The sequence below is a fragment of the Phyllostomus discolor genome, chromosome 7 (genome assembly GCF_004126475.2).
Source record: "Phyllostomus discolor isolate MPI-MPIP mPhyDis1 chromosome 7, mPhyDis1.pri.v3, whole genome shotgun sequence".
NCBI classification, from domain to species: Eukaryota; Metazoa; Chordata; class Mammalia; order Chiroptera; family Phyllostomidae; genus Phyllostomus; species Phyllostomus discolor.
In genome coordinates, this window is record NC_040909.2 from 19,838,328 (window position 1) to 19,967,055 (window position 128,728).

General features: G+C 39.8%; 2 protein-coding genes and 1 long non-coding RNA gene across 11 annotated transcripts; 1 reads left to right on the top strand and 2 right to left on the bottom strand.

Annotated features, from left to right (window-relative positions):
* Nucleotides 1–45,882: 45,882 nt before the first annotated feature.
* On the bottom strand, nucleotides 45,883–57,300 carry OXSM (3-oxoacyl-ACP synthase, mitochondrial). Of its 2 annotated transcripts, none has more exons than XM_028518793.2 (3): nucleotides 56,866–56,978; nucleotides 54,999–56,110; nucleotides 45,883–53,282 (listed from the first exon to the last, which is right to left on the bottom strand). In XM_028518793.2, exons 2-3 carry the CDS (start codon nucleotides 55,979–55,981, stop codon nucleotides 52,880–52,882), a joined length of 1,386 nt encoding a protein of 461 aa, XP_028374594.1. In that variant the 5' UTR covers nucleotides 55,982–56,110; nucleotides 56,866–56,978; the 3' UTR covers nucleotides 45,883–52,879. The 2 variants fall into 2 exon arrangements, with proteins under 2 accessions (XP_028374594.1, XP_035886483.1); XM_036030590.1 differs by having other exon boundaries at nucleotides 52,433–53,282; nucleotides 54,999–55,644; nucleotides 56,866–57,300.
* Nucleotides 57,301–62,495: 5,195 nt separating this feature from the next.
* LOC118501581 lies at nucleotides 62,496–63,865 on the bottom strand. Its single transcript, XR_004904204.1, has 2 exons — nucleotides 63,615–63,865; nucleotides 62,496–62,819 (listed from the first exon to the last, which is right to left on the bottom strand). It is a non-coding gene; the product is annotated as an uncharacterized LOC118501581 (long non-coding RNA).
* On the top strand, nucleotides 63,400–107,607 carry NGLY1 (N-glycanase 1). 8 transcript variants are annotated; one of them, XM_028518125.2, is made up of 12 exons: nucleotides 63,403–63,635; nucleotides 71,606–71,720; nucleotides 76,501–76,752; nucleotides 83,132–83,297; nucleotides 86,789–87,011; nucleotides 89,305–89,426; nucleotides 90,383–90,528; nucleotides 92,451–92,561; nucleotides 93,801–93,965; nucleotides 98,775–98,960; nucleotides 106,127–106,304; nucleotides 106,681–107,607. In XM_028518125.2, exons 1-12 carry the CDS (start codon nucleotides 63,505–63,507, stop codon nucleotides 106,854–106,856), a joined length of 1,971 nt encoding a protein of 656 aa, XP_028373926.1. In that variant the 5' UTR covers nucleotides 63,403–63,504; the 3' UTR covers nucleotides 106,857–107,607. The 8 variants fall into 8 exon arrangements, with proteins under 8 accessions (XP_035886478.1, XP_035886482.1, XP_035886481.1 ...); XM_028518126.2 differs by lacking the exon at nucleotides 63,403–63,635 and adding an exon at nucleotides 63,791–64,000; XM_036030586.1 differs by lacking the exon at nucleotides 63,403–63,635 and adding an exon at nucleotides 68,766–68,961.
* The last annotated feature ends 21,121 nt before the right edge of the window (nucleotides 107,608–128,728 follow it).

Sequence of the window (128,728 nt, forward strand, 5' to 3'; positions counted from 1 at the left end):
TTTGGTTCCCTATACTTCTGGAAAGGAGGAAGAATATATACCAACCATTGCCTATGGCTGCTACTTATATAAGTCTCATGCCTCAAGAGGCAGGTAAACATTACACCACAATACAACAGGATCATAAGCCAAGGCACCCCCTGACTTGATGACTGATTCTGCAATAGCCTCATCAGTAATTACTGAGGAATAAGAGCTGGAACAACCAATGTGAGACATGGTTCTGGATCAGAGCCCTGGGGCTGGTCAGGAGGGAGGCAGGTGAATGCAGCCTCAAAATTGCTAAGCAGGGAAAAAGGAATATAGAGAAAGCTATCGCCTTCAGTATACAGTGACCCTGCAAACACTTAAGACCAAGATATAGAAGTGAAAATACAGGTAAAAGATTCCATAAATCAGAACTTGATTTATGCCAGACAAATTGGTATGCTCAAAGGAGTAAATAAAAGAATAATGCTCATAAAAATAAGAAAGAAGCCCTAAATCCACAGCAGTTAATAATAAGATAAGAACAAATGATGAGAAATAATGAAACTAAACTTACATGTACTAAAATTAAAACACAAGTAGCAGACAAGATAAATCCCCAGTTGGACCCCAAAAGAAAAAGGAATTAATAAATTGAAAGGCAGTATAAAGAATTTCCTCTGCCCTGGCTAGCTTGGCTAAGAGAATTGTACTGCCAGGTGTGAAGCAAAGGGTCCATGGTTGACTCCCAGTCAGGACACATTCCTAGGTTGCCAGTCAGGTCCCCAGTAGGGGGCATGTGATAGGCAGTTTCTCTCCCTCTCTTTCTCCCTATCTTCCCCTAAAAAAAAAAAAAAAAAAAAAAAAAAACAGAAAAAAAAATAATTTCCTCAGAATGCAGCAAAGAGAGACAACGGTATTTTAAAGATATCTATATCTATACGGATAAGGAGAAAAAGAGAGTGTAACAGAGAGTGAGACTCAAATATCTGACAGTAGTGCCATAAAAATAGAATAAAAAACAGGGTGGGAAGTAACATTCTCAAAGATAACTGTTCAGATTTTCCAGAGTTTGTAATAATATAAACAAGAATGTGCCAATAAATTTTAAAAGTTAGATAAAATGAATAATTTTCTAGAACAGCATACAAATATCAAAATTGGTGCAAAAATGGAGTTCCTGAATAAACAACCATTGAAAAAACTAATTTTTTTTAATCTTTACCAAAAGATGACCCTAATCCTCCACAATTTTACAGACACATTTACCCCAACATCAAGGAACAGATCACTTCCCTTACACACATGTTAAATTATTACAAAGACATTATTATGCTTTGGTAATTAAAATACTATGGTACTCATGCAGGAATAGAAAAAAGTATCAATGAAACTTAGAAAAGAAAGATCAAAAACAGATATGTCTGCATATTGAATCTTGGTATATGACAGAGATATCCCAATAAATCAGTAGAGAGATGGTGGGCTAATTAATAAATGCTCTAAGATAATAAGCATAAAAAAACCTAGTTCTCCATATGTGAAAAACAAATCTCCTGCTTCATGCCACACCCAAAATACATTTCAGGTGCATTAAATATCACCATGGAATGACACCTTTAAGTTTAAAACTTTCAGGATAATATTTTCATGATATGGAATAGAGTACAAATTAGGGATCAAATTTATTTTAAAACCTACCAAGATATGGATATATCCATAGAGTATCCATGTATAGAGTACAAATTAGGGATCAAATTTATTTTAAAATCTACCAAGTTAAAACTTAAAGTGTATCTCAAACAGCATCATTAAAAAAAAAAGTTAAGCCCTGGCTGGTGTAGCTCAGTGGATTGAGTGCGGGCTGGGAACCAAAGTGTCCCAGGTTCGATTCCCAGCCAGGGTATATGCCTGGGTTGCAGGCCATAACCCCCAGCAACCACACATTGATGTTTCTCTCTCTCTATCTCTCTCTCTCTATCTCCCTCCCTTCCCTCTCTAAAAATAAAATAAATAAAATCTTTTAAAAAAAAGAAGTTAAAACACGACATAGAGTGGAAGAAAATAACATGCAGTCAATAAAAGGTCAATACCTAGACTATCAAAGGAAATCCTCTAACCAATAAGAAAGAGAGAAGCCACCCAGTGGCAAAGGATATGAACAATTGGTAGAGAACCACATGTTTGAAAGGAAGCTCAGGCTCACTAATAATAGTGAAGGCCATAAACATTAAAGCATCAACAAGAGGCCACTGCATAACAGAAAGTAACAAATCTGATAACACCAGATATTGGAGAACAAGAGGAAATACACAAATTCTCATACGCACTGCTAGTAGAAGGAAAAATAGTGCAGTGACTGAGAAGAAAACTTGGCGTCGCCTACTAAAGCTGAAGATATGATTACCTCATCAAGCATCCCTAAGCAGATGCATTGAGATTTCTTGTACATGTGCACAAGAAGAGACAGAAACTGTGCAGATATGCACACACACACACACACACACATGTACACATGCTATTCAACCCACTCCAAACGTGGTCCCTAAAGTTCAGGTGTTCTGTATACACAAACATGGACGTTCATTGCAAAATGCCTTATAATAGCAAAAAAAAATTGAAACAGAAACCATCTAGATATTGCATATTGGAAAGGGGACAAATTGTCATTGTTCAATAATAATATAGAATACTATACAGCAAGATCAATTCAAAGAAATGCACAAGAACAAAGCATGTAATATGTAAATCTGGAAAATAAAGGTGAGAGAAAGAAATCTAGCTGCAGAATTACACATATAGTTTCATTTACTATGTTTCAAAGGAGACAAAATGGTAGTATTTTTGCATGGATACATGTATCTGTAATTAAAGTTGCATAAACTCTAATGATCGACTTAAGCATAGTGTACATCTCTGGGGATGGAAGAGAGGGATGGGATTAAGAAAAGGCATAACATGTATTTCTTATAAGAAAAGAACTAAAATAAATGTGGAAGCTATTTATTAGCCCTGAGTTGTTGATACACAATCTCTTTGTGTACCTATAAAGGCATTTTCTAATGAAATATTTTTCAATAATTTTCTAAAGATTTTATTTATTTATTTTTAGAGAGGGAAGGGAGGGAGAAAGAGAAAGAGAGAGAGAAACATCAATGTGTGGTTGCTGGAGGCCATGGCCTGTAACCCAGGCATGTGCCCTGACTGGGAATCGAACCTGTGATGCTTTGGTTCGCAGCCTGCGCTCAGTGAAATATTTTTCAATAATTTTTATCAGAAAACTCCAAAGCCAAGCTAATTGACCAAAAGCCAGTTGGTTAAAAGAGAATAGCACTTTTAGGTTCACAAACAGTAGCAATAAAAATTGTTAGAACTTTTGGGGCAAATGTTATTTTTAAATAAAAATAAATAACACTTTATGATAAATGAATAGAGTCTGTGCTCAGTGAAAAATGACTCTGTGAATCAACTAGAAAATGCTGAGGTGAGGCACAAAGCCACCTACTATTTTCTTAGAAATGTAATTAAATCTGTTCAGCCAGCTATAAAAACCCACACGTCACTATATAATTTCAAGATTTTATTTTATAGTCCTTCAATAAAAATCGTTCTTTGTTTTTTAAAGTGTGTTCCAACATCTGTGGAGCCACAGAAAGAACACCTCACTGGCCCTCACATAGTGAGAGCCTGGCTCTGCCATGCGCCGGACTTTGCCTCACCCAGTCCCATTCAGGTACGGGGGTCCTCAAGCCCTGAGCCCTGAGCCCTGAGTCAGCTCCAACCAAGGTTTCCTGAGGATTAACAGTCCAGGAAACTATTACCCAGTAGGCTCTAAGTTTCATCTTGCTGACCAACCTGGCTTTCCAATCCACTCCACACTTGGTCCTGAACACTTAGCTGTTCCATACACACATTGCAGCCCCGCCTGCCCCATGGGCTGGCATGCTGCATGGTTGGCTATTTTTCTAGCCCTACTCTCCCAACCACAAAGGCTCTGAGCCTTCTGATTTCAAGGTGGTGTTTCTGGGTCTCTACCCCAAGACTGACACTATATTGAGGCCACTCCAGGATGGTGCATTCTCCCTTGAATTTCAGTGTACACGTTTTTGCCTTAGCCTGGTCCTGAGTTTCAAATACTTCCCATTGTCTTATGTAAACTTTCCTTGCTTGTCTCCCACCCTTTGGATACCCCAACTCTAATACTTCCCATGCTATAGCCCCTCAGGAGGTGCCCCTAGCTGTGGGTACAGTTTACACGGTAGTACCTTGGCAGAGAGGAGAATTGAGGACTTCCCTGTTCACCACAAATTAGGCCCATCACCCCAGCCTCAAACTTGTGATTAAGCTTCCATTCTGGCTTCCTCCTTTGCTCCCCAATTTCCCTCTCTGGAGTAGAAGCCCTACTTTGCAAAATTAATAACAATTGCTGCTTAAATCTCTTGAGGTTGAGTCTGGAAAACAGAAGCTATTTCAGGTAGAAATATTTTCACACAGGGATTTAGAGATTTACACACCTGTTGGAAGAGCCAAGGGAGAGAGGGTTGAGAAGAAGAGACAAAAAAGTTTCCTTTTGTTTGGCCTGAAGCACCGATGTGGCTGATTCTTTAGGGCTCATGGGAAAGCTCTGGGGATCTCTGTCCATGTTAACAATTGCAAACTGCCTCCAAAGAACAAGACCTTCTCTGAGTTTCCAAATCTCACCAAGTGTCTCTCTCCAAAACACTGAAACCTGGGTCTAGACAGAAAAGGTGAGGCTGGGAAGTGAGGGCCCAGCTTCTTCTCCAGCATGCAGAGGCCTTGCAACGGAGTCAGACAGGTGCAAATTTGACAGCAGACAAGCCAGAATACTACCCATTTACTGAATGCCTGAAACGTATCAGGCACTGTGCTAAATTATATCCTCATATTAATCCCCATAATAAATCATGACGTGGGCACTCTCTCCATTAAGATGAAGTAAAATGCAGAAAAGTGGAAGAAATACGCAAAAGGTTACACAGCTGAAAAAAATAATGATTCAATTAACATCTGAACCTAAGTCACCAGATGACAAAATCCCATCATTTAACCACCATGCTATAGGTCCATGAACCTTATCCTTTAGTTAAGACCCTTCAAATGAACTCGCCCTTGAGAGAATCCTCCACCCCTTGCTGGAGATGGATCTGTATCTTCAGCTTTTAGTTGGGGTCCCATTTCAAATTAGAGAAACCTTCCCGCACAAGGCGGTGCTTCCCAGTGGACCTGGTTTTTCTGCTGACTGAAGTTTTCTCCAACGAAGCCTTTCCAGGACCAGGAAATGCAAACCAGACACACATCGGCCACCTCTTTTGGCCACTAAACGTCAGGCTCTGGGCTCCTTCTCTCGAGACCAACTGGATTTCCACACTAGTTCACCTAGACCCAGGCTTTCTCCTTTTCCCACTTCCTATCCTGACCCACCAGCCCGAGTTCCCAGCATCCTTCAAGGTCAAACCATACATGTTGTAACACTGCAAGGCTCCAGCGTTCTATTCCTTGTCTCAGTTCTTTGTCTCTAACTAATTGGAATTCCTGAAGCTTTCTACCACAAATGTACTGTGAACACACTTCCTGATTTAAGTTAGACAAAAGGCCTAAAATGGCACAAAAATTTTCAGTAGCCATCACTGCCTACAGAATAATATTGATACTCTCAAGGCATTCAAAGCCATTCCCAGTGACTCAAACCTACCTCACTAGTCTTACAGCCCATTATTTTCCTAAATAGAACTAATCCTGTCAAAATTCATCGAGTTACCATTTATCTAACAGACCTGTGTGGAACTGCCTCTATACCTGTATTCAAGCTGCTCTTTCCACTTAGAAGCCTTTTTTTATTCCCCGTTTATCCTCATAAATTACAGCCTGATTCCCATGAGAAACAAAAATTATACTTCTCAGTAACAGACACCACACCATGCTTGTGTCCTGGCTATTGGGGTGAGCTTGCTATGTCTTCTATCAAACTAAAACTCATTGAGGGCAAGGAGTGTCCTAATGTTATCTTAATGGTCTCACCTACCCACATATTTACAGATAGTTACACTGGCCTAAATTGCAATAGATGATCAACCAAAACATTTCAAATTTAATTTAGGAGTTGAAACAAGATCAATAGAACTGTTACCTAATAAATTTGAATGTTTCCAGCTTTCCCAAATTGGAGAAGACATATTCCATACAAAATATTTTATATTTTATACAGTAATTTCTAGCTATACTGAACAGAGAGTTTAAGTGATGTTAACTGTAAGGAAATTTAATAAGATACCCCCAAAGGGCAAGTTCACAAGGGAAAAACTCCTAGTCTCCAGTTACCAGTGGATTTTAGCTGCCGTCCCATCCCAAGGTTGGAGACCTAAGAGGAGTCAGTACAGGTTACAGATTCTGACCGTTTATCTATTGGCAAGAGTTATTCTCCATCCATTAAAATACTCATTCAAACCTTTGGGGTTTCCCCTACCTCCATTCCTAAAAGTACCTCCTTCAATATGTTAAATGAGTAACAGAAGCTTTTGTTGGATCCTTGTCAAAACACACTAAGTGACCAAGACCACAGCAAATATATCTCCTGGGCCATTGACGTACAGGGAGATCAAACACCTAGAGAGAATAATACCCTAATGATACAGAATGTTTTGAACACTGGAGACACTGGGAAGCCTGAAGGCCCAGGCATTAAAGGCTTATGACAAAGAATCTTTGTTTTCAATGGAAGGAGAAAATTTAGATTGTAGGCATAAATCTATCCCCAGCCTGGTGGAACTAGAGACCAATGGGACCAGGTTAATACAACTAAAGTCTGAAGAGGACTTGGTAGGAGTGGGACTGAGATAGGAAAGCTGAACATTAAGGTTGCCATCACAGAAAATCCAAAGACACATGAAGCGATGCTCAATATCGCTAGCCATCTGAGAGATGCAGATTAAAACCACAATGAGATATCACTTCACACCAGTCAGAATGGCCATCATAAACAAAGCAACAAACAACAAGTGTTGGAGAGGCTGTGGAGAAAGGGGGTCCCTAGTGCACTGTTGGTGGGACTGCAGACTGGTACAACCACTATGGAAAGCAGTTTGGAACTTCCTCAGAAAACTAAAAATGGATCTGCCTTTTGACCCGGCAATTCCACTGCCGGGACTCTATCCTAAGAACACTAAAACACCAATTCAAAAGAACCTATGCATCCCAATGTTCATAGCAGCACAATTTACAATAGCTAGGTGCTGGAAGCAACCTAGATGCCCATCAGTAAATGAATGGATCAAAAAACTATGGTACATTTACACAATGGAATTCTATGCAGCAGAAAGAAAGAAGGAGCTCCTACCCTTTGCAACAGCATGGATGGAGCTGGAAAGCATTATGCTAAGCAAAACAAGCCAGGCAGTGAAAGACAAATACCACATGATCTCACCTTTAACAGGAATCTAAACAACAAAACAAAAAAAACTAGCAAAATATAACCAAAGACACTGAAATAGGGGATAGTCTGACAGTGGCCAGAGGGGAGAGAAGAGGGAATTTCAGGGGGGAATGGGTAGGGTTTACAGGAACAAATTTGGAGGACACATGAACAAAAACTAGAGGTGGGGGGTAATGGGGGGGAAGGGGGGAGGGTTGGGTGGGTGGGCTGGAATGGGAGTAGGGGGGAGAAAACTGTACTTGAACAATGATTAAAATTATAAAAAAAAAAGGTTGCCATCACATTAGAAGCAATTATCTGTACACTGAAAGGTAAAGGCAGAAGCTACAGGACATAGGATCACAGTTGTCAGGCTTAATCCAAAAGTCTGGAAGCCAAACTGAAGATAGAGGTGAGGAGGGTCTTAGGTATCAGCGATCAGGAGCAAGTCAAGCATCTGAAACACCAAAAGGTCAAAGCAGAGGTAAGAAACATAACAGGATTTCAATGGCCAACATAGATATAAACATAAAATACCAAATGGCATATTGGTCGAGATACTGGCACCAAGAATAAGAATGCAAAGTCTGATTTGTGAAATAAACAGGACATATATCTGAAACTGATACTCTCTGACTTCCTCTATGCATTTTACTTATTGTGAAATTCTGAGTTCACAGGTAAATGAAGAAAATTAATTAAACTAGCGGGAGCCCAGGACCATTCCAGACACAGGTGAGTGCTGTCGGCCACAGGAAGAGGAGTAGATGAACTGGGTTTGGCAGATTGTATTTTCCAAAGATGGTCAACACAGTGTCTTCCATCAAATATGCTGTCCTGCAAATGTGACCTTGCCATCTGTCCATCAAGAAGTGAAGCCTCATTATCTTACCTGGACTTGGCCTAAGTGGCTTGCTTGATTTATAGAAGGTGGCAGAGAAGTGACACTCTGGGACATTTGAGACAGGATCTTAAGTCTTACAGCTTCCCCCTCGACCTCTGAGAAGGTCACACCTGGGTTGCTCCCTCTGCAAACTGCTGCTATGCTGAGGACTCTAAGTCACGTGGGAAGGCCAGGAGCAGGTGCGCAGGAGGGCAGCCCGGCAAAGCTCTCAGCGGTCAGCATCCACTGCAGCTGTGTGATGTTCCAACTCAACTGAACCTTCAGATAAATGCAGCTTCAGCCTCTGTTTGACTCCGGTGGCATGAGAGACCTCAAGCTGAGCCCAGTCAACCCACAAAACTATGAAAAATAACAATAAATTGTTGTTTTAAGCCATAGGTTTTAGTGTAGCTTGTAGCTTGTTATGTAGCAATAAATAATCAGTACCTGGGGGTCCAGGGATGATTTTGAAAACTTATTTTTCTCCATAGCTAGTAATGGGGGAGGGCTGTGTCATTTACAATCACCACCTCTGAGCAGACTCAGAAATTCATTCAGGTCCCCACACAGCAGTTTTTTGGATATTCAACAGAAAGTTTGGTGGGGGAAGAACTTCAAACTTAAAATGAGACTTGGGGTTATCTAAGGGGTTGGTTTGCAGTGTCCCCATAATGCCTGTTGCTTAGAACTGAGATTTGGCTAGAACCCGAAAGCATTTAAAACGTGAATCAGTCTACATTCAAAGACCAGGATGGAGAGTGAGCACTGGGGATAATTGAGCAATTACTGAACACCTTAGAGAATCCAAACTCTGGTGATAATTGGCACTTGCGAGGGGAAATTTTCCAGAGAAATAAATCAGACCTTTCTCAAATAATTAATACCAGCGGCCGCGCTGCTTGTTATGCTGTGGCATTTCCTTCTGAAGCATTACAGGTGCCACGCTGTTGCCCTCACTTCCAATCCTTCAATTGTTCAGTTCCTATGAATGAAGGGACATCGTGCAGAACAAAGTGATTCTCGGTTTACAGTCAATTTTCAATTATCCAGGGCTTATGGAATTACAGTTCAATCCAATAGAGTTCTGCTTAAATATTGGCTTCACTGACATTTAGGCAGCTCTGGAAATTCAATCTGTTTAATTATAATTTTGCTAATATCATAACTAAGTTCTTTGAGATCTAAATATTGAATCAGAATCACCGGTCCTGAAAGTTTGGGCTAAGTGATGAGAGGAAGAAAGGAAACATTTATAGATTGTCCTTTGTGTAGACATCGCTTGATACACATTATTAATTTAATCCCTGCAGAAATTCTATGAGCTATTCTTATTTTATTTTACGGAAAAAAAGAATAGAGGCTCAGAGGTCAACTTAAGTTTCCTCCCTTCCCCTGTTTTGCTGCTTAACATTAGAATGAAGAGTATAGTTTCTAGAATCAGATGGTTGGAATTAATCCTCTGTTTTCATCATGATATGTTTCTACTAGAATTGGTTTTCTTACATAGAGTTCATCTCTGTTCTCATATAAAACACTTTCCCTATAATTTAGCTTTCTGAGGAGTTATATTTCTCTTAAATGACCTGTCTTCTACTTTCTTTAATTCACAACTTCACCTATCTGCTAAACACCTAACTTAGAGGTAAAACAGGCAACCATTTAACGCCAACAGTAGCAGCAACATGGGCTAAAACAGAGTGGGAAGTGGGAAGAACACAAATCATTTTAAGAGGTACAGTGACCACGTACCCTAGAATTTTTTAATAATGTTTTCTCCTTGTTCTCGAGACTGCCATTCTACCTGTCAGAATGCCCTGAGTTTTGCCTGGCAAACATGGTCACCCTCTGCATAAAGGAGGAAAGCAGTCCTAGAATAACAGTACTGACTCTTGGGGGCCCTTTGGCAGCACTGATTAAAGCATGCATGCCATAGTACAGCCTTTTGCCCAATATACGCCTTCAATGTGTCGGATACACAGTAATCTGCCAATTTTGCTTCATATTTTGCATGCAACACAGGATGGAGATATAAATTGTCTGCACTGCCGCTTGTAATTCCAACCTATTAAAAATCTTTGTGGTGACGACTTATCCATTAACCAAGGGAACTGAACTCCAGGCAGATGGTTCTAATTCTCTTGCCGTAGTGTGTTGTTGGCCTGGTTGCCGACTGGCAGCTGGAATTAAACAAAGAATTGAGTTTCATTCTACAGTACGAAAATCTTCTGGGAGCACTAAGAGGTAAATAAAAAATTAGTCTACAGTCTCTCGGATAATGAAATCATAAAAGCAGTTGCAGGCATCACGTAAGAGGCAACAACAGAATGCAGAGTGTTGTAAATCAGAGAGCACACAGCCTGCGCTGAAGATTAAGTAATGACATTGCACAAATTAACTTTAGCTGTCATCCTTGAGGAATACATTTCACTGGGGCAATATCAATCTCAGCCCAGGCAAGCAGCAGAGGAAGAAAAAGATAACAGCCACGATCAAAAGAGCATCTCCAGCAAATAGAGTTTCTGAAATGTAAGGTGGAGGAACGTAATAGGAGATCTAACCTCTTTTAATCTAAATGAAACTTAGAATAAGAGAAATTAAATCTCTCTTCAACTGCTAACTAATCGGCTAGAATTGTACAACAACCCACTGGGACAAATAAAAAAAAAAAAGACAGGAAATTATGTCATAAGGCAATAAAATAAATAGGAAAACAGCAAGATGTTTGAAAAATTAGGAAAAGCCATGTAGAAAGCATTCATTGTATTCATTGAAGAAAATTAGGAGCGACATGTCCAGCTAGATACATGGTAGATTGAGCTGGTAGGGGCTCACCTTCCATTACAAACTATAAAAGTCCCAAGTGTGGGTGAAAATAGTGCTGCCTGAAACTCCAGCAGCCTGCAATGATTTGGACCCAAATGGAGGCCTTAGGGCGTGACTAGCCTGAATAGGGTTCAGAATGGGAAGAGTGATATAAAATTAGGACCCCTGCAGAGCACCAGAAACAAGTCCCAGGCATCTAGTCCGTGTGTTAGGAACGAGAAAGACTGTTTCTGTGGAAGGCAAAATGTTAAGGAAACTTATCTTCTGGGTGGGGGGAAAAAGCAAGTCTGGAAGAAATGTAAAAACTCAAGCTTGCCCTACATGCAAGGATAGAGTAAAGAGATAATAATAGGTGAGCCACAATAACAGAATGGTAAGGTTCTGAATAATTAAGTGAAAAAGGCAAGCTATGAGATTGCCTATAGTTATTTATATAATTTTACATACACAAACATAGACTATAGGTAACACATCATATACAACATCTATAAATTATGAACACATAGTTTTTAAAATATTCATCAGATATACATGAAAAATATTAGCAGTGGCTTTTTCTGGGTAGTAGAGTTACGGGAGATGTTTATTTTGTATACACATGTTGTTTTCTATTTTTCAGTTTCCACAATGAATTACGGTGTGTTTTCATCATCAGAAAACAGTTGTTTTAAAATTCAAATGCAGCTTCTTCGGGGAGGGAGGCGTTCTCTCCGTCCATCTTGGCTTTGCGAGTGATGATTCAAACAGGTGTTAACCGCGCCAGAGGAGGTTACCTGGTGGCGGCATCCTGGGTGGCTGTGAGCGAGCTGTCCTCTTTACAAATTTGCAAACACTTTTTCAATATTCCTTCCCAAGGCAAAACACAGCAGCACATTTCTAATAAGAGCAATTTGCTTTTGATGATGAGTTTCTACCAAAATAATTGAGACATTATTCAGCATCTTCAAAAGCAAAAACACACACTATAATAACAGCAGAACACATAAAATAAAAAAGGTAAAATAGAAAATCAAAACATGGTCATCTCATCAAAAGCAAGGGATTGCTGTTGAAATCTTCTAGGCTTTCACTAAAGGTGTTTGTTTATTTTTTAATAATAATTTTGTTTTGGAGAATGCTAATGCCAGAATAACTTTCTTTTCCACTCTTCATGGTACAGGCATGGAGGATGGTGTTTTGGTATCTCCGAGATGCGCATACTGTTGCTAGGAACAGTGTGATTGGTAAGAGAGAAACTGTATCCTTTGCAATAATCAAAAGAAACAAAATAGACTACATGCTTATAATTAGTAAAACTATTTTTCTAATTTCCTATGATCATTTTAAAAGCTGAGTTAGGTTTAAGCAAGTTCTGGCCCTCTCTTGCTGCCTTTCTCTCCTTCCCAAATATTTCTCCCACTGCATGCTAAAGGAGCCAAAATACACCCTGAGCCCTTGAAGGCGTTTACCAGTCGAGAGACTTTTGTTATTTAAAAGCAAACACTCCCTGAGCCAAATTCAGCTCAGTCCTTGATTAGCTGCAGCCCTCTGAGAGTAAGAAATGACCAGCAAGAACATACCAGGTGAGGGGACTGTGTGCCAAAGACATATGGGAAGACATATGGGAAGCAAAAGGAAAATGAAGGGATTAAAAAGGAAGCACTGCCAGGTATCCATATACACATGGTGAATACAATCATCAAATTCCAGGGGGGCAGAGTGGGGGTGGAGTGGTGTACTTTTAAAATCAAGGAAGCCTGCAGCTTCCTCTTTTAACCACAAGGTGGGGCTCTCTTTAGGCCCTCCAGGCTGAGATTCCATACTCGGAGCTGGATCAGTGCGCAGCTTGCATTAGAAACACCATTACTAAGCCGGGCTCCTCCAGTCAATTCAGTTTTAAATAGAACTCACTGCTATGAGCCCCTCTACCCAAGTATAGGGACTTCTGTCCAAGGAGAACACCTCATGACTGAGGTGGCATCTCTATGGGCAAAGTCCCTGGCCGCCTACCCCTTGGCTCAAGTCTGCACACCTTGTTCTTCCTTTTTCAAGAGCGTGTCCACATTACCCTTTTGTGGAATTAGCACATGAAAGGGAACAGCAAATAGTTTCTCTGGTATCTTCTTTCTCCAGTAAGATCATTTTGACACTTTTTTCTTCTATATCTCATACCTGAAGGAAAGAAAAAATTGAGACGTGGAATGTGGGGCTGTATAAATATACAGGATATTATTTAAATGCTTCAGTTTTGGAGAAGCTGAGAAGTAAATGGTATGTCTATAATTATCCCTCCACCATCAATAAGCTTCAAACTACTGTCTGTTCTCAACGGTAGAGAAAAATCAAAAAGTATTTTTTATTAGATTTCAGAAGTTGCATATTCAGTAATTTGCTATATCATGGAGTCCTAGATGCACAAGGTGTCTTGAGATTCAATTCATATGAATGACGTTTTCAGTTAATCTATTTTATTGGGACATAAGAAGACCACCAAGAAAAGCCTGACCACTAAGAAAACCCAGGCTCTTTGAGGGTCACAAAAACTCTCAGCCAAAATTACAGGCCACAGATGTTCTGATACTTGATTCAGCTTCTCTTCCTATCAATTTCTTTCTTTCCAACAACACTGCCTATCAATTTATTGATTTATATATTCACTCAACAGACATTCATTAAACAGAATTACATGCAGGCATAGCAGCAGGCATGAGAAAGAAATATGGCAGAGCCCTGGATCTCCACAAAAGACTTCATAGGCAGATAGACAGAGACACACAATAAAGCATTTCAATAAAATATGTGTTTACTAGAATTGAACAAGGGCTGCTCGGGGAGTCACAGAAAAGGGAAACCCAACTCAGCATGAAAAAAGAGATCAAGAAATATTCCTCAGAGGAAATAGCCTCTGAGTTACCTTAACCAACAAACGGAAGTTACCTCTACCCACTGTCAATATATTCAGATCCAACAGCTCTCAGCACAGCCACCTCTACCAACGTAGTCCATCACCCCTCTACCTGGATTATTGTCAATAGCCTCCAACAGGTATCCCTGCTGCAAACTCTTGCTCCTACAGCAGCCAGAGACAGCCTCATAAAACGTAAATCAGATGCTATTGCCCCTCCAATGATTGCATTTCCTACATTTTTAAACCACGATGTCTATATGCTATGATCTGGCTACCTACTGAAGCTCATTTCTGATTAGGGTTCCCCTGGCCAACTGTTCTCCATCTACACTTACATTCTTGACATTCTTCAAACGCATCAAGAAATATACCTCAGGGCCTTTGCACTTGCTGTTCTTCCTGCCTAGAAATAGTCTAATGGCTTAGTCATTTCATTTGGGTCTCTGGTCAGATGTCACCTCCTCGGAGAGGAAGCCCTCCATGAGCACAACCATACCATCAAAAATTCTACTCTCTACTCTCCTACTCGACTTCATGTTTCTTCTTAGCATTTGTCCCTATCTGACATTTTATGTCTTTATCCATTGTATATCTCCTCTCCAGAGCGCACATCCTATGGCAGCAGCCTTTCACTTAGTTCCCTGCTGCATCCCCAACACCTGCAGCAACTCCTGGATAAATATTGGTTGAATGCACACATCCGTTGCATAGCACCATGACTCAGAAAAAAAAGAACAGTGGATTCAGAGGTTGTTTACATGACAGGCCCAGGCTCTTGAGCGCAATAGTTTGCCCTAACTGAGCTAACTAGTTTGTTCTAGCTAACAACATGAAGCCAGGAAAAAAAAAAAAGACCAGTTTTAAAGTGAGTACCAAAGGGAGAAGGTATTACTTATATGAAAAATGTTGGAAAAAAGTATTGTCAAAAATCAGAGCCATGATATGAAAAGCCTTTTCAATCCTACAAGTTCTAAGTGCTTGCAAGGCCCATGCCCCCTTGGATACACATGTTGAGCCATCCCAGCTTGGTGCCACACTCTGGAGAGGGGGTTTTCTGGTGCACAGGAGTTCCTGCAGAAACTATACTGTCCATCCTCAGTGGGAAGGTGCGAAGAATTTCCTGCACAGAGGCAAGAGTTTTTAAAACAGTAACCAAGATGCCATTCTGTATTCAGGGCTTGTGGGGTGCAGGAGCTGTACTGTATTTGTATTATTTTTAATTTGTTGTCTACATTCAAACATTTAATCTCATATGAAAATCCAGATTTTCTGTTATCTCTGGAAAATATGAAAGACCTAGTAACACAAAGCAGCCGGCTAGAGCCCGTTATAGCGGAGCCCTTCAGATGGGGCAGGCACTCTGCAACTGCCGTCATGCTTAACTCGACTTCTTTATTCCCTCGGGGGGTTCTCTCGTTTATGTGAGCTGTCTGGGCCATGGAGACGTCTACATTTTGATTCCTGGCCTTCAGCTTGAGTGACTACTTGTCCCAGAGTCAGAAAGATCATAAAAGAAGCAGAAATAATGGCCATGACGAACCTCCAACTGTTAAAATGACAGAAGTCATTGTAGAAATGCAGAGTTCATAGAGACTACAGAAATTATTCATCTGGCTTCATCACTACAGATGAGGGACCGGAGGTGCAGGCGAATCGAACACTGAACAGAACAAAGGTTGGATCTTCTGATGCCTCACATGGGTCTTATACCTCCCGTTGAGTGGCTACCGGAGAGGTTATTTACAGGTTAGCAAACATCGCCACGAACCCTGATCGGTCGCGTGGCCACTCAATGGCCCCCACCCCTAATGCTGTGAAAATATTTTTTCAACCTAAGTATTAAGAAAAAGTAGCATATCTAACTATGTAAGGGCAATTAAGACAAATCCATGGAATGAAATTCTCATGAGGGAGGGACAGGATCTGGAGGACTAAAGTTGGCGTAGATCGGGGATGAGAAAATTCTTCTGGGAAAAGGCCAGAGAGTAAATATTCTAAGTTTTGTGGGCCATATGGTCTCTATGGCAATGACTCCACTCTGCCACTGCAGGAGACAAGCAGCCACAGACAACATATAAATAAATAGATGTTACGGTGCTCCAATAAAACTTTATTTGTGGACACCAAAAATTGAATTTCATGTAATTTTTTGTCATGAAATAATGTTCTTCTTGGAATTTTTTCTGAACCACTTAAAAATACAAAAAGCATTCTTAGCTCACAGGCCACAGAAAGACAGGCAGGCAGGTGGGACCTGGCCTGTGGGCAGTCGGCTGCCTCACACTGGGCTAGACCGCCAGGGTGGGTACCCAGAGCAGCCACGCCTGCTTCTCCCCGTGTCCCAGGGTTTCTTTCAGTTCGAATGTAACAGCTCTTCTTCCGGCCAGACTGGCCTGACTTGTTTAATAGCCGAATTTGGGTTGCATTACAGTTTATTAAGCTCCTACCATCTACTTGTATTCTCTTGTGTTTGCATTCACAATGATCCTACAAGGCATTTTTTTATCATCTGTACCAAAAGATGAACAAATTTGAAATGCAATGTGCATATTTGTAGAGATTATAATGACAATAACAGAAGAAAAAATCACCCAAAATGTCCACCACAGGAAAAGAATATTTGACATATGCTTTATATTTCTTTGCTGTTTTTATACGTCTCCAGAGTTTTACTAAATTGATACCATAATGTGAATTAAAAGGTATATTCCAGTTTTTCACATAATGAATCTCTGCATTACACTATTTCACTAAATAGGCCTCCTGATGAATCTTTAAGATTCTGTGTAATACATTATTATTTACTCAATCTTTTCTCATTTGTTGGACTCTTAGGGAGTCTCCAAATACATACCATGATAAATAATGCTGCAATGACTGCCCTGATCCACTTTGCTTTTATAGGAGTATTTCCTTATGAAATTCCCCAAAGAGAATTTACCAAATAAAAGAGTAATAATACTATTTGATCGTTAATATGCTTTACACCAACACCACCAGTAATGAACACATGGATATACCAAAGCAGAGTTGTCATTAGCACAGAGCTGGAAGAACAGGCCACCGAGCAACCCAGCTCTGTCACTGAGTCCTGTGTGGCCTTGGGGAAGTCACCTCTGCTTTGTTTCAACTTCCTTACCTGTCAGAAAAAGAAAATAATCTATGCTTTCTCTGAAGATTAAAAGGGGTAATCTATGTAAAAGTGACCATATTAAGCAATTCCCAACACTAGCGAAGATGCCAGGATAGTAATGATGAAGATGATGAAGAGGATGACAATGATGACGGCGATGATGAAGGTGATGATATGATGAGCTTCAGTTAATTCACAAAGAACAGAGGTTCAGGTTTAAGTGTCTCACCCAATGCCACGTACTTGGGAAATAACGCTCCAGACACTAATTCACGCTTCTTGTTGTTTCTCTTTAAGGGCCCCCAAAGGTCTGCTGGGGCTTTGAACTTGCAAACAGTTTTGATTGGCTGCTCCCTCTCAGGAGTCTGATCATGTGCAAACTGACTTTGACGTCCCAGCTATGTGCCCATCTGTCCCTCCTGGATCTGAGAATGACAGGGGCCCATCTCTAACCTGCTATACAAACCCATAGGGGACACTTGTTTCCTTTACACTTTTTTAAATTCAACAAGTAACAGATGGCCATTAGATGGCATCATAACTGTGTCTTCAAGCCCTCCTAGCAGCCTAGTCGCCCAACTTGCCACAATAGCTCCTTTCCCTTCTGACGGTATTTAGACTGCTATTTAAAGGAGGTATGGACATGAGCTAATTTCTATTCATAATCTTTTATCCACACTCTGATATTTCAAGGTTAATGAAGTCAGTACTCCTGAAACTGAGAATTAATGCCCAAGAAGAATTCATATCTGAAAAAATTTATTACGTCCTCCTCTTTATTTCTGCTTTTACAAAATCAATATCCTTAAATAAGGTCAAAATTATAAAGTCAAGAGCAACCATGGGAATTTTGATGAAATCTGTCATCTTTGTCAATATTGTATCATTTTATTCTGAATATGCTAAAAATTATATCTCTAATATTTACAAAATTTTTACACTCCATGCTTTGTACTCAACAAAACCCAGCTACTTCATTTAGAAAAAATGACAGACTTTGGCCAACAGGTTGTTTGGGTTTTCATTAATTCATACTTGCAGTCTCTGTATTGGAAAATATTAACTAAGAATCTACTATATAGAGAGTACGGAACTTCTTCTAACTAATCATTTCAAATACTGTATCAAGGCACATGGGTTCACTAGCTTTATAAATACCTCTAACAGAAGTTTGGCATAATTTCCAAAATACTGAAGAGATATTCCAGAGGAATGGGAATGCTATTACATACAGACCTTCCAGGTCTCATTCTTAGATAAATAAATATAGGATTGTATTCCTCTTCTGCACCACTCTGAGACTGTGCTACTCTGGATTTAGAAAAGTCTAATTTTACAAGTATAAAATAGAAAGAACTAAGTCGGGTCTACCTGTTGACTTAAAAACATAATTAGAAATAAAACATTGCTTTGAAAACACACAAAAAAATTTCATTTATACTTAATGAATTCGTTTGTCAAAATTAAAATAGCTTAGGCAAGGTGGCAACGTTTCTGTAGGCGAAGGGATTTGCATGCAGTTCTGAAAAGCCGTGGCAACTACCAAGCTTTTGGCGCCATCGTGTGGCCGTCTAGATTCATCCATTAGAGAATGAAGTGAGTTCTGCATAGCTGAAGTATTCCTGCAACTCCACAAAAGTCATAACCAATATCCGAAAATAAAAGGGAAACACTCAAAACAGTGTTTCGATCAAACCTGTTTTCTGTTTGATAAATAACAAAATATTATTATAACCAAATGATTACCTGACTTATAAAGTTGGCCTGCCTACTTGAATCCAGTTATCGTCAAGTCCTATAGAATTTACTGGCTAACGGTCCCTTGTAATTTTCTGTCTTTCTCCACGGCCAACACCCTCGTCCAGCCACTTACGTCTGACTCACAGCTGATCTGTCTCAGAGTGTCCTGAAGCGGTTTCCCTGCATACAGTTTGAATTCCCCCAGTTCATTCTCCACTCTGCTGCCGTGGTAACACGTGCTAATACAAAACTGATGGCGTCATTTCTAAACCCTGTCTAAAACCCTTCAGTAATGTCCCACCTCCCCTTAAAAAATACCCCAGTGCTAACACAGCAAACCACATAGCGCTATCTGCTCCAGGGTCCTCTGGTCACAGGGGATTATTGAGGACTTGGAGTGTGGCTTGTGCAAATGAAATGTGCATCAGTATAAAAAAACACCCTACACTTTGAAGATTTGAAATATATAAAAGAATTTCAATTATCTCATTAATAATTTTATAGTCATTACATGTTGACATGATAATAGTTTGGATATAATGAGTTAAAACAGTATATTATTAAATTTTTTTCACCTGTTTCTTTTTACTTTCATCACGTGAACCTAGAACCTGGAGACATAATGAAGCAAACAGGAAAAGTTCATTTTTCTATGGAGCTTACAGTCTCTTGGGGGAAATGCATGAGGTAAACAACATACATCAAATGTAAGATAGTGACACATTCTAAGGAGAAGGGGGATATGAGACACCAGGGGGCTGCATTTTAGGGACATAATTTTAGACAAGGCATCATTGAGGAGGTGATTTTTGAGTCCTGGAGAGAGTGAGGGAAGACACCCGGAGGAAAACCATTACAGGCAGAGGAAATAGCAAGGGCAAAGGCTGAGGCAGGAGCAGCCCTTACTTCCTTAAGCAATAGTACAGAGGTCAGTGTGGCTTGACTCACTGAGTAGGGTAGAAAGGGAGAAGTAGAGGCCAGGGAAATGACAGGAGCCAGATCACTGAGATTCTTACAGCACACGGGACATGAGCTGAGGGAGACAGGAAACTCCCAGAGAGTTTAAATACTATACTGATGCTGCTACAGAAATTTTTTAGCTCCAACCCCAACTCTTTCCCTGACTCAAACCCGTGTATCCAGCCACTCACCATCTCCCCTTGGTTGTCTAAAAGCTCTCTCAGGCATTACATATATAAAGTGGATTCCTGATATGCCACCTCCAAAACCAGCTCCTCTTCCAGGAGCTATAATTTCCTAAATTACAGCCTCATAAAAACACTGAGCATTCAAATTAAAGGAATTTGTAGTAAAAAAAAATTCCAGTTTCAACTTCAATATGTAAAACGATTGGAAGTCGTCACTCCCATCTTACAACAAGAAAAACCTGAACAAACTGACAATCCATGACTTTTCTTGGACCCATTAGAGAACTGAAATAGCAAGGCTCATGGCACTCTGAACTCCAGAGACGCAGGTGTGTGCGGCGTCAAAGCCACGGTGGTCTGCTTACCTGGAGCAGAAGCCACGAGTCACAAACTGGTAGCTATGGGTTCCATGTGGTTGCTACAATTAGATTGAGAATTTGGCTCCCAGGCACCTGGCAGGTGTCAAAGGCTTCTCTAAGTAAGAAATGAAACCCAGAAGTAAAACATGTGCACAAGCCTTGAAACCTAGAAGACAGGCTTGACTACATAAAAACAAAGGACTTCTGTACAACGAAAGGGAAATAAAGTTAAATGACAACTAGGAAGGCAGAGGGAATTATTTGCAGGATAGGCAACAAGAGGCCAGTGTCCATAATTAAACGTGAACAGCACCCACTAGTCATCTTTAAGACAACCCAACACATTGAAGTATAAGCAGCCACTTTGAAGGAAACATATATATTGGAGAAAGTCTGGTAGACTGAGAAACAAAATTTTAAAAGATAGGTACCATCCAGTGTTAATAGGCATGTGAAGAAAAGGGCATTATGGATGGCAGTCTGACATTATTGGCCAAAATTTTAAATATGTAGGCTTTTTGAGCCAGAAATTGCACTCTAGAAATGCCCTTAGTGGGTATATAAAAACAACTGTATAAGCAAATTCTTGTAAAATCTTTCCAATACTGAAAAGTTGGAGACACTCTAATACTCCCCATTAGGGAATGATATGGAGAAGGTGTACATGCAACAAGGTTCTAAGTCACCGATAAAAGCACCGTCATAACTCATCTCTTGCCTTAGACCAGCCTCCGTGGTTTGTACTTAAATAACAAAGCTTGTTAATATTGAGAGTCTGATCTCAGAACAAAGTACTCATTTATTTATCCAAGATTCAAAAAGAATTCTTTTTTGATTCTTTTTGCATCAAAACCCCATACTGTAAAATAGAGTTTTACAATATTCTTCCAAATGGGTTTTTAAGTTTATTTATTGATATGTTGTGGGTTTTGGTGCAAATATGAATAGAATATACTCTTTCTTTATATTTTCTATGCAAATTTCTAACAGCTTATATAAAACAATGTTTTTATATAAGAAATCTTATGGGTTTTGTATATTAATTCATAATTAGACACCTTATCTTTTTTTAGCAGTTTGATAGCTATACCTACCCATCCATTTCTTACTTTTCCTTCTCCACACTCCAAGAGAAGCTGTTAAATAGAAATGCAGTTCAGGGGAATTTTACTGTTAAATGTCTGGGAAAAGACAGTAGGGAACCATAAATTACAGATATTTGGGAATAAAACAGTTTTACAAAATCAAGTAACTGTGTTGCCCCTGAGCTGAAGGTGCTAAAGTCATTCTGAGTCAAGGAAGTGGTGTCGACACATTTTTTTTTAAAGCGAGTAACTTTTTCCAAATGAAACTTTGGGCAGAAGCACAAAACGCAACACTGAGTTCCTCCGATGGATGCTGCGTGGCAGGGGGCTGGGCGCAGGAGCTGCAGCAGCATCCTGCGTAAAAGAGAAAAAACCTCCTCCAAATCCGAGAGCTGCTCTCTCAGAGTGATGACGCACCAAGCACAGTCTGACACGCCCCGCGGCTTCCTGCTCTTCCCCCTTTTCATTCCCAAGAATGGTGCTCAAAAGGATTTTCTTCCTCAGTCCCATGCCACTCTCTGAAATGTATGTTTCCCTTCCACCACACAAAGGAATCTTGTTCATCGCCTCGGGGCCCCAAGACAACTTTGGACACACACGTAGGGCACTTGCTCACGGTCCCAGTGGAATGTTCCATGATCATCTTTGTCTGGAACTGGACTAGGCTTCAAGGAACCAGAAAACAAAACAACAACAACAACAAAATATGCATGGCCATTCTTCGCTTTAAAAGTTATTTAATCAATTCTTAAGAACTCCTACCTGTCCTTAAAAATATATATCACCATGGTTAAAATTCCACTGTTCCTGCCAATCTTACATCTTTATGAAGGTCATCAGCTTATCAAAGGTATGTCCTCAGTTGCCTGAGGAGAGAAAGCACAAGCCAGGAAAAGCAAATCAAATCAAAACTGGAAAGGAAGCAAGAAACTTCTCCAACAGTCTATAGAGGGGCTTTTCAACAGCAGGGCTTCCCCAAGAAACTGTGCCTCTTACAAATCATTCGTCAGGCTCGATTTACATAATTGGCTAAACTGAGAGGTCAGCTGTCTGGCAAGCACTCATAAACTTGGTTCTTCTGGTCCTGTGCTGGGCGGACGCGCCAGCTGTGCTTTGAAGCTTCTCTTACTATCCCAGCACGTTTCCAAGCGTGCTTGCATAGAATTCCATCTGGTGGGAGACAGGGTAATTTTCCTTGCAGGGCCCCATTTGGTAAGTAGATGAGATAATGCATCAGAAGTTTTCCACATGACAAACTTGCATCTCCTAGCATTATACTTTTTGATGAACTGACTGGACTAAACTACTTTGTTTTTTGAGAAAAGGCCTCTCTATTGAAATGACGTCTTCTGGCAGAAGGAGCTGTCATTCTCTGAGTGACGGCACTGGCCAGAAGGCTGTCTTGAAAGCAAACTCTGTCAGCTGCCAGAGGCTCTATCGTAAGTACAGTATGGCACAGTGGTTAAATGAGTACCTTGGAAAACTGCTCTGCCACCATTGGAAGAAAGAGAATAAACACACAGTTGAGGAAAATTATAGCTATCCAGACTCACATTATTTAATCAGCTTAGCCAAGACTGAACACACTAATCATTTCACCCTTAACATGCCCTGATTTCACTTCTCTTTTTTGAAGATTATTGTACTCCCATCCCCAGGCTTGGGCTGAGTTCCAGTTTTCTGTCTCAGTTTAGGTCTAGCTCTGTAAGCCGCAGGATGCAACACAGCCAAAGGGTGCGTATGTCAGTTGCATTGGTGTCCATTTCTCTCTTCCACAGAAGTCTCTACACATTTGTTTCTGAATACACTGCACATTTGTTTTACACATCAAATACTACTGACAAAAAGTCTGATAGCATTCTGATTTTCTTTCCTTTGTAGGTAATCCTTCCATTTGGGGGGGGTTATTTTTGTTTTTTACATCACTGGTAGTCTGTAGGACTTTCCTTTTATCCCTAGTGTTCTGGGGTTTTACTACAACATGTGAGGTCTGTTGTCTTGGTTCATTTTTTGCATATGCACTTCTAATTGTTCCAGCACCATTCATTGAAAAGATTATCCTTTCTCTATTGAATTGTCTTCGCTCCATTGTCAAAGATCTGTGAGGATCTATATCCGAGTCCTATTCTGTTCCTTACTCCAGATCCATGGATGTGTTCATTCTTTCACTAATAACATGTTACCAGTTCGCCCTGCAAGAGAGGTTTACAAAGATACACACTCCCTGACCAACACTGTTTTACACTGACCTTCTCTCCACATCAACACAATGTTATCAGCCTTTTACATTGTTTCCAATCTAATCCCCCCAAATATCTTTCTTTTTTATAAAATGCCTCTTACCCTTTAATATGTTGGGTTGTATATAAAAGTGACAGATCACTTTATAATGATTTGTCAGTACTGTTTTCATATTCAAGACATTGACCTTTTGTTACTGATGTTACCAATAGTTCCTTTCAGTTTCCCAATTATCTTTAACTCTTTTGTTGTACAGAATTTCTTCATTTTTATGTAGTCAATCTGTCTTTTAGGTTTCATGGCTTCTATAAACATTTTACGTCAGGGTTTCATTTCTAACGTAGAAAAAAAGTCTTTTACATGTGCCAGGTGCCTAGGAGTCAAATTCTCAATTTAATTGTAGCAACATGTGAAACTTATGGTTTACATATTTCATTTGAAAGTTTCGCTTTCTCATCTCAACAGCCTCGTTTTCTTAATGTTATCTAATATCCAGTGTAGCTAACATATTTAATGCCACCTCAATAAAAGGTTTTGTCTAACAGGAAACATATTCCAGAATGAAAAATAAGTGGGTAAAAATAGCATACGTCCCACTCCTAAGCACATACCCAGAAGAATTGAAACCAGGTGTTCAAACACAAACTTGTACACAAACGTTCATAGCAGCACTATTCACGACAGCCAGAAGGTGGAAAGAACCCACATGGCCAGGAAATTGTGAATAGATAAACAAAACGTGGTATATCATACATTGGAATAGTAGTCATTTGTTACGAGGAATGAAATAGCTAATGCATGCTACAACCTAATGAAGCTTGAAAACATTATGCGAAGTAAAGAAAGCCAGACACAAAAGTGCACATCTTTTACAAAACCATTTATATGAAATATGGAGGCTAAGTAAACCCGTAGTGACAGAAAGCAGATTAGTAGTCACCGGGGACTGTGGGGAGAGAGTAACGGAGACTGACCATGTAATGAGTATGAGGTTTCTTTACGGGATGATCAAATGTTTGGAACTAGACAGAGGACATGGTTGCACAACTTTTGTGCATATATTAAACACCACTGAACTGTATACTTTGAATGCTTAAGTATATATCACATCAATTTTACCAGTTTTTTTTAAAGCACAAATATATCAATAAACATTTCTTTCTAAGGTGGGGATCTTAATCCCTACGAAAAGTAAATGATTATTATTATATTGACATGATATGTAGTAAGTTAAAACATCATCTAAATACATCATGATCAAACGTATCATAATCGTGATTATTTTACTTTTGGGAACAGGGTTTCACCTTCCTTTCAAAGCTTCTCAGCTGTGGTTTGTCATTTGTAAATCTGTTAGGCCAACAAATTGCTTGATTTTCACCACTGTTCTGCTGGAATTTCAATCTAAGGAAGGTCATGGTTAAAATTCTAGCCCGTCTCTGTCCTTGCTCCAATTAGGCCCAGGCAGCTGGTGTTCCGGCTGCATGGGTTACGAACTACCCGGGCCCAAAGAGCACAACTGGGAGAGCCCTTCTCAAGGGCAGAATTCACTTCCGTGTTCCCCCAGAGAGTGTGGCTGTTTCATTTTCTTACTCAAAAATCAAATGTTTCTGAGCACCAACTACGTGCTCGTCACTATTTCAGGTACTTGGGTTACATTCACCAGCTAACCAGTCAAAGATGCCAGCCCTTGTGGAGCTTGCTTTCTGCAAAGGTAGAGAGAAAAATAAATAATAAACCTACTAAAGAAGTAAATTTTATAACATGTGAGAAGGTGATGAAATGCTATGGAGAATTGGACAAGTAAGGAGCAGGAAGAGTGTAAGGAGGTGACATTTTTAACAAGCAATCAGGCTAAGCCCCTTTGGAAGAGTGGCATGTGAGCAAAGACATGAAGGAAGAAAGTTGGGCCTCTAAGAATCGAACACCCATGGAAAAGTGCTTCGGGCAGAGCCTAGGCAAATGTCCTAAGGCAGGAAATCGCCGGCAAGGAGACCAGTGAAGTGCAAAGGTGAGAAGATGGAAATGAGATCAGAAAGGTCAAAGGGAGAACAGATGACCTTTTGCCTTTGTGGGCATTTGTAAGGACTTTGATTCTTATGCTGAAGGGCAAGGAGGAGCCAAGACAAGGTCCTGAGCCAAGGCCTTGACTCTGTCCCACTCGCCTTCTTATTGTCTCAGATGGGTTTTTCTCAGTGACTCTGGCTCAGCATGTCACCTCCTGAATTGGATGCTTCTTGTGAACATTTCAGAATCTTCTTAACCCCACCTCTTACATTAGCCGCTGCTGCAGTTGCTAGTTCTATGCAGGCTTTGACCTCCTTTATGCTGGGGCAAATGAATCACGTGCAGCTCAATTTAAGCTGCACTGTATACCTCTTACTTTGTGCCTGGGGATTCCTTTGAGGCTAACCTACGTGGTCTTCCCAATAGCTTGGAATCCATGCAGTCCTAATCCAGACTACAGGGGAGTTTACATCAGGGAGGACATCTTTGACCATGGGGTTTAAAAGTCAGTGAGTACATGCTCCCTTCTTGCATTCTGCACAAGAAAACAGTTCTTAGATGCATTTCATAAGGCTCCTCACAAAATTTCTCTTAATGAAACGTGAGATGCCTCCAGCTCTGGTCCAACACACCCTTGTGTTGACTTTCTTTGTTTCTTGTTTTATTCCTCCATCCTGCACCCCTGCTCCCTGGGATCATATTTCCACATAAACTGACTTCACACAAACTTGTATCTCAAGTCTGCTCTGGGGGAAATCCAACCTAAGACACCACCCTGTCCTTTCAAATTGTGACTTTATTCCTTCAGAGCAGAGCCTGCTAGAACCTGGTGCCTGCGTGGAATCTCACCAATTACCACACTCATCTGGCCTTGATTGACAGCCAGTTCTACCCTGGCTTCCTGTCAGCTCCTTCTAGTCCCCAGTGACCTGCCACGCTCTCCTGGCCTCCTCAGTTCCCTATAGCCAGAAGCGGAAAGTGAACCTGGAAAATCGGTGGCCAACAGATGGTGAAAGACTGGGATGCCATGAGCAGAATTTGTAGGCACAAGAGATTCACAGGATGTTTTTAATCAGGGAAGCAACATGACCACATTTTAGAAAAATAATGAGGAGCAGTGTAGAGGATAGACAGGAGGAAGAAAGCCTGGAGCTGTGAAGATTAAGAACAATGAAAGTTAAGAAATATCCACTCTGATGATTGCCATTTTCTCTTCAAAACTGGTCACCTGCCAATAGTGCTGGCAATACGGGCAGAGCCAGGGCCCAAGGGAATGGTAGATATGCCCCTCTATGAGGTCCACCTGTGGGGGCTTGGGCTGCCCTGAGTTGAGGGCTGGCACCGTAGGTTAGTGGAAGGATCAGCAGATGAGAGAACTTGAGGTGAGGCATGTGGGTGAAGGCTTGGATTATGGGACTCAGGTTGGATAGGGAAGGCAAAGGAGCCAGAAGGTGGAACTGATGATCTGAAAGAATCTAGAAAGTCGAAAAGTGATGGGTTGGAGAAGGGGCAAGGAGATGAAACTTTAAAATGTCCATCTTACCCCTTTATTACAATTCTGAGTGGAAGGCTTGGTATTTAATACATGGTATTAAATCTTGGTAATACTTGGTATTTAATCACTCAAGTAAGGTTTGGGGATTATCTGTGGATTTCAAGGATAATTGGACCGAATAGACAATGAAATTCAATCCTGCTTAATTTATGGAAACTAATTATCTCATTTCAAAGTCTAAAGTGAGAAAAGACAGAATCTTTCTATTAGTTCAGCATAAATATTAATATGGGTCCATGGTGCAGGGCTAGAAAAATGAAGTCAGAGTTCTATCTCTAAATTCATATAGAATAATGCTCACTGGGGTTGGAAACGAAAGGGTTCATGAGACTGATTAAAAATATAAGTAAAATAAATAATTTTAAGCCAACTTTAAAAATAAGTTTAATTTATCAATTTGGTCATTTTCCCTATCCCTAGTAATTTAAATTTTCCATTTTATTTCTGTAATTGAAGAAGTAATTTTCTATCTTCCTTATTACCATTGAAAATATTTTCATCTATATGAAAAATAAATAGCCAAGGTTAATACAAAATGCCAAGATAGGAATGAGATATAGAAACTAATAAGGAGAGTTTTGCTGGTTTGTTTTGTTCTTTTACATTTATTTATTTATAATGGATGTACATTATCACTTCAGCTAAAGTGCACTTATTATCTTGAAAAATTTCAGAAAAATATGTCAAGGCTTTTAAAACTGAAGATAAATATATGTACCAATAAAAAATAAATAGCTAAATCACAATATATCAGTTTTCTGTTACTATATTAATGCTGTGTAGCAAACAACTACAAATTCTCATTGGTGTATAAAAACAAGTATTTAGTGTTCACAAATCCACGGGTTGACTGTGGGGTTCTGCTGATCTTGCTGGGCTCGCTCAAGCATCTGTGGGTTGAGTGGGTGGGTGGATCTGATTTGTCAGAGCTTCATTGAGGCAGCTTACCTGGGCAGTTCTGCTTTCACTCTCCTTCTGGAACCAGCAGGCTAGCTAGGAGTATCCTTCTCAGGGCAGGGCAGAAGCTCAATTGCAAAATCGCTTTTCAAGACTCTGCTTGTATTACATTTCTAACATCTCATTGGCCAAAACAAATCATCTGAGCTGAGGGGTGGGACATTACATCCTGCTCACAGTGAGAGAGTGCTGAAAGTTATATGGCAAAGAGCATAGAACAATAAGTGATGAAGCCATTGGTGCATTCTACTATATTTTAACATGATAAAAAACAAAAATGTTCAACATACTGATTACAGTATGAAAAAATTAAGACATGTAAATATCTATGAATAGGGACTTTTTAAGCACATCATGATATAAGAAAATGAAAACTTATGTAGCTACTAAAATTGATGTCAATCCCTTTCTTCTATAATTAAAAGCTATCAATTACATATTATATAATGGGGAGAGAAAAGCAACTTACAGAATAAAATAAGTGATACAAACCCATTTGTGTAAAATACATATGTACACATAAAATGTTCGCATTGCACAATTTACAATAGCCAAGTGCTGGAAGCAACCTAAGTGTCCAGCAGTAAACCAATGGATCAAAAACTGTGCTACATTTACACAATGGAATACTATGCAACAGAAAGAAGGAACTCCTATCCTTCATGACATCATGGATGGAACTGGAGAGCATTATGCTAAGTAAAACAAGCCAGGCAGTAAAAGACAAATACCATATGATCTCACCTGTAAGTGGAACCTGATCAACAAAACAAGCAAGCAAGCAAAATAGAACCAGAGACATTGAAATAAAGAGCAAACTGACAGTGACCAGAGGGGCGGGGGAGGGGATAACAGGGGAAAAAAGGGGAAGGGTCAAGGAACATGTATAAAAGACCCATGGACAAAGCCAAAGGGGGGTAGGATTGAGAGTGGGAGGTAAGGGAGGGTGGGTGTGGCAAAGCGGTGGTGGGAAAATGGAGACAACTGTATTTGGACAACAGTAAGTGAGATGGTGGCAATGAAAAATAATACCTGAAACAATGTAATCTGTCGTTTTCTTTGAATTGTAGAGTTTCAGATACTTGTTTTCTTTCTCTGTGTTACTTGAATTTTTTATAATATACAAGTATTATTTTCACAAAAGTAATAAAGTGCTTGAAAAAAGTGATAGGTAAATAACTTATCTTTAGGATTATATATAGGATTAAATATAGGGAAAATGGGCCTTTCCTCTTAACTTAATTCTTGATTCATTGACAAGATTTAGACTGGAAGGCCTAGTTTTTATCCACTGCAAAGACAGTAAATGTTTCTTTAAAAACAAATTCCTTTTTTTTTACTAAACTGGATAGTGCATACTATGTTATGCTTTATACTTTTTTGTTTGTCTTATTTCATAATAAATATTTTTGAAATTTTTTTAAAATGTTTTTCTTTTAGAGAGGGAAGGAAGGGAGAAAGAGAGAGAGAAACATCAATGTGTGGTTGCTGGGGGCCGTGGCCTGCAACCCAGGCATGTACCCTGACTGGGAATCGAACCTGCAACACTTTGGTTCGCAGCCTGAGCTCAATCCACTGAGCTACACCAGCCAGGGGTATTTTTGAAAATTTTTAAGGCAAACTTGTTTTACAACACCATGAACTTGTATTACAAAAGCAACTTTTTATTAGTTCTGAGTCTCTCAATGACCAATAAGGAAGATGTTTGAATTTAAGACTATTTTTAATTATTTTCTGGAAGTCTCTAAGAAATAATCATTCATTTAATAAAACAAGCATTTATTGAGTTCTTATCATAAACAATGTGCTATATCAAGGGCTACAGGAGGATTTTTTGATTTTTTTTAAATGTACATGACAAAGAGTCTATCTTCAAAGAGCCAAAAGGTTCATATTTTGAAGAATACCCTCTAGACACAAAGTGATATGAAGAATTTCTGCCTTTAAAATTATCTCCATATCAAACCCACACTTCATGGGGAAGATCCATCTCATCTATGGGACTGTCAAACATCAATGGTCAGGAACGAGCACCTAGCTGTTCCAGGCCCATGCTTCATGTGGCTTGAAACTTTGCTCCCAAAGCTGTAGACAGCCATAGTCATCTTTAACTAGCCACAGAGTACCAAAAAGAATATATATTAAAGAAAAAACAGTGATAATTAGGCTTGTTTAATACTTGACAAAACATTGGCCAGTATACCAAGGTGACTATTCCTTAAGACTACTTAAAAGTTCATGAAAAGGGTTTGTTGTGAAAAGAGTCTAATGTATATACCTTGGTCTTGGCTTAGTATAATTATGCATACAAATTTAGCTGCCACATTTTTGCACTCATTGTCCTCCACTTTCTACAAAGCAGTGATTCCAGCTATCTATCTGTGAATATACACTGCAACAGCTTTGTATCGTTATCAAGTGACTTATTGCAGCCAGGCTTTCTATAGATTGCTGAATCAGTAATACATTTCATTTTGGTTCTTGAATAGCAAATATTTGTTTCTTGACTCTAAACTCTTGCAGTTCATTTTTCAATACAATTGCCCTTATATGTTGATTTACAATGCAAATTATTTTATCTCAGATCTTGCCTTCCTTCGTAGATTTTATATTCCTTAAAGGCAAGAATAGCACCTATTAATTATTAAAGCTTCAACTTTAATACCTACTCTACTATCTGGTAAAGAGTGGGCTCTCAATAAATGGTTTCCAAATTCATGATTAAATTCTACTTCTGAGTGATGATAAAAAGAAATCTGATAAAATAAAATTAAAAGAACACTGAATTGACAGAGATGTAGTAGACACTATCGGATACCAACCCCACATTCCCTTCCCAATAGTGGCATCTTTTACAGAGACATCTGGCTTCAATGAGAAACTAAAAATACCAGATATTTACTCTTGTGCCTTCTTTGCAACTAGAGAATTAACCAAGTTCTGGAAAAGGAGATATATGGAGAAATCTTTGAAGGATTCCTTCTTTAAAGGATGTACCTCAAAATTAAAGAGAGAGGAGACAGAAAGAATGTAAAAGAGAGTGTGGGGGGAGAAATGGAGAGAGAGAGAGAAAGAAAGGGAGAAGAAGTCAGGGGAGAAGGAGGAAGGGGGAAGAGAGAAACAGAAGGGAGAGACAGGCAGGATGGAAAAGGGAGAGGGAGGAGAAGAAGAAGAGGAAAAATGGGAGAGGAAGGGAGGAGACAAGAAAGAGATGGCATCTCTTCCCACTTTGGATTGATTCCATAGGAGATGTGATATTTGGAGCCACTGCAGCCTTCCTGTGGTCTAGAGGGAAAGACAATCAAAGAGACAGCAGTCTAGCTCTTTGAACTACTGTATTCTTCAGACTATAAAATGCACTCCCCCCGCCAAATTTGGGAGGAAAATGGGGGAGCATCTTATAGTCTAAATGTAGTTTACCTGGCTTGCTATGGGTGGGGGGGCCAGCAGCCTATGTTATTTATGTTATTAAATATTTTACCATATTTTTGCTTCAATTTTTTTTTCCTATTTTGCTCTTCTAAAACCTATGCGTGTCTTATGGTCCAGTGTGTCTTACAGTCCAAAAAATACAGTAACCTAAAACCACTGGCTTCTAGTCTTCTTTCTATGTGAGATCATGAGATGTCTTCTTTGTTTAAGCCACTATCAGCCAGCTGTCCTGTCATGCCTCACCAAAAGCACCCTATTTCATGTAGAAGACTTAGGTTTAAGTCCCAGATCTGCCTCCTACTTTCTGTATGACCTTAGAAAAACTTCTTAGTATCTCTGATTCTCCAGTCTCCATCATGACCCTCATCATGGGGAGGGTGAAATGAATGGAGAAACATCGAGGAGAGTAATGGCTATGAAAATTAATTTAATTATAAGTTGAAGTTACAGATAGCCTCACATTTTTCAATTATTGTCCTCATATCCCAACATCAACAGGTAAAAAAAGCATACAATGCAAATTTAAAACCTTCTGATGAACAGAAGCAATGAAATGTCTCATATCTCTAAATCATCTTTCTTTCATAGAGAAATTCCACAACCTCATTTGACCAATTCCAAAAATTAGGTTTCTCATGCAATGGTACAACATGATTTCAAATAATATAAATTTTATCCTTAAGTTTCTTTAAAATCATCCAAGAGACATTTTTTGTAGAACATAGTTATAGCAAATCTAGACTAATTACAGGGTAAAACCAAAGGCTGTTTTCTATGACAGGTTGTAAACTAACTTACTGTGCGTAATGGCTCAGTCGCTTACAATAACATATCATTACTCAGAGTTTACAGCTAAGTACTTTCTATGCCTTTGCCAAATGAAACCACACAAATACTATACAAGACTTAAAGCAGAGCAAATGATTTTAGGAAAGCACAAATGTTTTACTTTCAGGTTGCCTAATCTACAATTTAGGATGATTTGGTCTTCTAAGTTGCACACGTTTGTGTGAGTGAACTCTAGCCTATTTCAGTTCAAACAAGCACCCCAACTGGTGTGGCTCAGTGGACTGGACGTTATCCTGCAAACCAAAAAGTCACAGTTTCAATTTCCACTCAGGGCACATGCCTGGGTTGCGGGCCAGGTGCCCAGTTGGGGGCATGCGAGAGGCAACCAATCAAAGCTTCTCTCCCTGTCTTTCTCTCTCCCTCTCCCTCTCTCCAAAAATAAATAAATAAAATCTTTAAAAAAATAAATTCAAACAAGCAGAGGCAGAGCTCAACTGGCCCTTCAAGTAAGAGGTTTAGTCTTGACTCCTTACTGATCCTGGTGAACTCTAGTTAACTATTCATGTCTGCTTCTCATACACACTTTCCTCTCTCCTTTCTTTTGGTAAAAAACTCTCCCCACTAGTCATGGGCTTGGGCATATGACCCAAATGGAATCAGTCAAGTACAACATGCCCTTGACCCCAAGGAGCAAATTGGTTCAGGAATGTGCATGTAACGGACACCACTAGGGCCAGTCAGAATCCTCCTCTCAGCTTACGGCAGGAATGTTTTTAAAAGTCTATCTCCAATAAGAGAGAATCAACTCAACACTCAAAAAGAACTAGTTTCATTGTTTGGATCAGACTTTTAGCTTCTGCATAATTGGCAGGTTGCCAATCCAAATGATTTATGGTTAATCCAAGGAATTGACTCAATTGCTCCTCCAAATGACAGCAAGCAAAAAAGTGGGTGGTAAAGACAGCTGCCATCTGAATTCAGGTAGAACTTAGAAAAGACTTGGATTAGCTATATCATTGCAACACTGATTAGCATAACAAGCACAGATAGAGAGTAACAGAGTAAAGATTAATTGATCCACAGAAGAGAAGAATCTGGAGCAACACAATTCAACAGAAATATCACGTGAGCCACATGTATACATTTAAATTCACAAGCAGTTACATTTCAGAAAGTAAAATAAAAGGTAATTTTAATAACATGCTTTTTAAACCAGATATCACCCACATCTGGTCATTTCAACAAGTAGTCAACATTTTAAAATTATTTGTGAGATATTTCACTTTATTTTTTAGTCATGGGTCTTAAAGTCCCACATAAAGTTTATACTGACAGCTCATCTCAATTTAGACTAGCAGTATTTCCAGTGCTCAGTGGCCACATCATGTTAGTGGCTACCATATTGGCTAGTGAAGATCTAAAGAATAAACTTTCTTGGTTTTTAATTTTTGCTGGTAGCTCTCTAATATCTCTTTGAGCTGGGAATTGGCATGATCCCCTAAATCCAAAGCCTCATTTTCTAGTACAATAAATAAAATTCTATCCTAGGTATTTTAATGTCAAATTCCAAGATTAGCTGTAGGTGTGGGTGCACCCAAACACGTGTGCCAAGAACCCAAAACACCACTTGTGCACTATTACACACACCCCCACTGAAAACACAACTGTGAATCGTCTACTCTGCACTTGCACCCAGGCTGTTGAGGTCCATCTGGGAGAAAAATCACGTAACTCTGAACATTGGTACCATTACAAATTCAAGGCTTCAATCCTCAACTGGAAACTCATGCTACCCCAAAATCCTGATTAATTCCCTTTTCCATTGTTTTCAACAGCTATTTTACCACTTCACCTTTTCCTTAAGTTTCCTACCTGTGCATGCCACCTTCCTCTGTGATTTTTCCGTGGACAACTCTAATCTTTCTTAATAGAGAAATGGAAGCCTCACATAAGCACTCCATTTTCCTAAATCGGTTTCCTCCTTCAGACTTCAACCTTTATCCATCCTTTTCTACCATGTGCTTCAGTCTAGTTCTAGTCACCTCCCACCTTTTTCAAAAGTTGCTCCATCAGTTCATCATCCCTTGCTTATTTAACCTTTCTTCTCTGCTTCGGCATATAAACATACTTCAATTTCTATTCACAGAAAATCATATACATTCAGTTATTTCTACTGCTGGCTTTCTCTGCATCCTTTTTAAGCAACCCACCCTCCTTAGTCCATGGAAACTGCCCTAAAATCATCAGATACCTCTTCTTGGAAAATACAACAGACACTGTTCTATCTTTATGCTACTATTTTCTCAGCAACATTTAAGAGTTGAAAATGCTGTCTGTCTTGAACATCTTCCTACCATTCACTTCATGACACAAATAACTACTGATTTCTTCTATTTAGTCTGCTTTTAACAATCTCTTTGCAGCTTTTTTTCTTGGCCTATTAGTTAAATGTTGCTGTTTCTTAAATTTCAATCACCTACCTCCTTGGTTTTCCAACTGTAGTCCATGTACCAGTAGCATCTGGGAGCTTGATGGATTCAGAATCTTGGGCCTCACCCCAGAACTTCTGAAGCAGAATATGCATTTTAACAAGATTCTCAGGTAATTAATGTGCACATTCAAGTTCAAGAAGTGTGCCTTCTACTTGCCTCTTCTCATTCTACACATTTTCCCTGAGTGATCTGATCCACTCATGACTTTTTATCACTACCCATACATTAATGACTCTCAAATGTACACCTTCAGCCCAAACAAAACAGGGGAGGAAAAATAGAGCTTTGATATCAGGCCTCTTACCTTTTTATTTGATTTCAATCCCATTATCACAGAAATATACAATAGTGCCAATAGCTTTCTGTCTTAGTTGATTTTCTCATGTATTAGCTGTCATTGTAAAATCATTGTGCTTCCAGAAAACCAAAATTCCAGACAATGGATACTGACAAATTTATCTATAGTTCACTGATTCCTCAAAGAAAATGGATTTTCTACCCTGCTAAAATTAATTACCATTGTTACAGAGATTGGAATGCATCTGACAGTTTGAACAGAAAACATTGTGTGCTTTGCTTTCCTTTTCATTGTCTCAGTAATCACATTCTCCAAAATCAATTTGTGTTCTATAATCTTTCTAAAGAAATACCTACCCACTATAAATACTTATTGTGGGAAAGTCATGGGATTTGTATATCTCTCAGTCACAAAACTCTTACGAACCGTGGCAATAATATACCCAAAACCCTTCCTACGGCCTCCTGATGGAAGGAGTAAGCTTCCCTGCCCCTCAGCTTTGGGACAGCCATGTGCCTTGCTCTAGCCAGTGAGTCATGCCACCTGAAAAATGTTAAATGTGCTTATGCATTAGGTTTATGCTATTGCACTTAGGTCTTTGTCATGAGAAAAGCGTGCCCTGGGTAGACACTGCCTCCCCAGCATGGAGCAAAGCAGCCCAGACAACCCACAGGTGCATGGGCCAAAAACAAATGCTTGTACTTGTATGCAGCTGAAATTGTGGGACTGATACACACTGAACATTGACTGAATTATTGATACATTGATGTAAAAGAATAGAAGAAGCAGGCAAGAAGAAGAATGGAAATTTTGAAGGCAGGAAACCAGCAAAAGGTGAGGGAGTCGCCATCTTTAATCTAGGTTTATTCAGCACATGAATCTTCTGGAGAGAAATCAGAGCGTTTGTTTCTTCACCAAGCATTACAGGCATTAATCCAAGAGCATCTTGTCTAATGCACACACACATGTGTGTGTAAATACATTTGTCTAATAGTAGGTGATGGTTATGGCCAGCCATTAGGAGAGAACTTAGAATTATTCTTGTAAGTATAACAGGACACACTGGTGTTTGTTTAAGAACTGTCCCATAATCCTCCATTTGTGAAATGGAGATTAACATTCTGAGATGCCTCAAAGGATTTTGTTTTCTGGGGTTTTGGGGCTTTTTTTTTTCAAAGAATAATGGAAAAAATAATTGAAAACATTTAAGAAGTACAAAGTGATATAAACACTAAATAATAATTACTTGTGATAATTGAAATGAGAATTGCTTTGCCAAGAATCTTGAGTTGGATTATAGCCCCATTATTTGTGAAGAACAGCTAATGAGAATCTTCATTAAAATTTCTAATTTTCTACTAACTGATTCTTTACCAGCTCAAAATTATTAGCAAATCTGTATTAACCATTGTGAAACAAAATGATACTCAGGGCAACCAGCTTAATTTTGTTCTGAGACATGGCTGACCAACATTGTCAGAAGTCGCATAGCTGTTGCAGTTAGAGAAAAAAAGCCTTTTTCCCTGGTAGATAAAGCTTCACAAAAATGCTAGGCTAGGGCCTCTGGCTAGTTCATTGGAAGGCTAACTGATAGGATATTTGTACTACTACCATTCCAAAAGATTTATTGCTATTTACTTATGCATGCTAATGATAATAATCACAATAATAACAGCTGTGACTTACTGAACAACTATTGTGCACCAGGGACTTTATATATATTACCTTACCCCCCAATACCTATTAGGTACAGCTCTTTATACATAATAGTTGCCAATAAACACTTAATGAGTAAACATCCATAAGACAAGCATTGTTAACTCCTTACAGATTAGGAAAATGGGACTCAGAGACTTAAATGACTTGGGCAGTAAGTGACAAAGCCAGAATTTAAAGAAACTTTTTCTGAATCCAAAGCATAGTCTCCTTCTATTGTGTCTCACTCCTCTTCAGTGTAGACACAAAGAACAGAACATAAGCCAATAGAATCTTTGCTCTTTAGACATTTGTGGCCTAAACCAGGGTAGCGAAGTTACCTGCTGCAACCTGAGTTCAGCTGGGTCCAGCCATCCTGTGCAAGGTAAGGTGGAGGGTCATGGACCATATATCCTCCTCTCCGATTCCCGGGAGGTTGTGCCCTCTAGAAATCAGTGTAAAGCAAGGGATTCTGGTGCTTCCAAGCAGAGCCCACCCAGTAGGGCTCTCAGCTTCACCCCTGCCAAGCTCTTCTAGTCAGTCTTTGCCCTGCAAAAGTACTGACCTGCCCTTGTTCCTCCTATTCTAGAAAGTTGCCCCTGTTACTCAGCTCTGGGAAAACCAGAGCTTCCAGAGTCTCTTAATCTTCCTGTGCAATCTGCCTCTTATCTGCCTGGCTTCCCAGCACACTGCCCCCCTCACCTTAGCTCACCACATTCCTCTCCCGTGTTTGCTATAGTACCATGACCTTAAAATTTGGGGCCAGAAGTCCCAGCTCTGCCATTTACTAACTGACTTTAGGAATGTTTCAAAACCATTGCAAGCTTTGGTTTCCTCGTCAATGAAGTGAGGATGAACCAAAACAGAAAGAAAAATGTACTTTAACACTAGATTTTCAAAACTCATGGAAGGTATCATTAATCCAGAAACTTCAGATAGAATATCACAACAAGATGGGGTGAAGGAGAGTGATTTTGTACAGTGGGAGTATTCCCTTTGCTGAAGATCACACCCCCTGGGAGACTGCCAGATCCTCCTCCTACCTCAGCCTGAATTGCAGCTCTTAAAGGGACAGAAGTAATCAAACTTCATTGAGAGAAAGGATTTTTATCTGGTTCACTGCTATATCCTAAGAACCTGGCATAGAGTCAGCTTTCAATAAATATTTGTTGAATGAATGAATAGAGAAATTGTCATAAATAACCAAACTGAGAGCCATTCCACCCACTGGGGAAGTGATCAACCTAGCGGTTGAAAGCAGGGGTCTGATGCATTTGACAGCCAGTTATGGTTCTGTATCTTACTAACTCCGTGAGCTTGGGTGGAAGCTAAACATTCCTGGCTCTGACTCTTATCATTTCAAAGTGGAAATAATAATAGCACCTCTGTTCTTGAGGTTGCTTTAAGGATTAAATGAGGCAATACATGGAAAACACAACCCAGTACCTAGCACACGGACGAACTGCCTAGGAAGAGGAAAGGCAAAAGGTATTGGGGAGGGTGTGGTCTTATGAGTCAGAGGCCTTTTGGTTCATAGAAAGCTTTCGTGTTCTCTTTCCAGGTGTAAGTGACAGCAATCCAGTCATTCATTCGATACATAGGTTTTGGGCACTTCCTATGTGCTGGGCATTGATTTAGACAAATGCAATGAGTGTGTCAATGAACAAGACAAAGAACCCTATCATCAGAAAACTTACCTTCTACCAGAAACAAATAGAAAATAAGCAGCAGACATAATAAGTAAACTATAAAGCATGTTAGAAGAGGAGTAATGCCTCAGAAATTAACGAGCAGAGCAGGGTGAGAGTGATTGGGGCAGAGTTGAGTTGGGGGTCAGAATGCAGTATTTAATCACAATGATGAAGCTAAGGGGTTTTTCCACGGTGACATCTGAACAACTACAACAAGGAGGCGAGGGAATCAGTTATGCAGATATCTTGGGAGAGAGCCCTGGTGGCAAAGGGAACAACAGTCAGAGCAAAGGCCCTCTGGAGGAATATGACAGGTACGTTCAAAGGTCTGCAAAGAGATGGCCAGGGCTGCGGTCAAGGGAGCAGAAGCGAGTGCAGATTATGTAGAGCATTGTCAGGGCTTCCATACTTATTCTGCATAGTATAGGCACAATAAAAGGGTTTTAAGCAGAGGAGTCATGTAACACGGCTTGGGTTTCAAAAAGGTTGTTTTGGCTACTGGGTTGAGAGCAGGTTGCAGGGAAGCAAGTTCAAGAGCACAGAGACCTGTTCAGAGGGTAGTGTGGTGCTGCGGGTGGGAGATGACAGTGATGTGGAGCAAGGTAGCAGGAGCCTGGAAGACGGTTAAGTGACTAGATCCCAGCAGCATTTTAAGGTGACTAGAATGGTGGGAAGTCCAGGGTTTGCTCCCATCGAAGGCCTGCTAATTGCCACCTAGTTTATAGTTGCCATGATGCCCAATCGATAAAGATAAATTTGAACAATTCCACAATATTGTTTTGCACAACCTTTCTCCTATTTATACAGGCATCTCCTCCACTGCTGATTTTTATTCAGAAGTAGCAAATTATAAAACATCCTATTTGCTAACAGCAACAGCTATAGTTGTTATGTACTGCCACATGGAGGTACATACCAGCCCTGAAGAGTGTATGTTCATGTGAATTTGAATCGAGTCTCCAGTTTTAACCACCAGTTTCTAGGTACCACAAAGGATAGAGGAACATGTTAAATGGCACCATAAATTTGCAGCCAGCAAAATAGAGATGGGGAAAATTCTATGGGACAAATGACTTATTTCTTTAAGAGCTAAATTGCAAGGGGAAAAGAGAGGAGAGGGGATTGATTGCTTTAGATTAAAAATAACTTCAGAGCTACCTCTGGCAAATGTGTTTACCTCATTTTGATCCTGTTTTTTTAAATAAATCCATTTTATTTATTTATATTAGGGTGACATTGGTGCATAAAATTATATAGGTTTCAGGGGTACAATCTTATAATACATCATCAGTATATTGTATTGTATGTTTATCACCAAAAGTCAAGTCTCCTTTCATCACCATTTATCCCCCTTTTACTGTCTTCTTCCTCCCCTCCCCCCTCTTTCTCTCTGGTAATCACTTTACTCTTGCCCGGTCTCTGAAGAATTGTTTGTTTGTTTGCTTGTTTAATCCCTTCACCTTTTTTATCCAGCACTCCCAACCTCCTTACCTTCTGACCACCGCTGTCAGGCTGTTGTTCTCTGTATCCATGAACCTGTTTCTGTTTTGTTTGTTGGTTTCCTTTGTTCATTAGATTCCACATATAAGTGAAATCATATCCATTTTTTAAATTTATGAGACATTTGAGAAAATTTCCACACCACATGGATATTTGATGATATTAACCCATTATTGTTCCTGTTCTTTAGGCATGAAAATAGATCATGGTTTTGTTTTTCAAAGACAAGAACAGCCTCTCCATCTTTCAGAATAAGAGTTTGCAAACATTTCCTATAAAGGGTCACATAGTAAATATGTGAAGCTTGTGAACTACATGCTCTATCACAACTGCTCAGCTCCGTCCATGTGGGGCAAAAGTAGCCATGCATGCAGCTAAGGAAATGAACGGGCACAGCTCTCGTTGAGGAAGAAAAAGATTTCCTCTACCCTCCTAGATTCGGTGACTGTGGGCCTGTGAATTTAACTAATAAAAAAAAAAACAGTTCAAGAAAGAAAAAAGTTTTTTATTGATGTATCTACATGAGAGTTCACAGAAAAACACAACTCAAGGAAATGGTTAGAATTAGAGACTTACATACCCTCTTAACAGAGGAAGAAGAAGGGGAGAAAGGGCACTAATTCGAAGACAGACAACGTTCCGGAAAGTTCAATGGGTCCTTTGGAATAGGTGATTAAGTGTGATAGTTTTGTGACAATGTCTCATCTCTGAGTCAATTTCCCCTGGTTGTGAAATTCCTGAGGAGAAGATGTATGACCACTGAGTACTTTGGAGATGCTCTGCTCTTAGGCTGATAAGAGCGTTGGGTGGGGGGAATCCTGTTCTCCAATGCCTTTTGTTCAAAGTAATTTTTATGCCACAGTGGCATAGTCTGGACCCCTTCACTGTGTGCCAAAAAAGCTTTATTTATAAAACAGACATTGATCCATAATTTGCTACCTCTGTTTTGGTACATACTAGAATATTTAAAAATGAAATAATATGATATCTGAGCTCTGTTTCAAAATAATCAAATAAGAGTAGGGGAAGTTATTGGCATTTAGGTAACACAAGGTTGGCCATGAATGGATAACTACTGATGAGTACATGTGGGTTTATGATACCTTTTCTTTCTTTTTTACAAAGATTTTATTTATTTATCTTTAGATAGAGGGGAAAGGAGGGAGAGAGAGGGAGAAACATCAATGTGTGGTTGCCTCTCGAGCACCCACCACTCGGGAGGACCTGGTCCACAATGCAGGCATGTGCCCTGACTGGGCATTGAACCAGCGACCCTTTGGTTCTCAGGCTGGCACTCAGTCCATTGAGCCACACCAGCCAGTGTGTTTATTATACTTTTTCTATTTTTGAATCTGCAGTTTTTCATCATAAAATATAAAGAAGTGAGAACAAAAAAGCAAACCAAAACACAATACAATAATACTTAAGATTTTGAATTAATCACTATTATGGAACACATTACATTGCAGGCATTATGCTAACCACTTCACATGGGTTAACTCATTCCATCTTCAGCAACCCTAAGAAGTACCATGATCTTCCCCGTTTTGCAGAAGAGGAGCACAAGGTGCAATAAGAGGCTGAGTAAACTGTGAATGAAGATCACAGAACTCATACGAGGTCAGAACCCGTGTCTGAACCCAGGCAGGCTGGTGTCAGTGACCATTCTTCCAAAACCCACACAAGTTACTGATTAGGTACAAGATGCTTATGGATTTGGAGAATCCTCTATTCTCTGCTAACAATGACTCTTCTAGTTAGTATGCTGCACCAGTAATAGCTTGTCTCGGGGATTACCTCCTGGATCTTTGCATTCTACATTATTATTCATTCATCTTTCTGAACCGCAATATGATAACTAAGCTTAGTCATTAAAATCATCTAAATCCTTCTGTATCTGAATAAATTTTTTATTCAACCTTCTCCCTCTTGCTTTCAACTAAAAAAAAACTGGTGAGGAAAAAATAGACATAATGGCTTGTATAAAACATGAGCATTTGAGTCCTGTTAATCTCAAGTATATCATTATAACCAGGCGGGCATAGATTCAGGTCAGGAGTCCCTATTTTCACCCATCATTGTGTACAAAGGATTTCACATCAGCAGTATTAGCATAATGTTTAAGCAGACATTAAAAAACAAAACCATAGCATAATTTTTAGACATCAAAAAACAAAACCACAGTCTACAAGGAACCTTGAGAGGTCATCTAACCCTTCCTCCTCCCTACTGCTTGGAAGGGGTGGGCCTCAGCCAGTCAAAAGGGGCAGGATAGAAGGAATTTCATAAGCTTTTTTCACTATTTTTTAATTTATTTTTACACAGAGGGGAAGGAGAGGAGGAAGAGAGAGAAACATCAATACGTGGTTGCCTCTTGCATGCCTCCTACTGGGGGCCTGGCCCACAACCCAGGCATATGCTCTGACTGAGAATTGAACTAGTGACCCTTTGCTTCACAGGGTGGTGCTCAATCCACTGAGTCACACCAGCCAGGGCCAAATTTCATAAGCTTCTTTGTTAAAAGTTCTATACTTCACACCACTTACAACTTATTTTAGGGGAAATTCCTAAAGTTTCACTATGATGCCTTTTATCTTGACAAAGTTCTTTGCCATTTAATAACGGGTTATAAGGATGAAATAATAATAAATCAATATGGATATAGAGATATAAAAACAATAAAACCCTAAACCGATCAAGTTTTTCAAACTTAGCAACCAAGCCCCTAAAGAGTTTATTAATATAGGAAAGACCATACTCATCTCTTAACATAATAGCCACTCTGTACAGAGATTACATTTAGTGTACTGATCAACCTTATTGAGGCTCAAAACCATTTTTGCATACAAGGTGCTACTGACTCCATTTATAGGTAAGAAAACTGAGGCCCAGTGAGTGTGATTTAAATCTAGGTCTCCCCAGTCCAAACCTCCCATTCTTTCCACCACATCACTCTGGAAAGCAAGATCTTCAGGTGGGTTATTGAGCCCCAGGCCATCTTGAACAGGCTGGTCTGGGAGGAATGAACCAGTGAAATGATAAAGGAAGTTCTCAAATGCTGTTCACTAAAGTTAGACCAGACCAAACTGGCCACATACATTTCAGTTACTTTCTGGTTATAAAACGTTATTAGCCAGTCTGAGGGGAGTGGAGAATAGGCTGACTTATTTTCTTCCACCCTGCCTTAATTGTTTAAAATGAGCATGTATCACATTCCATCTGATGATAAATGAAAAATATGCCATCAGTGTTTTTACTTATAAATTAATAGGTCTTTTCATTAAATTACCACAATGAATTTTTAAATTATAAGTCAAAATGTACATACTGGGGATATAGTCAACCTGGAAAGACTACATCATTCATACTTAGAGAAAGATCATTTTGATTTTCAAGTTGGAATTTGGTTATCAGACTTCATACATTCTAATAAAATATGTCAGTACCTGCATACACAAAACAAGTCACATCTTTATTCTTTTCCAAACAGAAAGAGACAGTTAACAAACTTTGCATCATCCCTCCTCGCAGCTCAGAAAGGAGTTAGCTCTGCCCCTCCCTACAGGATCTCCCTCGGTAGGGAAGGAACCTTGATCCTTGCTCTTTGGGCAGCTGGTACATTTACGAGGTTAATAGCCTACTCATTCAACTCAGAGGACACTCTTGAGTCCCCACTTTGCTACTGTGTCACTTTGGACCAGCTTTTTAACTTCACTAAACTTCAAATTCCTTACCCACAAAATGGGACAACAATATTACCTAAATTACGTAGTCGTTATTGTAATTATTATCATTCCAGTTCCAAAATCCAGTTTTCCAATGTTATACAGCAAAATTTCTGAATACTCCACTGACACACAGTGTTAGCTAGCTAAACCTTTCAGAGAATGTGCTTCCTTGGAAAGTTAGAGGAATTTTCAAACTACAGCCCATGGAGAAAATCTGCTCCTCCCCTCCCTACAGGCAAAATCCTGTCACATGCATTGGTTTGTGTATGGTCTATGGCTGCCTTTGCACTATAAGGGCAGAGCTGAGAAGTTGCAGCTGACACCTTATGGCGCACAAAGTAAAAAATATTTACTATCAAGGCCTTTACAGAAAAAATTCGCTGAACCCTGAGTTAAAGGCTTATTTTGTTCAAGACCACATAAATGAAGATACATTGCTTGTAAGCAATTCTAAAAAAACTACCAAGATAACCATGACCCTTAGTCATTGGTCCCAAAGATCAAAGCTGAGTCTTGAGTAAAAAGACAGAAAAAAACATTTCAGCCTCCACTAATTATGTCTATGAGGTCCAACTCCTGCACTTACACTTGACAGTAATAACAACTCCTGGTTTTCTAATATGGATGAACTGCTCTTCCTAGCTGTCTTCCTGAAACAGAGATATTTTTCATCACTGTTGGGACTAAAATTTTTGTGTCTCTTTGTCTGTGTTTGTGCCTTTACATGTACGTGTGCCACATGCTTTGCTGAGTTCTGAGAGTACAATTTCTATTCCCAAGATTGATAAGATTCCTCTTCCCATGAAACTTAGATTCTAACAGAGGGATCAAAAGGCCCAGAAAAAAAGATTTTCTAAAGGACATAGTGTCTGATAGTGATATGAGATATGAAGATACAAAACAAGGCTCCTGGCTAAACAGAGAGATTAGGAGAAAGAGAGATAGCTACTTCAGACTGAGTGGCTAGGGAAGGCCTTTCCCACGAAGAAGCTTTTGTGCTGAAACCTGAGTAACAAGAGGAAGCCATTTTGCACATAAATAACAAAACAGCATTCCAGAACAAGAGCCAGGATACAGGCAGGAACGAGCTTGGTGTGTAAGGAAGACAAAGAGCACTCACGTGTCTTGAATGCCAGCAGTCTGAGGTGAGATTGGACAGGGAGGCCTGGATCAGATCACAAAGCAACACACGGGCCTTGATAAGGTGTATGAATTTCAGCCTATGTCCAATGAAAAGCCATTGGAAGTTTTTCAGCAGGAAAATGATGTGATCTGCTATATATCATAAAAAAAGATCAATTTGGCAACTAGAACATGAGTGAATGGTGTTTGGGAAGTACTGGAGAGTGGAAGCAGGAAGACGAAGAAGTTGGCTCCTGTTTGGGGGAGAGGGGACAACAGCGGTGGGGGTGAAGAGCAGCAACCACTCAGGGCATATTTGGAGATATCATCAGCTGGAACTGTTGAAGGATCAGATGTGGGGAAGAGAAAAGAGGAGGAGTCAGGATAACTGTAACTCGTCTTGTGATCTGAGCAACCAGGTAGTTGGTAGAGCAATTTTCTGAGATCCACACATTTGTTCATTCAACAAATATTTATTAAGGCCCTATTTTGTGCCAAGGACTGTTTTAGACACCAGGAACCACAGCAGTGAAATAACCAGCAAAAATCCCTACTCTAATGAAATTTATATTCTAGGAAGGAATAGAGAATACAGAAGACTAAGGGAGGAGCAAATAATTTGGGAAGGAAAATACAGGGAATCGATTATTACCAGGTGCTAATTCTGCCTCCTAAATATTTCCTGCACTCCTTCAAGTTGAAATGGATGGCAGATGCATTTCAGCCATATTCAGGGTGTTACATGAATTAAACAAGGAGGCCATTAGACTGAGGTGCCTCTAATGAGGTGGCTCCTATATAAACAAATCAAAATCTAAGCCTATAAATGCATCAAGGTTATTTAATAGAAACCTAAGGACAATCAGTCACAGACAGCTGGTAGACTGTAAGCAACAGCCAATCAATAATTTTCCTACTTGGCTTCCACCTTCCTCCATGAAAGTGTCTCCCCGAGCTGCTGTCGGTGGAGTGCTCCTTACCACCTGTGGCTTGGGGCTGACCAATTCAAAACAATAACTGCTCAAAGAAACTCTTAAAATTCTTAATATGCCTCAGCTTACCTTTTAACAAGGAGTAGACTTTACAGGCATTGGTGAGGGAAAGTCTTTGCCATGGGCAGAGCTGCACACAATGCATCTGGTCACCTGCTTTGTACAGAAGAGGGAGCCCGAGAAGTGAGAATGCATAAAGATTCCTCCTGGGCACTGGTCAAAGGGTTGGCCTTCAATCATCAGGGGTCTGGAAAATGAGACTGGAAGGCTAGAGGTAAAAATATCTGGAGTAAAGACATGCAGATGGACATACAGACATTTCATGAGGAGTAAATGCTTTGTATCACACATTTACACGGACCAGAAAACATCTACTATGGCAGAGAGACCAAACAACCAACTAACAAAATGACCCTGCCAACTAACATTATCCAGCCTTGGTCATTGGCCACCCCAGAACTGCATAAATGACGTACTGACAGTGGCAGAAACGGAGACTACCTATGGGCCCAAGGATGTGGATTCCCACTAACCAAGGTGGATCTAGCTACAGCTGCCTCCCTTTACTCAGTACAATCTAGCTACGATTGCCTCTGAATCTAGTCCAATCTAGCTCAAAAAGAAGTACCAGTGGTACATCCTCATAAGTATAGATACCTGTATCAGGTGTGGGTTTGCCTTTCCTGCTCACAGAGCCACTCTCTGCAGGTTTATGGAATACCTAACCTGCAGGCATGGAATCCATTACAACAGAGCACTGGGTATTGGCTCTAAAGTTTGGGAGGCACCAGGGTGACATCTGACACTGGCCCCAGTACACAGAGGGCAAGGAGAAACCTGAGAAGGAGGTAGACCACTCTAGATTGGTAGGTGGAAGTTTTAACAAGCAAGGGAACTTACATATGAGATTTGTCTCCACTGGCCACAAGATGAAAAGATCTCTACACCTGCTTTCCAGAATCTTAAAAGTTTATATAGAGGCTTCAACAGGGTTCAGTCTTGGATTCAGTCCAGATGGTCTCAACAACACAGTACTCTCTCCAGTCTGCATCTTTGAAAATGGCTCCCACCGTGGGAACAGTGAGCAAAGTCTACATTCCAAGGAGGAGGGAGGGGGTGAGGAGCCACCAATTGCTCGGATGGAGCTTTCTGGTCAATTGACAGTCGATGTCCTTGGGAGCTTACAATGTTGCAAGCCCCCTCTTTCCCGGTGCGCCCTAAGTGGTCAAGAAGGGGTTTCATTAACATGGCCGTGACTCATTTGGAGGCTATATGGATGCACTAGGGGCAGATATCACAGCAATAATATAGATACTTGCAAGAGAAAACTCGGATAAAGATAATGATTTGCAAAATAAGCAACAACCTTCTCCACCAAAGGCCCTATGATGGAATCCACTGATCTATTAAGTCCTCTAGGCTGGGATTCAGCTCCCTCAGGGCCTTCACTTGTGTCCTCAAGTGGTTTAATAAAGATGACCATGAAAAATGCACAGTTCAGGTCTCCCACTGTGCCCAGGCAGTTCTCGGCCAGTGACCAACCACAGTAGGGCTACTAATGAGGCCCATTCCTGAGAGCTGTGGAATTCCTTTAACAAGAGATTTTAAATCAAGAACTCCCCATGAGCCTGGCAAGAACTTTCTTAAAATGGCACTTCAGTCTGCCTTCTCCCCAACCCTGTCTCTTTCCTGTCACCCCCTCCTTACAAGTATCAGATTCTTATTCCGGTCTGAAGGCACCCTCTGCCTTCTCCCACTCTTTACCCTCTACAGGCCTTTCCACCAACAAATTTCTTGCAGAGAATACTTTCTTGATGCCTTCTTCTCAGAGGACCTGAATCCATGTAAAAGCTAATTCATTACTTTTATTAACTTTTCTCTTTTTTCCTTAACTGTAAGCCTATAATGGGGCAGCCTGGGGTCTTGCTGCCTGACACGGTGTATTAGCATAACATGAAGATGTGTGGGGAAGGAAAGAGATTTTTATTAACAGGGTTCCCAATTTGAGGGGGCTGGGAGCATCCCTGCTCCAAGCCTTCCTCTTCTGCAAAGTGCAGAAATTCCCTTGTTCCCAGAAAGACTGAAATCCAACCCTAATCCACGCCCAGAAGTTCCTTATCATTCCTTATCTGTCCTTTTGGAGCCTGAGATTCCTACACAAACCGGTCTCCATCTTTCAGGCCTCTCTTTCTGGGGTGTGCACATGTGGGTTGGAGCGCCACCATCACCTCACAGCAGCTTTCTCTCCCTCCCTGGGTCTGGGATCCCCTGCCAGATCACTGCAGCTGGTCACACAGGGGCTCAGTCCCCTGGGTCCTGGAGCACTAGGCTGCTCTTGTCCCCACGGCTGGTGCTGTTCCTGGCCCATGTCTCCACATGCTGCTCTCAGGGTGACAGAATGGAAGAAGTCCAGGTCTCGTGCACTGTGCTGCATGGGGTCGCTGTAACCCAAGAGCTGGTGCCCAGCAAGGCACATCCCAGAGTGGGACTCTGCCTCTGTGAGCTGGCTCCTGAGTGTGCAAGGACTAAGCCTCAAGTGCTCCCTTGCCCTACTCCAGGTGGGGTGAGGGCAAAGCCAAAAGAACTAGAGGGCCAGATTCTGTATGCATTCCATTTTTAAAGCCAGCGTCCCAAACTCCCCGCACCAAGGGAGTGTCTGGCCTTTCAATCAATGTGGGCCAACGTCAGCCATGTTCGTCTTTGCCCTTCTTTCTGGCTGCCATGCTCCACGAGGGGGCAAGGTCTCCAGCAACACGTAGGAGCACTGTGTCTCACCGCAGTGCGGAGTGTCGCGCCCTGCTGTGGCTTGCTGGCTACCACCATACACGTGTGTTTTGACCTTTTAGGTCCCAGACAGCCTCAGAACAAACTTCCTCCACTGGAACAAGAGTTGCTTGCCTGCTAGGACCAAATACTGTTTACTGTTGTTGCCTTGGACATAAGCCTCGGCCCACAGCCCCTCCCCTCTCTGGGAAATCACAGGCTCTGGCAGGTTGCAGCTTTAATCTGCAGCCCTCGGCAATTTCTGGCTCACCCCCTCAGGGGTCTCTCTGGGGAAGTACAGCTTCTTCCACTAATTCGGAGATCCCCTTCCCTACTCCCCAGCAATCTGGCCTGACCACCCAGTTACAACCCCATCCTGGGGGGATAGTTGGGTCCAAAATATCATACACTCTTAGCTCTAGTCCCTAGGAAATCATTCTCATATTTCCAGCAGTTCTTTTAGTATTCTCAATAACATGTGTATATATAAATATATACATATACAAACATACACATATGTACATGTCCATATAAACATTACACCATATAGATAGATAGTGTGGGGCAAAAGTAGGTTTACAGTTGTGAGTATACAGAAGTTTATTCTTGTATTATTTATTATAGTATTTTCCATATGAACAACTGTAAACCTACTTTTGCTGCACCCTGTGTATTTGTACCCTTATATATTTGTGATTTTTTTTTAGGATTCTTTTTGCTTTAGAAGCTATCACAGTCCAAATAAATTTTTTAAACTCTTGTCTTCTGTTCAAAGGCAATACATACTTAAAAATAATAGTGAAAGGAAAATATTATAAAATAAACAGTACAGATTGGGGGAAAGTAAAAATCAAAATACTTATATTCATAAAAGAATCTTTTAAAATCATCAATAAAAAGGAAATGATTATGATACACTCAATGATATGGATAAGTCTCAAAACCACTGAGTTGAAAGAAACCAGACATCAATGAGTATGTTCCCTGTGACTCCATTTACATAAAATCCCAGAAGCAGCAAACCTTATCTATAGTGAACGAGAGCTCTTCAGTGACTGTCTGGCACTGGGGAGGCTGACAAAACAGGGCACAGGACATTTCCGCAGTGATGAAAATGGTCTGTGTTTTCATTGAGGTAGTAGTTACACAAGTGTGTGTACCCCTTTCTCAAAACTCACTTAACTCTACACTTAAAATGGGTGCATTTTGTTGAATATAAATGATGCTGGAGTAAAGCTGATTTTAAAAAGCACACTATTTTCAACTGCAGAAGAATCTTGGGTCAAAATATCCTGTATTATTCAGGTTACCATCATTTCTTACCTGGATTTTCCAATACCCTTCTGACTGGATCCCGTTATAGGAAGCAAGCTTCCTTCCAATCTATTCTTCACTCTGCAGCTGGGGTGATGGTTCTAAAACAACATGCGATCATTACTCCCAGGAACTCTCATTCTTCTTCATATGTATCAGTCAGTCAGGGGTTAATTAAAGAAACAGAACCACTAAGGTTGATATAAATATAGAGAGATAGTTACAGGAATTTGACCTCACACAATAATAAGAATTTGTTAAACAGCCTCTGTAGGGCTGTTATGTCAACCTATTATTTTCTTCTTTTCTTTTTCACTGATATTTTCAGTATTTTTAATGAACTAAACTTGAAACTCTAGAGGAAAATCAACAAGATACTCAGCATACCCCAGGGTCTCAAAAGATTGCATTTGCCTAGTAAGTGAACATTTAGTGAATTGGGCAATTACTTAAACCCATGATTTTCTGACGCTGCAGTTAGTTTGAACCCACTGGGCACGCAGCTGGGAAGATGGATGTAAAGTTCCACTGACAAACTGAAACCTGTTCTTGCTGCTTCTGATCTTTGCAGTACAGGGGGAGAAGCTAGGGCCCTTCATTATCATGGAGCTAAACACACACGTGGCCCAGGAGTCACGGAAACTGAGGGTCAGGGGAAGGTGAAGCAGCTGCAGGCTCAGCCACTGCCTCACTTCAAGGTGTGCCAGCAAAGCCACAACCTGTGTGAACTACCAAATGGCTGGAGCGTCACTTCCACTTTCAAAATCTCTCACTGGACCCTCTAACCAAAAAGAAAGAAAGAAATAAAGTGAAAAGGATTCTGGGAAATGTAGTTCAGCCTGTTCAAGATGGCACAGTACAAAACCATCATAACACTCCAAACCTTCCCATTGCTCTTACAGCCTTAAGAAAACATGTAAGGTTCTTTGTGACCTGACTTCCACCAGATTTTCTGGCTCTGTCTCCTACTGCTGCCATGACAGGCTATATGCATTTATATTTAGTATAAATGTTCTAACTTTTCTAGCCTTTCCATGCTACATTTCTCCTGGCCAGAATAATCTACCTTCCTTGATTCTCTTCCCCTTGAACCTGGCTGAGACCTATTCACCTTTGTGGCCTCAGCTTCTTTTAGGAAACCTCCCCTGACAGATCACGTTATCATTGGAGGCCAGGACAAAACCAGATTCAGGGTTAGTACCCAACAAATTTCAGTTGAACAAATCAACATGTGCAAAATGAAGACTCAAACTGATTGTTGAATGAACATGGCTGAAGTCCTAGATGTAAAAGGACTAAGTGCTGTGGTCAAGGTCAGTGGACAGGCAATATATTCAGCCTATTAAAACGTGGGACACTCTATTCACTTCTGCAGGAATACACATTCCATTTAACCACTTATTCACTCTATCCCTTTGATATATAAACACCTATTGCACCACGAAGTCCCTTAGTCTGAGCTCTCCAGAGAGCAGACCCTAAGACAAGGTGACTGGACTGAAATGTGAATCCTGGAAGCACGATTTAAAATCAGGGAGTGGGGACAGGGAAGGAAATAAAGCCAGTTTAAGGTGGGTATTGTTGAGCTGGTTAATACTGTGAATACTAAAGTTTTATTTCACTGAAAACCCTTTGAGAAATTGCATAGAATCTTAGATACCCTTCAGAATGAGGCTGAGACACGTATTCACCAACTCCCATCCCTCAGAAGTTGCCTCTAGGGAACTTGTGCCCTTTCCCATCCCAACACTTGCAGCCAATGGAGATGAATGGAATGCACTGGCTTTAGAAAAAGCCTCAAGGTGGAGGAGAAGTACTGCCGACACTCATGGTGAAATGTTGGGGGCAAACACAAGAATTATCGTAGCTGCAGTGAGGTTAGAGGTGGGCCAAGGTGACGTGGCTTGGATCACCAAGTTCTGATCCACTTCCTAAGGACCCTTATCTCCGTTAATCACTAGGTACTGCCATCAGTACAGAAAGAGGAAGAAATGCCAAACTAATTTTACTTCCTTCTTTCAGAGAACTGATGGTTTGGGAATTTAGGAAAATTCCACTAATTTACTGAATCTTAGCATAGATAATATGAAGAGAGCTAGATAACTAAGGGGTAAATAACACATTTTTCAGACTATAAGACACGCTACCCCCTCCCCCCAATTTGGGAGGAATAATGGTTGTTAATGCTGCTGTTGAGTTCTGTTTACATTTACACTGGTGAAATAGTTATTAAATATTTTACATTTTTTGCTTCAAATTTTTTTTCCTGTTTTCCTCCTCTAAAACCTAGGTGTGTCTTATGATTCGTAAAATACGGCAGATCATTGCTGGCTGACTGCTTTACTCGAAGAATGTGGATCAATGATACCAACTTCGTTATACTTGTATTCCTGTCCTATGTATTGTATGGAATGGTATGCCTGCAGTTGTACCATGCACAAAGCGGCTACTCACCAAATGTTTAAGAGACAAGAGCAGGTGAAATGTCACAAAGAGTGTTTGATCTAGAATGTCAGAAGAACACAGATCAGTGCTTTTCACATGGAGGCTGTTCTGTACCCCAGAAAACATCTGGCAATGTCCAGAGACATTTTTGGTTGTCACAACCGAGGAAGGGGTTGCTATTGCAATCCAGTGCACAGAGAGTATCCTACAATGTAGAGGACAACCCTCCTTTCCCCAGCAAAGAATTACATCAGCAGTGCCAAGACTGAGAAACCCTGACACAGATAAAGGGTATCTGGGTGAAGACATGTAAGTATATGCATTTACATAAACATAGGATTTCTTCACTTCATATAGTTTATATATAACATTAAAAATCATTGCTTAATTACAAATGATTTGTCTTACATGCCAGCAATACACAGTGTTGCATTAGTACCACCAAAACCAAATGAATTGGTGAGTCCAATACGTCTTTTCTCAGTTTTCCATTCCTGTGCCTTTAGTGGAACGTAATTGAGATCAAATCCCGCATCTGTACAGTCCAGGTTTAAAGTAGGTGGTAGTTTTCCATAATAACAAGCCAGGGCAGTAAACGCTGTCTCAACTGCCCCTGCCGCTCCCAGCAGATGTCCTGTGGCTCCCTTGGTTGAGGAAATGGCAAGGGCATGGGCATGGTCTTTGAAAAGGTGTTTGATGGCTTTGTTTTCAGCAGCATCTCCTAACGGTGTGGAGGTAGCATGCGCGTTGACATAGGATATCTCTTCGGGCTGTATATTTGCATTCTTTATAGCAGCTGCCATACATCTAATAAAATAACAAAAGACATTTATCAGAACTAATTAATTTTAACACCGAATTCATTATCTGTATGGTTGATGTGAACGAAATATCCAAGGACACTGGGTGCAAATAATCCTGTCTAATAACAGAAACCCATCTTGGATTACCATGTGAGCTGGAATGCCATCTGCTTGGGAATAATGACTCACCCCCAGCACCTTGGACAAATTCATCCGAGAGACAAACCAGAAGCCTACGGATTTTATAATCTCTAGAAAAATATATTTCAATTTATCTGAAATGACTTTTTCCCTTGCGGGAAAAACACACATTAATTCAAGTCTAGAAGAACTTTTCTTCCAGGAATTTTTATCAGTGGGATGTGTGTGCCCGTGGGCATGCATGGATGTGTGTGTGAAGATTTAAAATGTGGAGAAAAATTTTATAACCATGTTTTAATTTTTTTCTCTCACATTTAAATGTAAAACTTGGCATACGTCCCAATAATCTAAAAATGCCTGCACCATTACTTTAGTGCTTCAAATAACCTTTCAAAATCCTCTTTATTCAGGATGTAAGAATTTGAAATAAAGTTCAAAGCCAAGCCAAAAACAAACAAATCCAAAAATAAAACATTTCCCTGGAAAAACCACTGAAAAATCTCATGTATGTCAACACCTTCTTTTTTAGTTCCAAGCTCTGGGCTGGACATACTTCATTAAGAGGCAGCTTAGAATATAATATAAACTGTGCTCAAAAGTTTCTTCTAAACATAACTATTTCTTCAACTAGCTGGCTACTTCACATCTCTAGCAATAGCAACAACTCAAACTCAAAAGTATAATTCAGGGATCGGTAAACTATGGCCCTGGTTAGATGCCTGTTGTTGAAAAAATTGTTTCACTGGAAAACACCCATTCACTTATGTACTATCTATGGAAGATTTCACACTAGAAGGCAGAGTTGGGTAGTTGCGACAGGTATCTTATGGCCCAAAAGCTGAAAATATTTACTATTTGTCCTTTTACAGAAAGGTTTGCCAACCTTGGCTAATTTAACTGGTTACAATACGATATGATCAAAGCAGGTTAGTCTACCAGCTAACACATTAACAGGGACTTTTTTTTTTTACTTAACTCACTATCCCTTCTACAACAGCAACCAGCAACTTGCTTTGAAAAGTGTGGTCCTCAGACCAGCAGCATTAGCATCACCAGGGAACTTGTCAGAAAAACAGAAGCTCAACCACCACTCTAGGCCTACAGAATTAGACTTTGCATTTTAGTAATATCCCTGGGTGCTTAAAGGCTGGGAAGTGCCAACATAAAACAGCAGAACCCTATTGAAATGGAGCACAGACCAGACACATCTAGAGGGAAGGGCTGACTTTTACAGTCCAAGCCTGATGAAAGGCCAGAGTGGAGGGGTGTGGGACCCAGCAGCCCGATAGTTGTTAGGCACGATTGGAAGTATGAAAAGTTCGCAAAGGCACACGTGGCCTTCTTCACAACTTTTGGCCTTAGCTAAAATCCAGCTTTTGTATGGATTTTCAAATGCTTTCAAATACTTAAAACATGTTAATGCAAAGAACTCAAAAACACTTCGTTTAGTCTGAAATGGAACAACAGAGATACTCGACACGAAGACCAGATGATAGCACAAGTTCCCCTGATCTGACACTCCAGTGAAATGTCTTATTTGAATAAACACTTTGGATGAAAAGAAAAAACAAGACTTTACCTTAAGGCACCTTCTCCTTCAGGGTCAGGGGCGGTTATGTGACCAGCGTCACCTGACAGTCCATAGCCCAAAACTTCTGCGTAGATCCGCGCTCCTCGTTGAATAGCATGTTCCTGCTCTTCCAGCACCAGAACAGCTGCACCTTCTCCCATTACAAAACCATCTCTCTTTGGGTGAAATGGTCGACATGCCACCTTAGGATCAGAGTTTGTGCTCAGAGCACGGGCTCTGGAAAACCCAGCGAGAGATAAAGGGCTAATGCAAGAATCTGTACCTCCAGCCACCATCACATCAGCGTCGCCATGGGCAATGAATCTAAAAGAGTCTCCCACAGCATGAGCTCCTGTGGTACAGGCTGTAGATACTGCATGATTGGGGCCCCTGAGTTTATATCGAATGCTGACCTGGCCTGCTGCCATATTGACCAGAATCTTGGGGACGAAGAATGGGCTGACTTTATTGTAACCTTTTGTCTGAAACATCAAAGCAGTTTCAGAAACAACTTCCAGAGGAATCATTCCCATGCCAATTGCAACACCAGTACTCACTTGGTCAGCTTCTGACTGAGGATTCCAGCCAGAATCTTTCATGGCTAACTCTGCAGCCCCAATGGCCATAATGGTAGGCGAAGACATGGTCTTGATATCTGATTTGGACACAAAGTTTTGTTCATTGAACTGACCTTCATCACAACCTCTTGGCACATAAGCAGCAACACTGCAAGGGATACTCTTATATTCTTCGCCAACCAGTGAAACAATTCCACTCTCTCCTCGGATCAGACGATCCCATACCAGTTGAGTTCCAACACCAAGAGGGGTCACTAAGCCAATGCCTGTAATGACAACCCGCCTGCGCAATCTGGATGCTGGCACTGATCCGAAAAACCTCCTTTTATTTCTTATTAATCGGTGGAAGAATCCTGAATATAGAAGATGAGGGTTTGTAATTTTTAGCACATTCTGCAAGCAGTTTGAAAACATGGTTGAGATTCAGATGATCAGAAACACACTCCAATAACAGACCACCAACGCCCAGGAAGTAGTGTTGTTTAAATAGCTTAAAAGTGTAAAAACAATATCCGAGGTGTTGTTTCAGGAGCTTGATGTGAGCTGTTAATGAGCACAGGGAAAAAAAATGTTACATCACAGGTGGCAAACACAAGGCCCGGGGTCCGAATCTGGCCCTCCACCTTGTTTTATCTGGCCCAGCACTTTGTTTCTAAATGTCAGCAGCACAGAGCTCTTAATATTAAGGAACAGTTACATTTATACAGTCCTAAAATTACATTCAGCCCTTTGAAGGCAACTGAGGCTGGTGTGGCCGCTGGTGAAAATGACTTTGACACCTCTGTTATAACATTTTAATGTGTATGTATCACCATCAGACCACCTGTTTGGACTTAACTCTCTTTTTAGACTGTAAGTACCCTCAAACATTCCAAGAAAGAGGTGAAATGAGGATTCAATCGATTCACCAAAGAGGAATCATACCATGAAAAATATAAAGGCCCTACAAGCCCGACAGGGACTGCAGGAAACATCCTTTTCTAGGTTTACTTATTCTAAATGGCATTTCTAGTGTCAGTGGCACTACTCATACTTCAGGCCTATTCTTTGAGGTGGGAGTAAGTAGACTTCATTGATCTTCAAAACACGGAGATAACCAGGGTTTCCAGATCTAGACGACCGTGGACAGGATTAAAGGGGTGTGGCCAAACCCCCGCACCTCCTCTCAAGCACGGTCACGATCACACACACCCGAAGAAAGCAGCCAGACCCCAGGTCATTAGACTCCCCTCTCCCGATCTAAGCCCAACCTGATTTGGCGGTGGAAGGGAGGAAAGACTAGCCAGCAGCCAAAATACCTTCAATATCACTCTGACCACTGGCGCAGCCGCCGTCCTCGGCGACAATGCTTGAGTGCGCAAGCGCACACGAACGTCCGCACATGCGCAGGTACAAGCGCGCCTCAAGACCGGTACCGCTTCAGCCCGTTGTCCTTGCCCTGCGTCACCCTGCGGAGATCTGACAGTGGGAGGAGCCGGCGTCCGGGAAAGCAGGCCGAATCGTCTCTCTCCCAACCTTACAGATTCGAAATTAATCTAGAACTCGCACCTAACGGGATAAGATGGCATCACAAGGGGAATTTGTTTTGTGAAATAATAATGCCTACGTATCACCTTGTTGTGGGAGAAGGAACACCATCATATTCTACTGGAATCCTAGGAATTCAAGCCTTAAAGTTATGAATGTTACCTCCCAGAATTATTATAGTGAATTAACCAAAATATCTAACACCAAGAAAATGGTTGTGTATTCTGTGGGTATATCTAAATGCTGTGAAGCTGTTTAAAATAATGAATACGAATGAATACTAATAATGAATACTAATATGCAAAGATGTTGAAACCATGTTAGGAGAAATAAGTTACCCCAAAACGTGTATATTTTTTAGTTTTTTTTCTTAAAGGTCTGCAAGGATGTACAATGATCGTGATATTATCCTCTATTTTTTGTTCAGCACTAGTCACTACATTTTCTACAATGAATGCTGCTTTCGCAATCATAGTTATTTTTACTTTTTAAAAATTGTCGCTGAATCTGGAGCAGTGCTCAAAATACCACACCCAATGTCTGACAAAAATAGAGACAACAGAAGAGTAGAGAAGTTTACTTCTAAGGGTCTGAAAATTTAATATCTTTACTTGCCCAGAGCTGGCTATGAATCTGTGAATGGAAAATATAATATGAAAATACTTTAAGAGGCAAGAATCAGCAAGGTGGCATTTAGATAACCATCTCGATTGCTCTTATACCCTCACAGGTGTGAATTTTGTATCCTGTTTTTCTTTAAACGATTGATTATATAATATGCATCTGAATGTCCAACCATTTTGCTTTTCTTCTGGGCAATGTCTCTTGAACTGATTGCTTCCACCTGGAATGCTCAGCCTTCTTTCCCAGCTCCAGAGAAGAATATGGGTCAAGTTTAGCTTTATCTGGTTAGCACTGGATTTAAATGAGTTTCATAATATATTTTATCTAAAATAGTTCAGTGAAGCCCCGTATGACTTTAAGTCACTCTTGATCCATGACCCAATCACTTCTCAGCATGACCGTATTCAATGACAATAGTTACTTTAAGATAAATGCATGTAGTTATAAAATAACTTAAGATTGATAAGTACCCAAACTTGCTCTTTTCCTTGTAATATATTTTAAAATCATAGTGTGAAAAGACCTACATTTTCTTTAAAGATGAAGTCATATGAAATGTACAGTTTTAATGTGCTGTTTTATTTTTCTTTTGTAATATTACAAAATTATTTTGGATAAGAAGTGAAAAATCAATTACAATTTGTCAAAAAGTCAAACCACACACACACAAAAAAAGTCAAACCACAAAAAGCCGTTTCATGTTTAATTCTACCTCTCATCTTTCATTTGGGAAGGGGTGAGAAATTTTATATTTTAATAGCTGTATATATGATAGCTATATATGATTAAGTACCATATTCCTTGCTATATAACACCACTGTGTTTTCCTCTGTCAAAATCTTCAAAAGTGCTACACTTACCATAGCCTCCTGCTCAAACTATTTGTAATCTTATTCCAAGCTATCTTCTCAGCCACAGCTCCCATTCTCTATTAAATGGAATTTCACCCAGCAAAACTGATCTTCTTACAATCTTTGGGTTGACTTTAGCTTTTTCTGTTTTCATCGTTGTATCTTTGATTGTACTTTTTCTCCAGCATTCATTTTCCTCCCACCTTATGCTGGAAGCTGGCATACAGAAATGAGTAGGACTTGTTATTGCTTTCTAGAAGTTTATAGTCTAATAGAGGGAGACAGCCATGGAAGCATGTGTGCGAACCACTGCAACAGGTGCTATCATGGAAGAATGGAATAGAATTATAACAACACAGAGGATGAGTAGATCAGTGCTACCTTTCAAATTGAGAAAAGGCTTAAAAAAAAAAAAACCATGATCCTTGAGCTGCATCTTGAAAATGGGTTAATGGTTGCCTAGTAAATTGGGTGGGAAAGAGCATTCTGACAGGTGGAGTAGAACGAAGGCCTGGAGACATGGTGGTCTGCCATAAACTACTAGTAGGTCAATATGGCCAATGTTAGATTTGAGTTATGGGAGAAAGCAACAGTAAAAGTATGAGAGGAAAGCAGGGAGAATCACAAAAAATCTTGGGTGTCATGTTGAAGATTTTTAGATTACAGCCTGTAGGTCACAAATGACAGACTGGCAGTCCTGGTCTAATTTGGACTGCAATCTTTTACTGAATCTGGATTCCTCTAGCAAAGATATGGTCAACTATTTCTTTCCTTCACCAGGGTCTCCTCTACTCCTTTTTGTGTTGAACAAAGCCACTTCATACATTGAAGTTACTTGCCTGGTTCCTGAAACCATTTGACCTTAGAGTGCCGTGGGTAACATTTTAACAGAAGGACAACCTGACCAAATGTGGGTTAGAAAGATCACTGTCTCAGCAGTGAGCAAGGTAGATCTGAGGGATGTGGAGATGCACATGGGAATAGACTTAAGACTGAACAACAGATGATAAGGACTTGAAATAAGGAAATGGCACAGAAGAGAGGTATGGGAGATGTTGAAGGGAAAACACTGCTAGGGTGCTGTCCTGATTAAGTGTTGAAGGTTCTCCCACAGCTAGGAAATCCTCTCCTTCCTCATCTCCTTAACCTCCAAACGTAAGGGATACTATTCAAATTCTTCCCTCTCCATGAAACTGTGGTCCACAATGAAATTCCCCTTCCTTTCAGCTAGTTCTCCAACTTTATTGTGCATCAAAATCACTGGAAGGGCTTGTTGCTACACATATTGGGGGGCCTCACATTTAAAGATGGGGCTTGAGAATCTTTCCAAGTTTCCTTGTGCTGCTGGTGCTGGTCTAAAAAATGCTATAAACTTACGACTTCCACAAAGCAGGGCCTGGCTTATCTCCTTCACTGCCTCATTGCCTACCACAGTGCTTGGCATTTAGTAACCACTGTATAAAAACTTAGTGAGTGAATGAATGAACACATGCCCTTATACTGGCTTGTTTACAGACACTGCTTTGTGCATTTCTTACTAAATGTTTTGCTTTTCAAAATAACTTTTTTCATCAACTAAAGTATGTAAGGTATTATTATTTTTGTCTTTCCTACTAGATGAAAAGTCTCTTTTGTCATCTGTCTCTGACTACTTTGCACAAAACAGGTGCTCAACAAATAATTGTTGGTGAATCACTTCATGCAATCACACAAAGGTGAATCACCATAACAATTCCTGTAAGGCTTCAACACATCTCTTGCTGATGATCTTTATTGAGTTCAGTATTTTCTTCCTTTTGACAAAACCAAACGTGGGGAAAATGTAATGGTTTCTTTTTTCTATTCCATTTTAAAGATGGTATGCTATAAAGCTAGAATCCTGAAAAAAAGACAACAACATTATTTTGGAGCAAAAAAAATCAAGTAAAAGAATGCAATGGAAGTTCAAAGTTGATTTAATATAGAACATCCTTCAATTGTTTGAACAATGGTGGGTATAAAGAGATTAAGGGTAGCTTCATATTTTTAATTTTTGTTCTAAAAGAAACTGAAAAATCAAAATATTTTCAGCCTGATTAAAGTGGAAGAAGCAGACGGGGGAAAGAATGAGTCCAAGTCCCTTATAATAAGTTACCTTAATAGCTTCGTAAATGGTGGTGTTGAAGACAGACCATAATTACTCAAGAACTTTAACAAAGTATTGGTAAAGAGTAATTTGGATGAATTTAAATTTCAAGTGATTTTAAATAAACAATAAACTACTGAACTACCCTTGAAATGATGATTTGTGTGATTTTATGAACTGTATGTTATTATCACGGAATTAAGTCTATGACATTGGTTTTCACACTGTGGTTGCATGTTCCCCACAAAAGTACCGTAAGGCCATTATCTCTGTCAAGGGAATGGCGAAGGGGATGGCATTCAGGGGGGGATGGCCCTCCTACACCTACACACACACACTGCTTCAATTCAAGACCACCGCCACTTTCGTGCTTTATATTTGAGTACTCAAGTACACTGGGTGTCCTCCTATGATTTTATTTTTTTGAAGTGTTGCGTTTTTTAAAAAACCACAAAAAACTATATAGTATTTAAAAATGTGCACAATTATAAGGATAAATAATGGGAATGTGTTAATAGGAAAAAAAGAACAATTAAGAGGAATATAATTTGTGGTAGAAACAGCTATTTTTAACCCCAGACCCCAACCTTTCATCTTTATAGAGTGGTGCGTGGTACCTGTCCTGCCAGGGAGGGACTACATTTCCCAGCCTGCTCTCCTTTAGCTAGCTGTGGTTTCATTTTTGCCCACAACAGGCTAGAGAAAATGCAGTACGTCATTTGTAGGCCCACGTGGTTAAGCACATAGGCCTTCTTTTTGCCCAGCTGTTAACTAGTACGGAAGTCACTATAAATCTCTCTATGGCAGAACTTAGCAACTTACAGGTCAAATCCAGCAGGCTACCTGTTTTTCTAAATAGTTTCATTGGAACATAGCTGAGTGTATACATTTTAAAATGTTGTCTATGGAACTACAACTGCAGAGACAAAGTTAAATAGTTGAGCCGGAGACCCTATAGCCACAAAACCTTAAACTATTTCACCCTTTACAGAAAATATTTGACCTCTATCCTATGGAGTGGAAGGAGCCTGGATCCCTGAATAATTACATGGAGGAAAGCCGCCCTCTTGACTAATGACATGTACATTACTAAACTGTTATGTGAGCGCGAAAGCTATTTCTCTGTGTCAAGTCACTGAAAATTTTAGTTATAGCAGCTCCCAACGTACTATCAGTTAAACACACTATTCTTGGAAGCTGGTCTAGAAACCTACATATTTAGCCTTGACCTGTGTGACGTGATTGGTGGGGCATCATTCTGCAAAGCAAAGGTCGCTGGTTTGCTTCGCGGTCAGGGCACACGCCTGGGTTTCAGGTTCAGTCCCCAGTTAAAGAGCAAACGAGGCAACCAACCTATCAATGTTTCTCTCTCCCATCGAAGTTTCTCTCCCTCTCTTTCTCCCTTTCTTCTCCTCTCTCTAAAAATAAATAAAAAAATTTTAAAACCCGTACACATTTATTAAAAACTTCTCACAAATAACCAGATGAAGTGTAACTGAAGTAGATGGCATAGCTGAGGGCCTTGCTCACAGACACCAGAAGAAAATTTCAAAGCAAACAAAAGGTAAATAATAAGAACAGTTAAAGAAGTTACTTAGGTAACTTCTCTTAAAAACATAAGATCAAGACAAATATTTGTTGAGGTTAGGACAGGAATTTCATTGGTAAAGTACATTTTCAAGGGCATGGTAAGGTAGAGAATGGATTATAGAGGTTGTAATCCATCATCTAAAAGGAATGACACTGATCACATGATCTACCTGCAAAACAGAGTCACAAAACAACACTTACCCTTACTATCTATATTTTTATTGTCTTTCCTCTCCCCGCATTCTATTCTATTTTGTCCTAATTGTGTATGCGTTTAATGCTGGTCACACTACTGGGTAAACCAAGTCCACAAAACACCATATTGCAAAGTGCAGTTTGGAAACTTCTTTAAATAGCCATCATGCTATTTGAGCTGGGACTTACGCAAGAGATTTTCAAGCATTCACGTAATTCTAGAAATAATTCACATACCAGAAACCCAGCAGCCTTTTACTGCCACTCGGTTGTTTTTGAACGTTTGTTGCTCCTTCCTTCTGGAGTCTTTCGCCACTTCTATCCAGAAAGGCCTGACAATCTTGGAGAACGAATTGTAAGATTGTTTTATTTGGGGGGAAAGGATGGGGGCATAGGAGGTTTCCTCACCTCTGTCGGGGGTGTGGGGGTGGGGGTGAGAACCCCTCCCCTGGCCCTGACCACCAGGTCTTCGGAGGAAACCCCTAATCCAACACACTGACCAACAGGAACCCCACTCTTTCCAGTCGAAGCCCCGCGGGCCCTGACAACCAGACCCCTGCCCATTCTAGTCAAAACCCTGATTCTCCCCGAATACCCACCCAGCCCACCCAGCCGAGGACTCTGCCCCTCCCGAACAAGCACCACGAGTTCTCCGCCCAAGCCCCGCCCCTCCCTACGCGCCCATAGGCTCACGTAGCCACCCTGCACGCGGTCTAAGCCCCCTGACCCGCCCCTACTGGCAGAGCCCCCAATCCCTTTTGAACACACCCCTGCGCCCACCCCAGCCCCCACCAGGACCTCGCCTTCCCCCACGCCGGTCCACCGGTCAAGACCCCCGCCCTTCCCGACCAAGACCCGCCCCTCCCATCAGGTCCACACCACCCGCTCCAGACCAAGCCCCCGCCCCCTGCGAACAGCCCCCCGCCCCTCCCGGCTCGCCGCAGGGACGGCCGCCGCGCGCTGAGGCGCCTGCTCAGTGCGGGACGCGGCACACGAGGGGCGGCGACGGCCGCAGGCGCTCAAGCATGGCGGCGGCGGCACTGGGCAGCTCTTCGGACTCCGCGTCCCCGGCGGTGGCCGAGCTGTGCCAGAACACGCCGGAGACCTTTCTGGAAGCCTCCAAGCTGTTGCTCACCTACGCGGACAACATCCTCAGGTGCCGGGGTGCGGGATCCGTGGGGCTGCGGGGCCGGGTGGGGCGCGGTGCCTGCTCGGCCTGGGTTTGGGGGCGCCCGGCCGGGGCCCGGGAGGGCGGAGACACCAGGGGGCCTAGGGACTCGGCTGTGACTCAGGGCCTCAGCCCGCGGGTCAGGGGCCTGGAGCTTCGGCCAGGCCCCACCCCCGCCCAAGAAAGAGGAAGTTTCTCTGCACTTGTGACTTGGCACCTGACTGATGTCGGGGTGCTCCGGCCGAACTGGAGGGCTCAGGGGGACGGCAGGGCAAGGGAGGTGGGAAGGCGTGCCCCCAAACACCTGCCTCTGATCCGCGTGTTTAACAGTTTTACGCGACTGGACGGAAACGGTAAACAGCCTTTCATTTTCATTCCCACTGCCTGGATTTTTCCCGAGCTGGGTGGGAGCCTTACATTTCATAGGCTTATCAGAAGTTAGTCACTGACAGAATGTTTTCTTCTTAACATTTTGTGAGTGTCCTAATATTAAGCATAATACTGAAATGGTGGGGTTTTTTTTTACCTTTTAATGGCATTTTTTGGTGATTGAAACCTTATTAACCGTATTACTTTAAAGTTACAATTTTCACGTTAACATCTGGATTTCACTTTCAGAATGACTCTTTCAATAGGAATTTGTGAATATAATTTATTTGGGTAGGAGTAATTTGTTTCATTGTCCTGTGAGCAAAAGTACAGCTCTAGATCTCTAAGGGACCTGACAGATTTGGAGAATTGGGAAGCAAGTGTGATTATTCATTTTAAATCATCACCGCCTCAACTCTTAGATCAAATGATGTGGTGTCTTCAGGAGGGAACATATGTGCTGGGAGGGAAATGAAACTGAGGTTAAAGGAGCTCCAGGTGCCAGGTGCTTTAGCGTGTCGCCTCAGTTACCAGCTCAGCGTGATTATCTAGATTCTCTGTACTCCCTCAGCCCCGGGTGCATTTGATCTTCTGAGTGGTGGGTATACTGGTGTGAAGTCTGAAAGGAAATCCCTCTCAGTTTCTGGTTATAGATTTCATGTGACCCAATTTTAGAGACATTAGTTACAAGTGCAGAATTTTAACCATGGCAGTCATAACAGTGTTCATATAGGTAACATTCATGATTTAAAAGTAAATTGAAGGAAAAACATAGTGAGCCCTTATTGTGTGCCAGATGTTACAAGGGGCGCAGCAGTTGTGACCTATGTGGGGACCGCTTCCTCCTTTATGACCCCTTCTCAACTCATCTTGACCCTAAGCGGTGTAACAGCTAGCTCTTCAGTGCGGGAGGATGCCAGTGGACGGTGGATGAATGAACTCACAGGCTGAGTTCTCCAGAGCCCTATCAGCTGGGACCGCCCACTTGGAAAGCCACCAAGCTATTTAAACCCCACTGTTCAGAAAAGGGAGGTGGCTTTGTTATGACGATTTACTTCTGCTTTTAGTGAAACCAAAAAATTCTAAGATCAGTGTGTGTTTCAGGAAGGAAATCCTTTTCATGCAGGTTATATCTTGGCATCATAATCATCATTATGAATACTTACCAAACTCATAAAAGAAACTTGTCATGCTGCCAGCTTTAGCTGGCTTGTGTTTCTGATCCTAAAAAGTGTTTTATCTAAAAAGGGCATTAGGAGTTTGGGACTCATATAACTGGAGATGGTAGAAAAACTACCTTTTGTAGTTTGTGTTGAGTAATAGTATTAGTCCCTGCCCTCTTATTCTTAGAATTTAAACTCCTTCAGGGGTGGGGGTGGGGGGGCAACCTCATTCAAGTTGCTTTCCTCATTCAAGTCCAGTGACTTGCTAACTTCTTAACAGAAAAACTTCAAATTCCTTCTTTATTTCTAGCCACACTACATTACGGATCTGGTAATCTAACTTACTTGAGAGTTGGGAACACTAAGGTTTTCTGTTATTTTTGCTGTTTGGGGAAATCTTTTAGTGATAGAGATATCAGGGTATGACATAGTATTTCATAGAATGAGAACTGAAATGAGACTTTCCATTAGCAGTTGTGTGGGGTTTTTTTAAACAATGATACTTGTCATTATACACAAGTGAAAGTAATACTTCAGGTTGTTTTAAATTTCTGTTTTGTATGATATTCATCCTATTTCCCAACTAAGTCTTAAAGCTAGTGAAATTGCAGAATAAAATATATGCTAATTTGCATGCACAATAGGCAGTAGATTTGAAACTTTAACTTTTTTTAGTTCACTGACTTCTAGATAAAATGTTTGTTCTTTTCAAAAAATTTTATTTTTCCACCATTTTCCTTTGCAAATTTCATGCAGTTGTTGTTTATGAACAGAATTATGTATGATTGGGAAAACCCAAGAACAAAAAGTGGTTTTGGCCTTCAAAGAAAACAAATGTGGCCCTGTTTGGTGTGACTCAGTGGTTAGGTGTTATCCACATATCAAAAGGTCATAGGTTCAATTCCTGGTTTGGGTTGTGGGTTGAGTCCCCAACTGGGGCACTTACAGAAGACAACCAATTGATGTTTCTCTCCCTTTCTTTCTCCCTCCCTTCCCCTCTGTCTAAAATAAAAAATAAAATAAAATGCTGTTTTTAAGAAAGAAAAGAAATATGTCTGGGAGAAAGATACATGAATGGAAAATAGCCACAGTGTAAAATCTAAAGAACAATTCCAAGATAATGTTTAACCACTTGACATGTTTATCTGAGCAGATAGCACAGGGACCTAACATGGAAAAGTTTTTTGTTATGTGTCTTTGTTTGTTTTAATTACTCTCACCCAAGGATATTCTCGATGATTTTAGAGAAGGGGGGAAGGGAGCAAGAGGAGAGAAACTTCATTGGGAAAAAGATCAGTCAGTTGCCTTTGCATGTACTCTGCGCCCCCTCCCTAACTGGGACTGAACCAGCAACCTAGGCCGGTGCCCTGACTGGGAATTGAACCTGCCACCTTTCTGTTTATGGGATGACGCTCCAACCAACTGAGTCTCAGCCGCCAGGGCCTAACATGGAAGAGTTTTGAGAACAGAGGTTTGATGAGATGGGTCTGGTTGATGGAGTAGCAGAGAACGTGTACTTGACGTGATAGGCAAGACAAAATGATTATAGTTTCTAGACCGAAAGAAAAGCATATAAAGGAGTTTCATGTAGAATAATGATGTAAAAAGACACAAGGCATGGATTTCATTTGCGAAGCTATTTAAGTAATCATAAACATAAGTGAGGATAGACTGGAGGGAGAAGTGCTGTAGGCAAGGACTGGCCCTTCCTGATGACCGAGTGCAGGCAGAGCTGGTAATGGGGGGAGACAACCGAAATAACTTCAGGTTTCTAATCTAGGTTATTACTGACACCTGGAGACATTGAGCCAGGGTTAGGGAGTTTGTTGGCATCTTGCATGGTGGAGAATACGTACAGTAAGCTTTGTAATCAGGCCAGTTGGTTTAAATCCCGGTCAACCATTTCCTAAATGTGCGATTATAGGCAATTTATGTAAACTCTCGGGGCTTCAGTTTCCTCATTTTTAAAAGGAAAGAAAAAGACCTACACTATAGGATTGTTGCCAAAGTTACAAATAAAGGACCTGGCACATATGTTGTCTATTGTTGTTATTGTTCCGTTTTTCATGTTAAACCAGCTAGATTACATGAATGTTTCCCTTGTTGTGCACTCAGAGAATGGTAATAATCAGAGCCAGAGATGGTTCCCAGATGGTTCTAAGGCAGGTAGGTGTTTTTGAAAATTTGTGTGTATCTCAGAATAACAGATTTTTCAGGAGGAGTAGAATTTTTAAAATGACCTACAAAGCAACTTTTGTGATTAGTAATAAAAATACAAGGTTATAGGATGTACTCATGTACTAAATTTCTGTTTATGTGAACCCTTTCTGGGATTTTTGCATTCCAGAGGAAGAGGACTAGTCAATTATCAGAATATTTACTTCTCAGTGTTTATGAAACAGAGAGAAACATTTCAGTTTTCCATTTTTCTGAAATGCTATGACCTCAGTGTGAGATCCATTGTTAACATATCTTAAAATCTTAAAACATAGATTATGACTTTTATAAGGGGAAAAGCACAGCTTTTCCCTACCACTACAATTGTAAAAACAACGACTTTTCCCCCCCACAAATTAAACAATTGGGTAGATATCAGGAGTGAGACAACTCTGAAGACACCAGAATATGTTCAAAGTTATGGCTGGGTGAGATATAAGAAATTTTGCTGCCCTTTCAGGACCACGTTCATTCAACATCATCATCCAACGACACCCACCCAACCCCTCCTCGAAAATCTCATGTGAAGATACAAGATAGTTGGCTAACAAGCAAGATAAACATTACAACTTGCAGATATAGTTAATGATCAACAAAGATAGAAGGGGGAAAAGACACTGTGAAGAGCAAAACAACATCTGAAAAAAATCTGCAGAGGAAGTTAAGTTAATGGCATAAGATCAAGCCAAAGTAAAGGTGTTTCTTAGGGATACTTTAGACACCTCAGATTCTGGATAGTAGTAGTGAGCTCAAGAATAGTGGACACTCTGGGATGATGCCGTAAAGCTAGAGTTTCTAAAAGTGTTTGCTTGACACTTTTCCAAGAGAAGAAATGGAAACTGAGGAGCCAAGGTCTGATAACGGCCCTGTAGGCAAGTGCTGTAAGCCTTTGAGCGTGGACTTTGGCATCATGTTAGCCTCCGTGAAACGGGTCAGTGCTCCCAGAGGTCCCTGGATTCTCTCTTGCTTCAGCAGAGTTGGACAGAACAGACCCAGGGACGCCGCTTCTTCCAGCCTCCGACCAGCCTCCAACCTCTTTTCCAGTCACCACCTTTGGAACCACCTCAGCCACTCTCAGCCTCTGAGACCAACCAACACTGTGTTTCACCTTAACTCCTCATGGCTGAACAACCAGGAGCTCCCACATTCATCAGGATTATTCCCCTGAGGTGGAGACTGTGGCAAGCCTCTGGCCAACCTACACCTGCAGGCCTCCTACACAGACCTCTCTCTGGGCTTTCTGTTTCATCCCTGACAGCGTGGCTCTGCAGGGCGTGGGCCACTTCTTCCTCGAGTTGGTGGAGAAGTGCACGGTTGCCAAGCATCTCTTAAGCTGCAAAACCAGCGCAGTGGCCTCATTCTCTTCCAGGATGTGCTGAAGCCTTCCCAAGATGAGTGGGGTAAAACTTAGGAGGCCATGGAAGCAGCCATGACCTTGGAGAAGAACCTGAACCAGGCCCTTTTGGATCTGCAGGCCCTGGGTTCTACCCGCATAGACGCTCATTTCTGTGACCCCCTGGAGAACCATTTCCTGGATGAGGAGGAGAAACTCATCAGGAAGACAGGTGACTACCTGACTGACCTCTGCAGGCTGGCCATCCCACAGGCTGGGCTGGGCAAGTATCTCTGAAAGGCTCACCCTCAAGCACAACTAGGAGCCTTTGGAACCTAGAGGCCTTTGAGGGGGCCCCCTCTGCATTTCCCTGGTGTCTGGCTTTGCCTGAGCCTCTCCCTACAACCACTAGCCCTCTTTTTAACCACTCCAGAGCCCTCTCCCATGCATTGGACCAAATGGAAACAACAAAACTTTTTGCAGCCCCCCCCCCCAAAAAAAAGAAAGAAAAAAAGAGGAAGATAAAATTTGGGTAACTGGGCATTACTGTAATTTTTGTTTGTTTGCAACTTGCTTTTAGCAAGAAAAACAGATAAATCAGGACCATCCATGCTATAAAAAGAAAATTGCTCTTTAGAAACTAAAGAGGAAAATGTAAACTATACAAAGTCTATTGTGGAAAAGCTTAATATCAATAGTTATTTTGAAATATGTAAAAACAATAAGCTATAGCAGAACAGTTTTACAAGAGGGAAGAAACACTAGAAAATGAAGCCCAGTGAAAGTCTGTGTTCATGTAGAAATCTGAAGCACTTTGGAAAAAGTAGATTAAAATAGCTGAAGTAGTTTTGCACCAGTGGAATTTATCATCCAGTTGGTACTGATGCATTTATTGCTCTGTGGAATGTGTTGAATATCATGAAAGGATGCCTCGTTTATCAGTAACTTGCTTTGATAAGTGTAGGATTGTTTTATGGTTTAATGTTTCTTGGTTTCATGGTAAGAAAGGGAGGCACACTTGTGACACAGTGTGGCATAGAGGCCAAGGATACTAAACATTTGCTGTGCCCAAGGAAGCCCCCCAAAACAAAGGCCCCGGAAGTCAGTAATACCAAGGTTGAGGAACTCCGCACTAATACACAGAATGAAACAGTAGACTGTATCTTTCTCTTTGTGTTTGTTTCTCAACTCCATTATTCTCAGATGAACTGGGGTGAATAACCGTGTTTCTGTTTTTAATTTCCAATCTTTGTGGACTAATAACTTCTGTAAAATACAATGAAAATGTCATGGCAACCTCAAATTGTTAAAAAACAATTACCAAGTACTTTCAGTTTCTTTACTTCTCATGAATGGGTAGCAAAGTGTAGATTAGTACCAATCTGTGTGAATGAGAATTTTAGAGCTTTTGTCTCTGAATATTCTAAAATAAACTTGTATAATTTTAAAAAGATCTTATATATTTTTAGAGAGAGAGGAAGAGAAGAAGAAAGAATGGAAGATAAACACTGATGTAAAAGAGAAACATCGGTCTGTTGCTTCTTGTATGAGCCCCAACCAGGGACCAAACCTGCAACCCAGAATACAACACAACGGGGGCGGGGGGGGGGGGCAGGAACTGGCAACCTTTCAGTTTGTGGAACAAACCCAACTGAGCCACACTGGTCAGGGCAAACTTGTGTAATTTTTGAAATTAAGGAAATGGTTTTAAAAAGATTCGTATAGTATTTATGACAATTTGACAGTAGAGAATTGCTTGATGGAAAAGAAATGTGAAATTTGTTGAGACTTTCACAATTAAAAATTTTTTTTGTTTTTTTATATCATAATATCTAGAGAACATGTATAGTTAGAGCAGGGATGGTTAACCAGTTGCTAGCATTCTCACCACCACACCAGTTTCATACCCTAGTCAGATGGCCTCAGCAGGCCTTACATCGACCCCTGCCACAGCCTCAGCATCCTTCTTAATAAAATGCCAATAGAAGCCACCACCATTTTAAACATTTGGGGTCAGATATGACAACTGCTTATCCTGAACTATGTTCTGAAGATCTTGTGAATATAATGCTGTGATTATCTTAACTTTGCATTTCTTTTTTGTTTTTGTTTTTTTTAAACAGCCTTCCTGACTTACCAAGGTTATTAAAAATCTAAAATCAAAGCTTTTCATATGCTGGTCTCATCGCATGTATGCTATTCAGAGTCTTAATTATAGTGAAAAAAATTTATATTTTCATTTTATTTTATTGCCATATTTGCCGTGACAGACATATATCTTGAGCCAAAGCAGAACTTGCGGTAAAGACAATCATTGGTCTAGGGAACAAAGAAAATCAAGTGGCTTTACAGGTGCACCTAGGTTCGTGTTTGTCAGAAGTGAAGTCTTGAAGGAGCTGTGGTCCATGTTACAGCTTCTTAGCTTCTTTTATTCATTTCACAAGTGTTTATTAGTCACCATCTGTGTGTCACGCACCACCCTTGATGATTGAGGTCCATCAAAACAAAATTGGTAAAACCCTCTCCCCCCAGTCTGGAGCTGACGTGGATTTTTTTCTTAGCAACCTAAAAACTCATAAGAGTATCTAGCTTGACCAGTACAGGATTAAAATGTCACATGGATTTTCTTATGGCAGCATTAATATTTTCAGCTGTGAAATTAAACAGTGAGTGAGGTTGTAGTAATTGTACAGCGAGGAAAGAATCACAAAATCAGGGACTTTCCCAGACTGTGCCCCCCTTTTCTTTAAAGTTGGGATTTATCCTACCGTGTAAGAGTATAGTTAGTATAAAATATGAAAAGGAATGCAAACACATTGTGAAAAATACTAGCTGTTACATATAACATACAATCAAACTTTTTTTTTTTATATCAGAAACCCTAATGATGAAAAATACAGATCTATCCGGATTGGAAACGCAGCATTTTCTACTAGACTCTTGCCCGTCAGAGGAGCTGTTGAATGTTTGTTTGAAATGGGCTTTGAAGAGGTAAGTTGTTCAGGAGTCTCTTCTCCCCAGTTCACATATTAAATGTTCATTATTGTGATGATGGATAATTACCTAAATAAGATAATATTTTAAAATTAACTGATCATTTTGGAAATAACTGTGGAAGTAGTTATTTCTTCACCTATTAGACATTTAAAAGTCACAATAAATGTACTTTGAAATCACAGTGAAGTATAACAACTCTCCCATAGGGAAAATTCTTACAGGTTTTAGTCCTTTTTAAACGGAGGTCAAACATGCAAACCAAGGACCAAATTGTAGCTCACTTCAGACTGTTAGCAAAAACCTGATTTGTGAGCACACGTGAGTACTAGTAGGGTACAACTACCTATCTCAGTAAAAAATGAAAAGAGTAAACACAGAAAAGCTGGGTTTAGTTGCCACTCATAAGTTTTGTGACAGGAGAAAAGAATCTTACTGCGTTTTTTTTGTTTTTAGGTCAAAAGAAAAGTGTGGTGTTTCCATCTTCTTGGATATCTTATGGCATAGTTTAATGTTGTGACACTATGAATGTAATTACCAAGCTTGTGAATTTTCTTTATGTGTATATGCTTAACCATTTATAGTTCACGGAATACTGAAAGAAGCTGAACCAGGTTATGGAGACTAAGTAGTCAATAGCAGTCAGAACTGACGAGGCTGTAGAGATTGCTGGAGACATGTTGAGTTGCTGTAGGATATACTCTTTCTGCCTGTTCGCTTGCCTCCCCAGATTCTATTCCAGGCCCTGGGGATACAGCAGTGAACTAGGTAGATACAGATCTTCTCTAACATGAAGCTTGTGTTCTAGAAGGTTGACAGATTGTAGACTTGAAAACAGATGGGTGCAAAGAAGAAAATAAGATACGGTGGTGCAGTGAAAAGCAACTGGATTGGTGGGCAGCTACATAGGATGTGTGGGTCAGGGAAGGCCTCTGAGGAAATAACACTTGAACTGGGACCCGTATGACAAGAAGGTCAGGTACCCACAACTCTCTGGTAAGAGTATTTCAGGCAGAAGGATTCGTGTGTGCAAAGGACTTCCAGCAGGAGTAGTTTTGACACAGAAAATAGTTACACAGAGGAGTCCAGAGCATGGGGTTTTAAGAACTGTGGACTTTATTTATTCTAAGTGAGATGCATCAGAAGCCGTCAGAAGGATTTAAGCAAAGAATATTTTTAAAGATTATGTTAGCTGTTGGGAAGGTAATACTGTGGTTGTTCTGGGATGGAGGCAAGGGGTAAAGCAGGGAGAGCAGTTGGAAAGCTTGTTGTGTTAGTCTGCGTGAGAAGTGGTAGTGGTTGGTGTGAGTCCCAGGAGGGCAGGGCCTTCTGTCCACTGCGTTCCCTGTGTTGCCAGCTCCCGGAACAGTGCAGGCGCATTCAGGCACTCAGTAGACATTTGTTGCATTAGAGCCTGGTAGCAGGGGAGATTGGAGAGAACTGGCAGGATCCAGACTTCTTTTTGAAACAGAATCTGTAGGACTTGCTGGTGAATTGGATATGGGGTATAAGGGAAAAGAAAAAATCAAGATGACTTCTAGGTTTTGGTTTGAGAAACTGAGTGGAAATACAATTAATTGAGAATGAGAAATCTTGGAGAGTAACAGATAGCAGGGGTTAATTCATTGCCTATTTTGCATAATTATCACCGATATGCTACTAAATACTCAAGTAGAGATGCCAAGTTGGTAGTTGGATATGAGAATCTGTAACTGAAAAGGAGAGGTTAGGCTGGAGGTATAAATTATGGTGTCAACTAAACAGATTTTAAAACTATAGGAGGGGAAAATGGAGACCATTGCTGAATTTGTTTAAGGAAATGCAGATTTTTGAGTCAAATGACAGAAAAATTGAATAACAACTGGAGACTGGACTGATTTCTCATTGTTGGAGTGCCAAAGATTTAGTGGAATCGGATTCGCCTTCATTCAGCAACTAATTTGAGTGCCAGGTGGGGTGACTAACCATCAGAGTTCATATGCGACTGTTCTGGTTTCAACACCAAGTGTCCCACTTTGGAGAAAACCCCTCAGTCTCAGGCAAACCAGGTTGATCACACCAGTGCCAGGTAACAAGCCAGCTTGAAATTTGTAATAGTATTTGCCACAAATGGAGTCACCGTTTCAGAGGAGATTATCATGTTATAGTAAGGCTAAATCAAACTTGCAGTTTCTGGCTGGCTTTGGCCTTGACACCTTGGAACCTGTCTGAAGTAAATGTTTCAGTGTGGCCAAGTTGCAGGAGGAACCAGTGGAACTGAAACTGAACTCTACCACTGAAAGAAACTTGGTGCGCTTTGAGATGAAGTAGGAATCTAAGACCTACCCTGAAATTTTCAGCTATGTTAAAATTCTGGGCACTTTAGGGCCTGCTTGTCTCTGAGGCCGCATTCTTTTTTTATGAAAATTCTGAGGAGGTTGAGAAAGACTGAGATCCAAACGGTATGTGACCCATCAGGCTAGCTTAGTGGAGTAGTCCTTACCAGGAACTACACCCACCCTCCACCCATGCCGCCATCCTCACCTCAGTAGGGGGAAGCGCTGGAGGAGGGCAGTTTGGGTTGTCGTGGTGACTGAAAGATACTAATTACAGCAACCAGCGGGCAGGCAGGGCCAGGCTTGCTTAACATCTGATAAAGAATTATCTCAGCAAAATAGCTTTGAGAAACATAGGTTCGTTAAATACTAGAATTCTCATTGGTATCTTGAAATGTTACTGAATGGAGTACATTAAGCCTTTAAATTTTTCCTTTAATGAAAATATAGTGCTGTTGATAAAACTTCTTTGCTATAGACACTTTGGCCACAATAGTGTTCTGTTAGAACTGGTCCTGGAAAGAGTGAAGGGAGGGGAGCCAAGACAAGAGCAGTGTCTCTGCTCTGTCTTATCGGGGGGGCCTCTCTGACAGGGGGTCTGAGACATAACACTTGTCGTGCTATTCCCCATTGCTGTCCGTGGTGTTAGCTCTCTTTCTCAGTATCCCCCCACTAATAACAGTACGCGATCAGAACCCTCTATGTTTGGCTTTAAACCAGACATCCGGTTTCTCTTCCCACACTCATCATCGTAGATGTGAGGTGGTTCCTTCTAATGTTGCGGAAGTCACTGTGTTCTAACTTGCGCCAGTTGCCATGCAGGCAGTCAGCACAACTGCAGAATCAGTCTCTTTCTACTCAGCCCGTCCACCTGTACAAGTGTGTGGTTTTTGGTCTCTGTTCAGTCTAAGCTGGAGTCAGTGATAGCCTAACGATTAAGATCATGGAGTTTGAATCCTTATTCTAACAATTCTGTAGCATCCAGCAGGTTATTTAACTTCTCGGGACCTTTATATTTTTATATAGAAAGTGGAAATTAACCTAATTCCTGTCTTTCAGGCTGGTTGTGAGAATTGCTTGAGATAATGTATATAAAATGCTTAGCGCATGTCTAGAACACATAAACACAGTAGATGGAAATAATCTTTTTTGGAGCTATTAGGAATATTGTATGGAGCTTGCTGGCCTCTTTCAGCTTTTTAAAAAGTATTCTTGCGGGATTGATTTTCACATCATTACTGAGTAATATCTTGGTCAGTTGACTCTTACGTCTGCCATCATGAGGAAAATAAGATTATTCTCAGTTGTGGAGTTTAAATGCTTACAATCTACAGTCTGTCTACTGAAATTTGTAACAAATATTTTATCTCATTTGTAGTTTGTAGAATTACTGTTGTAATGCTGCTGCTTCTCACCACCTTGCGAACTGATTGAGTATATTTTCACTTAACCTTCTTTCTTGTTTTATAATTTACTGTTTTACATTGTGAGCTTTGTTAGAGTGTTTATTGTATCTCAAAGCACTCTGATTACAGTATGGATATTTATCAAATGAATCACTCCATAAAGAATTGGACTTCTGTTGTTTGTTACTTTGTTTTGTTTGGAACAAAGACATATGCTCCTACTAGACTAATGTATATCAACTCTTCTTTCTCTAGTCCTTGGGACAAGTATTACTGTTAACTATCCATAGTTTAGAATTGACCATCAGGATGTACTTTTTGTTATCTGGCTAGAATTAGTGACGTCTATATACAGACTTCTAATCATGTAGCTGTTCTCTAAAGACTTGGGTTTGAAAGATTAAAAAGTTATTATGTAATTTCTTGTTGGTTTTATGTGACCAGTGATCATTTTGTATGGTTGTATCTCTTTTATCATTATTTTATGGGGAATTTAATAGAAAATAGTACTATCATATACTATTGCAGAGAAGAGTTACATATTTCCAACTCAAGGCTTTCTATTATTCCTAAAATATAAATATTTTTCTAAAGGTTCTTTGAACTAATAAAAGATTTAGTGTTATATGCTAACAAGAAAACAAATTTTCTTAATTTTTTGGTTTATGTTAGGCATTACCTTTAACTGTATATTTTAAAAGTACCATATGGTGAGATAACAATGACTTTTATACAATATGTATTCCATAGTATTGGTTTCATTTATTTAAACACATATATATTCAGAGTCTGACAGAAGTGACACCTGCCTGAATGTAGTTGGTAGGGCAATAATATGGGTGTAACCATTTATAGTTTTAGTTTGAACATGTCGCCTAAAATGTCGTATAGTGTGCTTGGGTGTGATACTCTTATTTATAGAATGATATGCTTATGTTTTTGTGATAAAAGATTTTGAAATAAGAAAGGGGTGTTATTTGTGCCAGACCCTGCATCTAAGAATGACTGTTAGTATAAAGCAAAGATCAAATTTTTTTCAAATTTTACAAATTCCAGGGAGAAACACATCTTATCTTTCCTAAAAAAGCTTCAGTGGAGCAGCTGCAAAAAATCCGTGACCTCATTGCCATAGAGAGAAATAGCAGATTGGACGGATCAAATAAGAGCCACAAAGTAGAACTATCTCAGCAACCGGCAGCCAGTTCCAGCACCCAGCTTCCTGCAACACAGTCGTCAAACCCTAGTGGGCCAGCCCAGCACGCGGGCAACAGTGAGGGGCAGCCATCAAGTCCACCGGCAGCGCCAGGGGTAATGTCCCAGTTACACCTTAACTGTTTTTCTAAAGTGTCAAAACAGCGAACGTTTTGAAATACATTATGACTTATTCCTGAATTTTTACCCCAGCTAGTCATAATTCTAATATGTCCACATTTTCCCAACTCTAAAAAACTGTCACATTTGTAATGAAAGTGGAAGAAATGGCTTATTTTATTTATACTTTTAAATCTGAACTTGTGGTTTATTGCTTCTGAGGTTAAGTTTTGCCTATTATTTATAAATGTACCTACACTTAAATGCGTTGGCACTTAAATCAGTTGTACAAATTAGCATAGAACCTAAAACGAAGTGACAAACTTGCTGGCCAGTGGTAGAGCCGTCAGACAGATTCCCTTTACTGCATCGATACTTCTGACATGAATTTTACCTGTGCCTGTTCACTATGGGAGTCTTTAATGCTAGCAGCCTAACCATTATCCTTGCCTCAATTCAATGAAAAATTCGGCTTCTTTAGGTTCAAGGTAAATAAAGCATTAATCTACTGAGAGTGGTGCCAGCAGTTAATGAGGTTTAGTCATTAGCATATACAGATGTACACATCTGCAGAACTGAAATTAAACTGCTGTTGTCTTACAGGCATTCTTGATATACCTGAGTGATCTCCTTTATCGGGAAATTGTCCTTTGTACAAAAATCCCTTTGATGTAGGTCCTTAAGTATTCTCTCAGTGTTCACTGTCAGAAAAATGTTCATGATTTTCTTTTGTGATTTATCAGTAGCCAACTTAAACTCATATTCTCCCTTTAACTTTTGTAAACCACCTTGTCATTATTCTCTCTATAGCAGAACTTTATATAGAGTCGATTATTAAATCTACTCTTAATTTTCTCCAGCTGAATAACTCCACAGACTTTAACCTCACCTCCCTGGTAAGCAAATGATTGGCAGTCATTCCTTTCTGTAGAGCTGGGAAGGCCTGAAGCTTGTATTTAAAAAAAAAAAAATAAAGAAAAACCCAGCCAGTGTGACTCGGTTGGAGTATCATCCTGTACACCAAAAGGTTGTGGGTTCGATCCATGGTAAGGGCACATGCCTGGGTTGCAGGTTCAGTCCCCAGTTGAGACACATGCGGGAGGCAAACAATTCTTTCTCTCACATTGATGTTTCCTTTTCTCCCCCTTCCTCTCTCTCTCTTGCTGGAAAATACATATATATACACCCACACACACACTTTTTTTAAAAAAAAAAAATAAAAATAGTGGTAGGAGCTGGTAGAAGAAGAGATGGTTACTGTTCTCTTTTATAATTCTTGTTGAGTGGTTTCTAAACTTCTTTTCATGGAGAATTAACCCTTATAAGAATATTTCTTTGTGCCTCAATTGAAAAGATAAACAAAATCGACAAACTGTTAACCAGACTCATCAAGAAAAAAAAGGGGGGGAGTCCAAATAAATAATATCAGAAACAAAAGAGAAGTTAAAAAAAAATTTTAGAGTATTTCATTGCAATTATAAAAATAATAGTTTTATTAGATTATGATAAATAAAATGAGTTAATTTTTAAACTGATCTTACAAGACATCCTCTTAGTCTGGATCTGTATATGATCTTTATAAGAGAAGAAATCTCTTTGGACAGAAGATTTCAATGTCCAATTTCTTGTTTATAAGCCTACTATTTTTTAAGGTAAAATAAACCTACATACCTTTCAGTAGGAGATTACTTAAATTATAAGACACATCCTTAAATCAGCAGTTTTTGCATCCATTATAAATGATGATGGGGTCTGTTTTGATCCAGAATTATTATGTGGGGAAAAAAGGTAAACTCAGAATTCCAAAGTTACACTCACATGTTGTGTGTATGTGTATAATTCAGTTTTTCATAGGAAAAATGCACAAAAATAAGTATGTTTATTTTTAGCAGGTCTGGAAAACTATACACAGATATCTTAGACATAAATTACCCTGAGTGGTGAAATTATAGGTGATTTCATATTTTTTATACCATTCGGTATTTTCTGAAATAGTTTTTGCCACGTGTATTACTTTTATAAATAGAAAAAGGGGGGCTTGTAAGAAATAAGTTTATTGAGCCTTGGCTGGTATGGCTCAGTGGATTGAGTGCTAGCCTGCCAACAGAAGGGTCACTGGTTTGATTCCTGGTCAGGGCATATGCCTGGGTTATGGGCCAGGTTGTGGGCAAGGTCCTGGTTGGGGGTGTGTGGAAAGCAAGGGATCAATCTATCTATTGTACACTGGTATTTCTCTCCCTCTCTTTCTCCCTCCCTTCCCCTCTGTCTAAAAATAAATTAATGAAATCTGAAAAGAAATACATCTATTGAAGTCACAAATTGATTAAAACTATCATTAAAATACAGAACTTTGGTGTGTAAAAACAAGTTCTAAATTTAAAAGCCACAAAAGTGCAAAGGGTTGCATAGAGGTAGAAAGAGGGCTAGTAAAATGTAGAAGCATTGGTTCGTTACTTAAAGAAGTGAATTTGCTAATCCAGCTTCTGCTGGTTGTGTGATTTGACAGAATATACACATTGTACTTTTTCTTATAAATAATCTTAAATATATCTCACATTAGAAACCAAAATAATTAGAATCAAGTATGATTAGTGAATTAAAAAATCTTTATTTAAAAGATACAGATTTCACATTCTAAACTTCCATTTTTATTCCAAATAACTGACTCTCAAGCCATTAACTGCTGCCTTATGTACATGGCTGCGCAGCTGCTGTAATTGCCATGCAATCAGCAAACTTCTATTTTTATGACTTAACTTTTTCTGGAGTTGTGCCAATTAATATATAAAGAAATAAGGCAAGAAAATAAACGTTATTGTTCAAGATCGTTTGACTGCCTTTAAAAACCACAATGAATGAGGTAATTTTCAGACTGAAAGTATTAAATTGAAAATAAAAATTCCCTGGATGCGTTCATACCCTCCTGGTTAGTGAAAATCTGCACTTAAGGAAAAAAATGCCACAGTAAATGCCTCATTTTTATAAGGATTCTTTCAAATAAAAATGAAGACTTGTTTTTAATGTTTCTGTAGCAGTTCTAGTAAAGGAGCATATTTCTCCCTGTTGTGAATACCCTGGATTTCTTATCACCAAATCAGTCAGGTTTCTTTAGTCATCTGTTGTATTCATCATCCCTTCTGTTAATGCAGGAAATGCGTCTACTCTTAGTAAAGGCCAGGACCTTTTCTGTGCCTTGACCCCTTCTCTTCCGTTCCCTCTGGGATCTCACATGGACTGTGCCCAGTCTCAAATCTCTTCTTTTCTTGAGGATTCATCTCAATGGCATTTAAACCTTGTTTTGAGGCCAGTTTTCATCGAAGGTTGGACCATTGGCATCAGAATAACTTGGACGTGCAGATTCCTGGACATAACCCAGACCAGCTGAACCAGAAAGGGAGAAGGAAAGCTTGGGACTCTGCATTTTTCACAAGCAGAGTAATGTTTAAGAACCTTTTCTGTGAGCTCTCTTATCCCAGGATACCCCTGGATTCTGCGTGTCCTGTATTTCTCATTTCCGCTTCACAGTGAATTTCAGGAACTGAGCCCGCCGTCCTCATCACTGCGTCTCATGTGCTCCCTAGCGGGTCTTCCTATTATGTGCGCTATCAGTGAAGTGTTTCTGAGCATATCATCTCAATCTATATTTGTTTATAAATCACACACATATACTTTTATGCCAGTATACTATGTATATTAGAAACAATGTAAAGAAGAGGTTAAAAGTGAAAAGTGTTTATAATTTTTTAAAAATATATTGACTGTCATTAACAAATGTGGACATGAATCTATATTTTAAATACTCTTGATAGTTTTGAATTTGGGGGCTATCTTTGTCAGATCTCAGTAGATTTGTGAATTTTTTTTTGCCTTAAAATAGAGCTGTTGAAGGGCTCATACTAAAACAGCAACAGATGTGTTAGCCCTGCAGTTTTCTCGTTTACATGTACGTGTGTTATTTGTATTAGCATCAGTGCCTACAGGTCTTTGTAATCTTTTTTTTTTAGGCCAAGTTGAAGGTTAATTTAGTTAAAACTGCATAATATATCTGTAAACCCTCTTAACCAGGCACATTTAAACTGCAAAACTTGGTAACACTGTGAGAGTAGAAGCGGGGTGAACCTTCCAGTGTTCACTGCTCTGCCTGTCCTTTCCTCCCTCGGGATAGCTCCTCTAGCCTGAGAGGGAGCCCTATTCGTTGAAATATTAAATGTTATTATAACAGTGCTTTACCTTTTGTACAGAAAATAATGTAAGTACAAGTTCTAATATTTTCTGTTTGCACCCCAGTGGACTGACCATTCTGTGCAGCTCCTTTGGGTGCACATGGCCCACTTTGGGGCGCCACTCAGACAAGCCCGTCTCTTGCTAACACTTACAAAGCCTCTCACTGAGATCGTCAACAAGCTTCCTGCTGCTGAATTGAATGGACTTTTCTTCAGCTCATTTTTTATCTGTGCATGTATGATTTTTACCTCAGTTGATCATTTTCTGGTTTTTCTCCTACTATAAGTAATTAAAGTAGTTCGACTGTTGGCGTCCTTGCTCATATCGAAAATCTGTGGATCATTCCTACATGCTTTCCTACTTTTCTTACTGCCCCCTGGCCCCAACATTCAGTCACCAAGACTTGTTGATTCTGTTTCCTGAGTTCTTTTTTATATCCATTCACTCTTCTGCCTCCCTCATTTAAGCCACCAGCTCTCTCAAGAGTTCTGCAGTCCTCCCCCATTGGGTCTTCTTATACCTGCTTCTCCACACTACATTCTGAAAACACTCATCTGATTGTTTACTCCCTTGCTTAAAGTCCCTTTCATAGTTTCCCATTATAATGGAAAGAGGTGAGAACAATCTAGCTTCTTACCAGCCCAACTCCATTCTCAGCCTTCTCTTTCTATCATTTTCCCCTTAGTTCTCTGTGCTCCGATCTTCTCTCTGATGCTTCGCATTATGCTAAGCGTATCCCCTACACACATGCTCCCCATCTACCTACACGCTGTTCTGGTCTTTTTCTTCCCCTACATTCCAGCCACTTCTCATCCTTTATATTTTACCACAAATATATAGTCATGGAATTCTAGGGTGAGAACCCTGTTGAAAAGTCTCACTACCATCGTTATTTGCTTTGTAATTCTTATCATACCTATGATAAGAATTGTCTATACCATTACATCCCCAGTACCTTGCAAATAATAAAAGGTCATTAAATATTTGAATAAATAAACGTTGTATCAGGGTTTGTTTCTGTATTCATAGACTGCTTTGTGAGGATAATGTCCTTGTCTCTTTTGGTCTCCATTATTTTTGACTCAATGTGGTGGTTCTGTCATTCCTGCTCAGTGCCTCCCCCCAGCCCCTCAGACTATAGAGCAAGCGTGTCTGCCTTGTGCACGCATCCCCAGTGCTCAGTACAGTGCCTGACATTGAAGTACGTATTTGACGATGGCTTTTATTTTCTTCATTAGTCTATCTCTACCTTTAAATACACACGTTTAACTCATTCATACTTACTGTAATAACTAACACGTTGGAACTTATTTCTGAATTTTCTATGTTCTTGCTTTCTTGGCTTCTTTTTCTTTTTGCTTTATTTTTATTTTTTCTATTTTTGTTTTGTTTAAGTGGACTGTGCCAGAAGGAACTATTCTTAGCTTGGACACTCCTCTTTCCTTGTAGGAATCTAGGCATCCTCCAGCACTGTTCATAGGCACATTGTTTGTTGACAAGGAGTGACGAGGTCAGGGGGTACAAAATGTCTAGGTGTTCCTGCTGCAAGGCCCAGTCCAGGCTCCCTCGTGCTTAGTCCAGGGCCTCTCCCTGCTCTGGGGATTCTGTGGCTCCTTCGCCTTAGGGGTTATTTTGAGAGCTTTTCGTTTTTTTTTTTTTTAGGTTTGTTTTTTTTTTTTTTTTAGTTTTTTGGGGTTTTTTTAGTTTTTATAACTACTTCCTCTGGAGGGCATATTGCTGTGATTTCTTCCTTTATTCCATTTGTATTTGCCTTTCCACTTTACGAGTAGTACTCTCCTTTGCTAATGCTGAATAGTTTTAAAAAATTATATTACTTACAGGAATTTGAAGTGGAAAGGGCTGTCACGTGCATTGCACAGAGCATTGTCTTGAACCAAGCTTTTGCACAGAACTTACCATACCCCTGTTTAAATGCATTCTCAGTAACACACTCAGAGGAAAAAGTAGGTACACATCAAACTGTGACACAGACCTGGCCATATCCTAGTACTGATTTCATAAAGGTTTTGAACATAATTATCTCAGTAAATCCATACATTCCTTTTTATGACATCATAGAACCACTGTTTTGTAGTACATATTTTTGTAGCATATGGAGAAAAACTAATTTCAGTGTTTTTTTTCCGATTAGGTTACTGCTGGTTCAGTCATTCTAAAAGTGCTTCAGGTCAACCTTCAGCATGTGCTGGTCTATGAGAATTCTGCTCTCCAGGAGAAAGCGTTGGCTTGCATTCCAGTCCAAGAGCTAAAAAAGAGATCGCAAGAAAAGTTATCTCGAGCTAGAAAATTGGATAAAGGTAGTGGCTTTACATAACCATTCATTGCTAAAAATGTAGCATTGCTAAATAAATGGAAACATGAAAAGATGCCTTTTGTTGTATACATTGTGAATATCTAACCTATGTGTATTTGGATTTTTAAAGAATACAGTAAACAGCATAACTTTATTGCATATATCTAATGGACACGTTTGTTAGCTTTTTTTAAAAAAACTTTTTACGTGAATATGTATTTCACAGTTTAATCATTACTATTCGTAGGTGAATATTTTTAGGTATAGTAGAACTTGAGTCCGTGGAATATATGATGGCATTATAGGGAATTTTAATATGAATCTGGCAGAAACCATATTCATAATTAATTCTTATGATTAGACCATTGGTTCACCTCAGTTAATACAAAGACATTATTTACTAATTAAGAATGTAGATTTTTGAAGCCAGCTGCCTGGGTATTAATTCAGTTCTACCACTACTGTGCATCACTGAGCAAGTAACTCACTCTGTGCCTCAATTTCTTCATTTGCAAATAGGAATGACAATTTTAAGAAATAAATGAGGTATCAGATGTAAATGGCTCTGGAAAATGCCTCCCACATCCATCTACCAATAATTAAGTTATTGTTATCATTAATGGTCTTAGGATTTTAGTTATTCGGGTATTCCAACTTCAGCATTTGACTTTGCATTTCTATGCAGTTGTTTCTTTTCTGGCTGTTGTGAGGACTCAGAGGAGAAAGATGATGACAGTGCTGTATTTCTAGAAGTTCATATTTAATCTACCGTTCACGACTGTCTTTTTGTTGGGAAACTTTCATGTTATGCAGGAAAAGCTAAATTCTCCCTGCCAATCAGTCCTTCTCTTCCATAGATAACACTGTTATCTTGTGATGTGTTCCTTTTCATCTTTTTCTGCGTATTTACACTCATTTACAGTTAACTGTAAAAATAGTTCAAATACTGATCTCACCTATAAGTGGCACCTAATAAACAAAACAAACAAGCAAGCAAAATATAAGCAAAGACATTGAAATAAAGAACAAACTGACAGAGAGGTGGGAAGGGATAACAGGGCGGGGGGTAGTCTTCAAAGGAACATGTGTAAAGGACACACGGACAAAGCCAAAGGGAGGTGGGATCAAGGGTGGGAGGTGGGGATGGCTGGGATGGGGGGAGTGGTGAGGGAGAAATGGAGACACCTGTACCTGAACAACAAAAAAGAGAGAGAGAGAAAAGTAGTTTAAGTTGTGTGGGTTTACATAATATTTATCATCCCATGCATCTTCAGCTCCTTGGTGTTCTTCGTTTACTGTTATGTCTTAGAGATCTTTTTGACTCTCCGAGATGTTCTGTAGTGTGCATATGCTGTTATCTGTACAGTTCCCTGTTGGACACGGAAATGTTTTACCATTTCTCTCTAGTCTGAATGCTGCTGCAGTGAAGAGTCTTATAAAGCATGCCTCCTGGCATACACGCACAGATGTTTCCCTGAGACAGATATAAAAGTGTCACGAGTGTGAGATATATTTGTTACAATGGATCCCAGCAAACAAACTGACTTTCAGTTCATACCAGAAGTGTCTGAGGGTATTGGTGTCCACTTAATGAAATCATTGAACTTCTTTTAAGGACTTCCTGAATTTTTCTGATGGTTTTGTTAGTATTCTTACTGATTTGTAGAAGTTCTTTATATATTCTAGGTACTTTTCTTTGTTAGATATGTTACTTTTTTCCCACAGTGTTCTCTGTTTCATTTCACTTGGTGTACATTTTGATATACAGTTATACATTTTATAAGAAGTTGTTAGCCCTGGCTGGCGTAGCTCAGTGGATGGAGCGCGGGCTGGGAACCAAAGTGTCCCAGGTTCGATTCCCAGCCAGGGTACATGCCTGGGTTGCAGGCCATAACCCCCAGCAACCACACATTGATGTTTCTCTCTCTCTCTCTATCTCCCTTCCCTCTCTAAAAATAAGTAAATAAAATCTTTAAAAAAAAAAAAAAAAAAAAAAAGACCCTCACTTTAAAAAAAAAAAAAAGAAGAAGAAGTTGTTTTTATTTTATAATTTTTGTCTTGGTTAAGGCCACAAACATATTCATAAAAGCCATAAACTGTTCTCTTGTAACTTCTATTACTTCATATTCTTTTATAGTATTCTCTCTATATACTTTTTTATAGATAATATAAAATAATTAGGATGAATGAATTATAATAGGGACCTGTTATCTTGATAGCTACCTGTCCCGATGTCATTTATGGAGCAGCCCATCCTCTCAGAACTGCTTTGAAAGGCTGGCTTTACCAGACGTGGTTTATCACTGAGAAGTCCGTCTTTCAGGACTCTCTTTAGTGTTGGCTGATCTGTTGTCTGTTCTTCACCAATATCACAATATTTTAATCATTAGAATTTTGTAATGTGTCTTGGTATATAGCAGGCAAACTTATCTCATGGTTCTTATTCAAAGTTATATTGACTATTTTGTGCATTTTTGCTTTTATATGATTTTTGCATTGTTTTATAATTTTAATTGGGATTGCACTACATTAGATTAATTCGTGGAGAATTAACAACTTGAGACTATTGAGTTTTCTCATCCAGGAAAATAATGTTTCTGGCCTTTTTATCTTCTCTGTAGTTTTTCCTATAGTTTTTTATTTTGAGATACATCAAACATAAATACAAGAATAGAGCATAATATATCAGACACCCATGACCAGCATCAGACATTGTTAGTTAGATCTTAACATTATGCCATACATTTCCTTCATGTATCAATTTTTAAACAAAGTTAAATATAGAGATGAGAACTCCTTGATAGGTCTCCTAGGTTTTTTCTCTTTCTCCTTTCCATTTCAGAGATACCATAGCCTTGGATATGGTCAAGGAAAATCTTTTTATTTGATGAAGTAGATATGATATTATGTCATGTTTACATGCTAGGGTCATTATGTACACTGTAGACATTGTCATGTTTCTGTGTGTTTTGTGGAGAGTGTCCATGGATGGATTATGCTGTATATTGAAGCACTGATAAAAAAGCTAATAGGGTGATTTTTAAAGTGTCTGGGGTTTTGTGATTTCTGCCTATGACTTTGTGATTGTTTCATATTTACTTACATATATACCCAATACCAAATTTAATGTAGTAATTTTAAAGTGTTTTTCTAAATCAGATTTTTTTTCTTTCTTTGTGTTTTGGGATTAATTCCAAACTGACTATAGTTCCCTGAGAGATTGTTGTGTTCAGCTGAGGTTAATGCGTAATGTCATTTCAAGGGCACAGAGTGGCAAACGCCCTCCTGTTGGAAATGTGCAATAGACTGTCACTGACTGTGTTTCAGCCCAGCTCACACTGGACTGGCATTTATTTCTTGCACCGGTATTTTGTGCAAACCTTTTCATCATCTTTTATTTTCATATATTTTAGCTCATATTTGAGAATAAAATATGTGGATACTTTTCATGTTTGTCAGCTTTAGCTCTTACTTGGTTCTGTTTCGATTTCTCAGGTACTAATTTAAGTGATGAGGATTTTCTTTTGCTGGAGCTTTTACACTGGTTTAAGGAAGAATTTTTTCAATGGGTGGATGACATTTCATGCAGCAAATGTGGTGGCAAGACTAAGTCTAGAGGTGAAGCATTATTTCCCAATGATGATGAGCTAAAGTGGGGTGCAAACAGAGTAGAAGATCATTACTGTGATGCATGCCAGCTCAGCAGTCGGTTCCCGAGGTGGGTATCCCCTGGAGAGTAACATCAGAGTAATCACTGAATGGAATGGGTAGGAGAGAATTTTTATTAGATGACCTTTTAAATTTTCATTTCAGATTTTAGGACAGGGATCAACAAACTATGACTGGCCAGCTAAATCCAGCCCACATCCTATTTTCGTAAATAAAATTTTATTGGAACACATCCATACTGATTTGTTTATGTGTCCAACCTGCGGCCCACGGGCACCGTGCAGCCCAGAATCACTGTGACTGCGGCCCAACACCAAATGGGAAATTTACTTAAAACATGAGTTTTTTTGTGATTATGTATCACAGTGTATTTAATGTGTGGCTCAAGACAACTCTTCTTCTTCCAGCATGGCCCAGAGACTTCAAAACTCACAACAGGGCGGGTTGGACTCCCCTGTAACTATTTTTACATTGCAGTGGCGGAGTTGAATACTGAAAACAGATCATGTGGCCTGTAAAGTCTAAAATAATTAGTATGTGTCTTTTTATAGGAAAAGTTTTTTGAATCTTGCTCTTAAATAGAAATTGAGTATAGTCCTAGCACATTTAATACTGTTAACCTTGTATTGTTCTTTTAATACATAAATTTAATGTTCCGATAACTTTAATAATAATACTTGATAGAATGTAAAACTAATGCTAATAACAATAATAATACCGATAATTGTGATAGTAAATACAGTGCTATACTTAAAACAATTATCAGCTGGTTATGTGGAAGGTAAAAATGTAGTAGCATCGTGTGTGGGTGTGTGTTTTTAATTATAGAAGTTTGTTTTAATTAAGTGCCTCCCCTGCCAAACCTAACCTACTTTCATATCTCTAAATTTTAAACCAGGGAAATTTGAAATTTTCAATTAATTTTTTCTATTAATTTATAAGCCTGTTATCGGATTTTCTTAATTGGCAATACTTATAAAGCTTGGATGTATCATCAGGCAAGAAAAGATATCATGTGTTGAAAATAGCTAATTTTGTGTGCTTTAGGGACTCAATTCTGTCCTAACTGGGAACCATCCCTGTGATGTGCAGACTATAGGATAAACAAAATCCAATATCCAGTAATTAATTGAAATTTGTACAAGTTATTTCTTCATTCAACATACATTTGTACAGCATACTTTGCAAAGATTTGAAGATAAAAGATACATAATCAAATTCCTCTCAATCCTTTCTCGGCAATTGAATATAAACTGATAATGCAGTGCAGAGGGATACAGGCTCACAAAGATATTTATACAGTGCTATTTTTTCATTCCAAACAGTTGCTTGATTTCCTGTTAGCTGTTCTCTGTATAGGGCTGGGGTGATGAGCACCATTAATTGGGCTGAGCTGGTCATTCATTCTGCTTGGCACAAGTGGTACACAGAAGATGGCGATATAGGATGTTCTAATTCTGTTGTTTTACTATTTAATGTAAATTTATAACTTTTTTCAATGACTTAATTACCTAAATACAAATCCATTTAACTTACTTTAAGCAAGAGCATCTGCTTAAGTGAACTTGTCATTGCAGAGCCAGTTCATTAAGGTAATTGTGTCCTTCCCGCCCAGGCCCAAGGCCAGCATTTCTGCTCAGCTGAGGCACTTGTCCTCCTTGGCTCTATCAGGTCAGAATCCTTCTCTACGCAAATGTGGAATTTGCTGTCCTACAGTTTTGTGATAATTTCATAATTGGAGACATAGCATCGTTTTTCAAAAAACAACCTCCAAATTAACAAGCACCACATTAAGTAGTTCAGAAAAATTAAATTTCAAGCAAAATGATTATTAGACACAAAATTAGTATTTTAAGTAAAACTGAGTTCAACTAAGCTTTAAGAGCTTTATTGAGTAGTCTGCTGAAGTTGTTCACCTTTTAAATACAATGAGGTGATTACACTGCTTGTTAGGGAAACACTAATGCTCCAAGCAGATTTCCTGGAGGATCCCTGCCCAGGCAGGTCCTGTCTGTCCTTCGGGACCAGCGCAAACAGAAGCCCTCTTCCCCAACACCGCCCCGTGATGCTCACCTGACCTGTGCTGTCTGGATCACGCTCTGCTGTGGGTGCAAGCTGTGTTCATTCCTTCTCTCTCTTAGGGCTCTAAACTCCTTGAAGGCTGCACCACTGTGTAATCATTTTTACCAAGGATTCTAGCGCACTGCCTCATGTGTTCTTCTAGGCTCTTTAATTATTGCGAGTATGAAATTAATTGTTTAGCACAGAGGTAATATACATTCATTAAAATGCTTATTTTGGATAGTGAATCAAAACTTGTTGCTGTCGTTGTTTAAAACCAGGTATAATAACCCAGAGAAACTTTTGGAGACAAGATGTGGACGGTGTGGCGAGTGGGCCAATTGTTTTACACTGTGCTGCCGAGCCTTGGGGTTTGAAGCTCGCTATGTTTGGGATTATACAGGTACAGTGCTGGTATGGGCAGAGAGTAGTGGGGCTTTGCAGATTTAAGGACTGGGACTTACGGTCTGGGCTTGTTATTTTCTGTCTGTTACTGTCTGGCCTTGTCGGTCTGAGCTGCCATTTGCCTTCAGTAAAATAACAGTAATACCAGCCTAATTATTTTTTTATGGGGATCACAAGATTTTTGTAGCACACCTAGCATTTTGCTTAGTGCTTTGCACTACAAACATTCTTTCCGTGACCTTTTTAGTGATGGTGTTTCTATCTAGATAAGAACATGTGTAGTAATTTGTTACAGAAGTGTTCACTTTTGTAGGGATTCACATAAAAGATTTAGTAATCTTAATATACAAAAAAGTAATAAAAGCCATGTGAAATTTATATTGTCCTTATTTAGAAATGACTCAGTGTCACCTACACGTGAAAAAGTTGTCTTCCTTGTTCTTAGTGTTTTACTTGTGTTTCATTGTTGTTTTTTTTAAATAATAAAATGAAACCTTCACTTACTAGTTACTGTTCTGTTACAATCAAATATAAAACCAGAGATCCTCTGTTAGACCACCTTCTGGTCCTGGGTCTTAAAGGTCAAGAAAGATGGCCATTTTCAAAAGCAGCATTGACTTCTTTATATTTGCAAACTGATCCCTATGTTTTTTATGCTGTTGTTCAGTATGGTCACCTTTCTTAAGGACATGGCTCACATTATTTTTATTTAAGCCTGAAACTGACTACAGAAACATTTTCAAAGATTGTGAAGAGACAGAGAAAACAAATGTTCTGGAGTATTGTGTTCCACAAAATGTTCAATCTTACTAAGTAAAATTTAGAGTATTCCAAATAACTTTATTGTGTGATTCTTAGGAGTTTATATATAGTTTTTGGAAGTCGTTCTGGTTTTATAAACTTAACTTTTTTTCCCCTCTTTCCCTATTGCTTTCTTGTCTCTCCCTCGGGTAGACCATGTCTGGACGGAAGTCTACTCTCCTTCTCAGCAGCGGTGGCTGCACTGTGACGCAAGTGAAGATGTGTGTGACAAGCCACTCCTCTATGAAATAGGATGGGGCAAGAAGCTTTCTTATGTCCTAGCATTTTCTAAAGATGAGGTAGGGCATGAGAGAAAAAAAATTTTCTAAGAATAAAATACAATTTTCTGACAGCTTTTGAAAGTATTGACACGAGAAAAAGTAGCATGTTTTAAAGTACCATTTATTAAATTGTGTCATTTATATATACCTATGAAATTACATTTACAAAATCAAGATAGTGAACATATCCATGATCCTCGGAAGTTTCCTTACGTCCCTTTGTTATCCCCGTTTCTTGTCCCTGTCCAAGCAACCACAGATCTGCTTTCTGCCGTATATAGCTTAATCTGCATTTCTAGAGTTTTATGTAAATGGAATCATATATAGATGGTCCTACTTATGACTGTCAGATTAACGATGGTTGATCTTAAAGTTTTTCAACTTTATGATGGTGCAAAAGCAATGCACATTCAGTAGAAATTGTACTTCAGATTTTGAACTTTGATCTTTTTCTGGACTAGTAATACGTGGTACCGCACTCTCAGGGCGCTGGGCAGCGGCAGCCCCCAGTACACTATTCAGCCAGTCACAGGGTAAATAACCAGTACTCTATAGGGCACTAGTATTAAGTATATCTTCAACTTATGATACTTTCAACTTATGATAGATGTATTGGTATGTAATCCCATCACAAGTTAAGGAGCATTTGTATCCTCTTTTTGGTGAGGTGAGGATGGGAGAGTCTGGTTTCTTTTACTCACTATAATTATTTTGTGATTCATTCATGTGTTTTCATGTATCAGTGGTTCTTTTTATTGCTGAGTTGTATCTCATTATATGGATGCACCATAATTTGTTTATCTATTCACCTGCTGATGGACGTATTTGGTACTTCCCCATTTTTTATTATTTCAAATAAAGCTGTTATGTACATAAATATAAGCGTTTATATGGGCATATGCTTTTTGTCCTTTGGTACGTTCCTAGCAGGGGAATGGCTAGACCATATGGTAGGTGCATGTTTCGCTTTCTAAGCAACTGCTCTACTGTTTTCCACAGTGATGGTGCCGCTTTACATTCTCACCAGCAGCACGTGAGAGTTCCCAGTTTCTCCAAGTCTTTGCTAACTGACATTTTTTATGGTCTCATTCTTTAATTTTAGCCTTTTTGCTAGATGTGTAGTGGTATCTCATTGTGGTTTTCATTTGCATTTATGAGCAATACTGAGCGTCTGCATATGTGCTTATTTGCCATCCGTGTGTCCTCTTTGCCCATTTTTTAAAATGGGATTTCTTTATTACTGAGTTTTGAAAGCTCCTTGTATATTCTGAATGCAAGTCCTTTATTACATATATGCTTTGCAAAAAAGTTCTCCTTATCTGTGTCTTATCATTTCATTTCCTCATGACTTTTGAAGAAAAGAAATCAATGAAGTTCAGTTTATTGATTTGTTCTTTTATGGATCATGCTCTTTGATGTTGTATCTAAGAAATTTTTGCCCAAGACAATGATATTCTCCTTTATTTTGTTTTATAAGTTTTATACTTTTAACTGTACACTTTTATTTTGTATATATTCCAAGTTATGGATTTAAATTCATTGTTTTGCATGCAGATAATGAATTGTTCTAGCACTTTTGTTGAAAAGATTATCTTTTCTCATTCGAATTGCTTTTGCACCTTTGTCAAAAATCAGTTCTATAATGTAAATTTTAGACACTAACAAATAGAAAAAGTTTTTATTTGTTAAATTTTGTAAAATTTATAGGTAAGTTTAAAAAAGCCTAAATATTGTGAAAACTTCATTTTATCACAGTCCCTTCCTTGGAAGTGTGCCAATTAGAAAATGAATTTTAAAAAGTAGCAGATTGTCCAGTGTTTTTCCACAGGTTTTCAACTTTAAACAAAGAATAGCACTTAAAATTTTATATTTAGGAATTACATTCTAGGTATTTAAGGTTGATGGCTGTAATCTTAAACATTTGTGTTCTGTGATTTGAGGTGGTTGATGTCACTTGGCGATATTCTTGTAAACACGAAGAGGTAATCTCCAGAAGAACTCAGATTAAAGAAGAATTACTTCGAGAAACTATTAATGAGCTCAATAAGCAGGTAGGTGGTGGGCATTTGTCATTTTTGAGAGGACATTTGAAATTTTTTTATATAATCAAGAGCCAGCTTTTAACCCATTGAAATTTTTAAAATTGTAGCATGATTTTGCAAGCAAAAATATTTTTATATGTTAAATGTCTTTTTGTTCATTGAAAAGTTTCATGACCTATTTTAAATACTGTACTTTTTTACATTACATTGTCATGTCTCTTAAAGTTCAGTGAAATAAAATTTCAGTATATATAATACTTGACAAAAAGTATGTTGTTTTATTTACCTCAGTAATTGTGTCTTGAATGTAATTACATACACACATACTTACTCAAGTATGGAAATTTCTGAAACAAGGCACAGGGAATTGTTAACAACGATTCCTCCAAGACCCCGGAGTCCGACAAGGGAAGATTCAGTTTTTATTTTCTATGCCTTTGGTAGCGTGGAAACTTTTTGCTATATATTTGTATGCTTTTTTTTTAATAATTTAAAAAAAACAGTTTTTCTGCTGGAAGGCAGTTAGAATATGGGCGGCTCACTTTGATGCAGGCGGCGATTGAGGTTCAGTCTATTTGGAACCTCACCCTATTTCTAACGTGTAGCCCATCAGAGATCCTAGGCTGAAAACCTGGAGAATTTTCGGGAGCCCCTCCCCTCAGAAGGCTCGCCAGCACTTCATTTCTGCTAAAAACTCTGCTTTGGTTTTCAGCACTTTAGCCTCCGTGTCGTGCTTGCTTTCTCAGCCTCGCCTCATTTCAGTTAACAATTAGCAAGTGCCCGGAAGGGAAAAGAGGTGCAGTATTGGTTCACCTCAATTTATTTCTTGGGATCTTAGTTTCTTCAGTTCTGGCTGCGTAGGTAGTTTTCTGTTGCATTTGAACAGGTGTTTGTACGTGTGTATCTGTGTGTGTGTTTTCCCGCTTCTCCAGGTTTTCTCTCGGGCAGGAGTCTGACACGAGCTAGTTTATCGTGGCCAGAACCAGAGTCCCCCCCCGCCCTTGTTTTAAACCTAGGACAGTAAAGGTCATGAAATTTGGATATGGGTATGAGAATTAAGTTTTCTAAAGTTGTTTTTAATCTTCTGGTGTCCATTTTATTTTCCAAATAATTATACACATGAAAATAAAGTTTGTTACTTCTTTTAAGATTCCCTTAATTACAAATGTTTTAAGTATATTCTTACTTAGAGATGGACCTCTACATTTTACTAATCTTAATGACTTCTTTTTAAAACGTGAATTGCAGAGGCAAATGTCTTTGTCAGAAAACAGAAGAAAAGAACTTCTCCAGAGAATAATTGTGGAGCTTGTTGAGTTTATATCTCCCAAAACCCCTAAACCTGGAGAACTTGGAGGAAGAACATCTGGGTCAGTGGCCTGGAGAGTAGCCCGAGGTGAAATGGGTCTAGAGGTACTTAATTCCTTACGGCATGATAATCTCCTCACTTTCCTGCTTCTTGTACTGCACTCCTTAATACTGCAGAATGCATTGGCCATCACCTTTCAGTTAACTTTTCAGTATGATTACTACTAAAAAATGTAAATATTTAGACTGGCCAAGTTGGTCAGTTGTTTGGAGCTTCAACCTGTGCACCAGAAGGTTTTGGGCTCCGTTCCAGGTCAGGGCACACCCTTAGGTTGTGGGTTTGATCCCAATCAGAACTCTTATGGGGAGCAACCAAACCGATCGATCTCTCTCTCTCTCTCTCTCTCTCTCTCTCTCTCTCTCTCTCTCTCTCTCTCCCCCCTCCCCCTCTCTCCCCCCTCCCTCCCTCCCTCCCTTCCTCCCTCCCTCCTTCTCCCCTTGTCCCTCTCCCCCTGCATTTCTTCTCTCTCCCCCCACCTCTTCCCTCTAAAATCAATAAACATATCCTTGGGTAAGGATTTTTTTTTAAAGTTAGTCTAATCAAATATAGAGTTAGCAAAACATCTTAAAATAGAATTTTTCGCCCTGGCTGGTGTAGCTCAGTGGATTGAGCGTGGGCTGGGAACCAAAGTGTCCCAGGTTCGATCCCCAGCCAGGGTACATGCCTGGCTTGCAGGCCATAACCCCCAGCAACCACACATTGATGTTTCTCTCTCTCTCTCCCCCTCCCTTCCTTCTCTCTCTAAAAATAAATAAATAATAAAATCTTTTGAAAAAAAGGAAAAAAAAACAAAATATTTTTTAAAAATAGAATTTTTCTAATTACCTATATAAATTTTGGGTATAGTGTAACTTTTACTGAAGTATATACAGAAAAATGCACAAATTATAAATGTATAGCTGAACAAATTTTCACAAATTGAGTACCCGTGTAACCACAAACTGGAGTAAAATAGGCCATCAGAAGCTCAGAAACAACTACGAGCTTCCTTTTAGTCACCGCCTTCTACCCCCAGAGTAACCATTATGGTTTCTGATTGGTTTTGCCTGTTACTGTGCTTTACGTCAATAAACATATGTATGTAACTTTTTGTGAATGGTTTCTTTATCTCAGTGTTAGTGAATCATACTTGCTGCTGCATGTTTATGGAGTGCTTATTCTCATTGCTGTGTAATACTCCATTGTATGAATTTCTATATAATTTATCCACGCAACTCTTGATGGGTACTTGGGTTGTTTCCAGCTTTTGGCTCTTAAAAATTGTGCTGTAAACATACATATACATGTTTTCAGTAAATGTATTTACACATTTCAGTTGGGTATATACTAGGTACATAGTTGGAATTGCAAGGTAACAGAGTAAGAGTGTGTTCAGCTTTAGTAGATAGTGCCCGCGTTTTCCAACATGGTGGTGCCAGCTTACACTCTGACCAGCAGTAATATAAGATTTCTCCACATCTTTACATATAGCTGGTATACTCTCTTTTTCAATTAGCAGTTCTGGCAGTGTATAGCATTAGTATGTTATGATTTTAATTTGCATTTTGGTAATGACTAATGAAGTCAAATTCCTGTTCTTTAAATTTTTGAATATCTTTTGGGAAGTGCTTGTTTAAGTTTTTCAACATAAGATTTTAATGCATTTCAAAGAGTTCTGTTTTACCTTTTTTCCCCCACATGAAAATTTTACAGTGGGAAAAATAATAGAATTTGGGTAATTCAGCTGATGAAAGTGTTTATGTCTTGTTACATGTTTGTAAGCATCTGGCATTGGCTAGAAATTATTATTGCTGGTGTGATTACTATTATATTGTCAAACTTATTTTAAGGTACCTCTTGATTAATCTCCCAAAATTGAATAATGAACAATATAAATATAATATCTATAATTAAAGGCTAGGTAAAAAGCTCTGAAATGGACATTAAAAAAGTGTAATAGACTGTCCCTTGTCCTGCCGAAGTCTACAGTTGACTCACTAGAAAGTATTTTGTATGAAGGTCCAAGATTATGCATCATGAAAAATGCGTGAGAGGAAAATAATCCATCATAATATCCATATCAACTGTTCTTAACAAAGTAAAGTTTTTTATCTACTTTTTCTAAATTTGCCACGGTTGCAGTTCATTTCTCCAATAAAGAAATCTATCCAAAAGGAGGAACTATTCCCAGGCACTTTGTTTGCTTTTTAATTTATCCCAGCATCTTTAGCAGGCGGTTGAAAATGTTGGTTCAGCCATAGAATTACAAGATCTAAATCCAACAAATAATTCATATCACTGCTGATGCAGTGCAAGTTACAAGTGTAAATCGAAATGCAGCCAGTTTAAAAGAACTAATTTAATTCACAGCTGTGTTCAATTTAAAACATTGACATTATTTAGGTCTTCATTTCTTTTTCTCTTTTTGGATGGGTGTGCTTCCTCTTGTGTAGCATACAAGTTTAAACTTTAAAAATATGAATTGGGTCATAGGCTCAGATTGTTTCCCCTTTTGAAATTATTTTCTAAATTTCTCAGTTACGGGAGACCATATTAGGGCCATGGATTTAAGATGTCATTTTCCTCTTCAGAAATAGATGTTTATTTTAAAAGTAAATTGAAAAATGTCAGTCCTAAAAAATTATGGAACTATGCCATGAAATGAGTTGGAAAAAAGAAAACATTGGTGATAGATACCATTTTCACAAAGAAGAGCTTTATCTTAGATTTAAAATATTTTATGAAATAGTAATGTCACTCTTATTCCAGATTGTTTGTTCAGTTGCATGCATGGTATGTTCAGTAACATTTATTTTTTTCTTTTCCCTTTTGCAATTAGTTATCCTTTGTAAAATAGTAGATAATGCTGCTTTAAATTTTATTTCCATTTGGCTTATGTCCACTCTGAAATATCTTTGCTGTTACACACTTCTTTGCAGTGTCATACACTGACTTATACTACCAATTTGTAAAAATAATGAACTGCTTTTCTTCTAACTATATGGCAGTAATCTTCACAGGTTCTACTAGGGTATGATCTTCTTATTTATGCACTTAATGTTACTACTTTATAACTCAAGACAGTGATTATTTTTTCTTTCTGTCTGTAAGATGTGTATTCTTACTGATTTTTGTACATTTGAATTTTTTATATTGTTTAATACCTAGTACCCAAAATATCTGATGTGTAACAAAAAAAGTGTTGCCTACTATCCTGATTGATTAGTAAATACTGTAACAAGACATTAACACAGACTAGAGTAGTGGTTCTGTGAAGGTACATGACTTTGCCTTTCATGAGACATTGCCAATGTCTGGAGGTATTTTTGGTTGTTGTCACACCTGGGAGGAGGCATCAAATGATTGCGGAGGTCCGGGATGCTGCTAAATGACTTGCAACGTACAGGGCAGCCCCTAGAACAAAGAATTATCTGACCCAAAATGCTACTATGCCCATCTAAGCGAGAGGGACCATTGTATCAGTGGCACATAAAGATTGGATAAATGTATCATCCTTCTCAAACTTGAGATTCAATCAGTGATTTTAGGATTTCTGGGGACTGTTTTACATTAAAGACAAACATGGATTTATTTGTGGGTAGAATAATTTTAAAGTAAAATATGAGCTGTTACACACCTGTATACAGTTGTTTCAAGCACCTAGACACTCTCCTGCTTTGGGGGTGTCAAAAAAGGACACTCCAAAATGGCTTTCGGTGGAGGATTGAAGGATGAAAAAGAATCAGATATGTGGGAAATAGAAAGAACGGCACTCCAGACAGTGGAACAGCATGTGTCAAGGTCTTGAAGCAGAAACGAGCAGTGCCTTTTTTGGGAACTAAAGGAGAAGTAAAGTGGTGGGAGCATAGTGACAAAAAGGAAGAGTAACATGAGACCTGGTTGGAGAAGTAGGCAGGGGCCAGATCATGCAGCGCCCTGTAAGCCTTGGTGAAGGTGCAGAGTGGAAGTCAGCAGAGTGAGTTAGGCAAGGAAATGCTGTACTGCAATTTTTTTTCAAGATTTTATTTATTTTTAGAGAGAAAGGAAGGGAGGGAGAAAGAGAGGGAGAGAAACATCAGTGTGTGGGTGCCTCTCACACGGCCCACCCTGGGGACCTGGCCTGCAACCCAAGCAGATGCCTTGACCCCAACTGGGAATCGAACCAGTGACCCCTTGTTTCTCAGCCCAGCATTCAGTCCACTGAGCCACACCAGCCAGGGCAACTTACATTTTTTAAAAAACTTACTTTAATTACTGCGTGACACATGGTCAGAAAAGGTAAAATTTGAAATCTGGCAGTCAGCTTTGGGAGACAATTGTAGTAGTCCAATTAGGGTATGGTAATGATGGAAATGAAGAAAAATAAATGAATTTAGGTGAAGTCAGAGCTATTATTTATACTTCTCCTTTTCTGTTTTGTAACAGTCATTGCTATATTAACATACTGATCATGTTTAACCTATAAAATATTTTCCAAAGTTTTCAGTGGCACCAGTTTTTCATTTCCTTTTTAGAGAGAGAGGAAGTGGGTGAGAGAAGAAACATCAGTTTGTTGTTCCCCTTATTTATGAATTCATTGGTTGTTTCACATATGTTCCCTGACCGGAAATCCAACCCGCAACCTTGACAAGTAGGACGATGCTCTAAACAGCTGAGCTGCCTGGCCAGGGCCCAATTTTTCATTTTCAACTTGAAGAAATCTCTTACTGTTTTACATAGAATTCTCTCCCCCCCTTTCTCCATCCTTCTCTCTCCCCCTCCCTCTGTTCCCCTTTTTCTCCCTCCCTCCCTCTACCTCCCCTCCCCCCATATTTATAAAATATATATATATATCTTTCATTACTTTGAAAAAGTAACTCTGCTTTCTTTTTAAGAATAAAGAAACTGTGTTCATCCCCTCTGAAAATGAGAAGATTTCTAAACAGCTTCACCTTTGTTACAATATTGTGCAAGATCATTATGTTCGAGTTTCTAATAATAATCAAATCATTTCTGGATGGGAGAATGGTGTGTGGAAAATGGAGTCCATATTCAGAAAAGTTGAGAAAGACTGGAACATGGTAACGTACTGCACGGAACTGTTTATAACCTTTGTCATTGTTTAAACAGATCGAGATTGGCTTCATTTTCCAGTTGTGTGTAATGTGAAAACTGATATGTCAAAATTACTTTTAGTATTCCTTAACCCTGTAAAAGAAATTCTGTTCCCAACATTTAATCAAGAGACCAAAAGAAATTTTTGCGTTTGTAACAAGGAAGTATCTGTTTTCACCAAGGAGGCTAAATTTAATACTTTCATGGGGAAAAATAATCAGGCATATGACCAATCCATGAGACTAGTTTTTGCTTAAATATATGAAGTATATTGTTATTTAATTTATTCACACGTACGTATTGATTCCCTACCAAAGACAGTCTGTTAGGGGATATAGCATTCAGTTCAAAGTCCCAGGAGCTAACCATTTAATACACTTTCATTTCATCATAATGTGGATGATGCAGCAGTGATGTTGGCTATTAATACTCTGTCTTAAAGATGAGAGAAATGCAGTGCTGGCCCTGGCGTCGTTCCCATGTGCCAGTCTTCATGTTACATCTCTCATTATCTGTAACAAGTAAGAGGCTTTGCTGTTAACCTGCCCCACCTCTCAGATACGTACCAAAAATAAGCTATTCAAATGAATATTCAAGTGGCCTTGACAGACCTAACTATGCTAGTGATAGATTTTCATAGGAGTTAATGAACTTACTGAGAGCTTTTCAAGTTAGCTTGCCAAGTGTTTGAGTGGGAAGGGAGTTGTTCACTTAGAGACACTGGATAGATGAAAGAGTGAGTCACGGATGAACAAACCGCTAGTGTTACGAGCACCTACTACTCTGTGCTGTTGTAGCAGGCACCAATCAGAGTGCAGAAGGCATACAGAGACCTGAGGTCCCTGGTTTTTTCCCAGTCAGAAGTTTTTGTTCTAAAACTTATCTTGGTGATCTTTTTGTATTAAACCAAAAACAGCTTATAGCATTTTTAAAATTGTGGATTTAGGAATTTTCTTCTTTAATTAAAGAAGGACATAAAAAATAAAACTAGATACAATTTAAATTTTTAAAATTTGAATCTATATCTGTGCCTGTAATTGATTTATAGCTGATGACAGGCACTGAACAACTTCTGGAAGACTATTCTTCCCCAAAGGACTTTTCTGAACAGAACGCAGTATAGAACGGGTATGTTTTTTTATCCAAGTACTAAACTAGCCCGGCATGCCATTCTTCCCAACTGCCAGTGTGAGTGGAGAGAGTGAAGGCAGAGGAAGCAGTGCTGTGTTGCGGAAGGCAGGGCGTGCTGAGAAACAGGTCTGCTGTGTGGCCCGTGTCCTCCCTGTGTCGCTCACTCATCGGTCCATCAGCAGACGTTTACTGGGTGCCTCTTGCGCTAGGCATTGTTGTCAGCTACATGGATGGAAAGAGGAAGGTACAGTTCCTGCTCTCACAGTCTTAATGGGAAACCCAAGCATAAACAGCCAACTTAACTGTGATGAAGAGTGCTATAATAAGGATATCAGCACATTGCTATGGAAACACCAAGGAGGGAGTAATTAGCTCTGGCTGTGGGAGTTGGGCAAAGCGCCACAGAGCAGGCAGCATTTGAGCTGGACGCTGAAGGATGAGTAGGTGTTCGTGAGGCAGGGGGAACAGCAGGGGGAGAGCATGGAGTACATGGCATGTTTTGAGATGTCTAAATAGAGCATTGTGGCCAGAGGAGGTGTATTGTATGAGAAAGGTTTAAATAATGTAAATGAGATGCAAAGGCGATTAAATGAAAAACAGGCCCCTACTCAAGTTATGCCTTTATAGGCTTTTACAAAGGGCATCTTTTTTGAAGTTGAGTGGATCAGTTTTCGGTTACAATATTTAGTGCCAAGTGAAGAAAAATATTAGAATCTTAACTATATTGTAGAGACTAATAGGTCAGAAGTAATATATTAACATTAAAACTTGAGTTTTCCCCCAAGTCAGTATTTTTAGTTCTGTACTATCATGTCCACAAGTTAGGGATTGTCTGACTCCACTAAATAGAAGCAGCCTGTTTCTGTTTATTTTTAATTTTGTTTTTATTTGCCACTTACAGTTGACATTTTGTATTATTTTATATTGGTTTCAGGTGTACAGCATAGTGTTTAGAGATTTGTATAATTTACGAAGTCATTCCCCCTAGTAAGTTTAGTACCCACTTGGCACCATACATAGTTAAAACAATATTATTCACTATATTCCCAATGCTGTACTTTTATATCCCTGTGACTGTTTTGTAACTGCCAATTTGTACTTAATATTCTTTCACGTTGACTGTTACCACACCTTGCCTCCATAATCTCCAGCCTGGAATCAAGGCAGATCATATGCAGCCTGCTCTTGGGTATTTAGAACACATTCTCACTCTCTCAAAGAGGTAGCTCCCAGGAGCACAGGGACTTACTGCAGTGTACTGTTTAGCAAGTACATTCTTCAGTGATGTGTGGATTTGAAAGGAATATAAAAAGCATCAAGACCAATTTACTCTTTACGAGGCAAATGGTAACACCTAAGTAAAGGTGGTGTTAATGGCTTCCCAACTAGTCTCCCTGCACATGTCCTGGTCCCTTCCAGTCTGGCCCTTGTGGCCTTCTCTGGCCTTGCCTTGTACCATGACGCCCCCACCCCACCCTGCATTGCGGTGCCCTGCCTTTCTGCCCTCTCCACAGAACCTCCTTTACTTTCTTTTTAGTTAGATTAACTTATTCCTGTCCTTAGAACTGGGCTGAAGCCTTACTCCTCCACTCCCAGCTAACTGAATTCGTTTTCCCCTTTATTGACTTACGCCATGTACCTCTCCTTCGTGACATTAATTCAAAAAATATGCCTAGGAAGAGATTATTTGTTTCTTGCCTACTAGATTATAAACATTCTCTGGGCAGAGACCTTGTGTTTTTCTATCCACTTTTGTGTTACTCTCAGTATCCATTTACCTGTCATAGTATCTGATGTATAAGAATGTTTAGTAAAGTTTGCTGAATGACCGAGTGTGTATGGCATGAAATCGGCACCACCCTATGGCTATGGAGACCACCATAGTAACCCTTGTCTTCATACACACTGTGTCCCTTGGACATTCTTACATACTTTGCATTTTTGAGCAATTTTATCAGTCTTTTTGTCAGTAGAGTCATTTTAGCACTTTTTGATATGTGGCATTATGTCAGGAATTCATTCATTTATTCATTCAGCAAACATGCACATTGTCAGACATTGCACTTGGCATTTAGGATATAAGGTGAATTAAGAAGCAAACCTCAAGGTGAGCATAGGCTAGTGCAGGAGAAAAACACATTGACCAGCTATTTATTACATTAGTACGGTAAGTGCTGGGAGCGTGTACTAAGGGAGAGAAGACAGAAGGAAGAGCTATTGTCCCATCTTGAGGGAAGACCTTGCAGAAGAAGTAATATCTGAGTGGAGCAGATACCACTCCACTCCTTTTGGAGGAGCAGGCAGACGGAGAGTTTCTTGCTGTAAAAGCACAAGATGTGGAAGAGGAGGGTGTCTGGGGGCATGAGAAATAGCATGTGCAAAATCACAGAGGAGAGAAACAGCAGCTCCGTCCAGGGAAGAGTGAGTCGTAGGAAATGTGGGCCACAATAGTGGGAAATGAGAGTGGAGGGGTAACCAGTTGCCAGGTCCCAGGGACTTGGATAACCTGGCACCTATGTAATAGGAATCCATGAAAGTTCAGGCAAGGAGAGGAGGTGATCACACTAGCGGCCCAGGAGCTGCAGATGGAAAAAGTCAGAAGCATAGAATAGAAAGATTACAGTGGGGACTGATAGTGGTTCATGTTTGATTTCAGTCATAATGTGGAATAAGCAAAAATAAGATTCGTGAACAACACCAGTTCACCAGCATTAAATTAAAATCTCTTGAAATACAACTGCTCTGTTGGATATCTGTAGGAATGACTGACTACAGAGTGTCTGCTGTGCAGTGAACTTAATTAGAGTTAATCCCAGCAGCCTAAACAGAAGAATAATTTTAGGAGCATACAAACTTCAAACAGTGCAGTACAAACCAAACCTCTGGGAATCCATAGCAACAGGCAGACCAGCCTGGCCTGCAGTAATCAGAACATTTCTAAGTGGAGATCTCCTGTAGAATGTGAACATGAAAAACCTGACATGCAGATTGTTCTGTGTTGAAAGTAGTGGGTACAGACACAACCCAAAGAACCAGTGTCATTTGTGTACATTGTGAGTGGTGTAACTTAAACCTTAGTCCACAGACACACGCTCTTGTTCCCACCCTCAGGTCGTGATATGTCTACATGGCCTTACAGACGCCAGAGAGGGGCAAGGGTGGGTCACTGGGGGGCGCCATAGAGATTTCAGTCAGTAGGCGAAAAACTCCATGACTTCTGTAATGTCACTGCTGCTAACGCAGGGGTAGCCATGCTCACCTCTTAGTAGTCCCGTAAATTGCAAAGACATACATGTAGAACTATACACAGTAATGATGAATTTGAAAAGCCAACAGTCAAAAAGTTGTCTAACATCACAACCTTAGGAACACCCACCAGTTACAAAAGTGCTTTTTTTGGGTTTCAACACAAAAATTGAATATTTGAGAGCTTAAAGTATATTATTCTCTGAAATAAATTAAAATTACTCATTCTATTGGCATTACATATGGGACCACATTTGGAAGTATATGTAAATATTATTGTTTTGGTACATTTCAAATGACCAAACTAAGTGTGCATATTCTTGGTAACTCCCTACCACCTCTAAAAATGCTGAATCAAAATAAATTGGTTAAAATGCTCCAGACAGAATATATTATGTGAAAAAGATTTTCACATAATATAATCACATGAATATGAATTTTCAATATAAATAGGGTCTGTTTTACCTCCATATGCCATTTGTTTAGCCTGAGACCTTTTATTTGCTCACAATATGTTTGGTTGTTTATTTAAGCATTTAAGAATTCAGTGATGAACCATCTTATGCTTTAACTATATAGTCTTAAAAGCTGATGTCTTTAGGATTGAAAAAATGTAAGTCTCAGAACAAGTGATTCTCTAAGACAAGTTCAGCAATTCTCACAAACCTCCTCTGACAGTTAAAACCACACTTCTGGCCCAGAGCCACCTGGTATAATTCAGACAGTTTGAGGGATAAGCTAGAAATTTGAAACTAACCTGACTTCAGCCTATCATATTTTATACCCACATTTTTGGGGGGACATTTGAAACCACTGAGCCCTGAAAATCCATTACATAGAAGTGTATACTGAGATAAGAATTTGAATGTATTTCTGTCGTAAGATTACTTTCCCCTCGCCTTCTAGTTCCTTCCTTCCAGCCTCCCCTCACCCCCCCCCCCCCCCCCCGCCCGCCTTTCTTCCTGCTGTTTGGCTTATCTTTTCCAGGTAATGTCCTTTACTAAGCCACTTCTTTGAAGACAGAGTTCAGCTGTGGATAGTCAGTTGTTTGGGGTAGGTTAGACAAAGGACTCCCAGGGAGCACTGGTGCAGCCCTGAGCCGCAGGGTCTCCTTACAAACAGCTGTCAGAGGAGCGTGCAGTAGGAACACGTGAGCATCAGGGGACGTTCCAGTGAGGTTGCCCTGACCCTCAGTGGTGGAGCAGTTGACAGTTCCATACACTTAGGTTTGTCATCCAGAGTGACCGTTGTTGATTATATATATCTAGTCGAATGCATTCAAATAATTTTCCCTGGAGGGTGATTGTTTAGTTGTTTTATAATCTCCAGCGCATTGATTTTTAAAAACTTTCAAATTATATTACCTGACATATTTAACCTGGAGGAACAATACCATAAGTTGCCAAATAGAATGGGATATCAGTAGAATGCTAGCAGTGATTTTTTTTTCACTTGATACCTAAAGACATGGAGTAGGACATTCTCACACGATGGGTTTTATATGGTACTTCTGTTTGCCCCTGAGAAGCAGATTTGACATTTCTGAAAGAATATGTATGTGTGTACACATTTTTAATACTCAAATGCTACTTACTAAATCTGCCTATGAATTCAGATCTTGTGCCTCCAGAGAGCTATGATTTGGTTAAGATTATGCAAGTACACCGAAAGTAAAATAGTTACAGTTGAATAAGGGAATATTGGCACTTCAAGGCGGGATAAAATCCCGGAGGACCATGAAAGCCGAGAGTTTAGATTTAATACAAGAGCCAGGTGTTTGCTGTACATTCTAGGGCAGGCAAATGATATGAAGGAAGTGGGGTTTTGAAAACATTCATTAGGCACTTGCAGAAAGATGAGCACAAACTCATGACTGTATGACAAGTGTGGTATAAGTGAAGAAAGGGCTTCACCCCAGATTTATTTCAAACAAATGCACAGATTATTGTGGGACGTTTGGACACAAGGGATTAATAACTAAAGAGTCAGATCCTTAGAGGTTTGAACTTGAGTGAATGCAGTTACCTGTGGAAGATCTGGCTGGGAATGTCAGTTTTCACATCATTGTTTTGAAGAGTGTGGATGAAACTAAGAGGAGATAAGCTGGAAGCAGGCAATGAACTTGGATGCCTAATAGTATAGATTTAAAGTGGTGAGGGGTGTTGAGGATGAAGGAATGGGGAGTGTACTAGGTAGGAGGCAGTCACGAATATTACCTTTTATTAGACCATTACTTAGCAGTGACTGCGGCTCTGTGCTTTGTTGTTATGGTGGGGGTTTTTTTTTTCTTTTCTTTCTCTTTTTTTTTTTTTTTTTTTTTTTGATTTAGAGGACATGGCCCCTCTCACCTAAGAAAGCTTATCTGAAAATGCAGACTTTGAAAAGAGGACACATTAAGAAATAACTGCATTTAAAAGAATTTTTCATTTTCAGCAGGATTCATCATCAAGTTTAAATAGCTGGACTTATTAATTTTAAAAAAATATGATTTACCAAATTTAGTTAGCATGCATCTCTTTAGGGCTGTACTTGTTGGGCTGTGTTCAAATAATATCTTTCTTCCACACAAAAGATACTATAGGGAAAACTGCTAATAAAAATTTTTAAACGTAAAAATTGTTTCCAGTGGGAAAAAATTAGGTTTTTAATAACCGTTTGTACATAGTACCCTGTGACAGTAACACTTTGACTGTATGTGTTTTCTATACTATTTCAGTATTTCCGACGGTTCCTTTTTCCCCCTCTTACTTTGTAGGTGTATTTGGCCCGAAACGAAGGATCGTCTTCTGCTCGTATTTCCTGGAAGTGCGAGTGCGGGTCGGTTGGCCTGAAAGTGGAGAGCGTCTCCGTGAGAGCCAGCAGCCAGACCTTTGAGACGGGCGTGGTGCAGTGGACCCTGCGGGGCGACGCCGCACGGGTGGAGCTGTCGGGCGGTAAGCATCTGACCCGGGAGCTGGTCACGGTGTGGTTAGTCGCGTTGTGTGTGTTTACCATCTGAAGAGTGATTGTACGTACTTGAGGTGTAGTTTTGAGTTTTTCTTACCCAACAATTATTCATCTTATTGCAGAAAAAAAATGTAATTAAAGTCTCTATAACCTCATTCTAATAGAAAGGCTTATGGAAGAAGAAAAATCATTTTTGTTTCAAAGGACACATTTCCTCCACAAAGAATAATTGGTATTTATATTTATTTTTTAAGTGTTGACGTTTACCTACAAGTAAGGTATATAAAACGCATTCCAAAGCCATCCTTTATGTTCTTTAAGTTTCCCAGAGCAAAGTGTTATTTTTTTCTTTTCCTCCCACAGATAAAATTCTTCGCTCCTATCATGATTTTTATGGAGCCACTGAAGTTATTTTGGAAGCAGAATTGAGCAGAGGAGATGGTGTCGTTGCTTGGCAACATACTCAGCTGTTTAGACAAAGCTTAAATGACCATGAAGAAAATTGTTTGGAGATAATTATAAAATTCAGTGACCTTTGAGAACCTGAACATTATAGAAAAGCTGGCAATAATCAAGGATTTACCATGTTTTAAATTAGTCTGTTGGTTCAGTGCATGCTTAGTGGGCAATTTACTACCCTCTGCTAGCATATTTCTTTTGCTGGCTATCCATCATGTATCCCTCATGAAAATATATTCTTTGTACTATGGGCCATAATGAAACCTTGAGTTAAAAACTCCCTTCCATATGTGACTGTAACTCGGAGTAAAGTCTTACTGCCCCAGTATGAGGTTTTAATCTAAAAAGTGTAAGTAGAGTTTTAAAAGTAAAATGACATTATTCATGATTAAATGCTGTTCATGATTATGATAAAATCTTAAGCTAAAAATGGTAACGATATTTTCTGCTCAGCCATTAATTTCTTCATAAGTTAATTCAGTTGGGTTTCCTAAGATTTTAAATAACTGTGAAGAGTAGCATCTCATAAGTTATAATGCATGAAAATTTTTATGATTGTAAATACATAGGCATTCAAGAAATAAAATCAGTTATTTTGCTTTATATCTTTTTAGTGGTTACTTTGCCTAAATAAAAATCTTTAATAAGTATACTAAACATTGAAAAGTGCTTGAATAGACAAGAATTATGAAAACATGTAACATTGTATAAATTCAAAAATACATTATAAATCCATTATATGTAGACATTCAGAAAATACTTTACTTCTGATTTTATTTTTGAGTATTTTTATCTACCTCATTGAATAAACTATCAATCTTGACTTTGAAACTGTGTTACAGTATTATATGCTATATCAAGAGCTGTTTGTATGTGTTCCATGTAACCTCTCCAGTTGAGTTTAGTGAACATTTATTGTGTTTGTGTGCAAAAGCATTGTGATAGTACCCCGAAGGTGGCAGTGGTAAAAAGATATAGCCCCTGTCCTCCACCCGCCTTTGTGATGTTCTGCAAAGTTCTCATCAACTCTTTTTACCAGAAAAGGACATTCGCAGAGATTCTCACCCTGTGCGACTCAATAAGACATGTATATGCATTACAACACGTGTACAAAGATCTGGGAACGGAGGTTTTATATTTGCTTTGTAACTGTAGTGAGACTCTGCTGAGGATCACTTTCTTACTAAAAAGTTTCATTTCAAAAAATTACTTTGTTCATCTAAAGTTATTAATATGTTTTAATGTGGAATTAAATTCCAAGTCTAGAATTCTTGGACTCTCGAATTAACCATAATATTGTTAAGTGGCAAAACACATAAAACTGGAGACTTGACTCATAACCTGTTTTTAGTTGTCTTATATTGGCACATGAGTATTTTGATGATCAAGTGAACCAACCCTCTTAATCCTCATGAGAAAAACTGGAAGATCTACATGCAGTTTTATAAAGCTAGTAATAAAAATGTGGGAACTCAACTAAATGTCCTTTATCTATGAAAAGGGTATCTTCCTGTGGCTTTAAGCAGAAAAGTGGTCAGAGTTAACATGTCCCACATCATGGGGTTGAACCATGGAAGAGGAAAGGTGGGTACACACTTTTCTTCCACATGTTCCATGAGAGTTCCAGCCTCAACACACGTTAATAAATATTTTATTATCCAGGAAAGGTTGGAAGTACTACAGAAGGTCTGGGATAAAAACAGTTCTCAATAATGCGCAAACCAAGCGAGAGTACACTGATAAGGCAAAAGTAACTTAGCAAAGAAGAGTCAGTGGTACAGACGTACTCAATAAACTGGCACTGATATTAGGGGTCACCTTTTATAGCAATCATGTAGTCTGCTGTAACAGAAGAGTGGATGTAAAGCCCTGAAGAAATAACCACACCACACCGTGTTCCTTAAACATGCTGTGATTGATTAGCCTCCCACTGCCACTGCTCCTCGTTTAAAAGGAATTTATTTCTGCCTTGGTGTCAGATCCCGTCAGGACAGATTTTACAGAGTCTGCTTTTCGTTGCGGTGTTTTGTTTTTTGTTTTGTTTTAGTAAGTCCTTTGCTGAAAATCACATTCTCAAAATGAACAAGAGACAACATCTGATGCTTTGATCAGTTTACAAGGAGAAAAAGTGCCTCGGATTAAGGGAGCGCTAGAGAAACTTTATCGTGGACTTTTGAGGCAGGAAGGGTTAGAGATCATTTCACCCACACTCCTCATTTTTACTGAGGAAACGCAAACCTGGAGAAGTTACATGACCCGTCCAACAATGCAGTGGATTATTGACATAGGCAAGATTCACTTATACATCTCAGTCTCCTGCCAAGTCACAGGTTTACAAAATTATGGTCCTGTTGTGTGTGTTGCTGTTTTAGTGGATATTCCATGGATGTAGATATTTCAATAGGAACATTCTATTTGGGGAGGTATTGAAATTGATATTCAGCCCTGGGCTGGTGTGGCTCAGTGGATTGAGTGCCAGCCTGCGAACCAAAGGGTTGCCAGTTCGATTCCCAGTCAGGGCACATGCGTGGGTTGCAGGAAAGATCAGGCTCCCAGTAGGGGGCACAAGAGAAGCAACCGCACATTGATGTTTCCCTCTCTCCTTTCCCTGTATCTAAAAATAAATATTTAAAAAATTTTTTAAAAATTGATATTAGAACCAATTACTTTTCTAACTATTGTTAAACTTTGGGGAACTATATTGTAATTTGATTATAGGTTAGATATGGATGCTTTCATATTTAAAGGTATTTTTATTCCTCTACAACACAACAAATTGTGTTTTGATTTTATAGTCAGAATGAATACCCTCTTAGAAGCAAATAGCTCTGACCCAGGTGGTATTCCTTCCTTAAACACTCTTGGGGGAAGAAGAGAGTAAACCAATACAAGTCTTGATTTGTTTCATTTCACTTAGCATGTACTCCATCACGTCTTTACATTGACCAAAAACACTGTCGTATTTCCGATAGATTTAGAAAGGACCTAAACTAATAATGGCCACCTCTTGAATGTCTAATAAGTGCCCATGACTTCAGCATCTCATTTGAGTATGAGTAAACAGTGGGTACCAACCCATTTTTTAGATAAGGAAACAGGCTGAGAGCCAGTATTTTACTGCCTGTAGGTCTGACAGCCATTCTCAATTCATGACACCCCCACAGGGAAAAAGACTCAGGTGGACACCTTGCCTCTCTTAATTTTCTACAGACTTGCTCTGAGATCAATGCAACTGTGGCAGCAACTAAATATCCATGTGGCAGGAATCGTTTCTGAAGAGCTAAATTATATAAAGTCTAAACAGTGAGGCCCATATTCCTTCCCGGAAGAAGGCATTTTGGGTTGTCAAAGTCTGTTACTCGCTGACTTTAAATGTTTAAATTATTACAGCCATTTTTGTTAAAAATTCAAACAATGAAATACTATAAAGTGGAAGTGCTGCCACCATTCCCCACACCCCACCGTTTTCAGAACCAACCACGAAAATTGTTACATGTGTCTTTCTGGAGCTTTACTGTAGATTTTCACATTCAAACATACAGACACATAAAATCAGTTTTCCTGGATTTGTTTTTTTTTTCTATGTAAATGGACGTGTACTTGTTTTCTTAATGCGTCTTTCTTAGAAATTATTTTTAGGTCATAGGTCTGCCACATTCTTTTTATCTGTTCATAGTGTTCCTTTACCCATCCCCTTGTTTACAGATGTTTAGGTTTTCCACCCTTTTTTCATTACAAACACTATGCATTGAACATTTGTATACATATTTCTTTCCCAGAATATATGCCAAAATGTGTCCAAGATGTGTTTAATTCTTACTGTCCACTGTCCAGTCACCTAAATGAGGTATACCAGTTTGTGTGCCAGCAATAGTGTGTCGGGCACACTCTTTCTCTCGTTCTTGCTGAAACTAAACATTGCAGCTGTGGCAGCCGGTCTCCAAAGATCCCCACCTCCTGGCTTTCGCGTCTTTGTGTCGCCCCTTCCACACTACGTTAGAGCTGGCCTGTGTGTCCAGTGGCATATGGTGAAAGCGACCGTGTGGAATTTCCGAGGCGTGGCCATAAAAGCCTTGCTTTCTTTGCTTGCTCTGGGGGCTGTCGGTCTCCATGCCATGAGGCTTCTCAGGCAAGTCTGGAGAGGCATGGAGTGCTCCCTCCAACCTCCATCACCGCTTTGCCAGCTATAGAAACGGGTCCTCCGAACCCAGCCAAGCCTTCAGGGACTCTTAGCTTCGTGAGGACAGCAGCAAGTTGGAATTGCACGACCAAACCACTACTGACTTCTTGATGCACAGAAACCACGAGACACAATAAATGATTTTTTAAAACACTTTTGGAGTGATTTGTTTATACAGCATTAGATTACTGTTATGGGCTAGAGGTCTGTGTACCCCCAGATTTTCTGTTGCAATGCTAACCCCCAATATGATGGTATGAGGAGGTGGAGCCTTTGGGAGATAATTAGGCCCTGAAGGTGAAGCCCTCATGAATGGTGTTTGTGCCCCTAGAAGAAGATATACAGGAGAGCTTGCTTTTTCTGCTTCCCACCGTGTAGGAATACACAAAGAGGGCCATCTATGAACCAGGAAAAGGGGGAGCGCCTTCACAAAAAACCCAACCTGATCTCACACTTCCAGCTTCCTCAGCTGTGACATGTTCTAGCACCCCCACCAGTCTATGTCATTTGTTATCACAACCCTCAGTAAGACAATCACTGAAACAATGCTATTTTTGCCAATCTGACAGGTGAAATATATCTAGTATTAAGTTACATTTTCTTGATTACTTGTAAGAATAATTTTTCATACCTTCATTAGGCATATTTGTTTCTTGAAGTTTTCTACACGTACATCCCTATTGGGTGTGTTCATTGTTTTGATCAGTATTTTTTAATATTTTTATTTTTTCATTGACTGCTTTCCTTAATATCAGCTGTATTTGTTTAATGTTTGTCATGTCCTTTCTATAAGATTAGTTAGTAATTAAAACTTTTCTAAAGGTCTCATGTTAAAGAATTACCTCTTTTTTTTTTTGGATCACATCACATTGTTCATCTTGGTTTCCCTTTCATGTTGCCAGTTTTCCTCTGATGAGGGATATTTATGACTAAGGACTGAACTGCCGATGACAGGTAGCTGGCCTGGGTTTTCTCACTCATTGTGTAGGGTGTTTCTTCAGCAGCTTCACCAGCGCCCTCCCTTGGCTGGGGAGACTGACTGCAGCACAAAGTAAGTGCTGGGCGGGGCAGGCCGGCAGGGAGTCCCCCACAGGGCACCTGGGCATCAAGCAGGCTGTAGACTTTCACACCCCACCCCTCCCTGCTCAGTATTCATTTAGGCTCATTTGTTTCAGGGGTTTTCTTTCTTTTTTTTTCTCTTTATGATCTAATTATACTGTTTTCTTCGATTAAACATTTGCAAAATTTCGAAGTCAAAGCTAATGTGAAAGCACTGAAGTCTTCCATCCCTGCTCGCTCTCTCACTTCCCTGTTCCCCTACCCACCCCACCGTCATGGCCAACCGCACTGATCTGGTTGGTTTGGGTTCATTCTTTTCTTTTTGAAAATGTGAGCAAAACTTTTCTCCCACTTTGCATCGTGATAGAAACTACACTGTCTTATTGTTTTGCACCTTGCTTTTTTTTTTTTTACTTAACATATCATGGAGCTCACCCTGTATCAGTATTTTAAGAGCTTCCTCATTGAGTGCATGATAGTTCATATTTGGGGCTATCTCCAGTCTTTTTCAAACAACAATTTAAAATTATATTAGCAGATTTTACAAAATCTGGATTTCAGTTTACATTGAAAAATTGGGTGATGTGACGACACTGTGTTCATAATGGCAGCAGTCGGCTGGGCCAGACTAGTAGCCGTGTTTCCTTTATGAAGGGACCAGTATTCCCCACTGTGGGGGTTATGGGGACCTTAAACCCTGTGCCCTCGTCCCCAGATCCATTGCTGAAGCCCAGTGTCAGTCGTCACTTACTGCAATGTTACCACTATTTGTTCTTTTGGTGGGGAACTCAAGAGTTGGAAAATTTTAGTTTTAGGTAATAGCTAATAAGCCTAGTAGTTAATGCACATGAAAAGCTATTGCTTCAGGAGCTACAGGGTCTGCTCCCCCTGACTCCAGGAGACAACAAGCAGTCAACCTTTGTGCTCCAGAAGAGACCCTGAGCAATCGAGGTGGTATCCAAACCATTGTGTTCCCGGGAGAGACAGTCCCCCACCCAGAACTCAGAGAAAATCGCCCAGGACACAGGACACAGAGAAAGAAAATGACCAGTCAGCAGATGAAAGAATGTTAGGGAAAACGCCAGACTGCAGCTTTTATCTGGTTAACCTCTTCCCTGAATTCCAAATCCCTTACCTACACTTTCCCCCCTTATAAAAAGGCTATCGTGAAAGAAAATGGAAAACGGCCTGTTGGGGTACAAACCCGCCGTCTTCTCAGATCGCTGGCCATCTGAGTCAAGCGCCCATAAAAACTCAGCCCCTGTCTCTGCTCACTGGGTCTCGTAGGTGACAGGCAGCACAAACACCGGCTTTTTCCGGTTTCACTTTGAGATATATTTCTCCGTCCGCATGTCTACCAAAATTGTAAAATCAAAGAAAAATGGGTTGTGTGACTTTATTTATTCATTAATTTACTTTTACCTACAGTCACTTTATTCATGAAAGTTATCTGCCTGTCCATGTTGGAGTTTGCGACTACCCTAAAGGAGCGCACTATTTTATTTGCGCATATTTCAGTCAAGTGTAAAGTAATTGCTTTATATTACAAGTTGCTTAAAGCAAGATAACTTGACATGCTGAATAGCTTTGGGGGAGGAAGTTGTCTTTGAATTTTCAGGAGCTTACAATCCATCAGTCACTTAAGATTAAAGGAATTATTTCCATTGTCAAATACAAGTGTAGGAGACTTTATTTCTAAATCTTTATTTCTATAATTTGTGGCTTTCCCAACTTCTTTCAGTTCTGTGGGGCAAACACACTCAGCTCTCTCTTACAGTCATCTTTGGATCCTTGCAATGAATACTTCCTAGAGTGCTCTGCGAGCAGCACCACTGCGTTCTGTGACACTGCCTCTAAAGAGTGGCCAACCCACCATGGCACTCTCCGAGTTCCAAAGGACTCATTAGCATCTGTAGTTTTTTCTCACATTTCCCCTGCTATTACTTGTTAGTATTTTTTTTAATACAGAGAAATACAAAGAATGAGAGTAAACCAGTGTACTCTCTCCGCCCAAAAGTGAAATATGTTAACATTTTGTTTCATTTGCTTAATCTTCTAATGACACTCAAAATAGTGCTTAAGAAGTTGAAGTTCCCTATGGACCCTCTTTCAGTCCCATTTCCCCCTTTTTTTCTTCCCCAGAGGCAATTGTAGTAGGTAAGTTAGAGATTGTTTCATGTTTTCTTTTTAATTTTTACTAAAGAGATACATTTAATAATATATAATGTTACCCTGGCTGGTGGCTGGTGTGGCTCAATGGATTGAGCACTGGCCTGTGAACCAAAGCGTCACAAGTTCAATTCCCAGTCTGGGCACATGCCTGGGTTGTAGGCCAGGTCCCCAGTAGGGGGTGTGCAAGACACAACCACACCTTGATGTTTCTCTCCCTCTCTTTCTCCCTCCCTTCCCCTCTCTCTAAAAATAAAATATTTTTAAAAAATTGTAAAAGTTCTGGCTGGCATAAGTCAGTGGACTGAGTGCAGGCTGCGAACCAAAGTGTTGCAGGTTCGATTCCCAGTCAGGGTACATGCCTGGGTTGCAGGCCATGACCCCCAGCAATCGCACATTGATATTTCTCTCTCTCTCTCTCTTTCTCCCTCCTTTCCCTCTCTAAAAAATAAATAAATAAAATCTTTAACAAAATAAAAAAATTGTAAATAATATATACTGTTGACTTGTAGAGTTTAAATATACCTACATAGTATTATAAATAGTACATAATATTCTACAATTTGCTTATTCAGTCTTTTTTAAATATCTATGTTGATGTAGATCTTACCTATCTTAACCTGCACAGATGTCATCACTTAACAGTGCCATAAAGTATTTCCCCTTACTCACTTGAGGGCTGCTTGCTCATTCTCAGTGTTTATTACCAGCAGTTATTACTATTACAACCAGAGCTGTCTGTATTTCTCATAGATGAATGCAGTTTTTCTAAGATATATAGATATTTCTAAGATATTTCTAGATATATTCCTAGAAATAGAATTGCTGAGTCACAGGCTATGTATTGCCAATTGTTCTCCAAGATGTTTAGTGCCAACTTACAGTGTTATTTGGCAGTTTACTCAAATTTCTGCTTCTCTACATCCTGGCCTACATGAAGTATCATTAAGATTTAGAATTTTTGCTGCTGTGATTTGAGTTAAATATTATTTTGTTGCTTTGTATTTTCCTGATTCCTAATTCCTGATGAGTTTGAATATCCTTTCACAATTATTTACCGTTTGGGTTCCCTATTCTGCTGTGATTGCCTTTCCAATATTTTGCCCCATTTCCTACTGGATTCTTTGTCCTTTCCCACTGATTTTTAGGTTTTCATGTATTTGGGACACCGATTACTTTGCGTACTTTATCTTTCTCCGCATATGTGATCCATCTTTTAATATGTTGATAATTCTGTGTCAGACAGAAACAACGCAACACAACAAAAACCCATCTCCCCTTCGAGATCTATTGAAGAAGGTAACAGCCTTCAACTTAGAAGCCCTAAAGTGAGTCTTACTGGCAAAAGGGCTTTGTGTGAAGAAAAAGGACGAAGCAGTATCTGCTGACAATAAAGAATGGTGTGTTAGCTTCCTGGTGTTCTTGAAATACAAGACTGAATGAAATCCCATGTGTATGGCAGCATGCTTATAGTTGGTACATGGTTCAGCTTAGGGAGAAATAAGTGCTTGAAAATGAAGGCATTCTCATGCTGAATTCTTTGGTGGAAAGAAATACTGTCATCTGAAATGTTATGTCATCCCTTGCAGATGTAAAAAACTGAAAAAAAAGCAAAGAGAGCCTTTGATCTTCACTTAATAAATATGGAACCATCAAAGCCCTGGTACTTCTTGTAAACTTAAATTTGAAACAGATCAAATGCTCAGGGTGAATGATGGCGGGAGAACTTGGTAAAATGAATCCCGGAAGGAGTTGAATTTCAAAAAAAATTCATGGTTGAAAAAAAATGAGTGCTGTGATTTCAGTGGGATGCAAATAGTCTCACAGGGTGTGTTAGCCCTGAATGGTCATGTAATCAAGTCGTGAGTCTTTGCCACTAAGGGAAAACTTGATACTTTTATTGATAAAATACTACTAGCCTGAAAATGCCGGGTGGCAGAGGAGTTGTCCGAAACACAGAATGCAAACCCTAAGCACCAGCCTTTCCTTATCCATATGTATGGGAATGTGTGTCCTCACCAAAGAGTCACAAAGGTCCTGTTCTACGTGGACTGCCAGGCAAGGGCTCGGCGCTTCAGCTCCTGCTCTCCTTCCACGCCTCTGCAGAATCCTTCGCACCAGTCCCTGGATTCACACGGGAGCTGCATATATGCCTGCTAACAAATATGCATGCATATTAAATAATCGCTTCTCCAAAAACATATTTTCAGTGGGAGAATGGAAATATTCCATATGGGGTTTCTCAGACTCTACTCCTCACATCATAAATCATGAGAGTTTTTGGAAAGTTGTCATTTTGCTTTGTGAGTGCGAGTTAATTATTTTTCTTAGTTTGTGTGTAAGCCTCATTTCCTGATAAAAGTATAATTTTGATTGCATTCACTGCAGAAGGAATTGCATGCTGATGAAATTATACTTCCCTTTATGAAATAATTCCCACTTTAAATTATTTGCAAATGTATTGCATACATTGGGATTACATAAATAGGAATAGGAAGAAATTACAAGCTGTGTATTTAATATTTCTGCTGTTTCCCTTTTGTAATGGTGATGCCTCAGTGCATAGAATCTTTCAGGCAGTGTTCCCCAGAAAACTGAATTACACCATCTTAGGAGTTCCGTCAAAATGCAGATTCTTGGGCCTCTTGCAGGAAACTTTAAGTCAAAATTCTTAGATTGAGGCTGAGGGGAATTTGACTAATTTCCCCAATTCTTAAATGGACAAGTATTTGAGAACTAGTGTTTTAACTTAATGCTCTCATTTTTATGATGAGGAAATTGAAGGTCAGAGCAGTGAAGACATCAGCCAAAATTCACATAAGTTAGCCATTCCTTACCCAGTGCCTGATATTTGGAAGCCTCCATTATTGTTAACTTAGCGTATTCTCTTTTTTACCAAGATTTGACTACATGGGGTTGTTTGGTTCTTGCCCTTGCGTCGTAATGTTCTAGCTGCTTTTTCTTTAATTTAATGCAAAGGGAGTAAAAATTATTTTTCTGATTCTCTCCTCTCAATTCTTAGAGCAGACCCAGGTTACCTCCAGAGGAAGAAAGTGAGAAAGAAGAGGGAAAGAAAGAAAAATGGTGTTTTAGATTAACTGGGACCATGTCTGCATTTTATTTCACTTTGAACCCACTGCTGTTTTTGTTGGTTGGTTGGTTTCTTTTTTTTTTTCCTTTTGTGTTGAAAACACAAGATGGCAAGCCCACTAAAGCTGGGGACTGTGTCCCATTCTTTCTGTTGCCCCTGCTTATAGCTAGCACAGCACCCAGAAGGACTATAGGAAGAAGCAGCAAAGAATAGCAGACAAACTGCATGAATAAAAGGAACCCACAGTGGGTTCACTGCCTCTTCAGGGAATTGCTACGCTTCGGGTGTATATTTAGCAGTTTTGCCCCAGGACACAGTCTAAAAATTGCGTACCCACTATGCTGTGGATTCTTGTATAAACTTGTGAAATGTCATTAAAGATCTGCTTCTCAACTCTGCTTTATCTTTCCTCTTAGGTAGTAGTCTCAGATAAGTGGATATCTTTTCATTCGTCCTTAGTCACTGGCATTGGCTCTCTCAATCCACATTCTGGTTCCTTTTCTGATTGGATCTATCAGCATAGCCCAAATTGGCTTTCCTTTAGTTGTTTTTTTCCTTTCTTTTCTTTTCTTTTTTCAGAGAGAGGGGGTGGGAGGGAGAGAAACCTTAATGCAAGAGAGAAACATCAATCGGTTGCCTCTGGTTCATGCCCCAACCAGGGACCAAACCCGCAACCCAGGCAGGTGCCCTGACCAGGAACTGAACAAGCAACCTTTTGCTGGTGGGACAATGACCAGCTAAGCCACACCAGTCAGGGTGGCTTCCCATTGCCTTAATCAGTTCAATAAGTGCTCATATATTTTTAATATGCTATTAATATCATCTAAATTAAAACCCGTGGTTGAAATGATCCCTGGGACACTTGGACAGCTAGTGGCACATACCATATCTTTCTTCAATTCAATAGGAATCGTCATCGTCAATTCTTATTCATCCGTCAGGTCTTCACCAAAGGGATCCTTTACCAAAGCTCCATTCTGAGTTTTCTTTCTAATTTCACTTTTTCTCCCGTACAACTGAACCTGTCTCATTGTTTCACTGATCAACCCAGGCATAGATGATGCTCCCAGCTAGACCTAACACTGACATTTCAGACGCACCTGAGTTCGTGTTTACATCCACATGAGGTCACTTTCCATGCAGACATCCCGTTGCCTGTCTCAAACACAGCCCAGTCTTCTGGATGGCAACCTTCCTGCTAACAGCTACATCTGAGCCACCCTGATGTCCATGACAGTGGATTCAGTCGTTCAGTAAATATTACTGACAGCTGATCTGCGTTAGGAATTGTTTCCTGTATGGGGAATACAGCAACAGATACAACAGCACTCCGTGGCCCCATGGAATTTATATTGTACAGAGGGAGATGGATTTTGAGCAAAATACACACACATATTTAGATAGTGATAAATTTTTAAAAAACATACTGTATTATTATTTTGTCAACATACAAAATTAGGGTGATGAACCAGCAGTGTTTTGCTTCAAAAAAGAAATCAGAAATATCGAAGTTAATGAACCTCGCTGGCTGCCCAGCCTTGGAGTGAAATGACTGGCAATTTGGTGTGGTTTTACTGTCTGCATTCACCTCTACCTGACAGATGATGGTTACAAGGACACAGTACCATGCATTACCATGTCTCGCTGAAGGCATTGACTAACTTACAGGGGCTGTGCATTTTCTTTTTAAGATTTTATTTATTTTAGAGAGATGGGAAGGGAAGGAGAAAGAGAAGGAGAGAAACATCACTGTGTGGTTGCCTCTTGTGTGCCCCGAGTTGGGCACCTGGCCTGTAACCCAGGCATGTTCCCTGATTGGGAATCCAACCGGAAACTCCCTGGTTTTCAGGCCTGCGCTTAATCCACTGAGCCACACCAGCCAGGGCCTGGGCTGTGGATTTTGCACAATTCCCTGAGGTGCCTGCAAGCATCCCTCCTTTGTGTCATACTGGTTGCCTGCACATCTACTGTCCTCAGGGTGAACCCAATGTACCCTTTCTTCATACAAAATGCTTGACTCTCCCATCTCATGTTACTAATGTAAATTGTGGCCCCACCGGTTGAGGACCAGCCATTGGCCTAGTGGTGTTAAACCCAACACTGATGTGCAGGAACACTGCGGTCAAGTTCAGCACTTAGCATCCGAATTTGCTTCCTTGCAAATTAGGTCTCACTAATCTTGTCAGCTCTAGTGTAGCCATTTTATTAAATAGTTCTAAAGCTTTAAATAAGTTCCACCTGAGTCTGTGTTATGGTATGATACGTGGGGATAAGAATTCCAATGTTTCAAGAACATAGTGAGAATTAGAGAGATTTCACATAAAGCATTAGCATGGCTCTTGAAGTAATAGGACTCAGTGCCTGGTAGTGGCCACTGTGACGGAGCTTCTTCCCTCTCCCCAGGGGGTCAGATGGAGCCAAACTGCATGTTTTTCCGGAAGTTAGGCCTTGGCCACTCCTGTTTAGATATCTTTCTACTCATTTACAATTTTGTTTCATCTTTAGCATCTTTTCTGTAAACTTCAGTTTTTCTTTTCAAAAGTGTAACGAAAAAGGAAATCAAAGAAATTTGGTAGCATGCAGTGATATTTTTAACTTAAAAACAATTAATTTTTTTATTTTTTCTTACAACTTTTTATTATACATCAACTCCAGAAAAAAAAAAAATATATATATAAGCAAAAATTAAAAGTTACCTATAGTCTCATTGCTCAAAGATAACCACTTTTTAAATTCTGGTACTTGCCTTTATATAAAGATATATATTTTAAAGTTTGTGTGTCTGTTTTTTTCAAAAATAGAATTGCGCTATGCATAATGTTTATCATTTAAATATGTTGTGAATCGTAATGTGCTTTTCACTGTTTTTTATGATTGTATAGTTATCATCTGCATAAATGCATTGTAATTTAAAGCAAACCAATATCTCGTTGGATTTTTAGTGTTTTGATTAGTTTGCTGCTTTGTTTTGGTTTTTGCCAAGTTTTTTAAGAGAAAGGTAAATGACCAGAAAAAGCAGCTCTTAGCAAATATTTTTAAAGAAAAAGAAAAATTAAAATACCCATAACATGTCCTGAGAAGATATAGATTCAGTCTAGTTTTCAATACTTGTTTAATAACATTTTTGTAACACCCCCAGTCCATGGTGACGATTACCGAGGACCCTGATTCCTCCCTTCCTCCTTCTGCCCTTGCTGGATCCTCCAGGAGGCCGAGTCCTACCCTGCGGACTAAGGAGCCAGGCCAGCCTTCGAAGAGCTATTTAACTCTTCAGTACAGCACCAGTACTTTTGGGGGAGTACATCCTGAAACAAAGATTTTAGAAAGACATTTTTGCTCTAGTCTAATATAAATAAGATCAGCCAGATTTGGTGGTACATATACAATGAGTACAGATAGTCTTTACATTTGACTTTCAAATGTAACAAACTAGTCTGAACATGTAGCACATCACACATATCATGTCCTACTCCTTTGTTTCCTACTTCCCATGAGCTTAAAACACAAAACACAATCTTATTGGTTATTCCCATGTAACATAACGATTAAGTGAATATCATAAGAATTGGAAAGGACTTCTGTAATCTGTGGCAAACCTGCTTGGCATGGCAGAGTGACAGTAATTTTGAAGAGGGAGTGAGATTAAAATAGAACCTAGTGGCTAAGCATAGGCCTGAAGGTCCTGGAGCCACATGCAGCCTGTTTACAAGAAAGCAGGCTATGGAGGCTCCGATTTTTAGAATTCAGAGATCCACACTACCGTGAATACATTGGCCTCTGTGGGCTGTTTTAAAAATAATGGCAGGCTGTAATCAACTCGGTGTTGTGTAAAGCTCCCAATCTTCTGACAAGTTGCCAGCATGGGCGAGGTTTGAACCTGTTGACTGGTAAGATGTAGACAGTGTTTATTCCATAAGAAAGTAAAGCTTCAAAGGTACTGTTCAATCTCAGCCTTCTGCAAGAGATGTTATACCTGACTATTATTAATTAATAGAAGGTAAATGTGTAAAAAATATAATTATAATCCATTGCTTCTTTCAAAGCTAATCACTGCATAAATTATGGCACCACTGGGAAGAAATTACACATACTTTGGATTCTGATACTTAATTAATTGACCCAGTAACCATTAAACGAGCCCCCCATCATCTTAAATTAAAGGTGTTCCACACCAACCTAAAATCTAATTTCACATCTTTGAGTGACTCCCTTTCCTATCTTTTCTATTTCTATCTGTAATACCACCTTATCTTGTGAAACTTTATCAAGTCCTTCTTGTTGATTATTCCTTTAAAATATTTCTATCTTCCCCCCATTCCTTTCTAATCCCAGCAACATGATCCCAGCCTTCACCCTCCCTAACGGGTCTCCGTGCCTCTCGCATCTCCCTCTTCTAAAACATCCCATAAGTCATTGTTCACATGATATGTGATCTTTCTAAAACATTCATTTCATCAGATCAATCCCCAGTTCTAACTTGCCCTTTCCCCATGAGTTTAATTCCTGGCACAATCGTAGGTTTTAAAGAAATGTTAAATGCTCGATGAACTAATTCATGGACTGGTTTCTGAAATGTGAGGGTTTGCTTTTGTTTTAGCTTAACCACATGATCCACTAAGCTTGAACTTGTGACTGTGGCATTATTTTTCTTTCAAGTTATTTTCATATACAACTATTAGATGCATGGCAGCATTGGAAAATGACTGTTGGCAGTGAAATAAACCTAGAGATGAAATCTTCAAATACACTTCTATCTTGTGAAATAATTTGGAATCACAATCTAATTCACACTTTATTAAATCTTGAATCATTCACAATGTGTGTCTTTAAGGTGAAGAAACTGATTTCCATAATCCTCACTTGCAAATCAGCCTCATTATTTTCTACCTCCCTGTGTGTGCTCAGCCCTTCTTCCCATTCTTTTATTTTTAGACACAACCAACCTGTCAATCATCCATCCGTGAGTTGCTCACAAGCAAGACCATCTCTAAACAGGGTTGTAAATGCTAGGGTTTTTGGCTACCGCATAAATGTTTGTAAATCAGTTGAACAGTTGAATACATTGAGCTTATGGAGTTTAATCATTATATATTGAAGAGAAGTTTTACATGAAACTTTAAATGTTTGCATTGGAGTGAAACGTTACATGAAATGTAAAATGCTTGCATTTGCCCACTTAGGATTTCCAAAATTGTGATAATTTAACTTTAAGCTAGGTTTAATAATAACTTTAGATTAATTGTGTCGCACAGCTCAAATGACACATAGAATCTGAGTGCACTAAATGAACAAAATCTGTGGGTTGCTTGGAACAGTTCCTAGGGCGATTCTGCTGCATAGTGATTCTTTTTTTAAAAAATATTTTATTTACTTATTTTTAGAGAGGGAAGGGAGGGAGAAAGAGACACAGAGAAACATCAATGTGTGGTTGCTGGGGGTCATGGCCTGCAACCTAGACCTGTACCCTGGCTGGGAATTGAACCTGCGACACTTTGGTTCGCGGCCCACGCTCAATCCACTGAGCTACGCCAGCCAGGGCCCATAGTGATTCTTATGCATTGTCGCTCCTCCATGGTCCCAGCTGATAACCATTGCTAACCTTTCCCAGAGCTAGGTTTTAGAACCCTACATATGAACCGATAGGAAAGTCTTCCTTTTCTCTTAGCTTAATTGCTCTAAGCACTCCTGAAAAACGTACAACTTGCTGATCAGTGACTGCGAATGAGGGAAATAGAGTAGATTAGCCAGATCTATTCTGGCTAATGTCGGATGATTTGGATCATTAACTCCTGAATAATTGACTGTAATATGCGTATTTTTTTTTGGTTCGTGGTCTCTAGAAGCTCTTTCAGCTCTTCTGATTGCACGCTCCACACTTTGTAATTGTAGGCTGGTGTCAAGTCGCCTATGTGCCAAGCAGACTGGGAAGAAACGTGGAAAGTTAGCTTATGTTTCAAAGTTATTTAAAATGCAGATAGCCAAAGAACTTATATGTTCAACCCATGAACTTGAACTAAGGCAGGGGGTAATGCTGGAGGGTGGAGGGGTACAGGGCAGAGGGGGATAAAGAGGAGAAAAAAAGTGGGACAACTGTAATAGCATAATCAATAAAGTATACTTTTTTAAACAAGATTATATTTGTCTATTTTTAGAGAGAGGGGAAGAGAGGGAGAAAGAGGAGAGAAACATCAATGTGTGGTTGCCTCTCATGTGCCCTCTACTGGGGACCTGGCCCGCAACCCAGGCATGTGCCCTAGACTGGGAATCGAACCGGTGATCATTTGCTTTGCAGTTCAGTGCTCAATCCACTGAGCCATTCCAGATAGGGCAATAAAATAAACTTCAAAAAAATAAGTAAATAAATAAAGTAATCAAAAAATAAAAAGCATATAGCTCATTTAAGCCCTAGTAGAGTCTGCTTGCCAATGAGCTAAGTTTAACATTTCTCTCAATGTGCTGGCACGATGTTGCTACTTCAAATTGCTATTGTGTAGATTGGAACTTTAAAGAGTAATTGTATGTTCAAAGGGCTTCAAGCCAAGTTCTACTGCATGTTTCTTGACACCCTTTGCCTCCAGCCAGTATGATAAATACACACATTATTCCTTCTTAAGCTCAAGACAACACCTGTAGCAGAATCTGGAAACACCTGAACAAGTCGTTCCCTGCTGAAGCGGAAACCAGCAGGCATATGTGATGTGAAGCATGAATGATGCAGGGACTTCCCTTGTGTGCCTCGGAGTGGGAGTTCTTCTGAATACCTTCTAAGGGTTATTTTTACATGGGGAGCATTACCTTCTTCTAGTTAATTTACATATTATCAAAGCTCTTTTGTAATCTGAGTTAGAAATTTATGTATTATCAAAGCTGTTTTGTAATTTGAATTAGAAATTATCGAAGGAATATGTATTATTGATTTGATTCCGTTTGTCCTGAACAACCAACAGGCAATTATTAAGGCAATAATTTGAGACATGTTTTACAGACATTTTTGGAAACATTATACATTACAAGGGCTTTTGCTTTTTTAAAAAATGAATTAATGGTCCTGCTGTTCATAAACACAGGCTCTACTTTACCAATAGTTGTGTTCCATTAGGCTGTTTTGAAGTCAGTTAGTTGACATAGTGGAAGGACCAACGGCTATTAAGTAAGCCAGACCTGGTCAAATCTTGGTTCTATTGTTTCTTAACTGGATGAGGTCCCTTACCACTTCGGGGCTTATTTTCACATGTGGGGAAAAGGGATACTATCTTCCCCACTGAGTTGTTAGATAGCTTAAAGAGAATATATATAACATGCAAAACGTAGGGCTGGGAACATAGTAAGTCTTTAATTAATAACAGTAATAAATAATCAGTAGAAGATGTACCTACAGTTGTTGTCAGAAATCAGAATTTACTCCAGAAGTATAGGTTACTCCACTCATCATGAAAATGAGTTTTTGTGGAGCAGTCTGGAAACCCCATTTTATTTCAAACCAAGGTGAACACGGAAAAAAGGTTTCTATTTGTAAGAGCACTAATCCCTCCCCTGAGGGCTCTCCCCTCGTGATTAAGCACCTCCCAAAAGCCCCACCTCCAAAACCATCACATCAGGCAGTAGGATCGCAACCTATGAATTTGAGGGCTATGCAAACATTCAGACCACAGCACCCCACCCCACCCCCACCCCCGACCAGTGCAGGCATCTTCTGGAAGTTCTCAGAACCAGAGAGATTTCTTAGACCAAGGCAGAGTGGTGCTGGAAATTCCAGAGAGTCTGTGTCATTCGGATTTGCGTATTTTGGTTATTAACGTCATGACAGTTGACCACTGACACACTGTTGCTCAGTACCTCTCGAAGCACCAGGAGTTAATGCATCCTATTTGCTAAAATTCAGCAACATTCTATGATTGTCATTCTCTTTCCAAAGGCATTTTGCAGTGTTTTTCAAAGTTTCTTACAACACATGGAAAACTGCCTTCTGGTTCTGCAGCACTCTAGCACAAGACCGAAACAAAGTGCAGACAAATAAATGTCCCGGGTAGATATTCCAGTTTTTAAGAGCAGGAAGTATGGCTTTACTTTTTTTCCTCCTTTTGCAGTGTTCACAGCATTTTAATAACAGAGTCCACGACTACATAAATTGGGGCTTTGAGGTTTTCTGGATTCAGATCATGGGTTGGTTTTATTACTTTTCTCCAAAACATAATATATTACTGGGTTTCTTTCCCAATATCCAAACAGTAATCGTTTTGTTGAACTGGGTTCTCCTCCCCAAAAAAGGAAATTCTAATTAACTCAAGCACTTTGATTCAACCTCTCAGCAATTTAAAGAAGGGGGATGGTGGTACATTTGGTCTTAGTTTCTTCTAACGTCCTTTGTTAGCCTCGTAAAAACTCCTATGGATATGAATCTTAATAGATTTCAGTTCTGTTCTATTTTCACATTCCTGCTTGTCCTGAGGGAGTAGTATAGTTTGGTTATTGTTGGTCTGGCAGGCAGCTGGAAGAAGAATGTGGAGTTTATGGGAGTAGGGGGCCTCGCCGCTTGTTGCTCCTGCCAGAAATGTGTGTCTTGCAACTCTTAGGTTTTGTGCAAGGCGCAATAAAAGGAACCATTCACACTGATGGGTGTAAATGAGCCGGCTGAGGTTGGACATGTGTGTACCTTAGTCAACGAGGAGACAGAAAGACTATCCATATTCCAGGATATTTGCCCCTCATCCCTCTCTCTCATTTTTTTTTAAATGCTTTTCTCTTCTTGGAGTTTCTCATTTGGGTTAAGGCACTGTGCTCTGAGGAGTCCTCTTAACGTGTAGATCGGATAGCTGATTTGTCATCTGAAATGGCAGAGGCTAAGAGCTTGGCACCTTTGAGCATGGAATGGGCAAATCTGGAGAGGGGTGCTAAGTGACAGCTTCAAGGTTACACAGCTAGTAAGTGTCATAGCTACAAGTACTCCTTGACTTCTTCCTTTTCTCCAAGCCTCCTAACCTGCCCATTGTTTTCCTTCCTTCCCCACTCAGCCTAGACTCTGGTTGAATTATTTCAGCTTCTGCCTCACTCACTCTACCAACTCCTGTCTCTCGACTGGTCTCCTTTCCCCCTGCGTACCTGGGATGCGTCAGACTGCTGGTGACTCTTTGCCTTACAGCCTCTTCCCACTTCGCATGCTCTTCCTGGGCCCGTGTACCTACCTTCACTGCTTTACCTAGTAAACCTGTGCTGGCATGTTGCACACTTTTATCTGCAGCTCAGCTTCTGTTCTGGGACCCACTTCCTCCCATTTTATGAAGGTGCTCACTCAGACTTGCAGACAGAATTCATCTATTTCTCTCTCAACTCCACATCTCCCTCTATCATCAAGACTCTAGGATCCTTGGAGGGGAAAAAAGCCAAGAAATTGAGAGCCAAGAACTTAGAATTCTTTGCCTCTTCCTCTTACCCAAAGCTAATTAGAGCCTAGTACGTTGAAAGCGAGCCTGACGCTGTCTCATGCCTTCACCAGTATCATTATGATCTAAGTCACTGTGCACAGGAGTTCAAGATTTCAGGACCGGGCACGTTCATTCACTTATTAATATGCCAGATATGGGCCTGGGATGAAGAGACTTACTTAGATAAATAATGCTTGGGTGTGCTCGTTTCTTTATATGCAGTGGGGTATGTTAAACGTTTCTTGAATAACCAGTCTCCCTGGGATATGCACACTCCTTCTAAACATCTATACACTTCCCACCCCCACCCTGCTATCATGGGAATCATTTGTATTTAAAGCATTATCCTAAATGTATACCTTTGGGAAAAGGGACCACAAAGAAGACCATTGATTTCCTTTGGGGTTCATATGAGATAAATACCACATTGAATGGAGAAAAATCATATACTTTACTCGGGAAAGAACTGTAAGATCAGGTGTGATTAAACTTGGCCCGAAGGGCTGAGCTCCCAGAAGGTTTCGGGTTGTGGGGCAGGTTCTCTGTTGTGACTTGACTACCAGATTGCACAGACTTTCGCCCTTCTCCGAGCGCAGCTCCGAGCACCTTCCAGCCTGCCTCCACCTTGTCTCTGCAATTCGCACGTCTTGCCATTGCTTCTAAAGAAGAACACCATGATGATCTGGACTTTACTTCTTCAGGAAAGATTGTCAAGAAAATAAAGGCGCACCTGCTGAGGTCTGGCCTTTTTGCAGATACGTTAAAGTGGACAAAGCAAGGGGCCAGGGGCCAGTTTATGTGCCTGTGAGCTGTGTGAGCTGAGCCAGGTTGCTCCACTTTCCCGTCTCGGTTTCCTTTTCTGTTAGAAGGTGATTTTAGTACTTTATAGCACAGCCCTCTTGGGCTCAAACAAGACACTCAGAAGTCATTGCTATGTGATAAATATGTTTTCCCAACACAGAAAGACCAACTGTCTTACTTTAAGACCTCTGTTATTTTGATTCTAAGATAATACCTGTATTTTCCTTAAAAAAACAAAACCCCACAACAATCATTAGATTTGGAGTACTTGTTGGACTTGGAAAATTGATTTTAAAACTCTGGTTACAGCATTATAGACTGTGAGCTATTAGCCAGCAGGACCCCTTGTAGAGACTAATGATATATTTTACACTGGGGTATTTTATTGGGGGGCTGGTCTGTCAATAAGAAAGAGGACAGGAACTGTAAGAAGAGTCAAGGTGATGGAAGGGCCTCTCACTGAGATGGAGAAAACAGGGAAGAGGAGGCTGCGATGGGTGGAGTCTGGGCGGATATGAATCAAGTCAGAACAGGCCCCTCTTCTGCTCAGAATTCAAGTGGCTCCCACTTCACTAAGTGCAGAGTGAAGTCCTTTGCACAGCCTCCTGGACGCTGCTGCCACCTGGTCACTGCTGCTTCTCCAGACTCACCTCTCACCTCCCGGCCTTTCAATCTGTTGCTCCAGCCCGGCCATTCCTGAGACAAAGCAACACCATTCTGCCTCTGGGCTTTTGCACACTGACTCCTTCATCCTGGAATTTTTACGACCACCACCCCCTACCTCAGCCACCATGGTTCATTGCCTCACTTCCTGCAGGTTTGTACTCACATGCCAGTTTATCAGAGGGGCCTTTCCTGACCATGACACACCTCTCCCATTATCTTCGCTTCAGCATGCTTTCTTTCCCTTACCTGGCTGTATTTTTCTCATAGTCTTACCATCACCCAATGTCTATTTGTTTATGGTCTATATGCTCCTCTTTTATTTTTAGAGAGAGGTGAAGGAAGGGAGAAAGAGAGGAAGAGAAACATCGATGAGATTGGTTGCCTCTTGCAAGCCCCCAGCATACCCCCAACCAGGGACCTGGCCTGCAACCCAGGCATGTGTCCTGACTGGGAATCAGACCGGCGGTGTTTTGGTTCTCAGGCCAGCGCTCAGTCCACTGAGCCACTCCAGCCAGGGCTATATGCTCCTCTTGTGTAAACTTCAGATGCAGGGGAGAGGATATG

What these genes read in the sequence shown, in the direction of transcription:
- OXSM (XM_028518793.2), bottom strand. Translation starts at nt 55,981, where the DNA reads ATGTTTTCAAACTGCTTGCAGAATGTGCTAAAAATTACAAACCCTCAT. An exon ending in GAAGGAGAAGGTGCCTTAAG is followed by an intron (nt 53,283 to 54,998) that starts GTAAAGTCTTGT and finishes TTATTTTATTAG; the next exon opens with ATGTATGGCAGCTGCTATAA.
- NGLY1 (XM_028518125.2), top strand. Translation starts at nt 63,505, where the DNA reads ATGGCGGCGGCGGCACTGGGCAGCTCTTCGGACTCCGCGTCCCCGGCG. An exon ending in CTATGTTTGGGATTATACAG is followed by an intron (nt 89,427 to 90,382) that starts GTACAGTGCTGG and finishes TCCCTCGGGTAG; the next exon opens with ACCATGTCTGGACGGAAGTC. An exon ending in TTGAGAAAGACTGGAACATG is followed by an intron (nt 98,961 to 106,126) that starts GTAACGTACTGC and finishes CTTACTTTGTAG; the next exon opens with GTGTATTTGGCCCGAAACGA.